This window comes from Salminus brasiliensis, chromosome 2, assembly GCF_030463535.1.
Source record: "Salminus brasiliensis chromosome 2, fSalBra1.hap2, whole genome shotgun sequence".
Lineage (NCBI taxonomy): Eukaryota > Metazoa > Chordata > Actinopteri > Characiformes > Bryconidae > Salminus > Salminus brasiliensis.
The window spans coordinates 20,147,094-20,291,272 of NC_132879.1; the positions used below are offsets into that span (position 1 = coordinate 20,147,094).

General features: G+C 39.0%; 1 protein-coding gene across 1 annotated transcript; it reads right to left on the reverse strand.

The window, feature by feature from the left end:
• Nucleotides 1-30,512: 30,512 nt before the first annotated feature.
• On the reverse strand, nt 30,513-114,147 carry lrrc4ca (leucine rich repeat containing 4C, genome duplicate a). The gene is made up of 3 exons (XM_072669872.1): nt 112,280-114,147; nt 60,106-60,173; nt 30,513-35,553 (listed from the first exon to the last, which is right to left on the reverse strand). The coding sequence occupies exon 3, from the start codon at nt 35,498-35,500 to the stop codon at nt 33,557-33,559; it is 1,944 nt and encodes a 647-aa protein (XP_072525973.1). The 5' UTR covers nt 35,501-35,553; nt 60,106-60,173; nt 112,280-114,147; the 3' UTR covers nt 30,513-33,556.
• Nucleotides 114,148-144,179: the final 30,032 nt, after the last annotated feature.

The window sequence follows — 144,179 nt, forward strand, 5'->3', positions numbered from 1 at the left end:
CAATGCATCCTCACATTACGCAGCCGCTTAGGGATGCAACACCACTAGGGGGCCCCCAAGAGCATTACATGAAATAATAAAACTAAATGATATTTTACAAGTAAAAGGGATTTTTATATTAATTTATTTTCAGAGTTGGTACACCAATACTAGGTTAACTTTAATTTCTTTCTAAAAATTGTTTATCATTTGCAAGAAACACACAATTATTTATAAGCATTTATATTTGTTTTCAATATGTATACATTCTTAATGCTCACCATATGTATAAGAGTGATAAAAAAGTATAAGAAAAATATGGAAAGACTGTAATGACCAGGCTGTACTAGCGGTTCCAAATGTCAGGAGCATATTTATTTGACAAACAGGACCAAGCAAAGACAAAGCCGGGCAATCGTAGGTTGATAAAAGCAAACAGGATTGTAGAAGACTAGGCAAAAACACAGTAAGGCATAAAAGGGTGGTAACTGAAAATCCAATAACATATAATCACAAGCAAGAGCATAGAATGCTCAGAGAGCACTGTGGAATAAACAAGACTTTTCAATGAAGGGGTATAGACCTACATACGTTGATGCTGGAATATGGTCTAGCAAGGAACCAGTTGTAGTGACTCTGAACATCATGTAGAGGCTGACCTAGTGCTTCAGCCCACCAAAGTAAATTCCCACAAGCTCTTACCTTTGTGGTTCATCTAGAGGTTTCCCAAAAGAATGCTTTACCCCTTTATCTGACAGATGCCTTTGATCACTTAGCTTTCAGCTAAGAAAGAACAGCATGAAGCCATTGATCTACCCTCCTGCAATCAGCATGTTGCCAGCTCGTTTGACCAGGAAGACATCTGGCACCGTAAAGGCTTGTACACAAAGGGATTTGGAGAGTGTGACTGAAAGGATTCCTCTCACTTTGGATCGTGGAGGGATTCCGAGGGCACGATGACTTCCCACAGTGCATTCTCAGTGCATGGACTCAGTACATCAGTTAAATGTGTAAAAAATATACACATAATATCATCTCAGTAGCTAGTGTCCATAATTTAAAGGAGGAGCTATAAATTGGACTTCAGGATGTCCATCTGGACAACTGAGTTTCTTCAGAATTGTTGATTGCTGTCAGCTTCTGAGTTGACTTTTCAATGTCGTACTCTCTGATCCCATGACAATTTCAATCAGCCTCAACCATCAGAACTTGAGAATTCAAATTAAGCTTCTGGACAGCATAATCTTCAGATGCTATGCCTTAGCACTATCTCTGTGATCGCTGTCCTTTCAGTCACTGATCTTTCATTACTATGACCATTTTATTATTCACTCTTACTTTTGAGAGTTGTACAGGTAGTATTTTTCTCTTTTCACAAACCAATTCGGACAGACAGTAGTTCATTAAATTTCATAAACCACATTTACATTTACATTTACATTTAAAGCATCTAGCAGATGCTTATATCCAGAGCGACTTACAAAAGTGCTTCATTGTTTACTCAGGAAATATCTTTGCTAGTTTGTATGGACCAAAACATCCAAAAAACACCTTTAGCTAGATGCTGCCAAATACAAATGTCAATATAGGTACCTATACACACAATACTCAACATACACTACACTTTGCCTAAGTACTCTTGGAAGAGATAAGTGTTTAGTCAGAGTTTGAAGACAGCAAGCGATGTTTGGAAACATGTAAACCCAGGGGGAGTTCAGTCCACCACAGGTTCCAGAACAGAAAAAGTCTAGATGCTTGCCTTTCATGCTTAAAGGATAAGCCGAGCCGGACTTGAACGAGGGGCGGGTTTATTCTTGGCTTTGTAGGCCAGCATCAGGGTTTTGAATCTGATGCAGACAGCTAATATTAAACATCAATACATGTTCTAGATCAATTGCAAGGGCATGAAAATATGCATGAAAAGACCAGTCAGAAGGGAATTGCAGTAATTAAGTCTTGAAATGACAAGAGACTGAACAAGCACCTGGGTTTACTCTCTAGAGAGGAAAGATTGAATTCACACGAGTCGAATGATAACAATGATAACAATGAGACTTGTGCTTCTGCAGATGGAGAGACCAGTGAGGAAGGAAGGAAGGAAAGGATGAGTCATCAGCATAGCAGTGGTCAGAGAAACCATGAGAGGATATTACTTTACCAATTTTCCATCAGATAATATAGGCAAATTGAGTCAAAGTAAATCACATTTTTGCCAAAATAGTGCAGTGTCATTAAAAAAATATATATTAATAATGAATTGCTTTACTGCTTGCTTTCTTGATCAAAGAAATGGTGAAACTCTTGAACACCGATCAGGATTTATGTTAATTGTGTTTAAACTGGACAACACACATCTATGTAGAAGGGATAGAAGGGTGTGCATGAATAAGCTACAAAGTACACCTGCTCATTCATTGTCTCTTCTGGAACATGCTGTGTGTGTGCACTTGTATCTGTGCCAGCATTGGTGCAACTTAATGTAGATAAGTACATTCATTAGAAATGGTGTCCACAAAAAAAATGAAAAAATGAAAAAAAAAAACTATACATACAGTGTATGTTAACAAGGATAAGCATTAATATAAATATGTCATGTCAACAGATGACCATGCTGTACTACTTTACAGTTTACTTGAAAACTGCAATTTTTTCACTTTCCATTTTTTTCAGTTTCTCACTTCACCATGCTTAAAACTCAAGTTCAAGTTCTTACATTGTCACATGCTGTTCAAGACATGCAAGGCACCCCTAATGAAAAATAACTGCAGTGAAACTTTTTCCAACAGTTCTGCTATGACAATCTATAAGACTTTCATTCCTGATTAATATTCCTGTTTTATTCTATTATAGTAACCTGTAGTGCTTGTTATGTATCATGTAGATGTATCATGTAGATGTAAACTCTATTTATTGTCTAAATGTACTATAAGATTCTTACAGTAATTCTCTATACATTTCTGTAGTATATACATGGTAATAAAAAAACAATAAAAGTTCATTACAAAATAAACGATATGCCCAAATCCATACACCCCTTTAAATTAATCCATTCAGCTACTTTAAGCTGCACCTATTGCTGGCACAGACGTGCACATGCACACAGAAATTATATCTAGTCCCTGTAGAAAATTATTGACTCTCTGGAGCAAATAAAGTTGGGTATGAGGTAGTGTGATGATCATCCAACATCCTGACCTAAATGCAAGCAAATCCTTACAGCAATGCTTCAAAATCTAGCAGAAGGTCTTCTCTGAACAGTGGAGACAGTTTCTTAAACTAAAGCAGGATAAACTCTTTTTAATACCCTTGATTTGGGGAAGAAACAAAGAATGAACAGGTGTCCCAATACTTTTGTCTATATTGCATATCATGTGTTCAGATTTATTGTAGAATTATTGCTTCTTGTATTAACTCACCTAGGGGGAAAAGAAAGGTCATCAATGCTCTAGAGGGGGCCCAGGCACCTGTAGGGTGTTTATATGTTAATTTCTACTGCACTGTCTGCACTATTTCTCTCCCACTTTCCTTAGAGATATCTGCCAAAAAGACATACTCTCGCATCTTCTGCAACCACAAGTTTGCCTTTAGCACTACACAAGCAATGCAGATATGGTACATCTTAATATACATGTTTCATAGTATTTCATAATATTTGTTTGAGGTCTGTATGGCATTAAACTTGATCTCACAGCAAGAAAATAGAGACAGCAGTTAAATTCCCGAGATGCTAAAAAGGTGCATAGAAGATTCAGCGTTATGTGTGCTAACAGGTGCTCCTGTCTTGGAATTTTACGCTTGGCAGCGTAAGCCAAGATATTAATGTAACTTGTGTCTCAGTGGATCAGTGTCCTCCCACTGCCATCATGTCACTGCCTGTTTGAAGAACATGGTTCCACAACACATCATTTCCATCTGAGCGGCACATGAATTGGTAATGGAATTCAGTGCCGCCAGTGTTTTCTCCTCGCCTCGTCTGCCTCCTGTGACCAGGGAGGAAAAGCGAATGTTCATTATTTTAAAGCCCAAACAATTTAAGGTTACCTCATGTCAGCTCCTCATTCCACAAACAGAGGGTCATTTTGAACTGCTTCAGTTACTAATGGCTACGCATTACAGAACAAGGTTATGTAATAGCAGACATTCAGAATTGCTTAAGCTGTTCTAGAAAAAATCGAAGCTCTTTAAAGGAGTGTTGACAGCAAAATCTTGTTGTAATTACACTTGGTACCTTATGTAGTTTTAGTTTCTCTCAAGCAGTTCAGTGACTGTGAATCACATTTCTTCTTCTTTAGACTTTCTAGGTATAATTTGTTCTTTACTTTAAAGAAAAGCATGGTTTAAATCATGGTTCATAGGTCTTCATAGCAGTGGATGTTAAAGGGCTAATATCAGCTTTTTTAAATTAAAGAGTTTGATGTAGTATTCAACCTTTTAAAGTTTCAAAATATATAAGTAATAATATGAACATGAAGCTAAAATATCTGTTTTAATTATTTATTAAATTGTCTTTGTAATGTGATAAACAGAAATGCATTTAAATATACCCACCTATACAGCCTCTAGCAGTTTATTCACAGTCCATTCACAGTGAAGATATGAAGAGTGCATTGGCCTGGATTGCACTGGGAATGATGTGCAAACCAGAGCGGTGATTCAGAACTGAGCACAGTCTTTCCCAGACTTTCCCAGTCTTAAAGGCATAGTAACAAAACTTACCTTTTTTCTTGGATAATAATTAAATTTTTTTTTATGTAAACCCACATCCATGTGATAAGGGGAGGTCACGGTAGAAAAATAACATACAGAAATAAACTAGAATATGTGCCCTTTCAAGTATATCCATACCCCTCAAGGAGGACCTAAATCCTTTAGACAAGACTTTTTGTTAAGCATGATATCTTCTATCAATCATTGTAGCTGAAGCTGTTTTAATATGATCTGTAGACATGGTGTTGTGTTGCATAAGCATGGTTACTCCCGGGAAGAGTCATGCAGCTGCTTGGAGTGCATAATTCTTTGGTGAGAGAAGATAAACATTTGGCCAAACAGATTGCACAGTACTGGTTGCTGAAGGCAGGGTCTTGTGCCTTTATGGCATTGTCCACTGAAAACTAATTAGCTGATGCATTTAATTCCATCAGGGTCCACGGAACAATCTATCATGGTTGAGGGGGACAAACAAAATACAATACCCATATAAATTAAACCCCCAAGTGCCTCTGGCTCATGATAGATCATTTTTATTCTTGTATTAATTTATGTCTTTACCATGCTTTATCGCGGAAATCACTTTCCCATACTACTGCCCATTACAAGCTTTCGAGAAGGTGCTGATTCAATGGTTTACAATGAAGAGAAGAACAGACATGCTCTGAAATATTCTCACAAATTTTCTTTTACTCATATTTGGCAGCATTACTTTAAGGCTGTCAATATGTTGGTCACTACTATAAGTCCACACGTGCCCTTAGTAGAAGTAGACATTGCATATGGACAGGTAGTCATAATTCATAATCTCATTCATGAAGATACTTCAATTGAATTTTCCCAGTACTAAGTTTATCTCGACTAGAAACCACTGTGTAATAGACTACAATTGAATCAGAAGATTACATATTCTCCCATTCGGCTTGCATGGATTTTTAGATCAGCCGAAACAGGATTTGCTTATTTTGGATAGCAGAGGAGTGGAGAACATCTACACTGAATGATGTTAAGCTCATTAAATGATGGGTGGTGTATGCTTATGTCTTTACGAATTTGACAAAGACTGAATCCAAATATCTCCACTCTGTCCGTGTCTTATCCTTATTCGGATTTGAAAGGGACCATGCAGGAGAGGTAGTGTGATTAGTGCCTCTATACATCTGACTGCCTAGGGGAACACCTTTATTCTGAGTTCCAAATCCCTGGGTTGCACTGGAATAGAGTCATTAGACACCAATACTCAATGAATTGCTTTAGAATAAACTAATGAATTGCACTTAGCAACAAGACCAAATTGCTCCTCAGCTACCTGCCCACTAAAGTGTATATAATGATTATAACTATATTAATCATTTTTTAGATTGGATTAATATTCAGTGCAGGTAAACACTTTTTAAAATGCTCAGTATCAAACGTTTAGTTTTTGTTTATTTTCAAAAGCTTAAGCCCATTTAAAAGCAATTACAGTAAATGTATAGGCATTCTCTAGGAATTCATTGTAAACAGTAGGTAGTTATCTCTTTGTTTAATTAGTTTAGCATTGACAATTAGTCATATATATATATATATATATATATATATATATATATATATATATATATATGTAAATATGTGACAAAAAGAAATATAGCACGTTAGACCACACCTTAAAAACTACAGAAAAAGCTTTGACTGAACTAAGTTGACGTAAAAACACTCTGTAATCAGTTTTTTTTTTTTAATTGGCTTACTTTTACACTTTATTTTTACATTGCATCTTTCACCCCTCCATTAGGCACTTGCAATGCCCTGCTGTAGGACATAGGCTTGTGTACATTCATCTGTTTAATTAATATAAGTGCAGGTGTATGCATACTTTGCAGGAAAGAGATGGGTATTGTGAATTGTAAATATGGTGTTGTGAGGATTAATTAAGAGCCTCTCAGCCAGATCAGATTACTCACCTCAAACCTTTTAACAACTAAACTGTGTGGCACGCTAACTGAGGGGGATCCCATGAGTTTTAATTATGTTGTTGAGCACAATTTTAAGACAGGCCAGTTCTTTAATTGTTACTAATCTGATCTATTTGCTGTTGTACAGCTTTTAGAACTCTGATAATTACAACCATTATTCCAAGTCCTGTATTTTGTTTATACCTGTTGATTGAATCCCTACATTTCCAAATGATTATGCTTGGTTTTAATGTGCTACAACTCTTGAGACTGAAACTCCTTGAGACTGTTATTGCAATATATTTTTATTAAACTCCCACCACCTCATCATGCATTTCCTGATTTCCACAGGCTTCCATTTTGTTGCAATAACTCACTCCTCATTGTGCAAGGCAGAGTGCACAGAATGTTAAATTCCCCAAACCTCTGTTCTGAAGACTCACCATGATCTCAGTATGCAATGCTGCCTAATATTGTGATATTCTGAGTCTAAATATAGAGGCTGAAGGACATATGTTTTGTGGGGCACTGCCTCATGGGAAAAACAGCACCACACACCCCATCATATAACAATGTTACAGTGACATATTTTAGATTTGACAAAAACAGTAGCACAAGAGATGCATGGTTCCATGTTGTGCATGTTATTGAGCAGCATCAACATCACTAAAAAGAAAAACTAAAAATATTTAAATAAATATTTTAAATCTGCAATGGCTTAAAAACTGATATAGTCAAATGAAGCATAGTCTATTTTCGAGTGTGTCTTGTATTTGTATATTTGCCTACTATAATAATGTTCATATTTGCTTATTAATTCCCAAAGCCCAAAGCAATGCCACATTAGTAAACATCACTTTTTTATCTGAAAATGAAATTAAATTAGCATTGTGCCACTGGCACGGTCATGGGAACAAAATCCTAAAGCCAACCATTAAAACAATCTTGCTGTAACAATACTTGAAAGAAATGGGGCATTTATTAAACACATCATACAGACAAAGTTTAACAACATTTACTACATTCTACATGTCAACAATTGCATAAAGGCCTATATTTGCTTTGCTTGACAAAGTAGAAAGGAGATTACTTACTAAGTAAATGACAGTATCCAAAATGACATGAGTAGGTTAATATTGATATATGCACCTGACAGCAGTTGGCAAAAAAGTTTACATTGTTGTAAAATGTCAGCAAGATCTTATTCAGTTAGACAATAATTGCAAATATTACTTTCTATCTATCTATCTATCTATCTATCTATATATATATATATATATATATATATATATATATATATATATATATATATAGTACTATACATAGTATTTAGTAATATTAGTATTTATATAAAATACAACAATATTAATACTCTATTGTTTAATATGTATTGTTTAGTATGATTCTATTGAATTATACTTTTGTCTACTTCAAATTGTGCTTTAAAACTGAAGCAATATGAACAAAGTGTGAACATTACATACAAAGCCTTAGCATTGTAAAAATCTTAAAATATTGCAATACAAGCAAATTGTTTCTCAAAAACCACAGGGCCTATCGTAGGGCCTGTAGCAACTACAACTGCTAGAATGCTATATATATATATATATATATATATATATATATATATATATATATATATATATATATATATGATGGAGCACATTGTCTTATGCTTATCTCATGCCATGATTCCGACACATCCAATTAAAACCAATTAACTAACACAAACAAGTTTTCACAAACAAGTGTTGCTTTTGACACATCTAATTAATTAATGATAACTCTCAGGAGAATGTTATTTACATGGGTTTCCCATGAGATCTAGAGGCAGAGAGGCAGATAAAGAGGTATTTTGGGAAATTATTTAAGCAGACAAACAGCGGACTTCTGCTAATAAACTAAAAACTAACAAGCACATAAATGAGCAAGTAAATAGGCATACATCATCTCTCACTGTCTGTTTCCTTTCCATGAATGTCCAACTCAAATTAAATAGATGCAGTGGCTTATGACTTACTTCCTACTGAAAACTTTAGCTTTCTTTTATTATGTGATCTACAAGTTCTAAATAAATATATAAAAAAAAGAGATTTTTTTGAATGTCTACGCTCATATATGACAACTTCTGCACATTCCAAAAGCTTAATATGTAAACCAAAGCATCACCTATAAACTCTCTGCATTCAGGATCTTGGCAGCCAGAAGTCTCTAGCACCCTACAAAATGGAGATAATAATTTCCGTGTACAAATGTCACAGTGTGGATAGATGTAATCCTTTCAGAAGATGGTCAGGTTGTTCATGGGTCAGGTTGTTCATTTTGGCCGGTTCCTTAATCTAATACTAGCAGAAGGCTTTTTACAAGCCAGAATGGGAAGAGGAAGAGTAGTAGAAAGTCTGGCCTGTAGATGGAATTGCGTGGCTCTGACTAAATAAATTACCTTTGCCCTGATGTCATTCTGAGTAGTGGGAAAGCATTTAATAGGTTCTTCCGAAACATAGAAAATCTTTTTCAGTATGAACTGAAAACTAAGAAAGAAACAAATACAATTGTTGTTATGTATTCATAGAAATATTTGCTTGTTCTATATTTTAAATGTACTAATTTACTAAAACCACCCATAAAATATACCCTAATAGCTCTGTATTTGCCCCTTTGGCTGAAATAACCTCAATAAGATATTACCAGTCTTTGACATTAACTAGGAGAAAGTTATTCTACTCCTCCAAGCAGAATTCACGTCTTACGTTTTCCTCAAGCACCCTATGATGCAATAAAGAATTCATAGTGAATTATATGATGGAGAGCTTTTTACACCATGTTGCAGCAAAGCAACCCTAAATCATGACATTTGCACATCCATTTTTTCACATTGTGCAGAAATGCTGTGCTTGGGTTGCATACAAGCATGTCTTCTCTTCCTTTGCCCAAATAATTAGACTTCGGATGCATCTGTCTAAAGCACAATATTCCAGAAGTCATGGTCTTCATCTACACTGTAAAAAAGTTAAAAACATTAAACATCAATTAAAAACATCAAGGCAACATGATGAAGAATTTTAAGCTATATCAAGAACTGCATTAGCCTCATGGTAAGATAATTACAAAATTATTGTTCAGCAAAAGATCGTTTTTGTGTTTAATGAACAAAATATGTTCTATTTGCAGAACAACAAATGAAATTCACTGAAACAATGAAATTGTGGAATAATGCATTTTTTCGTTGTCATTATTTGCGTATTTTGTTTTGTCAACTTAAAGTATTCACTCTACACAAAATGTATGTTGGGTGAATTGATTGTTTTTATGTATTATATGTATAGTATAAGTTAATGTGTAAATATTCAGTATTTCTATTTGTGTGAATATTCAGTATTTCTATTTGTGTTAATATTCAGTATTTCTACTTGTGTAAATATTCTGTATTTCTATTTGTAAATTTGTATTCTTTTTTCTACTACTGTAAGGGATGATGCACCCAAGTTTTTCACTCACCTTTACAGCTGTGTAATGTGACGGGACAATAAAAGCGTTTTGATTTGATTAATCAAATAAATATTGTTGGTTCAACAATATATTGCTCACTCACCATGAGTGAAGGTGGGGTGGGGACATATCCAATATGCAAAAAAGTTTCAGGAACTGTATGTGTAAGTGCTGTTTAAAGCCTTAGCCTGTATGTGCATAAACAACCAGCCACATTGTGTAATATAAAAACTGCTTATTCAGGTAACATAGGGAATCTTATTGGCACAGTTTTAGGGGTAAATCTGTCGGCCTGACATGTTTTTGCTTGTTCATGCAAGGTAGTAGCAGATTTCCTTATCTCAGTGTGATAAGGACAGCCTGACCTGATCATGTTCGCAGTTGTCTTAAATGTTTTCCAAATGGGATTTATTTCCCAGGCAGTGGAATGGCTGATATCTCATTGTTCTAAGATCTTTCTCAATCCCTCCCCAGACTCATATGCATCTACAACCTTCTTTCTGAAGGTCTAGATACCACTCACTTTAACAATCAAGAGCAAACCAAACTAAATGTGTGAGCTTTAAATAAGATGATTTGGAATTAAATTGCATGCTAACTGGGAGTGAGTTGCTGATTCACAAATTAAAATTAGGGTAAGTAATTAGGGTAATTAGTCTTAGGTTTAGAATAAGTTCAAGCTTCATCTTGCAAGACATTATGCAGCTATATCACTGTATGGTGTATCACATTAATGACGCTACATCACAGTATGGTGTTATAGTGCAGTGCTTGCAAGAAAAAAATCCACCCACCTGACAAAATGCATGCGTAGGAGTGTACGTACTCAGCAACCTTTGCTGCACACTTAAATCCAGTTTCATGATACAGAGCACTCTGTGAGTAAAATCATCTGGACTATATAAAACACAGCAAAGGTGTGAAATGAAAGCTCAGTGATGATTTAGAGTAAAAGTTGTAATGTATGTCATAATTTGTAAAATAATTTATTTACGATTTGCCCATACTTACTGAGGTAAGATTACAAATACAAAATACAAAAACATGGTTAACATATTACTACCAGTTGACTACACATACTCAAACGATATTCAATGAACAGTCACGGCATGATCAATCCTGACTGGGAAAGTGAAAAACATTATATTTATCTACAGTGGCATCTGTCAATGGGTGGGATATGTTAGACAGCAAGTAAACAGTCAGTTCTTGAATGTGGTGTTTTAGAAGCAGGAGAAATTTTAACAGAGAAAATGGGCCAGCATAAGGATCTGAGCCACATTGACAAAGACCATATTCTGATTGTTAGATGACTAAGACGAGCCAGAGAAAGTATTAAGTTGAGGGTGCCAATAATTCTTGTCCCATTAATTTCTGCAGTTTTTTAGAAATAAAATTATGAATATCAAAGCATTTATATCTGCAACAATGTTCTAAGAGAAGTGGTGTAATTTCTGAAAGTTTGGGGGTGCCAATCTTTTTGCCATTACAGTAAATAGGCAACATCAACCTTAAAGTTATATCTCTAATAAAATGTAAGCTCTGAGGCAAAAACACACTGTACCTTTACTCTCTCAGACAGAGTGTCCGCAAAAGAAATATCTGTTTAGTCCCTGACCATTTAAACATATTTTGAAGTATTCTTTTAGCAGATTTTATTTGATATTGCTGGGATTGCTTGATGGATGTTTTATATAGTGCAATAAAACATGCTTTTAATCTTGTGGAGAACTTCTGACCTCTGCAAGTGTTCCAGTGCCCTTCAGTGTATCAAAGTCCTTCCTATCAGACAGGCTCCTCGACTAATCGTACGTTTCCCCTGAGTGGCTTTACCATTTTTTTTTTCTCTTGTTGCTCTAATCTGTTCCTTTTATACATTGATTTAAAGAAGTGAATGCTTGCCTTTAGTCCCAAACACTTAATGAAATTGAATCAAATTGACTTTGAGGAAATGCAATTTTCTTAACAAAAGAATTTTAGATTGATTGGCAGGACACAGGAAAGATATGGCCAGTATAAGCTAGTGGAATGAAGTGTGTTCTTGGCAAGGACTGCAGCATGAGTAATGAGGGGTCGAATCACTGCGAGTGAACTGTCTGTATATTCACAGTTTGCAGCCTTCAGGTCCAAGGAACAAACTTCTGAGGAAGAAACAACAACTACTACTATCAATAACAGCAACAATAATGTATATTAATAATATCAATAATAATATGTAATTATGTATTTATTGTAATCTGTAAAAATCAAAATGTTCAAAATATCTTATCCTATCTATGTAATTACAATATCTAGATAATCATATTCACCATTATTGTTGGACACAGATGGAATTTGACCTCTGCCTTTAACCCATCCGTGCAGTGAATACACACAGCACATGTGCCCGGAGCGGTGGGCAGCAATTGCTGTGGCGATCAGGGAGGGTAAAGGGCCTTGCTCTTGCCAAACCCAGGAATTGAACCCACAACCCTTTCATCTATAGCCTGACACTTTAATTGCTGTGCCACCACTGCCCCAAAAAGATTGTGCCCTAAATGTAATATATTTTAATCACAGTCACAGTTTTCACTTCAGCAGATGTGAAAATTATTATAAAATAAAAATAAAATACAAATAAAATATAATCGTGGTAGCCGTTGAAAAAAACATTTAGTCCTAGTATTAGAACTCATGCTGGTTTCAAGTCCTGCCCCTCTCCAAAATGAGGATTCTGAATGCCTCTGAATTTAATTCTCTGTTCTGCTGATGTAGATTCATATACAAGAAAATCAACAGTGATGGTGAGAAGGCGGAACTTAATTAAATTAATCCAGTTGATGCATTTTTTATATACCAGCAGCCTGTGGGAAGTCCTGGTACGCCAAAGTATTCAGTGCTCGAAATGGGTCAGTATGCAGCACCAGCACTGCGTACCAGTGAGTAATGGCCCACTTTGAACACTGACTACTTCTATTACTACTACTACTACTACTACTACTACTACTACTGTCACTACCACTGTTACCACTACTTTTATTACTACTATGACTATTATTACTGATTCTACTAGTAGTAGTACTTTTACTACTATTTACTGCTTCTGTTACTACTATTACTACTACTACTACTACTAGAATTATTGTTACTACTACTACTACTACTATTACTATTACTACTACTACTACTACTACTACTAGAATTATTGTTACTACTACTACTACTATACTACTAATACAAGTAATAATATTGAAATATTAACATCTAATGCCCAATTTCTCTTCTGCTATGAGAGCTTAGCCCGCCATTATTTTAATAAAAAGGAGATCTACATTCATCTTCTCCTCAAAGAACAATTTGTTTATATAATATGCTGAACTTTATTTAACTTCACTACTTGCCAGTAACCAACGCACTATTTTAAGTAACTGATATGTGCATAATAAAATGAACAGCAATATATATGATTTTTTTTTTTGTACAGATATAAAGATATTGCTTTTACTGAACTAAACTCAGTTCACAGTGATACAACAATGATTAATCACACCCTGTTTATGGCTACTGCATCACACCCTTGCTGCTGGAGCTATGTCTCCAAAATGCATATGCCTACATTTCTTCCTTACCCTCCTTTTTGACTTCTTCTAATGGATGCTATAAAGCTACAGAAGAGAAGTTGTGCACAGCAATGAATCATTTTACTTTGAAAATATAAGTAGAATAGATTCTACAAATTATTACAAATAAGAAGGTTAGATAATATCTGTAGCTAATGATGTCTACAGAGACAACATTGTTTTTAGCACTGTTTATCTCTTCAACAGTATCACCACTGTTGTAAAACAATTACTCAGCTTCTCCCATGAGGCTTAAATACACAGAGTAAGTGGGGGTGGGGACATGGGTATTGATGGAATACAGCTGTTGTTTTGTGGCATATACCTACAACCTTACATGTTAAATTACTGCTCTCAGCAGACACACGTTTAATCTGTTTTGGGCATTATTGCTTATACCATGGACACATCTTGCTTCTCTGCATGACTTTCACTTTTACAGCCAGTCCGTGACTCATTCAGTAACACTGAATAATTGAATATTCAGTCTTTGAGAAACATTTGGTCTTATGAGTGAAATGCATTTTTTCCAAAATTACATTTTAGAACAGGACATATGTGGACTTCAGGTCTGAAAATAAGATTTTTCACAAATGATTTTGCACAAAGCAAACCAACAATGTGGTACATTTTAAAAAAGAAGGAATGCACTGACAAGCAACATCTACAAAAAAACACAAATGTCATATTATAAACATCTAAACAAAGAGAAATCAGTTCCAGGACAAGACATGATTCTTCTGAGAAGGAAAAGAAGGGTTTATGACGTCTGACAAACATGGTGAGGGCACTGTTATGGTGTGGGAATGTATGGCTGCTGTTGAAATTTGGTCAATGATATTTATTGATTATCTAACTTCTGATAGAGGTAAATTGTAAAGTGCCTAGAGCTGTACTTTCTACTCAGATTCAGTCAAAACTAGCAGGGTGGCACTTCACAGAACAGATAGGTAATGACCCTAAACATATGACAAATCCAAGAGCTTCTTAAGCCAAAGAAATTGAATGTTCTTAAATGTTTGAGTCAGCCACCTGATCTTAACCCAATTTAACATGTTTTTTTTTTAACAATTTAACCACTCCACCCCTGACTTTCTCCTCACACCATGTCTTGCGCTCTTTTTGGCTGTAGCTACTCACAACACTTTTCACAGTACCAGATTTATAATCACTGCCAGGTTCAGATACTAAACCTGTGAGATATTTGGTGGGGGCTTGCTAGGCATCGGCAATCCCTCTGCAAGCTCGCACATTGCATCTTTCAGCAGTTCACACATAGCGACCGAGCTGGCAAATCACATTGCAATCACAGTCAATCACATTGTTATTGTTAGTATTTTTATCTTTTATTTTAATTGTACAGTGCTGCTGTTTTATTCAGCAGTGTTTCAGCAGTCAACAAATATTCTTTTATATTTCTGTATATCTGTATTTTATTGTATGCTTTACAGGACCCCACTGTAAATTAGATTTTGTTTCAGTGGATTAAACCCCTCAACCAACCCACTCGTTTGTGTTTGTTACTGCAGCTGAGCTTGTTTTCTGTTTGTCCTTTCCTTAATGAAATTATATGGTTTAAATCTTCTGCCTCCAACAAGTCTTAGAGATTTAGAGGCATCACTAGACTTACCAGACACAAGACAAAAAAAATAAAAAATCTGGGACAGACTGTGTAGACCATGCATGTCATGCTGCTGTGTTATTCCTTGGGAGTCCTCATTCTGTTTGATCTAGAATCAATGACATAACATCGCTGGTATGTTTATTTATTTCTGATTATATAAAGAGTTACAGTTCATTTTACAATCTAACCTTCAAATGTTTAAAATACACCAACGCCCAATAGTGAATGCTGTACCACATTCTTGTTCAATGTTCTCAGAAGAAATGATCATCTCATAGAGAATCCTTTCCTGCAGGTGTTCTTAATAAAGCTTTCTGGTGTGTTTTGTGAGGCGCCTGCGGGGCAGTAGCTCCACCCTCAGAGTGGCATAAATCTAGCAGCAGGGTCCTGGTGCCCAGCCACAGCTGTCTGCCTGTCTGTGATGACTAAACGCCTCTGTGTTTCTCTCAGCATGGCTCCAGACACCAAGCCTCGCTTCTCAGTGCAAACACGCCGGGGTGAGCTGTCACACGTTCACCTTCAGATCAGATCAAGACCAAGGTCAAGAAAGAAAAAACGTCAGTTTGATATGAATACCATAATCATTATACAAAACGTACCCTTCATCCTTTATGAACACAGGATCTGCCTGAAGCTCTGCAGCTGCTTTTTGCACTATCATTAAAGTATGATTGTTGCTATTGATTGAGTAATCTCCTAATGATGTTTAATCAAATGTTTTAACTTTTTAAAAGCTCAAGCAGTAGAAATGGACCTATTGGGCATATGGTGTTAAAAAGGAACATTTAGAAAAGCTTATACACTCTTAAACATAAATATGCTATGAAGAGTTCCTTGGGTAGTGCCATAGAAGAACCATTGTGTGCTTCCATAAAGAACCATGCCATGTTCTCCTACCACTTCTGTTGACCGAATCAACTACAATTCCCAAAATTCCCCATCTCATGATGTCACCATCACATCACCTACCTAATTTATTAGACATTACAGTCGCTTAGCTGCACATCTTATTTTTGTAGAAATGCTAAAACACTTATACTGTGGGATCCTCAAGCTGATGTAGCAGTCATGTCACTCCAGGAGAAGTTTACTTTCTTCCCTCTCTTAAAACATTCTGATCCAGTTAAGCACTTTGTTACTTTGGTAATAGATGCTTCCAATGTCGTAGGAGCTGTCCTGTCCTGTCACAAAATAGTTGTAATCTTTTAAAATTGCTCCCGATCACTCACACAAGTTAAGCCCTGCTGAACTCAATTATGGAACAGGTGATCGTAGACTTCTAGCTATGAAACTTGCATTAGAAAAATGGAGACATTGGCTCAAGGGAGCTACAAATTCCTAGTCCGTACTGACCATAAGAACCTTGTATATCTACACAGCGTGAAATATATGAATGCCCACCAAGCCCATTGGTCACTCTTTTTCTCTCAGTTTCAGTTCACAGTCACTTATCATCCAGGTTCCTGTAATACTAAAGCTGATGCTCTATCACATGTTCACAAAATAGACTTAGCTGACCCTGTTTCGAGATTGTACTGCTACCCAGTATGAATATTGCCCCCATTAGATGGGATAAACAACCTAAAGCCACAGTCCACTGATGTGTTGCATCCTGGCTTGGTGGAGGACTTCCACAGTTGACACCAGTCTTGTCCATCGCAGTATCCCAGAGATATCCGCTGGGCCTCGTCATTGGCATGGCCCCGTAGCTGTCCCAGGAAGAGGACACCCAGGCTGTGAGGATTGTTTGTCCCGAGGTGTGTCAGGTGGTTGAGGTGTTGGTTGTTGTGGTCGGTTGATAACTAGATATGCAACATGGGTTCTCCCACCACTTCTGTCAATTGCATCAAGTGCAATTCCCATAATTCCCCATCTCACAAATTCACCATTACACCACCTACCTCAGCCAATCAAGAACAGTTCTCTTTTTCTCTCCAGAATAATAATCACACAAACCTGTTTCTCATCTATATAGCTTTGTATATACACTTGTTCGGTTTGCAAAGATTGGCCAATCCTCACTGCATACCTAGTGTTTTGCCCTTTTGGATTTGTTTGCTTGGTTGTTTTTCTCTCTGGTTTTGGATCTTGGATTGTTCATGATTTCTGGTTTTCTCTCGCCCATGACTGCTCTGTTAGCTTAGCTGTTTTTGCCTTGGTTGATTGCCTGTTCTACTGCTTCTGTTTCAAATAGCTTATATTAATGTATTCTTATCATTTTACATCTGCAAGCATCTGATTTGTCACCTCACCGTTAAACACACTTGACCCAAAAAATACCAATGATTGACCCTGCCCACTGCGACCCTGACCAGGAAAAAGCTAAAAAGAAGATTAACACTTTACAATACTGTTTCGTAGTGAAAAGGTAACCATGCAGGCCCTAAGCAGGTACTAATGAATAGTACTGTATTAACACCTTAATCACTACAATTAAGTACAAAGTAGAACTGATGAATCTTACATATCTACTGGAGAACTACTTACTAATTATTTCTCCTTCGTAATAACTTCTCATTACCATTAGTTGCAATGTTTTTTACCTTTAGTGTGATAGTTTAATAGCAGAGCAGTATTTATGCAGAGCAGTAGTTATTATGAAGGAGACATAATTAGTAAGTAGTTCTCCAGGAGATATGTAACTACAAAACAGGACTTTAAAGTGTTACTGTTGGTTAGATGGTTGGATAGATGGATGGAACTAAAAATGGTAAATCAAAGTAGAAACAGCAGTAACAGTTGCAGAAGAATCAAAGATCTATTTTGTGTGACACTATTGTTTTTGTTGCACATTTCTGCAGTTTTGTATTGTGCAAAGGTCACAAAGAGGTTCAAAAGATTTGTTGGTAGCTAATATTTACTTCAAATGTGCACTGGCCAGAATAACCGACTTGCACCCAACTTGAGCTTTGTAAGCTATGTCACATTTCATAAGAGCGCAGATGGGCACAGATGGTTCATGCAAGTGCTCTTGCGTCCTCAAATGTCTCATGGCTCTGCATGACTCTTTACACTGGGGCATTCAGTGAGATCTTCTCATTAAAACTTTTGGTTTGGTTTTTCAGGTCATCAATAATAAAGTTATTGATAATAAATTGACATATTGACATTGACATGTTGAAGTATCTTTCTGCATATTCATAATAACTAAAATGCCACTGTGAAGGTCATAACATCATACGGTAGTCATAACATTTTTGCTGTATCTTCAGTTCATAAACGTTTGGATATGTGTAAAAAAGACCCAAAAACAGCAAAAATAGATAACTTGTTTCCATTCTTAGATGACTGTATAAGATAAAGTGTTTATTTTCCAGTTAAACATAAGCACTTGGAGCTTTTGTCCAAGATCCAGTAGGTGCTCTGGCCTGTTAACATGGAAACAGCCACATGGAAACAGCCATTGATGCCATTTCTTGCTTCTCATTACGGACATAATGTGTAATGATTAAACTTTTTTTGCCACATTGCCCAATATACAGTGTACACAGATAAGCAAAAGCATTGTGACCTATTTTTCTAATATGATTTGATTTTTTCTGTAAGGAAAGGAGGCCTTGTTTTGTGCAGGAGATATTTTAGTAGACCTCAATGAATGCAAAGCACTGCAAATGCAAGAGATACTGCATTACTATTTGTCACAGAATGTTTTAATCACAATTTGACATGCTCCAGGGTTCTACTGCTGCCTCTGTTAAATCCTCCAACTCCCTACTACAACTACAACTCCCATAACAACCCTGAACTGTTTCCTTCTCACAAGAATACTAACACATTTACCTGTTTCCCATTAGACCTGTTTGTATATATAGCTGTTGAGTTCTGTTTGCCAATTTGTGAAGTATTGCCAACATTTCTTATTGTGTACAGTTATCAACTGTTATTGTTACTCTGTGTATGATCTTAGCTTTGATGTTCGTTTTTTTCTTCCCCCTTCTTGTCTTGGTAACCTGGTTATTGTTGCCTCTCTGGTTTTGACCGTGTCCTGTAGTACCACTTTCCAACAAGTGCAGTAGTAATTCTAATAATATTCAATTTTCATAATTCAATATTTATTGTCTCTGAAAAGGCATCACCTAACAGACCTATCTGAATAAATTCATACAATAACATAATGCCTAAACATATTATATAAGCTTGAAAATGACACACATGTCAATGTGTGTCTCGTATTCCCTGTACAAAGATTATTATAAATCAACAGCTGTTAAGCCTTGTGACCTGCATGATTTCTGCAGAGGACATGGTTTGCTTCCTCTCTGCTTGTTTGCCGTGCTCTTAATTAATATGTCTGTCTGTTTTCCAGCCCACGGGCACAGAGATCAGAGAAGCTTCTAACGAGCCTCTCTTTGTGGCCCATTTCAGCTATGATGATTAAGGATATTTGAAAATCTGCACAGGGCCTAAATATGAAAACACAACCAGCATGTATTTTGCTGTGACTGTTCCCGTGTCAAGCTTACAATGGCTATTTGCTCTATAGCAGACTGCCAGCTGTCTCAATTGGAGCCACCACAAGTTCAATAAAGACAGTCTTGTCTGAAAAAAGCAGTCTTCATCTAGTCAAAATGGGTAGAGTAAAGAGAAGGTTGAATGACAGCACCTTTACACCCTGTAATGTTTGCCTGCTGATTCTGGGTGATGCCTTTAAGTAATCGCCTGACCCTCTGTAAATGAGGAGGCTTTATGGAGTTTGATAGTAATGTGAATCCAGGAGATCCAATCAGTCAGATGGTCAGTATTCATGGGAATCCTCTAAGAACTGTGCTCTCACAGTTATCTAAGATTGACTGCAAGCTGGTCAGATACTTGAGGCCTCTATAGTCTATTGATACTGTCTGTAGACATGTTTCTCTCTAAAATGGTCAGCAAAGGACCAAATGTCCCATATCATGGAAAACTGAGTTGTCCTCACTTTTTCAAGATAAAAGAAAGACTTTAATGATGTAGGTAAGCTCTATAATGGTTTACAACATTACCATAAAAACTGAACAACAAAAATATTGTATGGTGTCACAAAAACAGCATAACCCCTTAAACAGCCTATGTCAGAGTGAGAGTGTTCTTACATACTTCTGTTACCAAAAAGCACCACCAGTGTCTACAGATGTCTAAATAATATGCTTTAGTGTGTAATAAACCTTGCTGTTTTTTGAGGTTAACTATATTTGTCTAGTCCACCTGCAGCAGGTTATCTTACATGACATGAGGAGTAATTATTATAAGCCAACACATTCATGTGAGACTCACATGAGTCAAACATAAGATGGAGTGGGTTTGTACTTGTGTCATTACTGGGTCCCAATTGCCCTTCTCAAATGGGCCCTATCTTTACAGCTCACCCTAATCTCTCACGGGCCCCATCTAGGCCTCATGTACAACCAAGGTGGGGGTCATGTTTAACCCCGCCTGGCCCTACACTGACCCTGGAGGGACCCTGGTGGGCATCCCTATGTGAGACCAACATGGAACCCATGGGCAAAACTAGTTCCCAGTTGGGCTAACCAATAGTGTTTTAACCCTCATTGCAAAATAGAGAAATTTACATTTATATGTCTGACAGTTACAAACCCTAACTGCTAACAGAATTCACAATTCCAAAGTAACTAGTTGTAGCAGCTCGTTCTTTGTCCAGGTTCTCTGATTGCCATGCCATGAACAAGAACATGATTGATGATGGTTCCATGTATCTCCACTGTAAATACATAGTCATGCTCCTTATCTTCTTCCTTTTCCTGTGATTTATGCGTCTCCTCTTACAAGCGTTCGTCATGTGGACCTTACTGTTTTCTGATTGATTGATTGCACTTAGAAATATGTGTGACATTCGTTAGTATCTGTGTTCAAAAAGGAGATAGCAATGTTTTTGGCATGGCAGCATAAAGATAACTATTTTGTAAAGAAACCTGTGTTGAACATTATGCAAAATATTTTTAGGTGATGTGTTTTGCATTGTTACACATAAAAACCTAAAAAAATATATATAAAATACAGTACAACAACATCTGAAGACATCTTAAGATCTGAATAGATCTTATATAGCATGTGCATGTACTTACCTGTATAGTATAGTATGTATAAATGAATGACTTTAACCTGTTGGGTATATCAATGTAATATTAGACCCAAAATACATATCTCATACATTGGAGTTTGTACCATACACTTACCAATGTAATACTTAGAACATTGGGACTGTAAAATATTAGTTGAGATCCAGATGGAGTTTTACATTTTTGATCTGACAGCAATTAACATTGTTTGTTACCACATTCCTTGATCAGAGACAATCCTCTTTCTTTCTCTGAGCTACAGATAATTCTGAACTCCCTGCCATTTTCTCATGTGTACCAAAAAAAGCTTTTGTAATGTCATTATTGTTCACATTGGAATGCAACAGAGAGAGACAAAATGGTGACAAATAGACATTTATGAAGATGAGACAATAAAATATTTGGCAATATTTCTTTGGGGAAATGATTTGCATGCATGGGAGAGGGAAAAATGCAAAAGGCTATAATTAAATTAGCTCAAAGCTCTGGAATGTTTTGTGGTGGTCCTTTTGCTTATTTGTAATTATGTGGCCTTCGCCATTAGAAACACAATGGAGAATGCATTTAGAAAATGTGACTAAGCAGAAGTGGAATTTTTTAATAACGTGTCTGAAATCTGAATTGCGCTGAACTTTATTGCATTTACAAATCTGAATGTGCTTCCCGAATGCTGCACCAGGGAAGATAATACTAAAGCCTGATATTTATCGCCTGAAATGAATGGAAAAGTTGAAATGAGTCACTTCATCAGGATTTTGTGCCAAGACAGGCTTGTGTCATGCAGCTAACAAATATGCATGCCCAGTGACCCACAAATATGAACCCGACTCTGCCAACAGCAGGACATATGTGTAGCTAATCTTGGTGAATGGTGTATGTGGCGATGGTCTGACTTCGGAATTAAGCGCCTATTTATTCTCATTCATCAAACTGTTTGTCTGCCTCCAAATGTTTGCTGACGGATTGAAGCAATGGATCCTTTCCAGCTCTTTTCCACATGATTAGATGGAACTAATTATTCTCACACTCAGTCTGGAATAAAGTAATTACCTTCCTCCTAATGAAGAGAGAAAAGATTCCTGCTAGTGCTCCATCTAGCACCCCTCATTCTCTCTGGCCCCCCTCAAACATTTAATGAGCATCCACAAAACTGTACGGCCTACAAATAAACAAAATATGCATGTACTGAACAGCAACAGCAACTCGATGAACAACACATTTGTTTTACCTAAGGGAGAGAGCAGCACATTGTTGTTAATTGTTGGATTGATTAATGAGTGTAATTAAACAAGGAAAGGGATTAATGATTGTGGTAAAACATGTGGAGGAGGAGGGTAGCTGGGGTACTGATGTAATTATGATACAAATCACCAGCATAAAAATGAAAACATGATTAGATTGGGTTATTGGTATAAAGAGACAAAGCTGATGTCCGTTACTGCTTCTTACTGTCTACTTTTACATAGAAACCAGAGATATCCTGATTCTTTAAAAAGATGCATAGAACAGCCACCTTCATCTAAGGACTGTGCACATATAAACAAGATCTGAGAGTATGTAAATGTTATCTGAGAGCCATGCAAGAACCGTTCCTTGATCTTCATCTGCAGGAGTGCATAATCGATTGGAACTAAACATACTTATAGACCCTTAACCCTTTCACAAGTGAGTTCTGGCTTTCTGTGATGTTTTTTTTGGCACAAGCAATGGGAGTTATAGAAGGTGACCACTGCTCAGCAGCTCAACAGGCAGGAACTGTGCAGACAAGTTTAGGTCAATAATACTGTTTTTTATTATTATAGCTGTTTTTTCTGCGTGGTGATACTTTATTAACTTCAATTCATGTATTTACTGAATCTGACTGATTAAATAAAATGTAATTTCAATCATATGAACAATGCAAAAAGTTGAAATTCCACCTTAAAATATCAGCACAGTTACATTCTGGTGCCTGTAGCTTCTGCACCATTTAAGGTGGAATGAAACATTCCAGAAAGAAGCTAGTACTATAGAATAACTCCAGCCTCATGAGTGCAGCTGTGTTTGTTAAACCCCTTATCACTTCAAGGCTTATAACACAGTAAGGTGTATCATTCAGTAACTACAGGGCCTTTTGTAGAAACTGGTGGGGCTATTCTTTGGTAATAGAAGTTTGTAATAAAGGCTTTTTAATGGGTGTCCTGAATTGCCACAGTCTAATTTTGATGTTAGACATGTTGTGCTGAGCTTATGTAACAATATCGCTAAATTATCAGAGACATGGCTGACAAAGCAAAACATTTCTGCATTGTTTAAGCAAATAACAATAGAAAAACATATGTGTTTTGTGGATTTTGAGCACAGAGGATAAACTAGAGCACAGAGTTAAATGAGCAAGCGTGTTACTGATATGACAGGTCGAATTTATATTGATTAACACGGGTGTTGCTGTGTTTTGGCAGTGTTGTAGATACATGCTATGTGCTGGGGGAAGCAGGTCACGTACAAAAGCTCTACACTGAACACTCTGAACAACAATCAGGGACCAGCCATGGGAAATCCACTGGTAGGACTGTGCCTCCTAAGTGGCTAAAGGTGACAAAGGATACATATATTAGCTATTTTAACTTTCATGTGTAAATATTATGTCACTTTGGTTAGAGTGGAAAATTGTCATATGCAGTTTTACACAACCATTAAAACCCTGTTTTATTGTCTATATTGTTATTTACAGAAGGATTTTCCTTTTATGGTGGGTTTATGAAAGAAATGCTCAACTAAGGTATATATTAGGCTGTTGTTAACACTAACTTTGTAATTATTCCTGAGTCTTACAAGACAGTGTTGCTGTCTTCTTAGTGTCCTCTTGGTGTCCTCTCAGCGCTGCACTGTTAGCTAGCTGAATAGATTATAACTGGTGAGTTATGCTTAGCTTTTAGCCTAGCCCCTGCCCCTGCCTAGCACCTTGCTTTTCCAGGATTGGCTTCCTCATGTGGCATCTTTAAGTTCCTCTTCTGATGTGTGGATAGCTTTAGTCTAAGGTGGTTCAGTTTCTTTTCAAGGAGATTGGCTAGGGATTTAGTCTAGCATGAATTCCTGCTCACTTGCCTGGAGCTTCCACACCTGACAATTTTGAGTTACCCTTCTGTGGACATTGGCACAGAAAAAGCTGTGGTCATAAGGCTTGGTTTGTGTAGCAACCCATATTCCCATAACTAGCAGAGCCTGGCTGTGATTTTGGGGGCATGAATAAAATTAGTCAAGACAGTTTTGGGGTTTTGAAATTGTTCTATTTTATAGCCCTGTTTTGCTTAGGCTTTTTAATGAACAGACAACAGTGTTTGAGGTTCACAGTATATCATCTCCATGTACTGGACTCTTATTATTCAACTTTCCGAAGGTAATTAAAATTTTCCATCCTAGGATACATGAAGAGTGCCAAACATCATGTGCTACACCTACATTTCATAGAATATTGTTTGCTAAGAAACCTTTCAAAATGTTTTTGTGCATGTTCTCCCTCACTCGTGCACATAATGTACAGCATATAGAAAGAAAATCAATAGTTCTGAGTCACATGCTAAGGTATGGCAGTGCTGAAGTCTCACCTCAAAGGCCTTTTACTGAACGGTTCATGCTACGCACAGCCATTTTAACTCAGGTGCTTTTCCAACTTGAATCAGCACAGACAGTTGGTTTCCATGGAGGTGTATCTGGGGACACGTGAGGATGTGAACAATGAGTGAAAAAAGCCTTCGATCACTCTTTCTTTATTGTCTTTTGTTTTGGCAAACAGCTATTCAGCTTAAGGGATTGTATTCAGACAGCATGAGACAGACAAGAAGGCCTATGAAGAACCTGCAGTGGTTCATAGACAGGGCAGAAGTTGAACAAAAGGTGCTGGAGCTCTGGGGAGGTGTTCTGAACAGAGACACATGCAGTGTACGCAACACTACAAAGGGCACACTATGAATTGTAATCAAAATGGAAGGCTTTTTAATTGTTGTGAAATTATTTGAACACATATATGTCAGTCTACTTCTGCTCATTTTTTTTGTCAGGTTGAAACAAAAACCCTGTTATCTAGAGTTTGGATAATACATGGCTAGAAGCATTCCAAGCTGTGTCATGGATCACACACCTTTTATATAAGCACAAAAAGGAGAGGAGATAGTTTATCCATCTGTCATTTACTTTACAGACACTTGCCACGGAAAATCTGTGGCTTTACAATGGACCCTGTGTTAATGAATAAGGTGTTTTTTAACTAACAACTTTCAATTTTAGTGTCTCCAGTGCTCTTTGACCACATGCCCATGGTTAATAGATGAAGCAAGATAAGTAGAGGCTACTACAAAACCTTTTTTGACATATAGCTTGGTACAAATAATGTAATATGCATCATACAGACATATTGTTTATAACATTGCTGTCCAATGAAAACCATGTATCTGCATTTTTTTTGTTTTCTCCATGGTTTGAACCCTGTAACTGCTCTGTAAACTGTGTAAATAATACTGGATGAATGGACCAGTAGAAATGCTCTAAATTACTTGGAATAGACTCTTATTTTACATTGACTTCCATTCAAAGTTAAGAACATTGTTGCCTTCTCCTATGAGGTCAATATTTTGGAGATACGTGTTTTTTTTTTTTACTGGACAGTGGTATCTATGTGAATTGAATATATATGAATATATACTCAATAATGGATATAATGTGTATCTGCAGAAACATTTGGTCACACATTGCTGGTCTTTACCATCTAATCTTATATCTCGACTTATATAGCGTGTCGGGCAAGTATTGTGAGGGTATTACACTAGCGTGTGTGTATGTGCGCACACATGTTCTTTTAATCATCTGTGTATTCTACATCAATAGATAAGGCAAAACTGTATCTTGCTTAAAGCAGCGAAATATCTACAGTCGGGGCTGCCCAGGAGCACTGTTGCCAATGCAGGCAGAAAGATGCCCTCCAGGGCACCAGAAAACAGCATGTTGGCTGGTAGTGGCAGGCTGTTGTAGGTCTTCTGGGAAAGTAGACAATGCTGGCTTGGCAATTGATGGCCTGATGATGTCCTCTGGGATCCTAAGCAACATACTTGGGGCTGTAAGTGGCATAGATGTGATATCCAGGTTATGTGGCAGCACTGTTGAAACAATCAACAGCCCAATGGCAGCCTCCAGGCTGCAGCGTTAAATGGTGGCACCTTCTAGAAAAGAAGGCCGCACCAGAACTTGGGATTGCCAACCCTGGCCCCTCTTCACTGCCTGGTGAACTTGATCATTGCTTGGAAAGGAATCTATCGGGCAAACCAAGAATTGTGTGTGCAGGCTGAAGTGTGGCTTCAGGCAGTTAGAGAGGGGAAACATCTGGCACTTCTCTAGCGTGCTCTGTAGAATCATGGGGGCCATTTCATTTGACCCTGCAACTGTATCCAGCAGTGGCGGATCACACATAGACCATAGGAGAGAGGATGAGAAACAAAAGGCATAGAAAAGAAAGGGAGATGGGAGAAAAGCAGCTGTGTTCTTCAGTATACCAGGCAACATTGCCGTCCCATATAGCAACAAAGTAATGCTCTCCAATGCACCATGCATCTTTCCCACATGGTAACAGATTTCTGTAGTTTTCACAGCATTATTACTGTATATTGAATACATTCTGACTGTACACCCTGAATACAGCATGTTACTGTAGCTCTGTAAAGCATCATGGTTAAAATTCAGTGGCTGTGATTTCAACAGTAAACATATTTTATTCGATAAATCACAATATGGTCATTTTAAGCAGAATAACAATCCATCTTTGTTAGTTATTTTTTTTTCATTATTTCCAAAGAAGGATGTCTTTACATCCTCCATATAAAGACAATTATAAACACAGAAAGCTACACTAAGTTAGATGATATGTAGCTGAAAGTCTTTTAGATAAACATACATATACTAGTGGTCTGTTACCTCAGCTTGCTAACATTACTAGCCTAGCCTTTTTCAATTCATTTCTTTCAGTTGGTAAACAGTCTGTGAAGATGCCCCCCTTCTATGGTACTGCATTGCTACATAATGCTAGTGACACTGCACTGTGTGAGAGAGAAACGTTATATAGAGATGTGCCTTCCTTATAGTGTGCATCGACATAAAGAAATTGTATGTGAAATTTTGATGGATCTTGTTACACCACTGGTGGCAACTGATAAGTGGTCTATATGGGATATTCCACGTTTTCTTCAGATGTGCCATCTGGTCTTCCTGAATCTTCTCCATTATCAGTCAAATGGTACTGGTATAGTGTTAAATTTTTACCTGTACAAAAGTCAATACTTTTCTTAAATAGACACAAAGAGACCACAAGCATGTGAATTGGGATGAGAGTTCAATCAAGCAAATCCAAGATGACCTCAGGATGACATAGATAGTCCTTAAGAGATCAAGATTTACAAGATCCTGTGGTAATCAGGTCTCCAGACAGTTCTTATTTCTTTCTCAATTTCTCAGCTGCTTAACATTTAAACCAATGGAGAAGAATAAACAAATTAGGTAAGATGATGGCAGCTCTGCCACATGAGCAATACATACCTAACCGAACAACTTTCATATTAACAAAGCCTGTAAACCTGTGAATTATAAACAATTAAATTTATTCCTGTAAATGTGTGTTGAATGCTATGCTATTATATCTACAAAGGACTAGTGGGGTCCCTGCATTAAGGATGTTCTAAAACTGAATGAATAATACCAATGGACATGTTGCCATTTTGAGTAGACAGCTGTCAAGCCGGTGCTCCACTCCTGACATTATGAGTTGAGTGTGTAAGTGAAGCCCTCCCTGACTTGCTGTAGTCGAATATCAACTCTATTCAGTTTTTGACCTTCACAACAGAGGTAACGTCCAAAGGTCCATTTAACTATGAAACATTTTGACAGTGGCTTATCAGGGACAAAAATTTAAGAAACATACAGCTTCCTCTAGGGCTCTGTGATGTTAACCTTGCTCACCCATAACTGCATCGCCGGACATCAGAACAATCACATTCTCAGCTTTGCTAATGACACAACAGTTGTGGGGCTCATCTTCAACAATGAGACAGCTTAAAGAGCGGTGGAGACAAAAATGTCTCTCTTAATGTCACGGCAAGACAATCTTGTATTTCAGAAGGATGCATCTCTGCAGGATGACAGTGGAAACAGTGTACTGCTTTAACTTCCTGTGGGTGCACATCACTGTTACCCACTCCTGGTTCCTAAACACCTCCTCTTTTGTAAAGAAGGCTGGTGCAGACCGGCATGTGTGTAACCATTCTCAACTGCTTCTACAGAAGCATTATAAAGTGCACCCTGACCTCCAGCATGACTGTCTCATATAGAAACTGCTCTGTCACAGGTTCTGAAAACTGCCCAGCACATTTTTGAGTCAAGTTTTCTTGCCATCAAGGATATCTAAACCAAACGTATATAAGGAAAACCTGCAGCTTCAGAAAGGATCTCTCTCACCGTTCGCATGGACTGTTATCCATACTTCCCGTCTGGATACTGGCTACCAAGCACTCAGGCCAAGTTCTCCAGACTCATCAACAGTTTCTTCCCCCCAGGCAGTCAGACTGCTGAACAGTTCTGCCAGATGGTCCTCAGTTACTTAGCTAGAACACTGAATCCAAATGAAGACAGTTTTTCAGTTTTTGCAATTTCTAATAATATTAATAATATTCAGTTTAAACCCAGCAACAAGAAAAATGCAATTTGTTGATAATATATAAAGTATATAAAGTGATTTTGTAGTATATATATATATATATATATATATATATATATATATATATATATATATTATATATATATATTCTTTCCTGGCAAAACGGATTGTTGTGCCAGATTCTTATCAACAATTAAACTACATGCATACAACATGGAAAACCTGACTTTTCACAGTTCCTTTCTGAATAGTAGCCTGGTGAATTGCGCTCATTCTCTCTCGCTCTCAGGTGTTCTCAGCTGATGCACTGTAAGGCATGCTGTGCTCAATGATTTATGCAATGTGCCTGAACACAGGAAGGGAATGAAACTCATTCATGCTGCAGGAGGAAGAACAGCCACCTGCCTCAGTTAAGCCAGAAAATTACTATGCATTACTAAGTCATTTTTCCCCTTTCTGGTATCCCCTACTTGCAAATTAAAAATGTCCAGGAGAATTGGTATGCAAACATTTTGACTGTGTTCATGCAATTTGTGAACGTACTTTCTAAAAAACAGCTTTAATAATTAAGTCTGTGAAAAATTTACGCTTGGCGTGTTTGGACATATGATGTTAAAGGTAACACCCCCCCCCCCCCCCCCCCCCCTTAATTATCTCCTTAACTTTTAGTAATTTCAATCCCTCTTCCCCCAATATTATACACTGCTTGGAGGTTATCCTTAGTTGCCAGTTCTGTTACATCAGCTAACTGATACCTGCACTCACTAGCATCACAACCAGTGATGGGAAGAGGAAATTATTTATTACTGCACTGTAGATTTAGCCTAACATGTATTACTATAGGGACCATAAGGTTTAATTATGCTGCCTGGGACGGAGGGCTGTGGCATCCCAGGGATCGAACATGCACTCACACACTCTCTGTGCTGTTCCATGCACACACACACAAATAACTTTACTACCTCACTGGACTCAATATTTGTTGCACACTGCATAATTTGCACACTACCCCCAATTATTTATTGTTCTCTGTCTGTACTGTGTTGTATTGTCTGTCTGCACTTGTATTGTGTTGCACTTGTGTTCTGTATGCACTGTGTCTATGTTGCACCATGGTCCTGGAGGAACGTTGTTTCATTTCACTGTGTACTCTGTATGTAGTTGAAATGACAATAAAACCCACTTGACTTGACTTGGCAATCTCCTGATGATAGGACTACAGCTAGGCTACACCATCCCTATATAATAATATCAGATGTATACTGTAGTAGTACTGCAGTTTTACAACTGCTTTAAGATTTTGAATTTAAATTCAAAGTCATTGATCATTCAGCATTATAAAGGCATTTGACTTAAAAGTAACACAGCAGAAAAAGCAGGCAAAGCATGGAAAAATCTTCAGACAATTTTGAAGCTTTCTTTCCGCTAATGTAATAAAAAGCAGACAATACAGAAAAAAACAACAATAGTTTATTTGTAACCTTATTTTGTGTATGAACTACAAACTCTGGTTTCTATAACCAATCTTCATCTTTTTTAAAGGTCATGAAAGTATGCTTACATGAAAATCAATTCTGTAGTCTTTTACCACATGTTTCTCTTTTTCATCTTTTAGAACAGGTTGGCACATGTAAAATTAAAATCCTTTTTTTTGCGCTTTATTTTCAAAATGTATTTTTATATAAATCTACCACTAGAACAGCATTCCTTCTCAGAGAAGAAGAAAAGAATTGTGTGGAACAGAGAGAAAATATCTTGCTCCTTCTTCAACCCAAAGCAAAGAGATGCTTACATAATGAGACATAAGAAATAAAAAAGAAAGCCATCACACGAGAATTCACCATAGAGCTCTTTAGAAAGAACTAAAAAAAGGAATCAAAGCACAATCTTGGGACAAAGGGACAAAGACTTTTCCAATGAATGGGATTCTAAGACAATGATCTAAGTCTCCCAGTCCACAAACAAAACCAAAGTCGATGAAACACACAACAATGATGTGGTTTACCACTGTGCCAGAACTCAATGCACTCAGGATCTTGTTATATCGTAATCAGTTTTTTCAGGGTTGGAACCATTAGATCTGAAATAAGGTTTATAACAGCAGCACTGAGGAACAGTCAATTTATATCAAACGCCTTTTCATTCCTTTTTTTAAATGTGCCCTGGTTTTAATGGCTATGCGGGTGGTAAAGTAGAACCGTGACATTATCTGGGATTATTTATATTGACTTGATACACCAGAGCTTGTGAGCAGTGCCATACCTTTCCAGTGGATTCGCTGTGTGTCTGTCAGTAGAAATGCGTGTGTTACTAACTATTGTCTGTCTCTGTGGACTGATCAAAGCTATGATCAAAGCTTGAAGATCTTTGCTGTGAAATTTCATTTTCAGCCAAGATGTCCAGCTGGGATTTTGAATGAAATGCAATGTAATTTCAGAAATAGTATAATTAATGTTCCAATCTCAAAGCATCAGGCAACTGTATTATGTCCCCACAATTAGGAAGCTGTTAATAAATCAGATATTACGTTGATTTCAAATGGTATACAGCTTTCTAAGCGGCCTTATGGACTAGAGTGAACTTCAAACGAGTCTACTCTTGGCATGAATGTGGACCTCTCTGTGCTATTTGACTCTGAATACATTTAAAGTGTCAGGCCAGTGCATACTCGTGAGTGCCCTGTTAGCTATTGCTTTCTCTATCAAGGTCACTGGTAACCATGGTGACAGTGTTAGTCTATTCTCAATTCATTACTATCATTTATACACCCCCCCAAACACCCTCTACATTATTAGCAGTAATTTACTGGCTACACTCTGCTTGACAACTCTGTATATAATAAGTAATATATCTTTTTCATCAATTGACACTTTTTTCCTTTTGTTATGAATGCTTATTTGATCTAAACATATTTAATAACAATGGCCTCACCTGCTAAGGTATCTGACATGAGTTAAAGAGGAAATTGGAGGAGTAAAAAAAAAAAAAAAAAAAGCAGCAGTTCCCATAATCTATAAAGAGACACCTGGGGCATCTTTGGAAGCCTTGGATCTGAAGGGCACTAGCATTGCCCTCATATTTACGGCTTCTTTTTTCATGTTTCAGGCTTTGAAGGGCTCCCAGGATGGAGCTGTGTGAAGCTGTATCCACGGTGAACCCCATGACACATTGATTAAAATGGAAATGGTGCCATAGATGGGACACAGGTGCAACCCCAACATCTGCTCGAGGCTGCTGCCACATATCCCCCCCACACACTCCACCCTCTCATAAGACCCAGGCCTGTTTCCTCTGGGCCGTGCCCATAACTGGCATTCTATGGGCTGTGGTAATGTGTTAATGCAGAGCAGACAGATCTCTGACACTGATTTAGAATTTGTTAAGGTGGAGGTGTTGTGACAGACAGGGGCTGTGTGGAAACTGACTGGGGAGTTTTGGCAGGAAAGTGTTAGATGCATTTTGCATTAGTGGAACTATGGAAATATAGTTTTTTTTTTTTTAAATTAAGCATCCCAATAGCAATGGTATTTAGTCCACAACTGGGCTTCATTTAACTTTAAAACCAATAGTAAAATAAAATACTGAAATACTAAAATACTTTTGATTATATTTTCACTGTATTGCTGCAAGTTAAATTCAAATAAGCACAGTGTGCCCATAATGGTAATATTTCCATAAATCTGCATAATTTTGTCTAAACTGTAAAATAGATTGCACAGACCTCAAGTTCTTGACATTTTTCCTGTTTTTAAATGAGGACACAGCATGCTATGCACCAAATCCAAAGATGACAATGTCAATTGCCCATCTGCGTCTAATGTGTTTGAATGGCAGACTTAATGAGGTAATATGTTATTATCAGATTTCATTAATAGCAGACCAAAGGGTTCAGGCCTTCACATTACCAGCTCTAAAGATACATTAAATCCATTATGATTAACATTTTCGCACTAAATAAATAAAGTGTTGGGGAACAGCAACAACTGAAACTGAAAACCCATGAGAAAAGCATGAGCTTTAGGTGCTGATGGACGATTGCTGGATCATCATATACGGAATCAAAGATTCTGAGGATTTACATAGAGTTTCAAAGCAAATTAGTAAACCAGTCTGCCTTACCAACCTTATATATATATATATATATATATATATATATATATATATATATATATATATATATAAACAAACAATGGAGAAATAATTGCTGACAAAAATAATTGCAGAATACATTTTTTTCTTGAATTAACCACAATAGAGTTTTTTTTTTTCTTAAATAAATAACTTCTGTTAGGTAAAGACACTTTGAAACCATTGACATACCCTAGTTCCCAATGTCACTTAACAGCCTTCATCATTCGCTTTTTTGTTTCGCATGGGTCTGCCATGTCATCAGTTCTTTGAGCCATCTTCTTTAGATTAAAATGTCATAGTGTTCTCTTTGAGTTTGTTTTAAAGTTTTTATTTTTCCCCTCTTAATTCCCATTATGAAAAAGTGGTCAGATTTGGGTCTCTTGTACATTGTCTTTTGAGCTGGCCCGAATAAGCAAAGGTTCATGTGCAGAGCTGTGTATGGAGTTGATGGTGGAGGCGTGATTGTATGCTGTCTTGTAGGTGTTGTAGTGGTTAAGATGCTCATGCTCAAGAGGTGGCAGAGTCAGATGACCCTCCATGGTTGGCCCACCAGTGACACAGTCTTCGTCCACATTGATGATCTCGATGGTTCGCGTCGGTGCGTGGTGGTTCTGCTGGTGATGCTGTTTGCGCATTTTGTAGAAGATAATCAGCATAACTGCAGCCATTAGTGTGATGGCTACAAAGCAGCCAATGATGATCTTGGTCGTCTTCATCACCTCATCCAGAGTGCTGATGGAGCCATCGCCCACTGTTGTGACTGGGATGGTGTAGGTTTTATCAGTGGCCTTGGTTGACAGCGGTGTCCGGGCCGTTGTGGTTGTGGTAGATGATGGAGTGGAAGGCGTCTCCCACACGCCAGAGGAAGGAGTAGGACCCACCTTCTGCTGCACTGTGGTGTGTCCTTCATCATGTGATGGCTCTATGGTCTCCACAGTCACTGTGGTGAAGTAGCTGAAGCTGCTGTTCTCTGTTGAGGACACGTTTAGTGTAGCAGAGGCCGTGGTGTTACCTGCTGAGTTACTAACCATACATGTGTAAGTCCCTGTGTCCTGCATTGTGACATTTGTAAAGTTCAATGTCCCATCATTGAGCACGGAAATACGCACCTTGTATGCTCCATGTGTCATGATAGACCCATTGGGTGTAATCCAACTGACCGAGGTCAGTGAACTTGCCCGGCATTTCAGTTCCGCTGCCATGCCTTCTGTCACATTCAGATCAGCAGGTGGCTCCACAATAACAGGCGCATAACAGTGGAAATAGTTTTGGTCGAGCTCACCAATGTAGCGCCCCTTGTGGCTGGTCGGGGTACTGCATCGGGCACAGCAGCTGGTATTGGCTGGTACCATTTCTTTCAACCACCAGCTGAGCCAAAGGATGTCACAGTTGCAATTCCATGGGTTGTGGTGCAAGTGCACCCTTTCCAAGTGGTGTAGTGGTGTGAAGAGGTCATGAGGGAGCAGGGTAAGGTTATTGTGAGCCAAATTCAACTCCACAAGTGACTGAAGATCATCGAAAGCATTTCTCTCAATTGTCTGGATCTGAGCATGCATCATCCACAGTTTCTGCAAGTGAACGAGCCCTTTGAAAGACCCTGGTCGAATAACCGTGAGCTGATTCCCTGACATCTCCAATTCATCCAAGCGTACCAGGGGGATGAGGTTAGGGATCTCTTTCAGGTTACACATACCAAGGTTCAGGTAACGCAGGTTGCTCAGTCCTTCGAAAGCACCTTCAGAAATATATGAGAGCCTTTTCAGTTCACCCAAGTCCAGCCTTCGCAGCGAGGGCACTCGGTTGAAAGCATAGGATGGTATGCTTTCAATGGGATTGTTCCTCAGCCATAGTTCCTTTAACTTGGACAGATACTCAAACGCTCCATTTGGGATAGTAGTTAACCTGTTATCAAAGAGTTCCAGTGTGTTCAGACTGGCCAGCCCATTAAAGGCTCCGATCTCAATGCTACGGATGTGGTTCTTGCTGAGCTGCAAGATTTCCAGGTGCCGTAAGTGCTTGAAGCTGTCTACCTTGATCACTTGGATTAGGTTCTCTTGCAGGTTTAGGTACCGGGTGTTCGTGGAGATGCCGTCTGGCACATCTCGCAGGCCGCGACGTGTGCAGATGACCTTACTGAACTGATTACTGCAAGAGCAGACGGACGGGCAGGTCTGAGCTCTCACCAAGCCAGCAACCACTAGTAGCTGCAAGGCCAGCAACAGCACAAGCAACGGGTCAGACAAGGCCCGGTTCCACCTAGGACCTCTCATCGTCTGCTGCTGCTGGGAGAAGGTCATCTTGTTCAACATTCATAATTCGTAGGCTTGCTGTCCACTCTTTGGGGTGCGTTGTAATGGGCAGGCTGCGAAAAAATGAGAAGGAACTTAGTTAGTTAGAGTTCAACAACAATTTAATCTCAAGCCTGGCTATGTATGCTAAATACTGTAGGATGTAGGATTTATCATATTCAAATCTGATACTACAATGTAGATATCATGTAGTCCATATCTGTAGATGAATAAACAATTTACAAAATGAGTTTGGGATTAGAACATTATTAAGACACAAAACATATCATTGCAATTGCAACTCACATCCAAACTGGATTAAAAAAGTCATAAAAAATTGGACCTACACAGTGGTCCAATGTAAATCTTGTAACATTTACTTGTTTTGATTCTTGTCTAGAGTCTTTTGTCTAAGTTTATTTTGAATTTGCTTCACATGATAATTTGAATTTTTATTACTATATCAAAATTCTTTTTGGAAGTGCATCATGGGTGACCTCTGTGATGCTGTTTATATCTACTGCCATTTGGTGTGTGCTTAGTGTTTTCCCACAACACTTTCTATCTCATCCACATAAAGCAGAAGCTCTATAGTGGGCTCTGCTCTCCTGTTTTCTCCTGTCCCCTGGCAGCAAGATACAGGCAACCATGTCAGCCGGTGGCGCTTGATTTATTTTTGCAGACTGGGGGGTCATAAATAACTGTGGGACTTGCCACCTAGCAGTCCTTCAATCAAGCCAACATGTCTGGAGAGTTCTGATTACAACTCTGAGAGATGCTCAGAGGCACGGATGTGACTGGACTGGGAATAGAGCGCAGCAGCGCGGATGCATGTTGGGCAGAGTGTTTGGTCGGGCCAGGTGATGTTTGGAATCCTGCTGCTCTGTGTTTCTCTGACTCCTCTGTGTGTGTGTGTGTGTGTGTGTGTGTGTGTGTGTGTGTGTGTGTGTGTATGTGTGTGTGACTATCAATTGAGAATGAGCATTGCATTTACTGTACTTTCGAGTGCACTGTATGGAGGTAAGTGTATATGTGTGTGTGTACGAACTACTGTAAAATACAAAGAAATATTAATAAATATAAGTTTTCTTTTCCTGTATGTACAGCCCCTTGGCTGCATACTGTGTGTGTGTAGCTTATTTGTGTGTACCGAAGTACAAATTGTATGTATTATGTCCCTTGACAGATTATGCGTAGGTTTGTGTAGCACAGCTTCTGCTTTAGCCTGGGCCTCTGGTGTGGAAGCTACGTTAAATAGAACACAAGTTCATTTGTTTTCTCGAGTCAGCACTAGGAACAGCTCACACATTTTAGCCAGAGGAGGGCCACTCTTTTAATGTAACCACAGAGTAATTGCATGATTACTGTGACTATTAATTCTGTAATTGCAAAATGGGTTCCCTTAAAACCTCAGAAAGCCTGAGGGCTAGAAGATGCGTGCAAGAGACAGTGGCATGGCTGACAGAGATCATTGACACAAGAGATCACACACGAGAAAATCACATTATGTTACATTGTTGATAATTATTTAAAATTAGGCCTTGTAGAAAACATAATTAAACATAATTGTCTTTTAGACTGTGGAGCTAAATCTGATACAGTAGATGTAATAGATATGCCATTGATTGAAGGAAACAAAATTATTTCATATTACACTGACACGTTCTCTGTTTATTACTATTACTCCATGTGCTGCAACTACACTACTACTTCTGTAACTACTACTGCTACTACTATTTAAATGACTACAACAACCGCTATTCCTACTAGTACTACACAAATTATACAAAGGAATGCATGATAAAATTTAACAGATTGAAATTGAAAGGTTTTTTTTATTATTATTTCTTTTCAGATTTGTCAAACATCAGTCATGTTAGATGTTCCAAATATATTTATTTTTGTTGCTGTTTGCTGTTTGTACATTGTGGCTAAAATAAATGTGCCAGTGTTTGACCTTTTTAAAAGCGCTCTTGGTTAAAAAAATACTGTGCTTGTATGAAATTTTTAGTGACTGTTATAACTAGCCCCTAAAACTGTCACAATTGACCATTTGAAAGGGGTCACAATTGAAAGGGGTATTGGCATGCTACTAAATTATTCATAAAATCTTGGTACTAGAAACAGCATTTGCATTTGCATTGTCAGCACAATGGCATGTTGCATGTATAAACAATATTAATCTTGCACAAGTACTTTAACATTGATATAGCAAAATATTTAAATGTAAGGTTGTCCCCTACTTTTCCCTAATTTCTATTTTCACAGATGCTCTTTCAGAGCGACTTACAGAAGTGCTTTGCTGTCTGCTCAGAAAATATCCCAAGCTAGAGTGAATAGGCTATAGGTAAACCAACACATAGAATTATGTAGCATTTGTACCTTAAAATAAAATCATTGTAATACTCCATTGACTTTTAAAGGACAGCATCTCTGTTGTTGCTGGGGCTCGCACACTGCTAACTGCACAATATAACTATGGTGAAGCTGGCAGAAAATGCTTGTGTGAAATGCATAAGCCGAGTCTTATTTGTATAAAATCTACAATTTTAGCCTACAAGCTTCTTTCACTTTCAATGACAGTTCTGTATCTCTCATTATATCCAGAAAAGCATGTAATCTTGTCCTTTAGGCGTGGCTCTAAAATACAAGGAGCCCAGAAGAAAGAAAGAACAATTCTTGCATAATGCTGCTTTACCTCTGAGTTTAGAAATGGACAACAAAGTCAGTACTGAGTACGGGAGTCTTTTTTACACAATACACAACAGCTACATACATACATTAAAGTATGCCTAAATGTCCAAACCATTTAGTTTAAGACATTTAAATGTCTTTAATAAGTGCAAAATTAATGTGGAATTAATTGCCCTTGATAGAGTGGGTCTTTGGTTAGCATTTGAACTGTTTGGGACTCCCAAGTAATACTATTATTACTACTACTACTACTACTACTACTAATACTACTACTACTACAACTACTACTACTAATAAAATAAAATAATAAAAAAAAAAAAAAAAGCTTTACATGTAAAGAAACAAACCATGGACTTCAAAATGCGCAATCAAATTCAACAGAAGGAAAGCAAAAATTGGCTTTCTGCAGAAATCCCTCTGCTCCTCAAACAATGAGTCTGGCAAAATTGGATTTAGTACAGGAGAGGGAATTAGATGAAAAAATGATAAACAAACAAAAAAACGAACAAAAAGATTTGATTATGACATGAATAAATTTAAAACTTTCATCCCCATAAAAGATGGCATGCTGGCAGAGACTTGTTTGGCTGAAGGAAAAAAGAAAGCAGTGAAGCCTCTAAAGAATCAAGGCATTGTGGCACGATTGCCAACAGGGTAAATAATGCAAAGGTGGATCCTATTGTGGCTGACAGCGATGCAGGCACATGTGTTCCTTCTTGCACGTTAGCTCACACAAGGACCAGGCAATAAACAAAGACAATAATGGTGTACGCCTACATCAAGAGATGCATTATGCACAGTTTTAAAAAAGATTTTTATCATTCCGGCAAGACAACTTAGCAAAAACACCATTTAACACACTCCAGATTTGGTCTGAAAACAGGATTCTTCTGTAGGCTTTTGGCAAAGTAGCACTGGTGCTCCTGATTTGAAATAGACAGGAGCCCACTTAAAAATCTATTAGCATAAACTTAATAAAAACCTTTCCTTTCTGTCAAGGAGGCTTTTCTAGCACAGTATAAATGAGGAGAGCAAGTCTATATTTGCTCCACAACATACCCAAAAGAAAGACACATTTTTGATATGAACACTGATGCTGGATGAAAGTGTATCAAAATGTTTGATTAACTCATCTGTACTGATAGAGCACCTTTACCAGCAGTTAGCTAGAAAGTTTATTTTTACATTCTCAAATTTCTGCAAATGTAAGTTAAATTTAAAAGTAATTTATCCTAACACTGTGGCAAATTATGTTAAAAAGAAAGGACAATAATAGATAGAGAATTCAAAATATGTGATTTCATTTAGTGAATTAAAATACAGCTAAAAGAGTCTATATATTTAGAATGTGTTTTATTTCTGTAGCAGCTTGACTAATAAAATAGGTAGTACTACTAAAAAGGGAGTCATCTGAGAGTTTGGCCCTTATTGGGGAGCTAAGCCAACTAATCTGGCTCACTGAAAATAGTTGAAATGGCCATCACTAGCTGTATAAGTTTTAAGCTCTCAAATGAAACCAAATTAAATGCACTATTTGAACTTATGTGTTGGGTGTCTTTTTCAACGTTTGAAATGTCTGTGCACAAAATCAACATTCTAAGCTTTAATTTGGTGGGACTAATAACACAGTGGAAAACCCTGTAAATACATACCTGATATTTACATTCACTGCCTTCTGCCCACAGTGCAGGCAACAAGTAGGAGTCTTCAACTAATAGTTCCTTTCATTTTTGTGCACTTAAAAAGTGATAAAAACTAAAATATGGCTGACAACCCAATACAATAACAGGCCACTGCTGCTATTGTTGTTTGGAGAAGATTTAATGCTATTAAAGCTAAACAGAAAGAAATGTGACTCTAAGGGAAAGGTCTATTGAGTGGGTGGACTGTCAATCATGTGTTCAGTAGCCAGTGTTTCACTAGATCCCACCTTCGAGTGAAAATAAAGCAAACATTTAGAGTAACAGGAAGGCTGTGATAAACAGGCCACAATAAAGAATAAAGAGTTAAAAAGAAATAAATGGTTACATTTAAAAAATATTCTGTTCACGACACAGTTTTGACATAAATGGCACAGGTCTCAATTACACAGTTTGATATCTTGGTTATGGATTTGGCTTTATCTGCCAAATTTAGCATTATTGTTATGCCATACAAATGTAGACATTTGGTCCCACAGCACACAGGACCCAGAGGAGCATGTCGCTGCTGTAAAATGAAAACCATGTATCTCCATCCGCGGTTATAGTTTTAATGTTTTAAATGACTTGGAATAAACTTATATTTTACAGTGACTACCATTCAAAGTAAAGAACATTGTTGCTTTCTCCTGTAAAGTCACAATTTTGGAGATACATGTTTTTCATTGGACTGCAGCGATATAATGATTGTGGTTATTTATAAGTCTGGGAAGCTCAAGTGAAAATGGCTATGTTTATAAATAGATAGACCATTCCATGCCAATAAGGTGGCAAGATCTCTTCTGCTTGTTATGTTAGGACAGACAACTCACCAGGTTTATATAGCAGGCTTTTCCTGAAGTGATCTATGTTATACACTGGCAAATACAGGACATTTTGTTCTCAATGACCATGAAACGTCCTTGCCATTTTTACATGTTCTACTTACAGCAGAAATGATGACATGCACTGTAAAATAAGATGCTTTATTCAGAAGTCAGTAAGATGGCTGGCTTCAAATGGATTGAACTAATATAAAGATAAGAAGTAAATGAGCCACATTCTGGTACCTTATTAAGTAACGTTTATTTGAAGAATATTGAATATTTTTCACAGTATAATTTGAGCACAGGTTTACTGGAAATTAACTCTGTGATATTGAAGATTACCTCAGAACATTATTTCGACATATAGGTGAATTCGTCTTTGTAACCTGTCAATCAGTGACATTAACAAGATAAGAAATAAAGCGATTATTCACCACGAAAGAACCAAATGGCAAAAGCACAGAGAATTCAAATTCTATGGGGACACAAAGGCTACATGGTGCCATAAATGAGATGTAAGTCCCAGACATCTGTGATGTAAATGTCAATTGTGTGTAAAGGAATGACAAAGGAAAAAAGAATCTCAATCTAGTACCATGCTGCTGTCCTGATGCATCCACTGAGGGAGTTAAAGGGTATAGAGGCAGTGATTTGACAGCGCACGGGCAGATGTCAGCAGGGCCACAGATGCCAATTACCTTGATGATCCAGAAAAAAATGGCAGCAATGGCAAGCCCCAGCTGGGCGAAATGGCTGTTGGTGCAGTCAACCCTCATTGCAGGGTACAACTTTTAGTTCCTGAAGCCACTGTGAGATCCATGCCTCCTGCGATGGGGCAACAGGAGTCGTAGGCCTTTTAGCTGACCTGGAGAAAAAGCCTCTGGGTTAGGCTTTGCCCTTCAGACTTCAGCTCTGGCTTGCACCATAGTCAACTAGTGCAAAATTCATGAGTTTACTGGACAGCCTCTGTAAACTATAACTGCCCAGCCCTTGGCTTCATGGATTGAAAATAGCGTGGTCCACATAAAAGCTATAGCATGGGCAGAAATATGGAGGCTCTTAGAGCAGAATAAACAGGAGAGAGAGAGAGAGAGAGAGAGAGAGAGAGAGAGAGAGAGAGAGAAGTAAAAAGGTCCTCCAGGAAAGTACAAACAGCTGAAACAGGAAGGCTCTTTGCAGCAGGGGAAATAATTGCACTCAGGGCACAAGCTTTTGATCTATTTTTAGATTAAGCAAGGGAGCTGATATCAAGCTAGTCATGCAATTTAATTTGTGCGACTTAATTCAGCACACATCATAAAAAATATTATTTTTTTCCTAACAGAGCTGTACACTTACTACTTTAACAGGTTTGTACACATGGTAGTCTCTTTGAAAACATGTTCGATTTTTAAATAAATAAATTCATTATGTCAACAATGTATTTATGTCTTTACAGTGTCAGTGCAGACAAACATTCCTGTAAAGGTCAGAGCCTTGCCTATGGTTGATTTATTTTCCACCCAAAATGTCCAATGAGGAATGTTTTTCATTTTCAGATTCAAGAAAAAATACAAACAAACAAACAAGCAAATTAAAAAGCAGAAAATAAATGTAATAGATAACAGTATCTTAAAACAACGCTTTGTCTTTATTACAGCTTCCATTTTTATCAGGAGACCTACTTCAAATTGACTACTTAAAAAAAAAATCTTAAAAGCTGGAGCCTTTTCTGCTTCTTTTCATCCAAGTAACCCCAACCACGTTCACTAATGTTAAGGTTTGGTGGTCAGTCCATTGTTCTGAGAACATCAGCAGTTTTAGCAGTTTGATTTAATCAAATGTTACTTTTTATGTCTGTTCCCACAACCTTAGACCCAAAGTGCTGAGTTGTCTTCTTACAGTGGAAGGGTGGACAGAATTAGATCATTTAGATCTGGATTTAGAGGAATTTGTCCTCTTTCTCAAAGAGGAAAAGTTGTCAGTATCAAATGTCGAAAAGTACTTCATCAAAAAGTAAAAGTGCCAAAGCATGGATTGTAACAGTAGCCATAAACAGCAAACAGCAGACTTTACTGTAATGCTGTTCTCCCGCAGTTCACAGTGGAGTCAGGTTTGATACAAGTTTGATCCTTCAAATAACAAGGCCTTCAGTTAAGAAAAGCCTTCAGCCTAAAGAACAGAGTGATGTGCTGCATGCAGTTTTCACAGTCTTTAAAATATAGAAGCAAAACAACTTTGCTTTCATGCAGTTTGGAGAGCAGGATGATAGGGAATCAGGGTATTGTATGTCAGGCGCACTTGCACACTTTTTGGAGGCAATCGAGCAAGACAGACCAAGCGAGTGGTAGATGTAGCGAGGGTGTGACACAGAAAGCATCCTGATTGGTCTCTCCTTGTGCTCAGTAGACATAGCAGTGAGCTCTGTGAGTTACATTTACATCCTGATTGGTCTGTCTTTGGTCTCAGTAGACCTATCAGAGTTCTATGTGGCAGGGATTTACACTCCACCTCTCTTTTTCATCATCATCTTTGCATCACTCAGTTTAGTTCTACAGCTCTGTTGCGTAGGGTTCAAAAACAGGGAAAATAACAAGGCACACCCCTGCCTGTATTAGCCATGGTGGGCAAATGACTGGAAGTTGAGTTAAGTTTACAGGTGTCAAGCTGCTAGCTGTGCTGCTCTATTGGTGTTATTTATGATGGGGCCAAACTCCCTGTAGGGAATTACAATAAAATGTAAAAAATTAGTACATATTTTAATGACACATTTGTCCACTTGCCTTATAGATTAGACAAAATCAGCAGAAGTGCAGCATAACAAAGAAAATCTTGATTCGATTTGTTTTGCTCTGTTCCTTTAAATCAATGCTATGTAGCATTTCTATTGTTAATTTACACGAAACAAAACCACTGGGATGCTCAACTGACCTGTTACAGCCCACTGCAGACTCAGAGTGTTGTTAACTGTACTATGTAACTTTGGTAAAGCAAGCAGGACGATGCTCCGAGAAATGTGTTACGCTGCATAACCTTGTGTAAATTCCTGTACTTTTACTCTACAGCATCAGGTTCACATGCTTCCTTCACTATCAATGACGGTTCTGCATCTCTCAGCCTCTCCAGAAATGCATGTGTAAATGTCCTTTAGTGCAAATTACACTTCCTGATCATTATTAAAGGTTTGTTATTTGAAATGTATTTATTTTGTCAAACAGGGTTTTTAGAAGAGCATGCTTTTGTATAAGGCCATTCTTGCAAACATTCTCTATTTAAAACCTCAATTTTGACTCACCTAGAGACTCGAGACTCAGCCTTGCACCAAGAGATACTAGGACTTTTAGCACGAGTGCATTACTGTTCTTTCCAAAGAATGTAATTTTAAATGCAAGAAAAACTCTGGCACTGTGTAGGCCCACATTACCTGTATGATGAAACTGTGTAACTTTCATTCAGTGATGCTGTAATTCTCCAGTTCATCAATTTAAACAACACCTCCAGGTGACCTATTCCTTGTGCAAAGTATGTGTTTGAGCAACCAAATTCTCACAAGGTCTTACACCAATAAAGTTACGATGGTGCATCACTCATGCCCCGAAGCCATACACTCCATCCTCAGCACAGAGGAGGTCCCAGAGAGCGTCTCAAAAGAAAGGTGGAAATAATGCAGGAGTCATGCTACATCAGTAAAAGCAGTAGCTTCTTCCCTCTACAAGCAAAACAGCCATGGACAAAAAAACTTGACTGGGCACTCATATTTGGACATGATATGGAACAAAGTGAAGATCCTGTCAGCCAAATCCACCTAGAGGTTACAGTGAGGTAATGGATTTTGACAGGCATAGAAACAAAACACAGCTCTCTTTTAGGAGCATGCAGGCCAATCTCCCTGCGGTAGTGACAGGTGGAGGACCCCAGCAGGGCGAGGACAAAAGCCACTCCCACTGATAGAGATCAGGAGAACACTGTCAGAAATCCAGCACGATGGATCTGCCTCTGTCTAACCTCTACCCAACCTCACAAAGGAAGAAAAAGCCCTGCCTGTTTCTGCTTTGAGTGAATAGGGGCATGCAGAGGCTTTCTTCTACTCCTCTGACCCACAAATGTTTCATCTTATCCAAACCCTTCAGAGAGACAGAGAGACAGAAAGGGAGAAAGGGAGTGTGTGATTAGAAATAGAAAGGAAGTTCTACCTGCCAATCTTTAATACAAGTAAACTCACCAACAAACCAGACACAACTTCAGGTCATGTTGCTGCTACTTACTTCCATTGTCAAATTGTGTAGGTACTTGTGCAGTTAGCCAAACACATCATTAACTAATGACCGTATTGCACTAATAGTAATAGGGGCAGTGGTGGCTCAGCGGTTAGAGCACCGGGTTATCGATAACAAGGTTGTGGGTTTGATTCCCGGGCTTGGCAAGCTGCCACTGTTGGGCCCTTGAGCAAGGCCCTTTACCCTCTCTGCTCCCTGGGCGCTGGAGTTGACTGCCCACCGCTCTGGGTGTGTGTGTACTCACTGCCCCTAGCTCACTAGTGTGTGAGTGTGTGTTGAGATGGGTTAAATGTGGAGGACACATTTTGCTGTACAGTGACAAATACGTGCATCTTTATCTTTATAAACAGTACCAGCAAGAGTTTAGTGTATATCACTTGTATACCACTGCCATAAATACAAATCACACCTTGAGCTCCCCTCATGGACAGCTGTAAACATGCCTTTATTGACAAGCTGAAAGATACAGAATCAGCATAGACAACATCTGAAGTATTTTATACTTATATTTTATAGTTTTATAGTTATATTTTACACAAATATAACTCAGGGCTGCATAGTTCACATGAGGTCTTGTGCATCTCCTCCAAAGTTACATAGTAAAGAAATGTTAAAAATGATATATCACATTGCTTTAACTGGATAACTAATGGATAACTAAAAGAATAAAGCTGAATCCTATATAGAGGAATGGTATGATGTAAAATGAATAGAATAAATATAGCAAAATAGATGTATTAGTAAAATAATTGCTACGTATTTGCACTGTTCCGTCTCCATTTTTCAGTTTTTCACTTTTTGACATAGTATCAAGTCAGATGTTCTTTACATTGTACTAAAAGTTATGAGACATGGACCAATAGAATTGCTCCATGTAACTTAAAAAATATATATATATATTTACACTGACGTCCTACGAAAGAAGGTTCCAAAGGTTTTTTTTTTTTTTTTTTTTTACCTCCTTCACTAAAGTTGCCATATTAGAGAAACAAGGTTTTTCGTAGTGAATTATTTTGCTGTTGCTAAGAAAAAGAACAATGCAACTATACAGTGTTCTGGAATGAAATCCACAAAGCTTATCAGTGATTTGTCTCATATTCGGTTTGTGATTTTATCAGTGGTCCACCTTTGTTCTCTGCAGGATCTTTTGAACACCACAACAGAAGACATTTTGCATAAACTCAGATAGAGCCAAACAGAGAGTGCGAGACTCTGAGATATGACCCTTTGCAGCTCTATGAGAGGTTTGTGAAGAAACTGTGTAATGAGATGCAAAAGAGAATCAGGTCAGCTGCTGGCAAAGGCTGGCTTTTTACAGTGCTAAAATTAAGGGGAGAACAGGGTGAAATAAAATGGCGGAGATGCCATTAAGGAAGGCTTTACCATGTGTGCAGCTTTATCTGCCTACAGGCACTGCTTCTCTCTCTCTCTCTCTCTCTCTCTCTCTCTCTCTCTGAAACAGTTGTTAGCTAGAAAGTGCAAACTGCAACTGAATGGATTACAAAAGATCTTATCAGTGTGTTTTGTTCTTTAGCAGAATGGCAAAGGTAGGTAAATCTTAGACTGCGCAGTAAGTGATTTAAGAATTCCTGATTATTAATTATGTATTTACTTTTTTTTCTTGTTTTATTTTTGATGTCATTATCTTCAACAAACTGGTGGGGATTAGAGTTCAGGCAGTAAACATAAAAACCTATAGAAATTCCATAACAGCATGTTAGCTCTAAGATAATACGGGTACACATAAACACGTTTGACATAAAATAAAGATTTGATTCAGAGACCAAAACATTTACATGTCCAGGAAAAAAAATAAACACACTTATCTGCTCCAGAGAATCCAATTCTATTGACAATACCTCTCTACAGGGACTAAACAAGCTGTGTGTGTGCATTTGCACATCTGTGTCAGCAAAGGTTCATGTAAGTACAACCTTCCCAATGCAGAATGTTTATATAGCAGCTCAGCTGTGTCCATCCACTCTTTAGCAGAGGACCGCACAAAGTTTCTGCTCTGTGTCTCCTTGACGACCACTCTTCAGCTGGCATTGCTTTACTTCCTGTCCTTAGTCGCCATGCCAACCTCCTGTGAGGAGACATCAGCACTAGGCTTGCATGATTGAAATAAATTGCAGTAAAATGGTCCCGACTGTCTCAACCCCCACCAGCTTCTCCTCCAACTTTCTCTAATATTAAACTTTAAAAAGCCAGTGACTCCTCGATCAATGGCAAAAAATATATAAAAAAAAGAAACAAAAACAACAAACATTAGAGTACAAAGCCCATACGTATTTTGACAGTGACACATTAACAGTATTTCTGCCTCTGTACGCCCCCTCAATGAAACTGAAATGAATCAACAACTTTCAGCTTTAATTTACGAGGTTTAGCAGATAGAAGTATTGCTTTAACCGCTTAGGAATTCCAGCCATTTTTACATAGTCCCTCCATTTTCACAGGCTCAACACTGGACAAATTGGACAAATTAACATGATTATAAATATAATCCTTGCCAGTCAAAGACTGTCTGACTCAACCATTTAAGAACATTCCATGTTTTTAAGCTCTTGGATTGCTTTTACGGTACATTTTTAGTCATTATCCATCTGCACCATCAGTTTTGCAGGATTTGACTGAATCCGAGCAAAAAGTATAGCTCTATATATTACAGAATTCACTCTGCTACTTCTATCAGCATTCACATCATCAATAAACACAAATGACCTAGTTTCATTAGCCATTTTATAAAACCGTCTGGCCTTTCTGTTCTTGAGTGTTATTAGTGTTTTGCATCTTAAAGGCATCTAGACTTTGGGCTTATAACAATAGGCCTCACATCCTTGACAATGTTCTTGATTTGACTAGATGTAATAAAGGGTTTTTTTCTTCACCAAGGAAAAAAAATTCTGCAATCGTCTAATGCAACTATCATTTGTTGTCTTCTAGGTCCTTTGATGTTGCTGAGTTTGCCAGTGTATTCCTTCTATTTGAAAATGTACCAAATTGTTCTTGAATTAATAAGGGAACAGACCACAACTGACCATGAAACGGCCTATGAGTCAATCGTCCAATTGCTTGCGCCTGTGTCAATAAGTAGTAATTCAACACTGCTGACCGGGGTGCCCTGCATGTCTTATTGTTTTGGAGATGTTCCACTTGAGCTGTGTGGCCATAAACTTTTGACCCTTTAAACCTTTTGACCCTGACCATCTCTTGTCCACCCAACATGTCGACAACGGGCTACGGCTGTTGAGTTACCGTCTAACATATATCTCAGACCTTGACATGCGCCTTTGTTACGCCAAAATCAATATTATTCACTTTATCAGTGAGTGGTCATAATATTTTTGATTGGATGTAAAACTAAAAAGATATTCTCAAATATTTTGAGGACAAAATTAAATTCACAAATGATAAACACTTTGATGTGTTTATCTATTTAGTGTAATTTTCTCTTAAGAAACTCTTCTCTTTTGCTGTGATATCTGCAATATATACTGCAAAACATACTGCTGCCTCAGTCATTTCACAATACATTTCCTCTCTAACTTGGTTCATATTAGAATTACAGTATTTTATACATTTATCTGAGTTTATTTTATTGAACACATTCATTTGAAACTTCTGAGTGGCAATTCTAAACTTTGCAGCTGTGCAGCTGTGTACATAAACCATATTTTGATAACGAAACAAAGGCAGAAGGATCTTTCAGAAAGGAATTGCATGACATAAAATAAACATGAGGGTTCAAAAACAGTTTTCATGACAAAGACATCAGGAGAATGCAAAATTGAAATGGCCTGAGGATGTTTTTAGAGAATAGATGGCAAGAGAGAGACAGAGAGAGAAAGAGAGAGAGAGAGAGAGAGAGAGAGAGAGAGAGAGAGACGAAAAATGCAAGACACAAGCTATTCTGGCCACACAGAAGTTTAGCAATTAGCAACAATTAAAGCCCACAGGGGGGGTTTTGCTTAGTGTGAGTCTTCTTGTGTTATACACAAATACTGTAAGTTGCTTTGCTTCTGTTGCACATGAGTGAACAAATTAAGCATCCTCATGGCAAGAAGGAAAACGAGGCCAAAAAGGCAGGGAAGGGGTGCATAAATATGTCTATTTCACAATGTCCACATGCTCCTGAAGAGGAAGATACCAATGGGGATATACAGAGAACAGTGAATATGGTGTAAAATTAAATGTCATTGCTTTAATCTAAACACCAGGTATTATTCTTTACCATTTTCTACTTTTTGAATTTGTTTTATACATTGTATCAAAATGACTTGAAACAAAATTCTACTTTAACTTCTACTGCAAGTTAAAAGTGAGAATATGGATTGGCCTTAAAGAACATGGTGCCATAAAAAGGAAAATGCAATTCTAATCACAGTCTTTTCTTCAAAATTAAACAAGCCAAATAATTGTAAACATGGTACAACAAACTAAGACTAAAGGATAGAGGTTGATGTATAAGATCAGGGATAGACAGCACAATCAGAGGTCAGAGCGATGCGGCATGTTGGGCATACTTCATTTTTAAAGTCGCAATAATATTATGCTGGATCCTAGATTTATACATGTGGATCATACCTTTTTTGGGTCACGTGCAGCAGCACATTATACTCCATTCAAGCAGGGAATGAAGGATTTGGGAGGAATTATGGTAAAACTACAATGTGCAGATAGGAGAAGAGGCAATTTTCCTCAGTTTCTTTAATCTCTAAGCCATGGCAGCGATTCTGTTTGTAGTACCAGTTAAACTGCCGTCTGAAGTGCCGGGGCAAAGACATTAACGGCTAATTATTTTGTGACTGCTGGTCACGTTTAATCTGCTCAAACGAAGCTTGAATGCAGTGTTGTCTTGTTTGATATGTGTACACTACATGGGAAAATGCTCCATTATATTGCAATCCGTTAAAGGATTACTGCAGAAGATGTTTTTAACTTTAAAAGATTACTGAATAGATTTCTGTATGCTTCTGAAAGCCCCTTTTAAGCTTCCGTAAGCAACGACATCACATTGCTTGTTGTATATTGAATGGACATTAAGGAAAAGGTTTGGTAGATGCATCACCAGCTTTAATTTGTTTACTCTGAATGATCAGGTAGCCATAGTTCATCTAGCTGAATTATCTTTTTTCACAGTAGGCTTTGTGTTTTAGTGTTTGTGTCTTTATTACACCCCAGTAGACACTGGATGTCAATTTGACGTCAGAAAGACATTGGACTGTAACCTCGGAAAGATGCTGAATTGTTGTTGAAAATAAAAAAAACAGATAGGCATCAATACCCAACTTTGTACAGATGCTGAACTTTAACTGATAACGAATATTAGGCTGATGTTGAAAGCCAGCATTGTACAGATGTTGAGTTTTGGTTGGATTTCAAAATCACATTACTGTCAAAAAAAACACACTGGGACTTGAGAGTTCTAATGGTTCTAATCCCAAGCCATGTCGCTTAGCCATCAGCAGCTGAAGTCTGAGAGAGCACAACTGGCCATACTCCAGTCTCCAGATGGGTACATGGTGCTTGCTCCTCTCATCACTCATCACACTAAATTATGTTGACCAGCACAAGCAACTGTTAGCTGGTGCGGAGGAACTTGGAGAGCGTGTCGGCTGCCCAGCAATACCGCATTAGCGGCAGTTGGAAAAGGGGTGAGGGCTGACTTCACATGTAATGGAGAAGACATGTTAAGTCTTAACACTCCTAGTGTTGGGAGCATTGCAAGTGCTAGGGAGAGCTACGAAAGCGTGGGTTAATTTGCAGTATCTAATTGGGCGAAAAGGGAAAAAAAAAAAAAAACAACAACAAAAAAAAAAAACATTAGGTTGACCTTAAGCTCCAATATTGTACAGATTTGGAATTCTGTTTGAAAATTAAAGTTTCCTGTCCGTCAGAAACCAACAGTGGGTTTACATCACGCTTCAGTATTAGACAGACGTTCAACAACATATCAATGTCTGACAACTCTAGAATTTCTGTGGACGTAAAAATTATTACGTTTAGAGGAGTTATTAAGTTTTTGGTCACCATACTAAATGCTGGCATTCGTTCACAATAGTAAATGTTGGAATTTTGTGTTAATATGATGTTGACGTGACATTTGGATGACTTTGGGTTTTACTTATTTAACATCACAACAAAACATTTATGCCAGCTGTCGTCACTATTCTACATCAAACTGACATTAGCGTTAGATGCTGCCCTACATTCAACCAGATAACAACAGCTATAGACGGTGGTGGCCAGCTTAGCCAAAAAGTACAGCTTTAGGTAGGGTTTTCGGTGGGGTTTGGTATTCTCTTTCTGATTTAAGCCCAGGCAGGAGAAAGCATGAGAGGAACTGGCCAGTGTATGTCTGCAGGGCACTGCATTCACTAACAGATCAGCTCAGATCAGTTCCATGAGCAACCTCAGTCAGAAAGAGAGAGAAAGAGAGAGAGATTAAAATAGAGAAACAGGGAAAAGAGTGAGATAACTTGGGGAAAAAAGCGTGCACAAGAGAGAGAAAGGGAGATAGAGAGGGAGAGAGAGGGCGGTCAGCAGTCTGCCTGGAGGCTACACATTCTCCAGATAAATGAGGCATACTAATTCCGATTGGCCTCTTCAGACTCAGCCGTCTCATCTACAACTCATTTTGGACTACTGGCCCTGAAGACCATATAAACACACGCACACACATAAGCACACACACCCACACATACACACTCAAGCTCAATAACCATGTGAACTCACACAGATTTAGTCACCACACAATAATATCTCACACTCCAGCCCTCTTTCTGTCTTGCTCTTTCCTTCTCTAAAAATCACACACACACACACACACACACACACATACAGCGATTGCATGTGTGCAGTATTGTGAGAGGAGGGGGCGGCATCACCGCTACCTGCTTTGATTTATTTGTGTAATTAAGCAGGAGCATGTCCGACACACAGACACGTTATCGATCAGACCTGCCTGGAGAGGGGATAAGTGGGTGTGAGGGCATTGGTGAGGAGATGGCTATCGCTCTGGATCAATCTCCTTACACATTTACTTTTACGATCAATTTTCAAGAGCTCCATCATACACTGCTTCGCATGTATTTATATGTAAACATATTGTCTCTGCACACAAATCTGCACAGCTGGGGTGTTCATTGCTTCTGTAATACACAGTATACTTTACATGTGTGCCCAATGTGCGGATATTCCCATCATGGTGCACATCATTGAGATTGGGTATCTGTTCCCTGAACGAGTGTTTGGGAGGTTGAAGAGAGGGTGGGACTTATCAACAAATTGACACATCACCCTTCTTAGATTCTCAAGTGGGTGTAGGAAGCTGGCTCTCACTGGAGGATCATGGAAGTGTAGCTCTACTGAACTGATCTGATATCCTATACTAAATCATTACATGCACCAATACTGACCTTATTAAATGTATCGGCTATTGGTCAGCCTGACCACATTAGATTCTGTGTCTTAAGCCGGGGTTACACTACATGATTTGTACCCTCAATTTTAGCTTCGACTGTCAGTCTGGCTGAGTCTGTGATGGCTGTGCTCTAGCCTACAGATTTTTTAAATCAATCGAAGTACATTCCACCTTAAAGGATGCCGCCGCTACAGCAGCACAATTTAAGGTGGAATGGAAAATCATAATAGAAACCAACATCTGCCTTGTACATTGGATAGCCTCCAATATGTGCTGAGCTACTCACCTGCAACTCCTCTGCAGTCTGTACAGATAATGCTAACTCTGTCTCATCTCCTAAAGGCATTTTTAGCATTGCACAATGCTAAAAATACTTCTGATTAAGTTATCTTCTGTTTACACTACATTAAAAAGGGGTCTGTGTTTTCCTTAGTTGAATATTTTCCTTAGTTGAATTTTCCTCAGTTGAATAATCAGAGATTGGTACAAAACTGTGAAAAAACACTGCTGTGTACATCTTTAAAAGATGTTTTGTACACAGTCTTGACTCCTGATATTTATGGCCCCAAAACCCAGCCCACTAGCGAAAACACTGGTGAAGCAGTAAAACATACAGAACAAAGAATATGATGTTGTTGACAATATAGAGCAGCACATTACCACCAGACTCTACTAGTCATGGAAGTATGTAATGCTATGTGAATTGCAGACATCATGACTGTGGCTTTTTTCTGTGCCAGGGCCTGCAAAAAGGGCAGCTCAAACTCAGCAAGCCAAATACAAGCAGGGTGGGGGGTGGTGGTCTGCTCTAGGCTAAAAGCTAACACTCGCCCATATAACTAATACCTCACAAATGTCTGATCCTTTGAAAACAAATCTAACAAATTGGAGCTCAACGCACATCATAAAAGAAAGTACAAGCTTTTTTTGCACTGGAAAGACTCGAGAAAGCCAAACCCAGGAAGGCAATGTCTTCAGCTTGCTAACAGCACAATGTACTGAGTGGACACAATGACAAGACAGCAACACTGTAAGCCCATCATATCAGCCCACGGCTAAAAGTCACAGAGAACTGGTACAGGATTGATACTCATTGTTAGCCACAATTTGAATCAGTTTTGGCCTGTCTCATGCTCCAACACTCATGCTCCACCACCTCATGTGGTCCACCTCTGACCACAAATGCATACTTCTATAGCAACTGCTACATTTACATTTACATTTACATGCTACATTTACATTTACAGAACTCTTTCAAAAGTCCTGTTCACACAAATGAGAAATTGTAGCTCACAAATAAGATTTTTTTCAAGATCTTTATCTTCAAAGTTTTGGACACTTTCTGTTATATTATTATGTAATTTCTGTTAGCCACAATAGTATAGACCAGCTTGGCAGCACTGCATTTTAAACTATAAAAGTCTGCTCTACTGTATACTTAAGAATAACAAAATAAGCCAGCTACATATGTATCAAGAAATCTGCCAATAGTAATTTATAGGATTTATAAAAAAAGACTCTTAATAGTCTCTGACTGTAAGAAGTTAAGCTGCAAACTCAACTTTATGTAGCATCACACACAGATTGCTACAATATGTGATTACATTAAAGGAACTGTTATCAAAGGCTTCTGAATCTTGTCCAACAGTCTTGTGGCTGGATGAGCAGGTCAATTGAAATTGGGTTTGCCTCTATTCATCCCTTCTTTTTCTGGACTGACCAGAGCCATGACACCCAATATGGCCTTATGCAAACCCTCCATAAAACCAGGGTGCACAGTCATCAAATTCTTCCGGGCAATGGGGGTGGGCTGCAGACAATGCAACTGAGTTCTTCACCCTTGCCGCGCACACACACACACACACACACACAACCACAAAGCAGGGAACAGCTGTGCTATAAGGGCACAGTGGGTCGCTAACATTAAATACAATAGAAGTGATTTGTGAAGCGTAGAGAATGGTAGTAACTGACTCTGCTGTAATATCCTCTGTGTGACTTTGATAACTCTAGTGACAAAAGTACTGGAGACTTCAGAACACGGCAGGCTAATAACTATAAAAGATGATACATTATTCCAAAAAAGATATATATATACACACACATATATCACTCAGATCATATCACATGATAACGCAGGAGTTGTAGGGTCAGTGTCAGTGTAACAATGAAAGCATAGAACCTGGAAACATAGAACCTGCTCACTCTGTGGATGGTGGAGACGAGTCATTTACCTGCTACACTGCATTTGTTGGATTAATAACAGATCATTTATCTGCAGGTGCAATCACACTCTGCGGCTTCCTCGCTACAAGCAGCATGTAGGTGTCACTGTGTTCTGGCAGGTTCGTATTTCTCAAATGCTCATTTAATGCTTGTGGTGGCGGTGGCAGAAGGTGCCCTTTCATGCTTTCATGATCTGAAATCAGTCATTCCATTTATGTGGTAATGGTCAAAGGCAGGAGAAAGATGTTTTGGGAATCAATTATTTTCTGGGGGCTATTCAAGTCGCAGGCATGATCCTTTTTTCGGGTTTCCTCATGGTGGATTGACTACAGAATCAGTGTCTTTTGTGACTTGTTCTCATCGTATTTCAGCACAGTGAAAGGTCCTACACTGTCTCGAGCACTACCAGCAACGCAACATTGCTTTATAACAGTAAAGCCAAAGTCACATTTGCATGTTAACATGACTAAAAAGAACTGACAGCTATTAGCCTCCAATTAGATACAGACAAATGAGATTCTATTAACAGAGCACTACTGGGTATCATTGCTTAATAGCCATTTTGGAAATTTGATCTAATCGTTCCTTTAAAAGCAAGCAGCTGAATAGGACAGCACTGTATGTGCACATGGGAGACTGTTTCTTCACACATATAATAGCAGTTACACCACTGTGACACCACTGTGTCTACTGGATCACCTTAAAATGGCAATCAGAGTCCATCAGTGGGAAACTGGCAAATATAAACAGACCCTAGACTTATATCTATTTCTACAAATGATCAAAAGTTTGTAGACACCCCTTCTACTGAATGCATGCAGGAACTACATCTATTGCTGACACAGATGTGCAAATGCTGTCGCTGTAGATAAGTATTACCACTAGAACTCTCTGGAGCAAAAGGACTCACATGACCATATTGGCACCATGCCTACTGTTAGGACTAGAGGGGTGTAAAGCTACCCCCCCCCCAGCATTGACCTGTGGAGTAGTGTTCTCTGGGATGATGGTGTTTGATCCCAAACTTTTGGGATGAGTTGTGGAGTTGGGGATGAGGTGGCCTCACTAACACACTGTGGACAATCAAATCCTCACAGCAATGCTCCAAAATCTAGTAGAAGGTCTTTCCTGGACAGCAGAGACAGTTATTCCATCAAAAGCAAGATACAATCTTTTTTAATACCCTTGATTCTCGGTGTCCCAAAACTTTTGTCCACATAGTGTATGTCCAATACATTCAGTCCAGTGATATTTGCTTGAGTGTCACTTTCCATAGAAATCCCGGATCTGTTCTTATCCATTTTATGAATTTACTGTCACACTTGTCAACCATGGGATTTGTCACCATACACTAAGATGAATTGACAACTCAGAGCATTACTTGAAGTATAGGTGCTATTCAGTTGCCTTTTAGGAGATGGGTAGAGATGAGTACATTTAATGGAAAGAAATATTTCAAAGTATGTGTCATCTACACAAAATCAGATTTCACTGAATACATTAATTGCTTTGGTGTTTGCAATCAAACACTGGGATTAGATAATATCTTGAGTTTTTCTCCACAACACAGCATACCTCCCCTGTCAGAAACATTATTTTTATGCTTACAGTCCAGTTACAGTAATGCTTTTGGTTGTAGCTGGTTCCATGCATTCATGTTTAATGTAAATGGATTTCTACATTTCTTAGTAGTATTTTCAAATGACAGTACTTTTAGTTATATTTGTAAATAAATGAACATATGCATTACTCTTTAAAGTCATTATTTTAATCACATTAATGATTAATCACATCTCCAAATGTGGACATTCAGTATTTTGTTTTAAACAAAGAGGGTTCCTGTGCTGAAAGAGCTTGAATACACTAAGAATTTCCATTGCGGGTAAGTAGGTCTTTCATCCAATATTCTACTTCTACTCAAGATCCTTTTTTAAAAAAAGCTACTTTTACTTTCACTGAAGTAGTAATACTACGTGTGTAAGAGGGTAGGCTACCTTACACTTCTCTGTCTGTAATATTATATATATTATTATTATATATATTAAGAGAACCACTTGGTTCCTTCTTCTACTGAGTTTAGTATAAAATACCTCTCTGCCTTTAGCATTGGATATAACTGTGTGAAGGATGAAGAACATGCTTGTAAGCATACAATTACAATATTGATCCTCTTCCTGACTGTCCACAAGACATCACACAGCAAATTTACACATGGAAAAAACTGCAACTGCACTGCACTGCATACACTGCAGGTAGTTTGCTGCAGAAACATGCTATCCAGTAAAAACAGTGAACCTTGTCTCTCTCTCTCTGACTTCAAAGACATTTATATTCATCTTAATCATCAAATTAGCCCAGGGTGTCATTCAAAATAAAATTTAAACATTGGAAAGTGATTCAGTTAATTTTCTGATTCTGTTTTCTGTGTTTCTGTTTTTGTTGATCAAATGTCAATCTGCACGACATGTGAGCGCTCTTTTGGAAACAGATTACTGTTGGATGCAGCTAATATCCACCGTACTGCTCAAATCAACCAGGGAGTTTGAAAAAAAAAACAAAAAAAACAAAAACAAAACAAAACAACAACAAAAAAAAACAAAAAAAAAACACTTTGACGAGGGAGTAGTTTCCCTCGAGTGTCACCATCTGTTATTTATACAAATGTTGCCTCCTGGGGAATGCTGGAAAAAGCTGCATATTGCAGGAAAAAAATATATTATCTTTTTTAATCAGCTGATCCTGATTGCCCATTCTGGAGAATGTTGCAGGGAGGGTTAAACTGGTATGCCACCATTATTGCTCTCTCAAAGCAAGGGCTGAAAGAACCAAAAAAGGAACAGTCTTAAAATGTGGGAATTGCTCAGGGTTTGGTCAGGTAAAACTAATAAACATATCTAACATATCTAGTCTTGTCCACATGTCAGGTGTTCTCAGGCTTAGCTTATCAAATCTCATTTATCAAGCTTTTCTTATGAAATCACTTCTATTTTATATCAAATGGAGGCAAGAAGGAAGGTGAGTGCTTAATTTCTTACAAACGCACAGTATTATTTACGCATTACATAGACAAAACATATATCATATTGTTGCTGTTGTGCGAAAACCTTAGATCTACTTTAATGCTGTTTTTGACTTTTTGACATGTTTTGAATCTAGCAAAAATGAATGGACCAATACAAATGACACTCTCCTTTTACAAATACACAGAGTACACACGTTTTGACACTCTTTCATATATTACACACACACTATACACTATGTATGAACACTATTGGCCGCCTATCCAGTATACATGACCCTGAAAGGACACCACATCATATACAATATAGAGGCAAGTGGGGTGTCAGTCATTAGGCAGTATACATGATATACAGTGAGCTGTTACTTAACCATACAATCAAGTGCAGAGTGATTAAGCTGCGTTGTGGTGGTGAATGTGGGAATGGGATTATCCATGTGAGTCCATGAGTTGTAGGTGTGAAGTTGAGTACAGGCAACATTACTAATGCACTGTGTCTACTGGCTGTACAGCGGCCTGTTGGTGTGGGGACATAAGCTTATATTTCCTGCATGTGCAAAGTAAGAAAATAAATCATTCGACTAGCACATGTCATGGCTGGTTGGAATTTCTGTGATGAATAGTACTCATTAGTTTATGGCTTCCATTTCTACACTGCCCATTATTTCCCCCCTAAAAAAAGGTTGTTAACAAAAGTATGTAAAAATGTAATTTGTCACCAGTCATTAAAGAGGTTTATTTGAGGTAAACAAACAAACAAAACCTATTCTATTCAGACATTTAAACAGACTAATCATTAAAACCCAAGGGAGAACTGTATTGTGACAGTTATTACAGTAAAGTTGCATGCACTGTATGGTTACATTTAATTAATACATGCAATAAACATAATAAATAAATAAATAAATGTTTGTTGGTTGTTTTCCAGAAGCCTATTTATTTGTTTGCACTTAAACGAACTCCAAGATCAGACAATACATTTAGTTATTATTTATTCTTTATGTAACTGTCAGAATCTTATTGGGTTAATACTGTTTTATCTGGCACCAAACAGATTTTTGGCAAAAAAGGAAACAATGCTTACAGACCATAATACAACAATAATGTTTATACTAGATAAAAAGTGTATATAATTAATTTTGCATTACATTTCTACACAGTATCTGGCAAAATTCTTAATTTAATGCTTCTAAAACTGTGTTTTCCCTGAATAAATGACTTCATGCTCTGCCACTGCAGCAGCACTTTCATGTCCTTTCCAACATGCAGTCTATGGTTACACGTTATTTGTAATAATTATATGCTGGATAGGCAATACTGAAAGGTGTATTCTGAAATGGACTATTAGACCTTTCAGTCTTTCAACTTTTTCTCTCAATGTTTCTGACTGTAATAACACTCATAACAGCTTGTTGTACATGTTTAGGAGCAATATATAATTAGATAAGTGTTGTTGATACATAGTTTTTGGACAATATATTCTTTGGTAATTATTACTGTTTTAATGGCCTTTGGAATTTATCACAGAAGGCTGCAATATGCAAATAAGTTACATTTATTGCGTGCTGCGAACATTCTGACCAGCCACAGATGGTCCAAATGAGCTCCTCTGTGTGTTTTGTGTATCAAGGGACAGATGTTCCAACAAATTTAAATAATTTTGGTCCGAATAATGTGGGCCGGTCTTTAATCATGTCACATCAAGGGTTTGTCTCTGTGCTTTAAAGGGCCTATATCATGAAGAACTGAATCATGTCAAAACATGACATTCAGTCCCCAGGCCATGTGTGCAAATTAGGCGGCAAAATGCAGTTTTTAATTAATTCTTCCAGTGATTTCACCAAAACATGCAGTATAAACCCTTAATGTTGTGTTAAAGCTAAGAACACTTCCTGAGTCAGTACAGAGGTCATTTACAAGAGTCTGAAGATAAAGAAAGGTTGGGAAATGGTCATGTAGAAATGAATGATGCCTGTTCTTGTTGCTCCTCAGGGAAAAACATCAAACGTAGAATGTAGAATATGGGCCATTTAATGAATTGTAAGACATATCACGATTGCTTACAAACACGATATAGCAATTTCATTCCAATATGGTATTTAATAATATGTATTTATTGAAAAGTACTGTGTTTCTAATCCATGTAAGAATACTGTCACTAATTGCATTTGTTATGAAACAGCATGTTCAGTATTGATAGAGAATGGCTTAAAACGGGCAATTATTCTCTCATTATTCAAACTAGTTGGATGAAAATCAGCTAATGTACAATCCTTATTATTATTCACCTAACAGTCACAATCAATCACAATCAGCCTTTAGTTAAATTAACCCCTTATCACTCCAAGGCTTATCAGTAACTCACTAACAGGGACCTCTGTAAAAACTGGTGGGGCTATTCTTCGGTAAGAGATGTTTGTAATAACACTTTTGCCATAGGCCATAGGCTTTTCTTAAGGGGTTAAAGTGATTTTCACTATATCTTCGAATCTTACTCACCTGCCAAGTCATCCACAGTGCCAGCAGTTTCTGGACATCTTCACACTCGGTTTCACTCAGTGGCTAATCTGCACAAGTAGAAAAGAAACAGAAAGAGGGATATGCATTACATAACATAACAATGTTATAACATAACATTAAACAATGTCATTCTCTTCTACGGTTATGAGGCACTGAGAACGTAAGTGTTGCTAAGCCTCTGTATTTGACGATGCTGAGCTCAAACCACAAGGAGTCAGATTACGAAGTTGTCAAAAACAACTGCTGAGTGGTGATTCATCTGCAAAAGCTTAGGGCATGCATGCACTAGTACATATGCAGAATCTATACAATTCAGCTACTTAAGATGGAGATAGCATCCTAAAGTGACTGAGTAAGTGACTGACTAGCAGAGGGTGTAGAATTATACAAACAGCTTCCTTGCCACAGGAGGTGACTCAGACATCAGTTCTGCAAAACAAGCACAAGTTTCAGCATGAGCCTCAAATTTCATGTGCCTAAGTGTTTTGGGGAACACAAAACGTGTGTTTTCCTAAAGCAAGGAGAAGAGTAAGTGTAGAAATGCAAAGAGCAGAAGAATGAGACACAACATGATTACCCCTGCTTCAACAATAAATATACATTTTCCTTTTTACTTGTTTTCTTCTCAGCTATACTAACAATATAGTTTGCTCCTCGATGTGTTTTTATGTTAGACTTAAACAGAAAACATGTATGAAGGAAAGAATATTTCCAACATTCAAATCTTCAGCAAGTGGACTGAAATAAGTGAATATTAGCAGGAGGACCTTGCCTGAAGCCCCTCCTCACAATCACAATGTCCTAGAATTTTCTCTCACACTGCTGGGATCTTGGGATCAAGTCCCTATCTGGGTGGAGTTTCCACATTCTCCCTGTGTCCGCGTGGGTTTTCTTCCATGAATTTCCACCCACTTTCCTCCCACAGTCCAAAAACATGGATATCAGGTGAACTGGTTAATCTAAAATCGCTCTGGTGTGTATGAATGAGTGTGAATGTATGTGTGTGGTTTTATGTATGTCTGTTTGCCCAGATATGGATTGGTACTCTGTCCTGGCTGAACCCCCCTAGTGCTCGATGCAGTCCTCCAGATGGACGTTTCTGGTTGAAAGTATGCTATGCACAGTTGGCTGCTGCTTCTCATCTGTGTGTATTGGTTGAGTGCTGAGTGTAAAGGATTGTGAAGAGTTTTGGTTGTAAAGAGTTTGTGGGTATTAGAAAGGCACTATATCAGTGTAACTGTCATCCATTCATCTCTACCCTGTTCTTATGTTCACATAAAGTTTTTGCAACCCATTATCACCCTGTCACTTACCTTTTAACTAATTGTAGTCATATTTATCAGTCCTAGCCCTACTTATGAGAAGGGGGTCTGGCCTTCTAGCTCCAGCCCAAAGTTCTTCAGAGTTCTTCTCATTTTTGTCAGCCTTCCACATTATCATATCGCTCTACAATATGATACCGTATCTAAGTTCTTGAGTGACAGTGATGATATGCTGGTGGAATGGTCCGAACTCTCAAAATGCTCTTTTGATTTAGCGAATCTAACCATTTTTTTAATAAGAAAGTGCTTCACCATACAGTCGCTGATCAATTATCGTTTTTTTAAGCTCATTACAGCACATTTTCAAGATCCATCTCTGCTAACATCTCTTCCAACAGATGCCCTTTTCTTTTTCTGACTCCACAGAAAGCGGGAGGTTTTTAAAGAACACAAAACACATAAAGGGGTGGAGGGAAACAGTGGGAGAGAGAAAGAAACAGGCAAAGGAAGAATGACCTAAAGCAGGCCTGCACTGTCCATTCCCTAGATAGGGGGATGACTGTTCCTCTGCTTGTTCCCCGGGGACACAGAGTCACTAGCAGACAGAGGGAGAGGAACAGAAGCGAGCTCACATTAAATAAATCATAAGAGCATCTATTAATATCAAGGTGTAAATAACAGCGTTTTGTCCCACCATTTGAGAAACTGCTGGAGCTTCCAGCCTCCCAGCCAGTGTTTTAAAGTGAGTCGATAAAAAGAGGGTCAAACACAGATAACTCCTCTACAGCTTCGACACTGCAGCATTACTGTTGCATTATCTCAAATGTGTGTGCTAGTTAATAACTGCAAGCCACTGTGTAAACATGGCCCCCGGGCAGTGTTTTGGATGTGTGTTTGTGAATGTGCGCTTGTGTATTTGTGTGTGTTTGTGTATATGCGAAAAGATCTGACTGCACTTTTTCCCTAAGTTCCATTTGCAAACCTGGCACACACTTGACTGGCAGACACTAATGCTAAAACAGCAATCACGTTAATCATGTTCGTTCTAATTTTCATCATCATCTTCATCATCATCCTCTCCATCACACAATCACCATAACAATATCCCTCTCATACCACCTACTGACAAAACTCTGTATCATCATTTTCTGCCTGCAAAACGAGGCACCTACATATCTCTCAGGCTTAGGAAATATGCCAGCTATAATTAGTAGTGAGAGACATACATATTCAAGCATGCATACATTAGCTCAGGGTGAACAGAGGGAGGCTGCCTGGGTTAAGCAGACCTGTTAAAGCCACTCTAGCAAACGATGCAGCAATGTATGACCTAATCTGCGGAATCACCCACTCTAGCAATAACCGATTTCGTTTAAGCCCCAGACCACCTGATGGATACTGACTGGCTGAGCTGTTAATCATGTGGCAGAAATTCCTGCTGACTGGGTTCACACTCTGATTCATTGTGAGTTGCTGGCTGTGTTACTAGCAGGGTGCTGAACCAGTCTGAGGAACAAAACATGAAAAACGGAAAGAGATTTTACCTTAGTTGGGTAGCTCTAATGTAACAACCGGGCCACATCTGATAAACTAGGTACGTTTTCTGACACATTCATAATACTACAGGCCATAACCTTGTATCTGGCCTTCTTTCTTATGTATTTATGGCAGCCATATGTATTAATGACAAGAAACTCTAATCCCAGATCTTCCCAAGATAACTGGCCCAATGTAAGGGGTGCCTCACATGCAAGTTAGATCAGACTGGGCCACATCACTCTAGACCAGATCAGACTGAGCCAGACCAAACTAGACTCAGATCAGGCCAAACCTGGACTGGACCAGAGAGCTCAGGCTCTCAGCTCTATGTGCAGAGAAGGAATTACACCAAGTGTGATGACTTTGTTTAAGAGGGCTAATCAAAATAAGCTCTGCACATATAAATAGCTATAGAGAATTTTAAGCTAAGCTTTTCCCAATTAAAACATGTGGTCCAGGCTAAGATCGGCCTTAAATCATGCTTGTTATGATGGTGTTCTAACACCAAAACCATTTCCTCTGGGTCAGGGTCGCAGTGGGTCTGAAATTAATCTAGAATGACTGAGTGCAAGGTAGGAACAGCTCATGGACATCATAAGATAATACACACACCCACTCAAGCCAAAAACATCAAGTAACAAAAAGGCAAAAGGGACTAGAACGTTAGCAATGAAGAGGATGAGTCCTTTATTTGACCAATTCTGTCAAAAATAAACATCATTATATATTAGACATTTGATACAGCAAACGGCTCCTGTGGATGACCTTAGGTGCGTCCTAAAGGGGGCATTTACCATATTAAAGTCAGATTATGTTGTGCATGTTAATACAACTAAGGCTGAAGTGCATTATCAAAATTAAGTAGTCTTTTATGCAGCTTTTATAAATGACTTGAAAAGCATTTAGTCAACTATGGTGTGCTTGTAAATACAGTTAACTGTGGATTTATTTTCTGGCTGAACCTCAAAAACCTCCTTCTTCCCAATATAGTGAACTACATAAGTCATAAAACTGCAATGTCTACAAGCACATAGTACTAGTTGTCCGACTTTGAAATATAATTTCATGTAAATACTTTTCTATTACAAATACATAATGCTCTGTTTAGATCATTTTGTGATATTGCATTATACACTACATAGGGAGTGGTGTGTAATTATTTTTTTCCTTTTCCTTTTTCTGTTTTGATGTTTCTCTTTATGGGGTACTGTTGCCCCATACAGGTCTAGCATGCTCATGTGAACTTTTTTATCTCATTGTGGATGGAAATATTTCAAAAAATTGAGGGAAATCTCTTTTTAAAAATTTCTGGATCTGTGTGGATGGAGCCTGTAAACAATTAAACTTGGTCTTAGAAAACATCACATGGTGACAAAGGTAATGACAACTAACCTCTGCAATGATTTGCCGCAGGGAAGTTTGGAGATTTTAACTTGATAGAAAAACAAATAAAACCAAAGTATGTTTTGAAGTGTGGCTCCTTTTTTGAAGGGTGGGGGTCTTTTTGAAAAATGTGCAGGGTAGAGTGTCTCTTTAAAATGTACAGGGTAGAGGGTCTTCAAAGGCCAGGATTAAGAACCACTGCCCTCAACCAAAAGTGTTTTTATAACTCCAAATGCCCAAAAATGCAAGAAACGAGACTTACTTGGAGGAACTTGCTTGTTTATTATCTTATTGTGTTTCTAACAGAACAAGATAGAAGCCCTAAAAAGTTCCAACCTTAAAGACCATCACAGACTCCTAATTACAGAAGCAAATTGGTACTGAATGAATCACAAAAACAGTAACACCAAACACAGGATAGGAAAGGAAATAAAACATCCCAGGCCCAAGCGTGTGTTTACAGTGTGAATCATTGCCAGTACAGCCATGCACTTTCTAAAGAAGGGGGGTGATGGAGCACCTTAGGTATTACACCTTTGTAGTACTATTTGACAAAGGCCTGCTGGCTAATGACTGAGACATGCTACAGTCATTGAGTCAACCATAAAGTGACTTTGTCTGTTTTTACCTCTGTGCCTTTACATGGCATTGGGATGGTTTAAATATTTTAAAGACATTCTTTGGTGTGTTTTATTATCTGATGTTGATTATCTGAACAACCATCCTGTGGTGAGTGCCATGGATGTAATTTAGCGAGTTATAGAATTAAAAAATTGAAATCTCCCAATATAACATCCTACACATTTCTTTTTACCATGAGTGTGTTTTTGCAACCCACTGCCACCCAGTCACATACCTTTAACTCAGCCATATCTCTCAGCTGCTTATCAGACAGATCAGAGCCTTCAGGCACAAGCAAAATAGTTCTTCCCCCTCTCTTACAATCTCCTCCCACTTTTTCATATGCAGATGGCATGGTCCAAACTTGCTAAAAAGCATTAAAAATTACAATGGTAAACTGTCCAGTTAAATGTTCTTAGAAAACATCTCAGGAACACAATGGTCCACAACTGACCTCTGCAATGTTATGCTTATTCTGTTTGTTATGTCTCACTGATTGAACTCATTAAAAGACAGAATTTGTGGGTAGGTTTTAGAAGACAAACCTGTGGGTTCATCCTAGTTAGTGTCTACATTTGTACAAGCTGTCTTCAGATGTACTCTCATTATAAAATAACTTCTGACTAGCGAAACAGTTAAAAGGATAAACTATGAGTGTGATGAGTGTTTAGATGCAAAGCACCTCATGAACCTGATTTGTATCTCACTCACTCATTAAAATGTAGCTGGCTGAGAATTCTCTGCAAGAATGTTTACCCTTGTTTTTTTGTTCAGTGTCTCGAGAAAATAAAATATTACAGAAAAACACATAGGAAATCTAATTAGATGCATGACATATAATTAGATACTTGTTACTAGTTGTTGTTTACAGACTCTATAACAGGTCTATAGTTTCAGCCTAACATAGGGTGACCATATTTTGTTTATGTTATTTTATTTATTTATTTATTATTATTTTTTTTTTTAAGGACACTAGAGACACATGGCCATTCATTGTGGTTGAGATGTTGTGGCCGGAGGGGCTTCAAGTAGACTAAGTTGCAGGACTGTGGCAGTGTGTATGTGTGAGGGAAGAAGGTGGTTAAACATCTTTAAAACCATACAGCTATTTTATATTATATTTTATATTATATTTTATATCATATTGAACATTAATATACATTTTCTCATTTACTCTTCAAAATGAATAAATATTTATTAAAATAAACCCTAATAGCCTGTATTGCTATATCATTGCTACATCATTGTGCCTTAAAATAATAATAACAAAAACATTTTTTAGTTTAGTTTTTTCATGCCAGTATAAGAAAAATTAATAATTAAATCAATAAAATAAATAAGTCAGATGAAGTCAAACTGATTTATGTTTATGTACATTTGCATTTTGGCATTTTTAGGCTGTGGTCAATCTGCCATGCTGGAAAGCTGAGGTAGGCGTTGAGGTAGGCCAGCTGTGTTGGTGAAGGCGGCACAGAATGTGGGATGACTGTAAAAGCAAACGCTGACATGAAATCAATGCGAAATCCCAATTTTACACAATTTTGAAATTGTGAAAGGCGTCTTTTTTACATCCCAAAAAAGAGGACATATGGTTGCCATACTAAACAATATACATGATGTACTCAAAGAAGCACAATGTGACATTATTTTCACAATAACAAGAATATATTGCCATAATGGCCGCCTATACTCCCCTCTCCCTCCCACTCTCGGTAGTTCCTTGATTCAGTCCCTCCTCCTTTTCTCAGACTGATCCCATCATGATCTGAACCTGTGGGGTCAGGCCAAATCAAATGAGCTGAAATGCACATTGCCGCTGAATCAATCGCCTGCAGTTCCTCTCTAAATGAAAGTAGAGGAGGGCCGTGGCACTCTCTTTCTCTGACCTCTCTGGACCTGGCCAGTTCGCCACAGAGCGCCAGCTAGCACTGAAATCAGCGAGGACGGCCAGTCCATTTGTCATCATCTAATGGTAAATCCATCTGTGTCTGCACAGGGTCGCACACGGGGGGCAGCTAACAGTGACCTGACGGGGCATGTAATGAGGCATCATATGGTATGAAAGGTAGAGAGAGAAACAGAGAGAGATAAAACTGCTGAGGTATTGACTCGAAAGGTACAGCAGGATGTATCAAATGCTCCACTTTCAATGCACATCTAGCTCAACGTGTTTGAACTGGAAAATATAGGAAAAATTCATGACTCCATTCAGATCTATTGCACATTCAGCTGTCAGTCGTTTGATGATGCTGATATCAAACATGATCAGCAAAGGAAATAAAAAGACAACTTATTCATCACAGCTAAAGGTTGTAATTTGGTGAAATCCCACCCAGCATAAGGACGTGCTATTCTGATTCATTTCAATTCACCATAGTTTCATTAGCAGCATGATTTATAATTAATAGATTAACAAGCTATATGTTCTTTGTGTACAGATGGCATGCTTATTTGTGGGTTTAATTTGAATTTGTAATGCTGTGTGATGTGTATGCGTGGCGTACGCTTGAGAGAGAAACAGAAAGAGAACACAGAGTACATTACTTTGTGCAGTAATTAGCATAATAACACTGTCATATCCTTGTTTTTTTGTCCACTCTGGGGAACATGATTCGGTGACATAAGGCAGGCATTATTTATGGTATGTATTTGAATCCTACTTTCCATCTTTTCTAATAAAGCTGCAGTTGTGGGACTGTGGCCCATATGAGCATGTGGACTTTCTTTTCAAAATGGCCACCATCACAGCTTTTACATTATATGACAACAATGAAGGTAAGTGATCACTTTTTTTGTCAGATATTATGTTTCTGTTGCTAATAATCAAGCAGTTTATTTAAACTTAGTTTATTATCTATTATTTAGTGATATCCTTTTGTAGTAAAAAGCAAAGCATACTAGCTCTCATTTTTAACCAATTTCCATAATTTAGCAAGCCGAGGGCTGAACGAGGCAGAAAGGATTTTGCTCTGCATTGTGGAAAGGGAGTCAGGTTTTTAGCTCTCAGGTGAAAGATTGCCAGATAGTAGAGCATTGTGTCTTTGGTTCTTTAGGTTCTTTGGTTCTTTAAAAAACTCAATTTTAGGAAACTGACCTATCCTGTTAATAAACATCACTTCTTTAAATGCCATCTCCAGCAGCAGACCACTTTTCATCTACCCCCACCACTTCTGGAATCTATACAGGTCGCATGGTGAGATCATGCTAATGGACCTGACCAAAGGTGTCTGAATTGTTCCTATCAATATCACTCTGGACCACGGCAATGCAATCAAAGATCTACTAAAACCAAAGAAAATTGGACTATTGATCTCTAAGACAGAGCATTGTGTCCATAAAGTGATAAAACTACAGCTACAGTTACATGGCTAGATAATGGTTTACTGTATCCCAGTGCTAATTAATACACACAGAGTATCAGAGAATTCTATACCTAACCTTTTAATTGCCTCAAGTGACGTACAATGAGAACACTGTAGAACACTGTAAGCTTTTACATATGTAATAATCCCCCAGGTCCTTCAGTAAAGTCTTTCACACTTGAATTAATCAATCTGAGGTTATGAGAAGGTATTCAAAGCCATCTGACTGTAAAATGGAGGGCTACTTGGCTAACATTCTATACTTATTTTTATAAAGGACACGGTAATAGGTTCTTGTCCTTCAAACTGTGGGTTTGTTAAGCATCTCTACAGCTAGTGTATCACTTAGAAATTTAAACAAAGGAAACCTGAGAGGAGGAAATACACCTTTATCACAAAATATGAAAGTTCAGTGATGAGGCAGAATAAGAATAATAAAGCATACACACAGAACTATCACTGGACAAATGTTAAATGACCGTAACTGAATTGGTGTTCAGTTACTAAAGGTTCTTTAAAAGGTTCTTCGAGCAATGCCATAGAACAACCACTTTTGGTTGTAATGTGTGGATGTGAAGAACCTTTATATCAAGTGAAGTTTCTTTAGCCCTTTTAAAGATTCTGCACACTAAAGGTTCCCCAACAAAATGTGGTTCTTCTATGGCATGTCTCAAAGAACCATTTGAAGCCCCCACTTTTTAAGAGTGAATAGGGAAAATTTGGGCTGATCCCAGCAGCATTCTCCATGGTGTATGGCTCTCTGAGATCTAGCATATGTCTTTTGTGTTTTTAAGCACTGTGTTCTTCTAGCACCCTCCATGCCCTGCAACACCAGCAGGCCAAATGCAAGATGCAGCAGTTGGGATGTAATCCCCAACCTATGTCAAAACAGTAACACCAAACAGATATCTGTCAAAAGCATGTTTAAAAGGTATTTACCCAACTGCCACTCCAACCCCCCGAGCCTTTAGCTTCCCGTGTCCGTAGGAGTGGAGTAATGTCTTAGCCTGAACGACTAAAGCCTCCTCCAGCTTGTAAGCCTGTGTTCTTGCATGCTTACACTGGAGAGGACGCTTCTCTGCTCCAAATCCCCATCAACATGTTTCACGCAAAATTGGCAAGTGTGCTCGGTCAGACAGTGAAGGAACAAAAAAACGGCACTGAACAGGATTTCCTGTATAAGCACAAATACATGCTGTCATTGGGTTTCTTTTTTTTGTAAGAGGATTTTGGATATTGTGTAAGAGCAGCACATTCATTACAGGTATCTCCAAATGTGATGGAAGAGGTAAGTCCCGGCATGCTGACGCTGTGCACAAAAGCAGAAACTGCACAGTGTAATATTGCATGAGCAAGGGAGATTAGCAGTCTTATATCAAGGATGTTAGTTGTCAGATAAATGTAGCCTACACCATAGTGCGTACAGCTACTGCTGATAGATCACAGTTAGGGGTTTTCGGTATTAGTCTTTTATCCTTATTAAATGCTAGTCTGCTATTTCTCTCATAACGACAGAAATTATAATTCAGGAGAGTTAGCAATAACCTAACCTGAGTAACCCAAAAACCGTCAAAAAAAGTGAACGGCATGAAAGTATGTCTTAAGAAATGTAGGAGATGGAACGACAAACACAGCTGAAACACTTTGCAGTGATTTATGCACATGTAAATTAAACTAACCATGATTGATACAAATTATTATCACCAGTCAGCGTATTTGTAACAGATGAGCAAAATCATCATCTGTCATTGTTGACAACAAATGACTATGATTATGGTGATGAAAATACGAAATTGCCATCCAAAAAGATAGAAATATATAAATAAGTAATGCTTCAGAAAATTAGATTGTGTAACACCATACTCCATCACTCACCCCCCCCCACCCCCCTCTTTTTCTTTTTGCCTCTTTCTTTCGTGTTTCTTCCTGAACTAAGCAGCAAAGCGATGATGGAGTACCCATGTCATGCTTCAGCAGCCATGGCTGCTCTTCTGGGGGGATAAACAGTTTTTTGGAACTGGCCCTCAGAATGTGTCCCACCCCATTGGTTCTGGGACTGACCTCAGAAGCAGGAACCCTATGGAAAAGTCAAAAACTCTTAACACACAGTCTTTCAGATTTTTAGTATGATTTTAGAAATATCTTCTGGCACCATCTTCCGGCATCTTATAAATGAAACACTTAATGATGCATTAGGAAAGATATATTAAACAAGTGTATGTCAGTAAATTAGGGGTGTATGCAGTTCAGACTAAATTCAAGGTCTAGATTAAACATAATGTACAGATTTAGTAGATTTAGTCTTACACTAAAAGACCAGACCCCTTGCAGAAGCACTGAGAGTCATAGTCAAATGCAAATGTTTGGGCACACCATTACTGTTTACATACTTTCTACCAAACATTATTATTCCATTATTTCATTTGCTCAAAATAATGGAAACATAAATGTGAAATTTAAACATGCACTACATTTGTCCAAACATTTGTGCACACCCCTTCTAATGAATGTATTCAGGTATTTAAAGTTGCATCCATTGCTGACACAGATGTGCAAATGAACACACACACACACACACACACACACACACATATTAGTCCATGTTCTGAAGCAGATTGGAATGATGGTGCCTCATCCAGTACTTTTGGGATGAGTTGGGGTGGTGATCATCCATTCTGACGCTGTTGTTGCTGAATGCAGTGATATCTGTGTCTAGTAGAAAGCCTAGTCTGGACAGTACAGACAGTTACTCTAACAAAAGCAGCCTTGATTTCAGAAAAAGAACAATTAATGTGCAATTGTCCCAATACTTTTGTCCATATGGCATATATGTTCTTATTCTAGATGTGGTAATACTACACAGTCATACACACTTTATCTCTAGTGGTGTCAAAACACATCCATCTGACAGTGGAGTTTATGTTCTGAAATTTGAGAGATTTTTATGAGAATAATAAAGTGTGACATTTTTTGTTTTTGGTCAAAATATTTTTTTAGGCTATTTACAACTGAAGCTTATAGAAGCTTATAGTTAACTGCTGTGGGAACATTTTTATCATTTACAAATGTTTGTATTCAAGGTATTTTTTAAAGTAAGTTACACCAAAATAACTGATATATAATATAAAGTCATCAAATTTCATTACAAAGTGAATCATTTCCTACCAAACTGTATTAGAACTCATTCACTGTGAACTACACACTCGCATGTCACACTACTTGTACAAGGCAGCACTTGCAGAAGCTGAGAGGATAATAGAAAGAAGGCTGATATAAAAAGGTACTCAGTGATTAAGAATCTCACTAAAGGTGGAGTACGGCACACGCTAAACTATAAGCCCGCTCACTTCTCAGCATAATGCTCTTGTATGAAGAATGGCATTTTGATGATGATGGGGTGACGAGTCACACTTCAGTAGCCATGGAAGCTTTCCCCGGGTGACTGAGCAGTGTTCAGGAGGCTTTTGGAAACCAGGAAGAAACCAGCCAGAGCCAGACTAGCCTGACAGTGTCCCACCCACCACCCGCTGCCAACCCACTCTAACTGTAGTTGCTCTCCCACCACCTCATCAGAAACTCAGCCGAGCAGCATGGCAACACAGACACCCATCTGTCTACCTGAAGACTTGCTTGTACCGAAGCATAAGCTCATGAGGAGTAGCAGGCAGCGTACATGATGACACATTTCTCTGGAAATATAGGTGACATAAGGAGTCTTTTGAAGCGATACCGTTAAGGAACCAATTCTGGCTCAATGTAGAACCTTTCAGTGGTTGGCTCTTTTAAGAACTATTTTGTAATAGAGATGAGCAATTGTGAGACATTTTTAAAGGTAAACAACCCTATAACGGGACAGATACATAAAATAAACAGTATTTCTGATGATCTGATGCTGTGATGTTATAAGAGCGAGTACTGTAGTGGTAACAGATTTGCTCATTCGTCTATTTTAATGTTTGCATGCTATGTGTCATGCTTGTCTTTCATGTGCATTTGCCCCTACCTTTTTATAATACCACACCATTGTGAAAAAATATATATTTTCTATAGTATAACATGTTTGGTCTCACAGCCAGTTGCGTACATCCACTCAACAGACTTTGAATATGGCTTAGCAAATTAGCCTAGCAATCGAACGGTAAAGACAGTCATTTTGGTCAGTTTGATTTATTAAGATGTAATAGCTTTCACAAAATAAATAGTTTTGGCAAAATAAACCTCCCATGTCCACAGATTATGAGATTAGTATTTCTACCATTCTACCTAGCACTGATGCATGGGCTAAAAATCTTTTCTCTTGCTCTGGGTCTGGCTGCTGCTGCTGGCAGCATGACCCGGTTTTCAAACCAGTGCTCCTCGGGTCATAGTGGCAGCACCTTAGTCTGTTGGACCACTCGGAGCCCCTTGCCTGCATCATTTAATCAAGAAGTGAGTAAGTCAGTAAAGTAAGTAAGTAGGCTAGTAAGTGAGTCAGCAAATAAGTAAAAAAAATACACCATACCATCAATACATCAATAAATAACACTTTTACATCTACTGTGAATAGGCATGCAAAGGCCATTCTAGTAATGTTGAAATCTTGGCCTTTCTGATGTTGAAATAACTTATGTGTCTGGATTTAGAAGTAGGATTGTCATTCATGCAGTTCATGCATTTTCTCTTTTCCACCTTGTCACTCTTTTTGACAGTGAATTAATGTTCTTTTTACATTTTAATCTAATCTACAAATACACACACACACACACACACACACACACATATATATATATATATATATATATATATATATAGCTAAAGTGTATTACTGTTTTCTTTATTACAATCTACAAAGCTGATATGTTTTGAACAGACCAGTGTGTGTTAATAACAACATGTTGCTTAGCCTTGTGTGGAGTTTCATGAATCTGACCAAGTGTAATGGTTCTATACCAGCTACATTTTTTTTTCTAAAATCAGATCCACAATACCAAGAACCATTAAGAAACCTTTATTTTCAATACCGTAGCACACTGAGGGTTGGGTCATAAAAATTGAGAAAAGCCTCATGATGAAGGAGCTATGAGACTAATGCGGGGGAGAGAGGAAGACAACTCACCATCTGAGATGCTTTTGCAATTTGCAGGGACACACAAAACCTGTCTATGTGTGCCAGGGAGTGTGCCTGATATATGGCTACAGGCCATATCTATTTGCGTAAGAGCCCCAGCCCGAGGCACATTGCTCAGTCAAACGTCCTGTGCTTGCTCTGTGCTTTCTGTAATGGATGGCCATAATGAGGAGTAATGCAGGTGCACATTAACCACCAGGACACCCAGGAAAGAAAAAAAACAAAACAAGCGAAAGCAAAGGCATGAGATGTTCTCAGAGAGCACAGTTTTGAAGTAAGAACTGTGCATGTGTTGTGCTACATCACTAAAGAGCGTTTCTCAGTGTTTTCGTTTGCATGCAGCGTGAATGTGTGATGGGAGGGCAGGGCGAGTTAGAGAGAGGAAGCCGGCGGGAGTATAATAGAGAGAGAGAGTGATAGAGAGAGGCAGGGAGGGACAGATACAGAGGGAAAGAGAAGTAGGAGAGCAGGTCTTTCTCAATGGCTTTCTGTGGGTGAGGGAGCCTGTCTGAAGAGGTTATTTATTTTTCATCTGGAGATGGAGGCTGAAGAGCGAGGAGTAGAGCCCCAGTGGAATTACCCAGCCCTGTGCGCCGACTGCAGAAATATTCTCATGGGACCCTCTCTCTCTCTTTCCTCATTTCTAGTGCAGAACTGTTGCTCGCTGTCACTCATCAGAAATAGCTGCTCTTTCTAAAGACAGTTCTTCTCCCTCCTTCTGCAGATGCTGCTTTTCTCAGTTCAAGCATGCCACCGAGCTACTCCGCAACTAGCCTTGAATTCCAGACGATCTAGCCTAATATCACCTGGCTTTGTACAGCTGCTGCTGTGAAATCAGCGCTCCTTGATGGATGTCTGTCATTCCTTCCAGTGAATCACAGCCACAGGTATTCCAAGTGGATTTAAGCAATTTGCTAAAAGGCTCAAATGAATAAGGCAAATGAATGAAATGAGTGAAACATCCATCTGAAAAACTCAAGCTAGCAAAGTAGATGTCTTGGCTAACACTCATTCCCCTCAAACCATACCCATAATGAGCAGTATTAGCTTTAGCTGCATTTAATACAGTATGGGTTAGATTAGGTTTAGGTTTAGGTCATGATTTAAGAAACAGAAGGGGTCTTATTTGCACTCACCACAGTCAGACACCAGTCTTATGAACTAAGCTTAGTGTGGCATGGTGCTAACTTAACACACTTTACACACAGTCTACCATGTATTACCTGTTTGACTGTTTTCACCAAACCGTAACATCTGCAATAGGCATGTGCCAATCCAATAATCAGTATTGGTATCAGTGATACTGGCCAAACTCACTAGATCGGCTATAGAAAGAAAAAAAGTATATTTCAATCGGTTTCCCTAAACTATCACGTAAATGCATGGTTAAAGCCTACATGCCATGCTGGTATTCTAGGCTTCATAACTCAGGATCAGTGTAACTTACAGGCAGATAGACATATTATAAGAAGCATCAGTAATGACCTTATCTAATCATGTTTTTATAGTCTTTACAAGCAACAAAATTCAGACTGAATATCATTCTCAAATTCAGACATATTTAAGTAGCCCAGAATCTCCTAAAATATAGAATAACATGGCATGTGTGGCTGTCTCTTATACATTCTTGGAATTGGAATTTTAGGCAATATAAAGTTATGTCAAACAACTAAAAAAATAATGCAAAACTGACCTAGGGGTCTAAGGGTTAAGAAAGGGAAAAATGGTGTTGGACTGCTATCCATATCGACAGATCAAGGTTACAGTATTGGTATTGGACGAGAACAATTGGTATTGTGGCACCTCTAGCTTACACCGTGACAGTTCAGGAGGAACAGATATACTGTTACACCCCTAATATGTATACTGAAGATGCTGAACCGCTTTCCAAATAAATGACCAGGGTCATGGAAAATGGCTGGACCAAACTGAATTATGACTGTTTTAGTACATAAACTCAATAGTGAGCATCTATAGAGGACTAAAAAATAAAGTGTAACCGCCCCAATGGAACTTGGTACCAAGACTATATTTTTCATTAAACTATGTTCAACTCTTCCCAGCTCTCCTCTTTTTACTCACATTGTGCTATGTAGGCTATGTCATAAAAAAAAAAAAAATCTATCATTGTGCCTCTAGTGAGTCAGTCTCTGGAAACTCCAGCTAGCGTTCTCCCTTTGCTTGCACCATCTGAGATAACTCCACTGTCAGATGTACTCCACCTGGGGTGGGATGAAATATAGTTAGAGTGTGAAATAAACCTGAATCAGTGGAGTAAATGGGCATGGAGGCCTTCGTAGCGTCGGGCCAGTGTGCTGCACCAGGGGGCTCAACCAGCCCTGCATCTTAACTCTGCGCCACTTTTAATGAGCAAAGGTGTCAAATTCAGTCTAAGAAGGCTCTCATCTGGGAGGTTCCAAAGAAAAAAAAGCGTCTGGATGCTAAAAATAAGGCCTATTGAAAATAAGTGAGCGAAAAGTGCATTCCCTGCTCAGCGTGGAGGACCTTTCCCTGTAGTAATCAAGCCAGGGTACCAGCTCTGGCTTTTTTCACAGTGAAACATAATTAAAGTGACACCAGTGTTGCACTGTTGTATCGTCTAGCTCTTGCGCACAAATTCTCACGTGAAGATGGTGCCAGGCGCTTGGAGTTCACTGTGTGTATGCTTTCCACACCATTACACCGCGCTGACTGACTGACCGCACCCTGACACCAGGCCCCCTGTGCATGGCCTTACTAGAACTATAAAACTAGGAAGGGGAATAGATATTTTGTATGGAGCTGTTTCACGTTATCTTGAAGCTCTGTGGTGCAGAAGAATGGTGCCATATCTAGGTAGGTTTGATTATTTCCTCAAACAGAAACAAGTCCATTCAACACTAATCTCTCCACAGCATCGCTACGAGAAAAGATTCAGGCATTCAGTATCTCTGAAAAGCAAGGAGAATATCAATAGACTCAGACAAAATCAAATTTCTTTGCAACTCTCCAGCCCCGTATTCTTTCTCTCCATCTTTTTATCTTTCGTTTTTAGGCCCTCTTGTGCTCCTTCCATCCCTCTTTTTGCCTTGTGCAGGTTAACTTCATTAGAGAGAGAGAGAGAGAGAGAGAGAGAGAGAGAGAGTGAGAGAAAGAGGATAAGAGCTGAAGAGGAAATGCACTGCAGTTAGGTTTCAGAGTGCACTATATTTTAGCCTGCACCACCAAATTAGATAATGAAATGAATGGAGAGAAAATAGTCCAGAGGAGAACGGATGAAGTCTAAATTTAAACCACCCCTTCAACACGGGTCACTGCTTCGGGTTGCCCGTACTGTTCTGGGTCTCTTGAAAAATGTACACTATGTTCTAGGGCTAGTTACAGTCTGCCAGGATAAATATAAACACTTGACTACAGTCATTTTCTCTTCTTCCACCAACATCCAGTGGTGGCTCCCAACGCTGGACAAAACCAAAGGTTTAAAAGTAACCTTCGTCTAAAATAAAATAATAAATAAATAAGATATTATGGTTACTTATTTTTAAACGTAAGCTGCTGATTGTTTCATCTGATCTGAATCAGTTAACAGGTTTGTGAACTTGGAGCGTTTTCCCTTGGTTTGGTTTTCAAACAGGGAAAAATCCAAGCACATCAAAGTGCATCATAACAACCCATATGAGAACTTTCCTTCCACTGGTTGGTCAGACCTGTCTGGGGCGGGAGCAAGAAAGTAAATGCAGGATTAAGGCCCTGTGTTCTTGACTAGTGCATATTTCTGTGCAGTTTAACATGGAGCAGAAGCAGAGATGGCATTTGTTCATAGCTGTAGCAATTATTTGGGCAAAATACCAGGTTAACATCTGGCTCTGGGAGACGTTTAGCTCAAACTTGCTGAGTACATATGATAGTTGGATCAGATCAAGGTCAAATTACACTCTCGGACTGAGACCACCTCCTCTCAAGGGTCTTGTGTAGTTTTTTGATCTGCATTCAAGTGTGATACTGTATTTACACATGCCCAAACTAATCGAACCAAGGGTGAAAATGACCCAGAGTCTGACTTGGCTGGATTTGAAAATGTATGCGTGAAAACACACTAAAATACCAAATATATTTCTATTCTTAACAAATATGTGAATTCAGTCCAGAAGACTTCCATCTAGCAACCCGCTTCCTTTCAACACAGCGAATCAACATACTACATCATTGTAAATGACACAAAATTGTATTAAACTCACTGTGCATCCATTTATATCATCTACCATATGGCACAATTTTGCAGGACTGGGGGGGGGGGTCAACTTGCAGAGAAGTTTGCCAGAAGAATGAATACACTGGATGACCTTCATAATGAAATTTGTCTGTTTATTCCAAGACCATATGTCAACATTGTCTCTCCTCGTTGATTCACACTATTAACAATGGATCTTGGAGCATAATAAGAAAACAATGCTTGTTAGTAGAATGGTTGCTGGCATGTGACGGCTTAGTGATCCTTCAATCAAATGCATTTTACAGATACCTGACAACACAATCACAATTACTGACAAATAAGTGTGATTAACAGTTTAAGAGATTAAATCACATCCAGCACATTCTACTGGATTTTCTAAACTGTTTAGCTACAGGAAAAAATATTCCCATAAACCACAGTTCCCTAGGGATTGAATTGATTTTATGCTAAATTCAGTGGAGCTTAATGCAAGATGTCAGTTCAGCTAGAGGACCTCTTTTTTTAGTTATGGTGTTGTAATGTTCCCTAACACTGTATATAATCAACAGTGCACACTTCCAAAACAACCAAGATCCAAAATTCCTGGAGTACCTCTTTTCAAGGCCTTTTTGTAGCAAGAAGTGGTTAAAGCAGCCGCTAATTGCAGTTCCATTCCACATAGCACAACTAGCGCAGTGAGAGGAAGCTATGTTGCCTAAATAAATGCCATGGTGATAACGCAGATGTTCTTGACGGGGCAATGGTGTTATCAAAAATCACATATGTACATGTTTTTAATTCACTTTTTCTCAAATATTAAACATTTGTTGCACATAAACTGGTGGGCCTGGACTTCAACTGTGAGCATTTAGCGACTATCTTTCCAGAAACACCAGCTTCCAGTTCCAGAACTCCACTTTTGGTGGAATATTCTGCTGAAAACAGCGGTGTGCTTCCAAAGATTTACTATACTAAGACAGTTACACATTATGTGCCAAATACTAATTTGCAAAACATCCTACATCCAGCTAGTGATATAAAAACCTTACATTCATTCATCCCTCAATGCACTCCATCGCACTGCTTGAACTACAGGTATATTATCAATTACTCCTCCCACTCAGTATCGCAGAGTCTATGCAGAGAGCTAAGACAGTTCCAAAGCCTAATGGATTCACAACACTCCAGCAAACTGCAAACTCCTCTCGGTAATTATTCACAGAAAGGCGCATGGTGTGAGAAAAATGCGTGAAGCTAATAACATTCATACAGAGAAAAACACAGGCACATGGATAGATGGAGCTAAAAAGCATTTGTGAGAGCAAAGCTCTCTCAAATAAAATGTTCAAGTTTTTTTTTTTTTAAATCAGTCAGTAAGTGGTTCTTATCATAATATGTATTAGTTTTTGCAGAATGTGCAGAAAGTGCACAGCACTGCACTGATATCACCTTGGGCAGCATCAAATTTCAAATGCATTATATCAATTTAGGAACAATATGTACCTCACAGTGAAAAGACACCGGTCAATAAATGAATGAATAAATACATAAATAATTTCTGCAAATTCATCCCCTAGTTTCAATGAATGATTTACATCAGACACTATGTTGACCAGAGGCTTGTTAAATCTATTATAAATAAACATTTGCAGTAATGACAATATTAATACATTTGTATGAATTGCTGTGGTATGAAGTAATAAATTAAATGTTTGTTCTTCTTTCTTTTTCTTTATCTTCATCTCCCATGGTTAGTCTGCTAATTGTTTCAGATATTGCACTTATTTCTTTAGTTCTTTATTCACACTAGTTTAGTATATCTTGTCATCCTCCTTGATAGTACCAACCACATTAATATAAACAGTACTTCAAATTCTGAAGTTTATCTTGTCACCAGCTAGTTACTTTCTGCTAGGCTTTCCCAACATTTGTAGAACTGAGGACAATCTTCACAAAAACCTTATTTTGAAGTTACAGGACTTTCATTATAGCATTTTTTCTAAACTTGTTTTTACACCACATGGGCTGGTTCATATGGTTTCCTTAGATTTTGCATCAGATGTTTGAGTAGATCACACAACTTATCAAATGAGTTCATTTACATAGTAAAACAGAAAATTTGCAAATCTGGAAATGTGTTATAGCAATGTGCAATTATTTCAAAATAAAACCTGATGTAACACAACCTCAAAATATTAGTTTTAATGGCTATTGTATACTTAAAATATACACTTATACATAAATTGTAGTATTTTATTGTTGAGATTTTTTGAAAGATCAAATATTATTGTTTAATCAGACTTAATACTTAATGACAATTCCCAATTTTATGTAGAGTGCTAATCTGACAAATTTGAAAATTAAATCTGTATCTAATTTGAGCAAATTGAGCAAAAAGGGTTAATGCTTCAGTCATTTTCTACTGGGCTTTAATATATTCAAAAATGGGTAAATTAATTAAGAAATTATTATTAGTGTTTTTACAGCTTTGAGTTCTCTGGGAGCCCAGACAATGAGGGAGTAAATCCTCTTAGCCTGAGGGTTAAAGAAAGTAAAAGAGAGAGAGAGAGAGAGAGAGAGAGAGAGAGAGAGAGAGAGAAAGCTTTCAGCTAGAGAACTGAGTTTGAATTTTATGCAACTACACAGATCTCAAAACATGGTGTCACCCGAAACTGTGACTTAATCAAGAACCCCGGGAGCAAGAACCTTGTTGAATACTTTTAAGCAGGCTGTTGTGTGTTTTCCACATAGTCACACACACAGACACTAAATCCTACCCTATTCAGCTTGCATTAGGGCAAATCTGCCACTGATGGAAGCCAGCTATAGTGAGTTTACATAAGTGGAGTTTAATAATAGAATAAGCGGTACAGTTTCACCTGACACCCACCCACCGCTTCTGCTTGTAATATAAAGACAATAATAAGCAGGTTAGTGAAAGTATTTTTAGAAAAGGGGGCGAAGGGAGAGGACAGAAAGACAGATAGAGAGACAAGAAATAAAATGAGTCATCTGCACACGTTTTTTCTCCACACAGCTGCCGTTCACGAGTGCGAAAGAGAGAGAGGGAGTGAGAGAGAGAGAGACTGATGCAAAACCTGCTAATTTTCTTTTAAAAAGCTTTCCTCTGAGCGTGAATGTGAGATGGTTTTGCCTCCCGCTAATGTGGGAAGAGAAATAGTCATCTGAGAGTGAAGTTTTTTTTTTATTTTATTTTTTTTATGTACCTTTATTTGCAACATATTTATCTGTTGCTACCGCTCCTCCAACAGCCAGGCTATTCAGAACCATCACTAACACATTTGTATCAGACATGAAGTGCAAATTAGTCACAATAAGAGGGTCAGTGCATCAGCGGCTAATTTACTCTAGGAACATGTTCAATCTTCATAAATCTTCATAAATCTTCATCAATCTTCATCAAATTTCATAAAAATAAAAATCTATATTTTTAAAATAGTCTCACTATTAGGTTAGACAAATGTTTATTTCTTATTTTAGGACTTACAGTGACTGTAAGAACTTCTCTTAACAATATACATGAGCTTCAATGCTGTTACAAAGCTCTTACCAGCCACTTTCTGGACAATTCTCATTGACACCTTCTGTTGTTTACAGACTGCTGCTGTTCACACCACAGTTTTGCACACTGAGCACATTCATTGTTTTAACTGCTCAATATAATTTTTTTTAGGTGATCTTTTTCCCCAATATATTTGTACAGATTTAAATACATATAATGATATTTAGTCTATTTAATTCTGTATATGTAATGTTATCCTGCTGTAGGGTAATTGCATCAACAAGGCACAGGCATGGATGCCCTGACCTAGTGAATTCAAGTCAAATTTATTTGTATAGTATTTTTTTACAACAGTTGTCGTCACAAAGCAGCTTTACATAATTAGTAATTAGTAAAAGACAGAGACAAAAAAGAAATAACATAAAAAGACATCTTTTTGTGCAAATGACAAATAAACCTTGACTTGACTAGACTTGACTGACAGAAGTGGCAGAACTGGTGATGGTAGCTCTGCTCTGTGTAGCTCTTTATCATACTTCACTGACTGCAACCATATGAAACATTCATAAGCTGTTTAGATTATGGACTCCTATTTACCCTCCCTGGTGACTCATCCAGCAATAAAAACATATTGTGAGGCATATTGCTTTACAGGGCACACTTGATAAATACTTAATAAGGCTTTACCTAATTTGCCCTTTATTGGAGACAATGTATAACTAAAGACACACATAATGCATGGATATTTCTACTGCTGCACTTTTATTGCTTGTACTTTATTCTGTTTGAAAATAAACTTTACTTTACTGTCATGTTAACCATATCTACACTGAAACGAAAGAACAATTTGAATGGCTTTGGTGCAGCATACACACACACACACACACTCATCATGTACGATAATAACGCATGAAATTCTTCTTTTGTCAGAACACAGGGTCGGCAATACTACAGCACTCGTGGTGCAGAGAGGGTTAGGGACCTTGTACAAGGGCACGACAGTGGCAGCTCAGGGCACCCGGGTATTAAACCTACAACCCTGTAAACAATAACCCAACCACTGAGCCACCACTACCCCATATGCCATATACAGGGTTTGGGTTTAGACATGACCAGCAATACACAGTCTTAGAAATTAAGGTGCTACAAATGGTTCTTTGTTCTTTGCCATGATCCATAAAGTGGGGCAGTGGTGGCTCAGCGGTTAGAGCACCGGGCTATTGATAACAGGGTTGTGGATTCGATTCCCGGGCTTGGCAAGCTGCCACTGTTGGGCCCTTGAGCAAGGCCCTTTACCCTCTCTGCTCCCTGGGCGCTGGAGTTGGCTGCCCACCGCTCTGTGTGTGTGTGTACTCACTGCCCCTAATACACGTGTGTGTGTGTGTGTGTGTGTACTACCAGATGGGTTAAATGCGGAGGACACATTTCGCTGTACAGTGACAAATACGTGCACCTTTACCTTTAAAGAATCACATTTGTAAAAAAAGGGATGTGTTTAAAGGTTGAAAGAAGTGGATGTAAAGGTTCTTCACATTTACACAAATGGTTCTTTACAGAAGCAAAATGGTTCTTCTAATTCATCGCTTAACCCCTTTTAAACATTTATTTTTGAGAGTGTAATGCAATTACACTGGACAGTGTACTACAACAGCTACGTACAGTACACTAATATCCATCACAATAAATTTCCAGGCCTATTTACGCCTCACGTCTGCTGGTATTCACTGTCTGTGTCCTCAGAGATGGCAGAGATGAGCACCATTTGGTTTCCGCAGGAGGATAAAGCTGGAGTGTCTCCATTCTGCCATCTCGAGGAACACTGCTCAGCCTCCGCCGCTTCCTCATTATGGCTGCAGCATGTTAGTATTGCTTTACTTATTTACTCAATGTGTTTTCTGTGGACGCTCCGCTGGGACACTCTCTACCCGTTCTTCAGCACATGGGAGTCAGCGGCTGCGCCAGTGCCAGCAGCCAACACATCCATCAATTTCACATCTATTCGCCCTGTGTGCACAGGTATAAATAACAATACGAACCCTCCTCCTTGTTAAGTATATGGCTTCTTACGAGAGAGGGAAGGAGAGCATATCTTTATGGAAATGACAGAATTGTGCAGTGGTTTCACAAGATAATAAGCAGAGAACAAAAACCAATATGTTGTCAAGATATACCAAGAAAACAACCGATAATCATTTTTAATTGGTTGCGCTCAAAAAAAGTTTTATTTAGGACTGAACTGTAATCCACACTGATTGATGGTGACTGTGCAGTTAATCATGATTAATCATAAATAGACTTTGTTTTATAATCGAACCCACAAATGTTTATCCCAATTAAAGAGAGAGAGAGAGGGAGAGAGAGACAGAGAGCGAAAGTTACATGTATTCTGCATAACACTGCTGAGTGTAGTCTGTCGCATGTTACCATGGCTAACATTGTTGGGGTTGTAGTCTTGGTTTGCATGTGAGACTGTAGGCTGCATGTACTCTAGTGATGACTACACTCAACCTGACAGTAAATACACACAGACTCAAGTGAGCCATCTGGCAAAGTTTTTTTTTTTTTTAATATGTCAATGCATTTTTATTGCCTTGGTCAATACTCCAGAGATCCATTACATAGTAAAACCCACATACTAGTATTTACTTTTATACTATCACACCTCCCACTGAAGAGAGGAAGGGATAGACCAGACCAGAAAGTAAGAAACAAAGGGAATGACAGAAGGAGAGAGAGGGGAGAGAAAAGGAAAAAGAGATAGAAAAAGAGAGAGTTGCTGTGGGCAGAGGCTTGTGTCTGGCTTGTATTGCTTGTCTGAAAAGGGTGCTCAGAGAGATGGAGGGTTGTTGGGCTCTGACAGCGCACAGCTGTGTGTCAATGCTGCATTGTTGGGCTGCAATCCTAGAGGACTGATTAACCCAAAAGAGCTTTATATAGGCAGGCAAGAAAGAGAGACAACAGAAGATAGAAAAAGAGAAAGAATGAGGGGGGAAGAGGGGGAGATAAGGAGAAACAACAGGGGGACTGGGGACAAAAACAAAAGACACACCAGAAAGAGGAAGAAAGAAAAAATAGAGTAGGGACAAAAGGGACAGAGAGGGTGTGGGGATGAATCAGAAAGAAAAAGCAAACGAAACAGAAAGAGAAAGTACACTGATCAGCCGTAAGATTGTGTCATGTTGTCTAGGTCCCCCTCATGCCCCATAACAACTTTGACCCATCAAGGCCTGGACTCCACAAGACCTCTGAATGTGTCCTGTGGTTACTGACACCAACTTGTTAGCAGCAGATGCTTTTAGTACTGTAGGTCACAAAGTGGGCCTCCGTGGATCGCATCAATGAGCCTTGTGCACCCATGACCAGTTTACGGTTGTCTTTCCCTGGGCCTTTGTCTTTCCACAGGACCTGCCTGATGTTTTGGGGATGCTCTGACCCAGTCGTCTAGCTATCATACTGTGGCCCTTGTTAAAGTGGCTCGGATTTTTTAAGCTTGCCAGATTTCCCTGCTTTTAACACATGACCTTTAAGAACTGACTGCCCAGTTTAATAGCATTGCTTTACACCCCCAATACATACATATAAGCAGAAAGAGAGATAGAGAGAGATAGAGGTGGTTGGAGGGAGGGCATTTTTGGTCCATGGAGACTCTTTACTTCATTGCGTTAAAGGAGCACACAAGCGTTTAGCAATCTGTCTCATAATTAATCATGCGTTCTAATCAGTCACGGCTGCCGGATGTGTGTTCGTGTGTGTGTGGGTGTGTGTGTGTGATAGATTCGCTGTGCAGGTTCTTCACATCCCTCTCCACTCCACTCTTGCCTCCAGCCCGCAAAAAAGACTGCAGTCATACTTCAAGCTGCCATCCTTGCTTACTGAACTGAGCAGTTGATCAAATCCGCTGCAATCCTCAGGGATACTAGCTAATCCGGTGAAATGTATGGAAATATGGCCTAAGATATGTCATACCACATTCCGACCCATTTACACCAGTTTTGTGTTGGGTGGAGGTGACAAAATCATCTAAATCTGCAATGAACCCAATCCCTGGTGAAAGCCAGTGATCACAAAATGATCCAACAACTTAACAGCGAAGCTTCAAGAGATGTTTTGTGCTTGCTGGTACATCATTTGTATCAGTATAGACAATATAGATTTTTAGCTTTAGCAGTATTGATAAATGACAAAACCTCAGATAACTGCAAGTTATATCACTTTCTGAGAGCTTTAGACTGTTTTATTACTACTAAGCAGACATGTGCATGCTAATTACCAACAGTTTTCCAATCATTTGCCCTGGTGGCCAGTTAAGTGGGTTATCTATTAAGACCTTTCATGCTAATAAACACACAAACAACTTCTCAATTAACATATAACTAGCACTGCATAAACCCCTGTTTTTTGTGTGTGGAATCTTGTTTCTGCCAAATATGAAAAAAAAGAAGAAGAAATACACAATTTTATACTTTAAACTATAATTTCTACCCCATGGTTTAAGGTTATGTGTAATACTCTGAGTTAGTCCTCTTTTCTTATTATTCCATCCACACTGTGCAATGTACCAGTTCCACTGGCAGCAAATCAGCCCAGATCATGATGCTACCACCACTATGATTAACAGTTGATACAATGTTCATGTAGTTGAATGTTTCATTTTTACTCCTCCATTGTACCTAATCAACCCATCCATAAAACTGTCCTCCAATAGGATTTTTCTTTGCCCATGTATTCAGCTGCAATCTTTAGTAAATGTTGTAGCTATCAATATTTGGAACAGGGTCTTAGTCCATGGTGATGAACTACAGTCGCTTAGTCCATGGTGATGCCAAGCTTGCTGTTCCAGCAGCTTCCAATTCACGGCAGGTCTGTGCCTTTTTGGGTCTTGAGTTGTATTTAACCAATTGCCTCAGTGGATGAGGATGACAGTTTTTGTCTTCTTGTAAACATTGGCAAAGTGGCTACACCTCTCAGAAACTTCTACTCAAGCCTGGACTGCCCGTTTGGAGTACCAAAAGATTCCCTGGTGACCTGGCCCGTCAGCTGGCCATGAAACACAATTCATGAAAAGAAAACTTGGGCTAATCTTATTTAGACTATCTGGCTAGCTGTGCTACTCCATTGCTGTTATTGGTAATGATGCCAAACTCCCTGTAGACTTGCTTAAAGTTGTAAAATAATAAAACCCTGATACCTGAGAAAAACTGATCATACCAAGAAGTGTCTGTATCAGAAAAAAATGGAACATTTTAAGGAACTGAGCTGGTAAGTAAAGAGTGTCAGCTCAGTTCCTTAAAATGTTCCAAATTTTCCTGTTGGTAATTAGCATGCACATGTCTGCTTCGTAGTAATAAAACATAGCAGTTAGGACATTTTGTATACTTGAATACTGAACACATGGCCTGTTTCCTAGCCTGACCAACTGTCCTAGTCCAGCCCTGCTTGTACATACATAGAATTGGCATAACTGATAATCTTGGAATCTGCATTTGTTAGAAATGGCTCCAGAAGACATTCTTGACCTACAGTCCTTCTGAAATTTGCTCTGAACACCTTGGAATTTTCCATTGTACTGTGTGTTGCCCAATCCAATGAGTGTGGTCATGCAGGCTTTTATGTGGGCACAGAGAAGCTACCAGCTGTAGTCAATCATGATCACTCACAGTAAGTTAAGACACTTTTCAGAACCACTGAATTATTACTCTTTTTAAAAACAAGAAATCCACAAGAAAAGTATTGTTTTTTAAAAAATATGTGACTCCCAGTTTTGTCTGAACTTGCAGTAGATCTGGCCAAAATACTACTAATATGAGTCCACCTACTTTAAGGTGCATTATTGCTGAAGCAGGTGTTCGACTACAGGCATGCAGGTTCTGTAATCACAATAGAAAAGCACTGTCAACAGAAGAGGGCACTCGGGAGCAGCCACACATGAGCTCAAGGTCACCAGGCCAAATGCCAAGCGTCAGCACACAGCCCACAGCATTAGTTTGTGAAGCAGTGGAATAGAGCAGTGATTGAACTTAATTTCAATATCTTTGGGTTGAGCTGGAGTTGCGTATGTGATCCAGAACTAATCATCCAACCACAGTACAATCAAATCCTCAGAACAATGCTTTAAAATCAAATCACTGAGGAAGAGTAAAGGCTGTTACTGCAGCACCACGTTTTTGAGGAAACGTTGGGAGAGCAACCATTAAGACAGAACTGTATGCAGATCTAAAGCTGTTAGCTGATATAGGTGGGTAAGCTCTGTGTTTGCCTTTACAAGCGTAAACCTGCACTATCAACTTCCCAAATGTTCTGCCAGGGCTAAGAATAGCATCTATGCCCTGGCTTTTTTGAGCGCATGTATGTGTGTACATTTGAAACGTGCATGTGTGTGTATGTGTATGTGTGTGTGTGTGTGCATGCATTTTTTTTTTTATGCGTGTGTTTGTCAGATAACATCCTTCTTCCGTGCTGCTCCCATTACCTATGGGAAGGTGCTGAGGGAATGTGGTGTGGCAGTGTTGCTGTGCGGAGCGCATGGCTGACTGGATGCGAGGGGATTGGCTGGCTCACAGGGGGCCGAGACACGCCGAGACTTAAAAAAAAAACAAAAAAAAACAGCCCTCTAAACCAATTACAGCAGTGCACAGTGCAACGCATTCAGATTAGCTAGACACAGGAATGCCATACTGGAGGAGAGTAAATAAAGATGGTAGAAAAGAAAGAGTGAGAGAGTGAGACAGAGTGTTGGTAGAACAGAGGAGAGAGAGAGAGAGAGAGAGAGAGAGAGAGAGAGAGACAGAGACAGAGAGTTGAGTGTAGAGTGTAGAGAGAGAGAGATAGAAAGAGAGCAAAAGAAAGGGAGATATGAGAGGGTGTGCGGGAATCGTTTTGAAACGTGTACGACATGCGGCTCATGTCTGGAGGACATGGCAGAAAGGGAAGTGGAGTGGAAAAGAGTGGAGAGGAGGAGAGGAGGAGGCGGAGAGTGCAGGGGAGGAGACGGCTGGCCCAGGCTGAGAGGCCTCAACATGGAAGCTTGTTTGCGTTTGAGTCCAGGAGAGAGGAAGAGAGAGAGAGAGAGAGAGAGAGAGAGAGAGAAGAGAGAGAGAGAGAGAGAGAGAGAGAGAGAGAGAGAGAGAGAGAGAGAGAGTGAGGAGACCCTGAGGAGTGTGTTACCCTGTGCGCCCTCCAACGCTTCAATCTACACACACACTGCCCTTCCACAAGGAGGGCTCAGAATAGATGGCCTGCAGTTCTCTCCTGAGCAAAGGGGGCCTTTGATAATGGAGCTACGGAAGCCTGCCAGGGTCCAAAGGGAAAGCACAAACGCATGCCAATTATGCAAGCTCCCCGGCTGCAAATGAAAGCAGACTGCGCAGCGGGAGCGCATAACTCTGCCTAATGTAAAAAAAAAAAAAAAAAAACACACACACACATACACACACACACACAAAGTCCCCAAATGTGGAAACACACACATGTTGAGATACATGCATGAATGGAATTACATGTGCATTTTTTTATCTTGCTTTTAGTGCAACAGGACAAGAAAACCCCCGCAGTAATTCCAGACCCTGGGGAGGCACTTTATCTTAACATATAAATATAGGTACAAGTTTGTTGTTTGATGTGGCTGAAAGCTATAGAATAGAAACGAAGCAGTGAATGGTTCACAGTGTAACCTACATTTGAACATGTTAGCAACTGAAAGTGGGAAAGGCACAAGAAGAGAGACGAGGAGGGGGGTGGCACATTATGACTCTGCCGACTCAGCATTGCATGGTTGGTGTCGGGTATGGCTTAAAGCTTCCCACTCAAGTAAACATCACAGTTCTCTGGCATGACCTTAATTTCATTAAGTTCTGCAGAAGTTTTCATCAACCAGCCTTAATACGTCCAGTGTTACATTAAAGATAACAGATTAGAGATATAAACAGATAACATAACTTAACATAACATAACTTCTCACTAGGGTTGCTATGGTATCACGGTTTCACAGTGTGTCAACAGAGCAATTAGACTGTTACCCCATCACCATCTTTTAGAAAATATAGTTTAAAATCCACTTATTTTCTCTTCAATGACTTACAGTTCCTTCAAACACTGATTTTTGGAATTTTGCAATTTCCAATTTCTTAAAATATTTCTTGAAAGATTGTTTGTTCATTTAATATCACATTATGGACTCTAAAAAAGTAATGGAAGTTCATCATTTAAACTATCAGTGCAATTTCAGAAAATGATTTATTCTAAAATTCTAAACATTCTTAAAACATTCTGTTAGCTGGAGCCCCCTTTCATCTTAACTGACGCTAAAACCAAGCAGGTGTGCAAAGGGAGTGATAAATACATAGCCTAGTGTAGTGGGTAACAACACACTGTCATAGCTGGAGACTGAAGTTCGACTGCCTGGCCAAGGAAGCACATCATGCAACACCGTTAAGAGTCCTTGGGCAAGACTCCTGTATGTTGTAAATGTTGTGGAGTGGTAGGTGGTACATGTGCTGCATTGCTAGTCAGTAATATTTTTTTCTAATATCTAATTTTATTTTTTCTGCTAAGAGCTGCACGCTGCCACACTTATTTGTCTTTTTGCCCAGCATATGTCTTAACTCACACATCACACATCACTAAACTGGGAGATTTCATGGAAAGGTCAATCTACAAATATACTGGCAAATTAGATGTATTTTATTTGCCACCATCATTTATTCCCTAAAACTAAAAGTTTTTGTTCATTTCATTCACAGGGGCGTACAGAGGTATTTTGCACTTGAAGACGTAGACTAGTTAGTCACTATATAGACATAGAAAGTATTATGACACCTATACATTACACCTACGGCACTCACTGTAAAGTTATAGGAACTATGCAATTAGGTAATTAGATTTAAATATAGAACCATGACAGTAATAACTTAACCTTAATATTACTCTGAAAGCTCAATTTCATTTTAGCAAGCTCTACAATATATACATAGCTAATGATTCAAATCATGACCAGCTTTTGCTGCAGTATGGCCCTGTAGCAGCTTTAGGACCACAATGGCTGTGCTCAGGCGTCAGTGCTGAACAGGGGGACCTGTGGGGAATGCTGAGCTGGCACTTGCTCTGCCTAAATGGCAGAAAGAGCCTCTGGAGATCTTTTTATTGGCTCGGGGGGGAAAAATCCCAGCTTTGGAGGAGAAAATCCTCATCTGAGCCAGCCCAGCCATCCATTGCAGTCCATTTGCATTTTTGACACTTATGGGTGCACAATTCACGCTTTGAAAACAATTTATATGACTTATATGGTTCATTTGCGGATTGATAGCTGCCATTCCTAACTGGATGTAATGAATGCCTCATCAACGGGGGCCAAAGTCATGCACTAGATCGTACGACTCGCCTTCAGCTTCAACAATGCCGCTCTCTGTCTTCATTAGGCCTTCATTTGTCTCTGCCAAGTCGCAGTGTGAACACCTCTTTTTTCCTTTTAATGCATCATTGACCTCTCTACAAGATTACAAAGTTTGGGTTAGTTGAAGGATCAGGAAAAATGGATTCAGTAAGTGTCCATCCGGATATTGCGGAGGAGCAGGGAGTGAGTGGTACTGTACACCGCGTGAGTAAATGAGGGTGGTTTTTATTCTGATCCTGGTTAAGTAAGACAAAACGATCAGTCATTATGCTCTTTATTAGGCATTTGTGTCAGCGACTGCTGGGAATGTGAGCAATTAGTCACCAAGCCTGCTCTGGGAGGGACTGAAATAAACAGTGCTCATGAATAGAGCAATGGCTTGAAATCATTTCTCCATGTTAAGCATTTTGCATCTGTATATCATCACTGTCATTTCACAACTCAATTTTTATGCCTTTTATTTTTTACATGCCATTTGCCCTTTAAAATGCTTGAACTTTCTATAATGAGTAAACCAACAAGTGGTCCAAAAAGAATTTGTAAATGTGCTTAATTATAGGATACAAGCAGAACATCACTGATCAATACAGTATATGGATGCATGTGTTGAGAGGCACTTTGAACACCAGATTAACATGTCAATTTGCAATCAAAGTAAAGATTGCTAGACGTAGATACTAAACCAAGTGGTCAATGTGCCAGTTTGACAATATTTTGGTTTCCAACCAAATGAATGTGAAGAACCACAAGATGTTAACAGTGTTTGAGTCATCTCTGCAGAAAATAATGATAATGAATTATTCAGTAATATTAGAAGCTAGCCTACTTGGTAATTATATGGTCATTATGTTTCCTCCAGGGACAATGCAAGCTATAGAGTAAAGCTCTGCTACACACATGTGGTACTCTACAAGTACTTTGTATTTTGGATCACAATAACATTGTCTATGGAAGCAATTCCACAGATGATAATTGTTTGTCTAAATACCCATCATTACACAACTAGCAGCACAAAGTTCTAAATTTATTAGCAGCCATGTATAACAAATGGAGTAATCTGCTACATGAATCCCAGATTGAACACAGTCAGTTGTTATAGTTGAATATGAAAACCGCAATCAATGTATACTGTGGTAACTAAGAAGAGTGCGTTTGGTTCATTTGCATACCTTAAAGCTTGTGTGTAGCCCTGCAGTGGTCTAGAACTATTTATTTATGTTGGTTTACCTCTGTTTACATGGAGAGTAGCTAAATTGACCTACCTCTGGTTGTAAGCCAGTCAGAGTAGTTTCTTAGTGAGCCTTACATGCTTGTGCAAGAGCACAAAAAAGAGCATTCTGTGTTGAAAGATGCTTTATGGTCCAGTCCTTTCATCCCCAGTGTTGTGGTATTTTGATTAAAGACACGGCAGTGTGGGTTCTACTTTTGGGCCTTGTTCTAAATTTCATGAGGAAGGCATGTAGTGACAATGAAAGGATGTCAACTAGGCTCACTGCAGCAGCGGAGCAGCCTCTGACCTCCACTTCTGGGAAGACAGGAGGACATTTCAAATACAGACAGACGTTTTATTCTTTAAAAAATCACATCACTGCACAAACTGCACCCAAATCTGACAGATGGACATTGGAGCATAGTCGCTCCATCATTTTTCTGTCAGGGGATTTCTCGCAACCAATCAGATTTGACTCAGTTCAGTTTCGAAAGGGAGAGCTGTTTCCTCGCATCATTGTGGAACTTCTGATGGCTGAGGTAGAGACTAGACCTATTTAGCCATATGTGGCCATAATTAGACATCTATTCTTATCAATATTTCATCTCAAATTAATTGCCCTTCATTTCTCATTACGGTTCTTATTAATCCAAATATGGCCTACATTTCGACATTTATTGAGGACCACCTCAGATCTCAGGAACGTCTCCTGGTCTACTAAAGCACGTTATGGAGTGAAATTGGGGTCATGTGCATATGTAGAACAGGATTCTAGGAATTACTATTTTTGAAACGGACGCGAGTGTCCTGCAGATGAGCTTCTCTATGTATGTGTGTCTGGCTCTGTCCGTCTCTCCATCTGCTCATCTGTCAGTCTGTCTCCAACTACCTTCTGCACTACACTGTTATATTCCTGGCAGTACAGGCATTGAACCGATCCAAGCTCTGCCCAACAAATGCACTGTAATAGCCCCAAATGCACTGTAAAAAAATGAACAGCAGGCCAACTTAAAATGATAAAGTAGCTTATTCGAGAGTTTACTCAACTCCACAGCTTCCCATGGCTCCCACAGCTTCCCATGGTTTATCCCAAATAAATAACTAAAAAAATAAGAACCTATAGAAGTCCCTGTTTGTTGCTTTGTTTATGTTTGTGTGTGTTATTTCAGAGCAGCTACAAAACTTTGTCTTGCCTATTAAATTATGCAAAAAAAAAACAAACAAAAAAAAAAAAACTTGTGTGTTCTTAACATTCTGTATACTCCCCATGTCGTAAGGGTCAAAATGACCCAAAGATAACATCTGGCAGCATATAGCTTGTATGGAAGTATGAACAAATGGGATGTTTCACTCTCTTTAATGTTGAGGTCATGCTAGGTATCGTTGAGGCCATTCATTCATTCATTCATTCATTTATTTCAAGCTGAAAAAATATGATTTAGGGTTTTTTCTCTGATGTTAAAAATAGTGTCGGGCCATGTTTGACCCTTAAGGCAACACAAAAAAACAAACAAAAAAAAAACGAACATGGACATCCAAAGTTTAGCTTGTTCTGACAGCAATAATATGCACTCTCGCAGCAGTTTCTACAAAAAAGGCCTCCACCTGTAGGTGGAGCATGGACAGATCAATTACAGTCATGATGCCGTGTTCTGGCATAGCAGTCTCTTGTTTGAGATTAACCAGTATGAGAGTAGCCTTTAGCTGTAAGAAGGCCCACAAAAAAGGCAGACAGCAGGCAGTTGTGGGCCAAATGCCGTGGGGCCCCCTGCAGTGAGCAGGCTGGCAAGCTCTGCAGGACATGCGCCAACATCTACTGTCACTCCAGCATCATTCGCCTGTCCTCTGTCACTAATAGCCCTCTGTTTAGCCCACCACTCCCATTGTCCAGCGGGGGACGGACAAAAAGCAGACCTTCCTCGGGGTGTGTGTTGGTATATAAGCAGGGTTTGGTTGAGGAGGGTGAGAAGCAAAAATGGAATGAGGTATTAGAGAGAAAGGATGAGGAGGAGGATTGATTAAGGCCAATCAAAATCAGAGAGAGAAAGTGCACTGCAGAATGTGTAGGTGATGGGAGAGAGGAGGGAATATGATAAAGCCTGGGAAAGAGAGGGAGAGAGAAAGAGAGAGAGAGAGAGTACATAAGAATGACAGAAAGCATGTGTGTGAAAGGAAAGAGAAAGAGAGAGATAAAGACTGAAAGAAAGAGAAAGATAAAGAGAGATGAAAGAGTGATCATGTGTATGTGTGTAAAGGGAAAGAGAGAGAGAGATAAAGATTAAAATGAAAAGTAAGAGAGAGAGAGAGAGAGAGAGAGAGAGAGAGAGGAGAAAGAGTCTGATATACAATGACAAGCCAAACCAGGCGAGAGAGCGAGACAATCTACAGTGGAGTAAAGGAGGTAAGGGAAAATGAGAGCAAGAGAGAGATATAGAGAACGAGAGAGAATGAGAGAGAGAGAGAGAGAGAGAGAGAGAGAGAGAGAGAGAGAGAGATATGCCAACAGAGAGTATGTCAGGGCATGCAGGAGAGACAGGATTAAACACGGTGGAGTGTGTCCACAATTGCAGCACATCATGGCTCCTGCCACATCTCAACAGCATCCACAAGTAAGTGCCCAGGCCTGGGGGGCAACACACGATCCAGTGAAAAGGAGTGTGTGTGTGTCAGAGATAAAAAAAAATAAGAGAGAGAGAGAGAGAGAGAGAGAGAGAGAGAGAAAGAGAGAGAGAGAGAGATTAAAATCTAGCCTAGTTACGAGCAACTCAAAGTCTGATTTGATTGCCAGATGATTACGCATGTGAGGTAAAGGCATCCGAATTTGGCTCAGCTGTCTGTATCTGAGGTCTCTCAATACTAACACCCCCATGCCTCTAAGCGCACACACACACACTCAACACATACCAGAATCCCAGTGCGGCCTTCACCTACACACCGTGACACTCCACTCGATCACCCACGGCTATCACAGGAAGTAGACTCCTGAGTATTATGCTCACATCCATAACACAGACAGGTCACAGCAACACACTTCTCTCATGATAGGTCATGTAACACTGTCATCAGACTAAATGCCCAGGAGCTCTAGTCTCGTGTGAACTGACGTCCTGTTTTAGTGAGTAACAATACACTTGAGACTTTGTCACTTACCTGATAAATAGCTACAGCCCTACAAATCTAACAAACTCTGATCTGAAATTACACTTAAACCAGATATGACTAGACTGCTGATGTATTATTGTGTAAATGACACACACAGAATCTGGCATTTCTTAATTTAAAATATCTTGTTTGGTACCAAAATCCAGCAGGATTATGCATAAATTGGTATGTCTTGCCAATGTATGTCCTGGGCAACAGTTAGGGTGAGATACACATACCCTACGCCATAGTCTGACCTGTATCTCCTTTAAAACTTAACTATGCATCATAGCTATGCAGACTGCAACGACTGTGATTCTTCTACATGGTAGCATCATATTTCTTCATTCTTCAGCATTTTAAGTTCAGTTGTATCCACATGGATTATGTACTGTGCATACACTGATGTGAGATAAATGGTTGCAGATAACAAACCAACATCAGCATATCTACCTGCATTATCTCTGGGTCTATGTCCCAGTGGTCAAGCAGAGTTACACAGTTCTTGTGAGTGTTGTCCTGCCTGCTTTACCAAAAGTTACATACTGCAGTTAGCGGTTCTAAGCCTGGAATAGCAATGACAGAGACACTGTTCTCCCTGATATAGTCAGTGGAGCATCAACATGGTTTTAAAGCTGTTATTTTAGTGTAAAAATGCTAGTGCTGTAGCATGACTGGCCCTGTGCTCTGACCACAGCTCTTAAGATGAGATATGCGTAGAGAAGAACTTCATTGTACTAGTATAATTATAAATAATAATAAAGGCATGTTATAAAAAGGAAAGGGATTTGAAGACTAGAATACCAATATTGTATATACTGTGTATATATGTACATGTATATGTAGAAGTCTTCTTGTGAATTTTACTTGACAGCATTAATGTTAACTGATCTCTTCATTAAGCTCAGCCATTACGTGTTTATTCATTGTTCTTTTATTGTAAATCCTCAGAGTTGTGATAAAGATAAAAGAAAAAAAAAAACTATCAATATAACCTATAACTGCAGGCATGTCACCATAAATCTTCGGATGATGCCTGTGTGCTTGTAAAACACAAATAATGCAATCTACGTCACACTCCTGACAGGAAGTACCAATACTCAACATTGGTCCACTTATCCTTACTCAACATTTAACATAATTCCACATTGGCAAAAATAGCGTTTGAGGATAGATGGAGGATAATTATAGAGATTTTCAGCGGAGGCAGGTGTTCAACCACACACTGGCATCATTGTTAACTTTGGTAGGTAATTTAACAAAAGCAAATGCCTTGTCTATGCTTGTATTCAGCTGACATTACTTCATTTAGGTGTACATAAGCACAGTTAACATAGAGCAATTCCCATTGTGGATTGTGAACACACAGGCCCAGAGATATCCTTTCCGAGGCAGAGAGCAGTCCGGACTATACTAAGAGACCCCACTGAATACTCATACATTATTTGGAAATATTCTGCCCTGACTTATTTTTGTTCAGTTTATCTTCAGAATGTAAACAACACTTACTGAATCGAATCCTCTCGGCTCTCGCAAGTCTGAATGATTCACTTTGGAATGTCGAAGACAACAAGAGTGTTTGAGCTCTCTGTGTTCTTAAAATTCCTGTCACTTGAATTTTAAATATCAGGACCTGGGCCTCTTTTACACATATTTCTAATGTATATGACCCATAACACTCCCTATAACCCTTACTAATCCGTCTTTGCTGCTCTCAGTTTGTTAAGCTGCTTCATAGAAATCAATTATATAATAACATATGTAATTAATTACATTTATATTCAATTTACATTCTGTGCTTATAGATTAAATGATTGTTCATATTTGAGTCCCCATGTATTTATGCATACAATGACAAATGAAAAATAAACACTACTGCAGTATCCATTAAAGGTTTAGCCTCCATAGTTTGCGTCTACTTGTTTTAATGAGCTCTGAGTGAAAAACAATCAACCTTAAATGTACCACATTTTTAATATGGCTGGAAATAAGTACGGCTTCTAAATGTTAAACAGCTTCAAATGACATTGTTTTCTTCACAGACTGGAACATTTTGTGCAACTACACACACTGAGAGCCCGCAATCAGCATCTATGCCCTCATATTGCACTTGTAATTTCTAACACCTTGAACATTAGTCCTATTTTTTCTTAATTGTTTCCTTTTGAATTTTGATTTCAGAGGCTTTTTGGCTCAAAATAAAGTAGCATTTAAAAATAAGAAGAACAAAAGACAATACCCTATTGTATTTTGCTTTGTATATTTGTGCACTTTACTGATTTACATTCACAAAAAGCTTCCATTGTCACAACGCTTGCTGAGGTAAAAATGACAATATAACTGACACAGTTTTTATGACAACTGGCTGGGAAAAAAAGCCTTAATAAATGTATCGTTACTGTCACGCAAAAACTTTGTATCTCCCTTTTTGCAATTTTTCACTTTTGACTTAATGTGAATCTGGCAGTTCTTTAACTCCTTAAGTGCAGAGAGGCTGATTACACACTTATTATTCAGCAACTACAGGGACTCGTTAACTCGGTGGAGTACACAGCATCAGTCACTGGCTACATCAGCAAGTGTATTGATGATGTCACTGTCTCCAAGACCATCACCACACGCCCAAATCAGAAGCCGTGGATGACTCCTGAGGTGCGTGCGCTACTGAGGACCCGCGACTCGGCCTTCAGAGTGGGTGACAAGGCGGCCCTAAGGAAAGCAAGAGCCAAATTGTCACGAGCCATCCGAGAGGCAAAGCGCGCACACGCCCAGAGAATCCACAACCACTTTAAGGACACCGGTGACACACGGCACATGTGGCAGGGCATCCAGGAAATCACAAACTACAGGACAATGCCACCGTCCTGTGACAGTGATGCCTTCCTCCCCGATGCCCTGAACGACTTTTATGCACGGTTTGAGGCACAGAACAACACGTTGGTGAGAAAGACCACCCCCAAGCCAGACGAGCAGGTGTTGTGCCTGACTGCAGTGGACGTGAGGAAAACTCTGCGCAGAGTCAACCCACGGAAAGCTGCAGGACCAGACAACATTCCCGGCAGAGTGCTCAGAGAGTGTGCAGACCAGTTGACAGATGTTCTCACGGACATATTCAACGTCTCCCTGCGCAGCTCCACTGTCCCAATGTGCCTCAAGACCACCACCATCGTCCCCGTGCCGAAGAAGTCCACGGTGTCCTGCCTCAATGACTACCGTCCCGTAGCTCTCACGCCCATCATCATGAAGTGCTTCGAGAGGTTAGTCATGAGGAACATCAAGAACCAACTGCCCTCTTCATTGGCCCCTGCAATTTGCATATCGTCCCAACCGCTCCACGGACGATGCCATCACCACCACCCTTCATCTCTCCCTTACCCACCTGGAGAAGAAGGACACCTACGTCAGAATGCTGTTCATAGACTTCAGTTCAGCATTCAACACCATCATCCCACAGAACCTCACCAGGAAGTTAAGCCTGCTGGGCCTCAACACCCCCCTCTGCAACTGGATCCTGGACTTCCTGACAGGAAGGCCCCAGTTAGTCCGGTTCGGGGACAGCAGCTCCAGCACCATCACCATGAACACTGGGGCACCCCAGGGCAGTGTACTGAGTCCTCTGTTGTTCACCCTGCTGACTCATGACTGTGTTGCGAAACACAGTTCTAACAGCATCATAAAGTTCGCCGATGATACAACTGTGCTGGGTCTCATCAGCAAAGGCGACGAGTCAGCATACAGAGAGGAGGTGCAGCAGCTGACAGACTGGTGTACAGTCAACAACCTTCACTGGAATGTAGAGAAGACCAAGGAAATGGTTGTTGACTTCAGGAAATCAAGACCGGACCACTCTCCGCTTAACATCAACGGCTCCTCTGTGGAGATCGTTAAGAGCACCAAGTTCCTTGGTGTCCACCTAGCGGAGAACCTCACCTGGTCCCTGAACACCAGCTCTACAGCCAAGAAAGCCCAACAGCGTCTCTACTTCCTCCGGAAGCTGAGAAAGGCCCGTCTCCCTCCACCCATCCTCACCCTCTTCTATAGGGGAACCATAGAGAGCATCCTAAGCAGCTGCATCACTGCCTGGTTTGGGACCTGCACAGCCTCTGACCGCAAGTCCCTCCAACGCATTGTGAGGACAGCTGAGAAGATCATCGGAGTCTCTCTCCCCTCCGTCATGGACATTTACACCACCCGCTGCATCCGCAAAGCAACCAGCATTGTGGATGACTCCACCCACCCTTCACACAGACTGTTCTCCCTCCTGCCATCAGGAAGAAGGTACCACAGCATCCGGTCCAACACGACCAGACTCTGCAACAGCTTCTTCCCCCAAGCCATCAGACTCCTCAACACAACTCAACTTCTGAACTGATGTCTTTCTGGTACATGTACACTCTCCCTCTCTCTCTCTCTTTCCAACCATTTACCCCAGATAACATGGGAAGCATTTTTTGCACAAGCATTTGCACTAATAACTTTACTACCTCACTGGACTCTATTTATTGCACATTGCACAACTTGCACACTACCGTCATTATTTATTATTATTCTCTGGTCTGTACTGTGTTGTGTTGTCTGTCCGCACTTGTTTGTTTGTGTTGCACTTGTGTCTTGTATGCACTGTCTATGTTGCACCATGGTCCTGGAGGAACGTTGTTTCGTTTCACTGTGTACTCTGTATGTAGTTGAAATGACAATAAACCCACTTGACTTGACTTGACTTGACTTGACTTGACTTGACTTGACTGGTGGGGCTATTACCTGGTTTTAGAAGTTTGTACACTTTTGGCCCACAGGCGGTTTATAGGCTTTTTAAGGGGTTACATTGTGTTAGAATTTAATGATTAATAGATAGCAATAGCAATGCTCCAAAAGTGACTTGGAATTACATCCTTTTCCATCGACTTCGATGAAAAGTAAAAATGGATTTTCCTTCTCCTGTGAAGCTGCCATTTTGGAAATACAAGGTATTTGTCTGACAGCGACATTATGTAGCTTCATATAAGCGGACATGGAAAACTTATGTAAGGTGTCCTGTAGCTTAGCAAATGCTGCCCTTCAAGTGGTTCCATTAGTGCTATACTGTAAATATAGGGCTGCACACACGTGACAGCTTTTTCTCTCATATTTCCTTTACATCAAATAATCATGTGATCACTTATATTTGTCACTCTGTATATTTGTCACTCTGTATTGCTGACAGAAAGAATTTATACAAAATGTGACAAGATGTTTCAAATATGTAAATCCCACATATTCATGGTTATTGGAACTTGTCCGCTTCAGGCGTACATCTACAGTGTATTCATAAATATTCATGTTTTCACAAAACCGCTATTTCATTTAACAAAAAGGCAACAGTACGCTAACAATACAAGACTGTCAGTAATTGCTAAATATTGGGTTCACTTTAACAGCTATTGCACAGAAGCGGAGAAAAAATGCTGAAAGGTTTGACCTTAGGGGACTGAGGTCATCTTGCCATATGCCACCTTACAGCTGCCTGGAGCTCTGTCCTGGAGGCACTGCCTTTTAGTTTCAATAAAAAAAAAAACAGATATAAGAGTCAAAAGACTGATGTCAGAACAGTAGGTCACCCCTAACCTTGAATGTTAAAAATAAGCTCCAAAAGGGTTGCCCTGTCAAGGGACATTCCTGCTTTGCACCTAATGATTTCAGTTAGGCTCTAGCCCACTGCAACCCTAACCAGTAAGAAGAGGAAAGAAAAGAGGATGGATGGATGGATGGATGGATGGGGGAAGCCATGGCCTAAAGATTGGAGGTATGGGCTTAGGAACGGAAGGTGGGCGCAGAGGATGTGAAGGAACAGCGCTTTCTCCTTCCTCAACTTCTGATCCTGAAATGTCCTCGAGCAAGACTTCTAACCCCATTTGCTCCTCAGGCGCTGAGGTGGCTGCCCACTGCTCCAGATATGTGTTCTCACTCCCCCGGTTCTTTAAAGTATGTGTTCACTGCACGGATGAGTTAAATGTGGAGGGGTGTTGCTAATGAAGGAGTATGTTTGTACTCTCTTCAGACTCACATGCCAAAAATGGTTCTTTAAAAACGTATCCATTAAGAAAAGGTTTTTAGCTTTAGCATCACTCCAAATAATCATTTTTGGCACCTTTATTTTTGAGAGTGTTCTGATTTAATATAGTACAATTATTCTGTACAAGGATTCTGACAAAAATGCATGTACTCATTTTTTGAACTGAAAAGAAAGAATGCATTTAGTGAAAAAAACAAATGTGGGTCTGAAAGCAGGGGTAAGCATTGGGTAGGGATTGTGTGGTGGGAGGGGGGTTGTGCCTTAGATTCAGTTTTAGAGCAAACAAGGATTTGTCAGTGACAAATACCCATTCAATTGACTTGGCAGTTAAATATTAAAGGAATAATAAACATCAGCAAGCTCCTCCTGAGTTGTTCTCTGTGTTTTTCAGTCTATGCTGTTTCAATTATTCCTGTTATTTGTCTCTGCAAAATTCTACAAGTACTGTGTAAGTGTAAGGTGGGGTGAAGCCTGTGTGTCAATGTCACAGCTCAGAGAACACTCCATGAGGGCTGCAAAACACACTGATGAAGTAGGAAAAAAGTCTGAGTTGCAATTCTGCTATTAGGCAGCTTTTGGTCTGCACTAACTGATTATTTTGAATAATAAATGTATTGATTATTGTTCAGTTAATTGATTAATCAAACATGTATGCTTTCTGCCATTTCTTCTCATTTTCTTTGCTACAGGTACACAATTATTCAATTTTCCGTTTAGGAAAAGTCCAATAATGGTGAAAAATGTAATAAAAGTAGAAGTATCACTTCCTACATTACCTGTAGCCTATTGCAATTGGTCATAGAGATGAGTGTATTATAGAAACAGTATAGAGATGTACATATGGCCTTTTAAAGGTAAACATCATGTGGCAACATTTACTTTTCCCCCAGACATGACATTCTCAACAACACACTGAGCACTTATTTAAGTAAACAAGGCATTGACATATTAACTTTTTTCCATATATGAATTATTCATCATTTATGACTAATAAATTGAGCCCTTCCTGCTGTCCACTCCAGACACCACTCTTTTCAACAAAATAAACATGTAATTAAAAGTCACAAGCATCTGTTGTGCTTAGAGATCCATATAATCCCTGTCGGAACAAAAGCTCATATTTCCTAAATGGTAACTTTATAGGATACGAAAACATGTCTTCCAACTTCCAATGTAATGTGTCACTATCTACGATTTTATTTCTGTAGGTATATTCATTTGGGAATTTTGATGCAATGTAAAGTATAGCTAGCATTTTATGAAGCACTTTATTTTGATCGTCCCTTGTATAATTTACCCAAAAAAGTAACAGAACACAAGAGGGTGTGTGTTACCATCAAATAACAGCATGGCTGTGATGGAGAGGAGGCGAGTGTCATATTTCATCACAGTCATGCTGTTATTTCAGAAAACACACAAGCTTGAATGTTCTACTGCTTTTATACAGTTTGGTAAATAAATAAAGTAAGAAACAAATAAATTGAGCTGTGAACGTAATGTTAGCGTTTCCTTCTGCCAAATTATAGTTCCTTAACAAGCAGCGTGTTGCAATGTCACAGCCTCCAATTCCTTCTCCAGCTCCTTACACAGACCAACAAATTAAAGTTTTTTTCTTGTCCATTTGTTCTTGTTGTTATTGTGTATATTTGTCTTAATCCTTTAAGTGTTGTTTTAGCTTGTTTATGTTTAGTTTTTCTCTGGGCATTTACACTACGTCTTAGTTCGTTATAGGAATTATAGCAATGGTGTTCAGCGCAGTGATACAGTGCATGTAAAACAAACAGAAAAACTAAAACAGTTAGCTCTGGCCACGCAAGCCGATCGTCATAACAGCACGTTAAGAACACTTCTCAACCAGTCAGCTTGCGTGGCCGGAACTAACTGTTGTATAAGTATCTATTAAATACAACTGAACAGTTTATGGTTAGATATCATTGCATATTTGAATTGAATGTCAAATATTCAATGATATCTAACCCTAAACCTAGTCCTTAGTCTTTAACCATCAAGCCAAACCTAATTCTACTCCTAAATGTACCCTAATCCTAACCATAACCCTGTACATTTTTAACATCTGAATCTAAATTTATCTACAGCATCTGTAGATAATCTGTAGAGGAGTATCACAATAAAGTGTGACTGGATTGGGTTATGCAACAGAGAGGGGTGTGCAAGTGTGTGTGTGTGTGCCTGTGTATGTAAACGCCGATGACAGTTCCTCATTTTTGTGAGCATTGCAGAGCTGCACAGGCTGGCTGCGTCAGACTGATCCAGTTATTATTTGAGCCTGAGAGCTTTCTGTACGGGCCCTTTGTGAGAGGAAATTACATTAATGAACTCAGATAAGAACAATCAGCTCCAGCTGCACTTTCCCTTTCTCTGCTTTCTCAAATAACCTATTAAATGCAGATTCTTCCTGGTCCCATCATTATCGTTCTCTCTCACTCGCCCACTCTCTCACTTTCTTTCTCTCTCTCTCTCTCTCTCTCTCTCTCTCTCTGTCCCCAGTCCTGCTCTCTCTTTCTGTGTCGCTCTGTCTGAACTCAACCTCCATTAAACAGGTGCTTCAGTACGTGAGGAGCAGGTGAGCAGCAGCGTGTCACCTTTTCTGCAGCCTATTTTAACCTTTCAAATTAGCAGGTAGAATTAATATAGTGACCCAGCGCCATATCACATAAAACAGATGCCTCCCAGGTGCGGCTGAGTAGGGGAGTCACAGATTACACTGCAGCGTGCTCTGCAGCACATACACACATACGCACACACACACACACACACACACACACACTCATACACATGCACCATTTCTTCTATAGCTGAGGCTAGTTCCTCCACAAGGCTGCTGAACAGCCATTGAGCTCTATCTCTGAGATGTGCAATTGAGGATGGAGGACAGAAAAGAAAAGAGAGGATGGAGGGTTAAGGCCTTAAACAAGCCCGGTAAGGTGGCTGACGACATTCTGGCAGTGACTCACGCGCCGCACTGAATTCAGGTCATTTGCTTTTAGCAGAGTTTGAAAAAAACAGAGGGCACCCACATTCCTGAGTCATTAAATGAGGCCTAATTTGGACTTTATTGGTTTCATGGCCCGACTACTGCTGCTGCTGTTACTGCTACTGCTGCTATTGCAGAGGAGATGGCTGCACACACACCTCCGCAATATGTGTGCATGTTGACAGAAGCTGCCAGCTGGCTGAGGTTTAAGATTTGAGTGAGTGAAGCAGGTTCTACATCACCAGTAAGAGTTCAGAGTCTGTTCAGCGCATGGATGGAGGTACAGAGACGTTTGGTTGGACTACAGTGCAGAAATGTTCATTTTGGGACTATTCTTAGATGGAGTTGCTACCAGGGAGGGGGAGACTAGGCTGTGTTTTCGTTGATAATCATAAAGCACCGCTGTATCTTTACAAACTGCCACTAATGCAAAAGTATGAGGCAGTTCAATGCGAATGGATGAGAACCCACCTAGAGGTAACCAAGCTAATTATGCCTTACTGATAGACTCCCATCTACAGCTGGCCATGGCATCATCAAGGATTGAACTCACAATCTCCTGACAGTGGGGCTTACCCATGGATGGTTGCACCAATCAAGAGCTAGCAAATCTATTTGGGCTTGCAAATCTATTTGACATCTATAAGACATGAAAACTGATTCCAGAATCTCCCATCGTTCCTCCTAGTTAAGGCTGGTGCCAGTTTCGATTACTGGATTTTCCTGCTCTCCTGCAATCTGGACCAGTTTGGCCTCATTGGAGCAATCTTAATGGGAATCCAGCCCTCTCCTGATGTGCTGAAAGTTCACCCCCTACTGATTGGACTGATAGTATGAACAACCCTTCACCACCACTTTCTGTGGAGTTTTCCCTGGTCAGATCCTCACATGTTCATATTAACACAATCATCATGGACTAATCGGTCATTCTCATTCTGGTCAGATACCCTCATCCAGCATCACTATTAGGCCTCACTATAATCTGAACAGTTTCTGTGCATGGATTATCTTACTATTCCTCATTATATAATATTGAGTCATTTACTTCACTACTTCAAAACTCTCAAGTGTTTAGCTATTCAGTGTTGACCAGAAGAGGACGGCTTTCCCCTTTTAGGTTCCTCTTTATTTCTCTTTCTATGAGGGAGTTTTTTTTTCCTTGTGACTGTTGCCCATGGCTTGCTCACTAGTGGCAAGGACCTGGAATTCAGCAAAGCTGCTTTCTGACAACATCAGTTATAAAAACTGCTGTACAAATACATTTCAACAAAGGCCTCCCTACAGGCCAGAACACACCAAGTCAACAAACATCAGCTCAGTCAAACTCAGCTGGGTTGGTGTGTCAAACCTGTGTGTGATTGTTGAGTTACTCATGATGTTCGTGATGTCCTCCTCCAGTGAGACGGTTCTACAATGTTCTCACCATTCATACTGCACTAGAATGTTCTCCCATTGTTTTGGAATCTTCTCTCTAATGTCTGCTGATCTAAATGTTCTCTCCAGTTACACGGTTTAAGAATGTCCCCATTCACACTGTTCTAGAGGGACAATTCACAGTGTTCTAGAATGTTCTTTCTCATTCACATTGTTCTAGACTGTTTCATGCTTTCTGATTCATGTTGTTCTAAATGTTTTTCTCCAGTCACACTGTTCAAGAATTTCCTCCACCTCAAACTGTTCTATATGCTTTTCCCCATTCACACTGTTTTAAAAAGTTCTCTTCAGTTGATGCTGTTCTAGAATGTTTTCTATTCACACTGCACTGGAAATGTCTCAGGTAGCAGTTATACTGTTCTGGAATATTCCCCACTTAACTGTGTTCTCTCCAATATATGCTGTTCTAGAATGTTCTCAATTCACACTGTTCTAGAGGGGTCTTTCTATTCATACTCCTATTCATGCTCATGTAGAATATTCTCTCCCAGTTATACTATTTAATCCATGCTGCTCTAGAATGTTCTCTCTCATTCATACTCTTCTAGAATGTTGTCCTCCATTCACACTGGTTCATTCACAACAGTCCATATAAATGTTAGGGTTTTTTTTAGGTCAGTGGGAGCCGGCTTTAAGAGCATGAAAAGAAACCTTGAAAGGAGAACGATATGAATGGTAGAGATATGAAAAAAAGTGTCAGGAAAGGATGGACATGTAGTGAAGCAGGTGTGCAATGTTCAGGACAGATTGGGAGTTCCTGCAGAGATTGGCATACATCACGCTAAAAGCAGATCATTACAGGAGTTCGAAGGGAAGAGATGGGGTAGTTACAGCAGGTGATCTGGTCCTGCATCAGTTGAGGAGTGGTAAAGAGGTCAAATTCAGAGAAACGTCCATCAGGGTAATCCGGATGGGCGATTTATGATGTCGGGGCAGAGTATTCAGAGAGATTGATGGTGCAAAGCAGAGTGCTGATTGATTAGGGCATTGACTGGGGGAATGTGCTGCGCTCATCCTGCAGAAAGAGCTGCCAATGGGAGAGCTCTCCAGAGAAATGCTCCAACATTCAGACATTTGGGTCGGCAAGAGAGATTAATGAGAGGTCAGTGTAAGTGCGTGTGAGGGAAGAGAGAACGAGAGAGTGAGCTATTGAATATGATTGTGTGTGATTATGTGTAGGAGGCATGTGTGATTGTCATGCGCTTGTGTGCATGGTGTGAGTAGCATGGTTGCCACTATGCATGCGTGTGTGTTTGAAAGTGGCTAGCTGCTCCTGGGTCCAGTCAATAAAACAAAATCACTCACATAATCAAACAAATCACAAATGCAAATACCAGTAGCACTCATATTGCTCAACTACACTGAATAGGCTGTGTATCAGCAGTGCTGTGTGTTCTTATATTCACCTACATTCCTAGTACATAAATAAGGGTTCCGGAAGGGTTTTTGGCTTGATGCTATGGTTCTAGTCAAGATTGGCATTGGATTCCTAAAATCACTGCATTCTGTTCACACTTACCGATCTCAGCTACGTACAATGCCATCCACTGAAAGGTTCTTTGATGTTCAGCCCATCCATGCTGTTCTAGCATGCTCTTCCCATCAGCAATTTAATAAACTGTTCTCTAGTTTTACTGTTCTATAATGTTCTCCACTTTACACTGTTCTAGAATGCTTTCTCCAATTCATGCTGTTCTAGCATGCTCTCCCCATCAGCAATCTTATAAACTGTTCTCCAGTTAGACTGTTCTATAATGTTCTCCACTTCACACTGTTCTAGAATGCTTTCTCACATTAACACTTGTTTAGTATGTTCTCCCCATTGACAATCTTGTAAATTGTTCTCCAGTTATACAGTTCTAAAATGTCCACTCAAACTGTTCTTGAATGTTCTCCTGCATTCACACCATTTAAGAATGCTCTTCCCATCCATACTGTTCTAGAATGTTCTCCTCCATGTACACTACTTTAGGGATATTATCTCTCATTCACTGTTCTAGATTGTTCTCCCCATTCAGTTTCTTATGGAATGATCTCTCCCATTCATACTGTTCTATGAGGTTATTCTCTATTTACTCTGCTCTACTCTTTAATGTTCTCTTTCATTCATACTGTTCTAGAATGTTCTCACCATTCACAGTCCCCTAGAATGTTCTCTCATTCACACTGTTATATAAAATCTATTTACACTGTTTTATAATGTTCTTCTCTGTTTACACTGTTCTATAAGGTTCTTCTCTATTCACACTGTTCTATAAGGTTCTTCTCTATTTACACTGTTCAATAACGTTCTTCTCTATTTACACTGCTCTATAAGGTTCTTCTGTATTTACACTGCTCTATAAGGTTCTTCTCTATTTACACTGTTCTATAAGGTTCTTCACTGTTCTATATTATGTTCTCTCCATTCACAGTCCCCTAGAAAGCTCTCTCAACCATACTGTTCTTGAATGTTCTCCCCAGTCTACCCTTTTTGCACTGCTCTAGAATGTTTTCTGTCACACTGTTCTAAAATGTTCTAAAACTTATATCAAAACTGGCTTAGCACTCCAAAGAACTCTTTCTGGCTCCTTTAGATTTTAGAGGGCTGTGTTTCAGTCTGATAGTCACCAATACGCCTGCTTTGCACATAATCCTCCTTCCATGCAGTCGTAACTCCAGTCTGAAGAAAGAAATCCTCCATGTTCTACCATATAAGGTGTAGATAATAGTGGAGAGGAAAGTAGATAACATGGATCTCCTTCCCTGTTTAATTTCCCCTTCATGCTGAATCAAATCCCCTGGGAAAATGTATACCCTGAGGAGATGAAAAATTGATGGGCGGGTTTCATTATTGATAGAAGTCTACGGCAGTTTAAGGGATGAATTCTCATGCTTGCTTAAGCTGGGTTTTACATAGGCTAATCTGCCTTTTTAAAAAGGGAGCATTTACTCTGTTACAAAAGACAGAAGTCGTGGTCTTGCTCTAAACCCTAAGACTATCTAAGGAAATGCCAGAGTGCAGAGAGGATATGAGCTTGGACTGCTCTCTATCTCTTCTAAAAGAATTAGGAGATGTATGTTATATGGGTTCTTTCTGTTTGAGTTTTTTTTTTTTTCATAGAAAATGAAATGGCTGTGAAAGAAAAACACACCAACACACTCAGCGATAGATAGATTAGTTCTCAGAGCGGTCTGGTTTAAAGCAAAACACAAAACGCATTGAGAAACTGACCAGCTTTGATTTCATTGCAGTGGCGGTGATGGGAATGCTCCTGCTCCAACACTCCATATAGACATGATTCCAGAGAACCCAATTCCACTGCTCAACAGCTCAATGCTGGGGGCTTTATAACCTTTTACCCCCCCCCCCTTGGGATGATGCCAATAGGTTCATGTTTATCTGCTCCAGAAAGTCCAGTCATAGACAATCATAAACCTCAAGACTTTTCAAGTTCATCATGTTTTCTGTGTCATGTTAAAGGTAAAAGGTTAAAAAAGTTTGAGACCCAAGTGGTCCAGCGGACTAAGGTGGTGGCACCATGACCAGACAATCGCTGGTTCGTATGGTGGCTGGTTATGCATGTGTCGGATGAGGCACGTCTCAGTCCTCACCCTCACAGCGTCAGGAGCATCGCATTGTAATGGGGAGAGTACTAACGACTAATGGTGAAACAATATCTCCAGTATGCAAATGCTAATTGGGTAGGTAGAGGCATCAAACATGTCTTTAGAACAGAGCAGAACAGAGCAGTTACAATATGACCAGTATCACACTGTATGAGAGCTGGAACAATGCTTGTTTTCAGGGTGGAATGATCTAAAAAAGAGTTTTTTAGTAGAAAAGGACCTGACACTGCATGACCAGTGGGCTTGATTCTCACTAGCTCCCTGTTGGTGCCCATGCTGCATCTGTTTTGCTGCAGTCTTCTGTGTGCAAACAACCCAACCGGCTCTGGGGAGCCCACTATTGTCATACCTGAATAACGAAATAAACAAGCACGGAGCTGAGTGGGAAAAACAAAAATCCAAGAATCCACTACGACACACAACAAACCCATTTCATGAGGCTATGGTTCTCTATTCAGAGGAATTCACTATGAACGTCACTGAGCATGCTGTTACCACGTCCAAATGCAGCACACTCCACAGCTGGAGGAAATCCAGATGTTCAGAATGGCTTAGAAGACTGAAGGAAAGTGGAGCGGAGGAAAAGTTTGGGGAGATGCAGAGGGCAAATAATGGAGTGCCTCTGTGCAGATATGAATCACTCTGCATCATTCACCAACAAACAAATGTCATCTTTCCGATCAGCCCTGCAGATTCATCACGCCGGAGCTCCTGACAGGGGAAGAACATAAAATGAGCAGTCTAATTCATCTCCCCAAGGCAACGCCACTCAATCATCCTGCTACTCTTTTTCACATTGTGTGGGGAAAGAAGAAGAATAACTGGTTCACCATGGGGAATAGGAGCCATGCATTTTCAGGTGCAGGAGAGACAATATATTAATGAACGCCATTCTTGTTCCTTTAATTTACCAGGAAGAGTGGCAGTGCTGCTGGTTTGTGTTTGCTGTTCTTTCTATCTGTAACATTAGATGAAGAGTAGTGTAGTGATGTGTTTAAAAAATTACAGTTATATAACACAAGAAAGGTATAAACACACCCACCATGTTGACAAAGGAAATCAGTGTCAGGTTCCATGTCTTGTCTTACTACTTCTGCAAATCTTACTCTACATATAAGACCACCCATGTATATCATATCATCACAGCTTAACAAGTGCTTCCTGAATGTACTCCTTACAGTCAAAGCGATTCTATATTCTATTTGTATGATTAAAGTAATAAATGGATACAAATCTACTCTACACGCATGAGCCGTGTACCTGAAAAACCTCTAAAGGAAGGAGTGCTTGAACTGACACAGCCTTCTAAGCCTCAGATTGGGCATTATGCCAACAGGAAGCTCTCACAAAGGGATGGCAGTGTGTGGGTGGGTGTGCTTTGGCTGCCTGCAGAAGACAAAATGGAGTATTTCCACTGGACTGATGGAAGTAGTTCACTCACTACACATAAGACTGACTGTAATTAACTTGCCTCAGCCTTCATGGAAACCTAAAATTACCATTTCTAATTTACTACGTGACCTCAAAAAGAGGAATATAATATAACTTCTGCGAATTTGATTTGACAGGGACCTGCCTATCCACTAAAACAGCATGGAGAACCACCGCACTAATGTGAGAGCTTTCTGGAAGATTTATTTTCTTCTAGTAGGTCAAGGATGAGCAAACCCAATTACTTAATACAAATACCTGGTATGTATATCAAGTCTCTCCACAAAAGACTGCATGTCACCATAAGGTAAACTGAGCCACACAGTCAAGCACTGCTAAAATTTCACTCTAGATATCAGACTCAGTATTTTTAAAATATGTATTGATCCATATGCAAAAAAAGCAAAAAGTCCCTCTTTTTGTCTAATAAAGGTCAAATTGAGGTTACTCATAGTGCATTTTGGCATGTGTGGTGTGATGCAGGTGAGGTGTATTAGCATTAGTGTTGAGCTTATTAGCATACACCTACATGCTATGATTAAACATGATTCGTGCAATGGCAGTCTTAATGTTGTTTGTTTAAATGAATGAAAACAAAAACAAAGCAGAGAAAGCTACTTACAATTGCAAATTAGTCCCAGTCATTAGCACAAATATTTCCATTATAATTAAAACAATGGTTTACCAAAAAAAAAATCAAATCACCCAAATTAAGATATCAGCCAGTAAACATTTAATGTCTGCCGTTTGCTTCTACAGTTTTGTTTTAGTGCTATGAAGTTAATGTAGCTTAATGTGCTTAGGTGACGCAAACTTCCATTATACTAGCCCAGTAGCTCCAGTTCAAAACTAAGCAAGCAAAGTTTGGACACCAAATATTCCTTCTTACATGCTCAGTGAACTACTCGATTCATTAAATGACTTAGTTAATCGTGAGAGAGTGAAAATATACGCACTTTATCTCTATTTGAGTTTGGCACGGATTTCAGCACCACTGGGTCTGGACAGCACCCGACATGGGGCCTTGAAGTCTCGAAGTCTCTGACGACCACTTTAGCGCACTACAGCGTACAGAAAGCAGTGGCTTATCACATATTCGACCTGCCAAACGGTAACTGAAGCAGTTTCAGATATGATTACTCAAATTTAGAGCACCATTTCAGTCGTTTTAGGCCTAACATGGTAATTTGTGGATATGACTTTCAGAATGGGACTCAACACTGCCTTTATATTTTACACACATTCAACATACTCTATAATCCCACCCAGGCGAGCAAAATGCAACACATTGCACCTCTTTATAAACCATATTGGCAGAGTAGCTCGACGCCTAGGCATGTGATTAACAGTCATTAAGTGTAGAGTCCCATTACACTGAACCTGATGCGTGAGAAAGGAAAAGAAAGTGGAAAGGAAAGCCGGGGTAAGAATGTGTGGCAGTTTCTAATGTATAAAAAACGCATTTCTTTGATGAGGAAATCGACTGAAAGCGTTAAAGCCAAGCCTCTCTCTCTCAGCCTCTCTCTCTCTCTCTCTCAGCCTCTCTCTCTTTCTCTCCTACAGGCACACACACACGCTGAGGGATGGAGAGAGAGCACTTTAAATGAAATGTGACTTATAGAGACGTATAGCCATAGTGTACAGGTGGTCACAGCGCAATACAAAACACACTCTGACCTCGCGCTTCTAATAGACTGGGTCTACTCTTAATACAGGCATACGAATAGAAGCAGTGTGTGAGCTCAAACACTCGTTGCTAAGCGGGTCAGCAGGACGGGGAGCAACACAGCATACACAATTCTCTCGTAGGTCTTTCTTTTTCCACATTACAACCTGGCGCACACGACGACTGTAAAGTGAGCCACTGACGGAGAGATGAAAAAAAAAAAAGACTGATGACTTACTTTCTCGTCCTTTCTAGAAGCTTGAATAATCGGTGCAGTTCAAACCAGAGCGAAAGCCCGAGAGCGCGCTTCTCCACGCCGCCTGCCGCAGCGCAACTCCATCCGCAAGTGAGCCCCGCGTAATTCTGCACGATCCGCGCGCACAGTTCCTCAGTGTGTACGAGTTTCTCGCCCCTGCCTCGAGCCCGGCGATGGCCAGCAGTGGCTATAGATCCTCCAGCCCAGCTCGACTCGGCTCGGCTCGTTTAGAGCGTCCACGAAACGCTCAGAGGTGAGTTGTGCGGATCCATCACTGTGTTCAACACACTTTCTCCATAAGCCCAAATACCCACAGATGTAGGTCGAAGCTGCAGTGTCAGCCGGACATCTCTCTGGCCATCTTTACCATCCGAAGCACATTCTTTTCCTGGCACGGTTTCAAATGAATGCGCTGTCCCCTCTGCTTTGGTGTCCCATTCTTGACTAACTCGACTATATCTGTATATCTGTTTATTTCACCCGCCAGAAGAGTCGTCTTCACTTGCCAGTCTCCATCCTGAGCCTGGCGGTTCTCTGTCGTATCTCCGTCGTATATGTTCTTCACTAGAACATCTAAAAGCAGACAGCACAGTGGATGTTTTATTCCTTCCGAAGGGTTTTAGGATGCAACTTTTTTTTTCCCCTTCCCCCCTTTCCTCTTCGCCCCCTAAACGCGCAGGATCTGATTAGGTTTCTACTCACAGCCCAGTGCGGCTCTCAACACGCTTAGATTTCCTCTAAATGTCATGATGTCCTCAGGAATGCTTGGCCGGGCTCAGGCGCGCTTCAAGCACGTCGATGAAGGGGAACATTTGGGATGCATTCGTTTCGTTCAACAAATCACTTGAAAGCCTTCCGAGCAAATTCCGAGCGACGGAAATCAAGGGACGAAGCGAGACCCGAGCAGCGAGCGTCCTCCCCCCGTAATAAAACCACACACATCCCCGAGGTTCCCTCGCCAGAGTGACTCAGACGCACTCGTCCTTTCTGCTTCTCATCCGGCTGCAAGAGGAGCACCACGGGAGGGAAAAAGTCATGCTGTATAGTTCCGTCAGAGATGGATGTGAACTCGTGCGCTCTGGAGGTGAGATGTACATCCATCAGGGTGCGTTCCGGCGCTCATGTCGGGCTCCTCGCTTTTCTCTCAGAGGATCAGCGCCTCCCAGGACGCTCTGGCGCTGCTCTTCCACCACTGGCCCACTGCTGGACCTGCCACGACCATCCACGCACTCATGATGCAGCTCCCTTCATTCCATGTGCGGGATAAAGCGTTGCTGGAGAACGGAGAACCACAAACGCTACAGGTATGGGAAAAAAAAAAGATCCCTGTAGTAGAACACACACACACAAAAACCCCAAACCTGACGTTCACGAGACGTGCTGAAGTCCTGCTGTTTCGAGATGATTGCGGATCTGGTTCGAGCCTCCTCGCGCCCTGGACGTGTCCACTTGCTCCCGCCTCTCAGACGTATGAGGATGAGGATCTACTCTGCGCAACGTGACTCCCGCCGCTAAAGATCCTCTCTCTCACCCCCACACCCCACCCTCACGGACTTTCAGGCAACGCGAAGGCTCGCGCGATCTCTCTCTGATGTGTGTGTGTGTGTGTTGTTGGGTTTCTTCTTCTTATATAACAGATCTCTCGTTGGCGCCTCAGTTAGGTGAGATATAATTGTCCACTGACCTCCCATCAGACTGCTACTGATTGGTCAATGACAATGACCCCTGAACAGCCAGGACCGCGCCTGACTAGGGGAATCATGTGGAAATGTGAACGTGTGTTTTGCGGTGCCGGTGCCTGGTAGAAAGAGAGCGAGAGAGAGAGAGAGAGAGACAGTGTGTGTGTGTTCTTGTGTCGGTGTGTATGAGATATGAGAGTGTGCGGTGGAAAAGAGAGAGAGAGAGGTTGTCCGCAGCCTTCTTGTCTATTGCAAAAGGGACACGACTGCCATCTACTGACTCCCTTGAGCCCATCTTGACATCTTCAACCTGCGACCACCTGAACTGCTCAGAAACGTTCAGACTGACGAGAGGGCAACGTTTCAACCCGCGAAATCGCATCTTCAAGACAGTCCCAAATGCTTTATGGGCTTTCATATAGAACTTTGACATGTTCCCTGTGCATTTATGGCATTTAGAAGACAGCCTTATTCAGGGCAACATCTAAACGTGCTTTGTTGTCCACTCAGGAAATATCTCACACTCTTAAAACTAAACGGGCTACAAATGGTACTTTGAGGGATACCATAGAAGAACCCTTTGAAGTTCCATAAAGAACCATGTTTTTAATAGAGACGTGAGCGTGATAAGCCTGTGGTTGGTGTGGCGCAACAGATAACACCACAACCTGCCAGTGAGCTACCACACCATGTGGGAGACTGGGGTTCGATTCCCGGTTTGGGTGACTATGCTGCGCTACACCAATAAGAGTCCATGGGCAAGACTACTAACACTACGCTGGCCCACCTCTGTAATACCAGTGACCATGTAAGTCGCTCTGGATAAGAGCATCAGCTAAATGTCCTAAATGTAAATGGATACTGAAAACCTTTACATTGGTAAAGAACCATGATTCTTTAGACCTTCAAAACGTCTAAACACGTTTCTTAAAGAACCACTTGTAACACTTTTATCTAGTATAAGCAGGCTAGAATCTAAAGGTACTCTTGCGCTAAAATGCTAAGAGTCAGTGTTGATTCCTAGATGCCTGGAGACAGCAATACACCATGCCAAAACATGACATTACATCTTTGTGAAATACCCTGCAATCACAAACATTCACATTTGTGGCATTTACCTAATTCTTTTACCCACAGCGACTTACATTCGAATCACACAGGTGTACAGGAATACACAGGTAGGCTAATGTACTATTGGGAGTCTTATTGGTGTAGTGTGGTGTGGTGTTCTTATACCAGCCAGGAAACCAAACCCTAGTCTGCCACAGGCAATGTTGTTTTCCAGTACACTACACCTACCGCTCACCACCAAGATTTTAAAAAGTGTGTCCTAAGTGTATTTAATAATGAATTATTTAGGTATCTTCATTATTAAGCATCTTTCTAAACACAAGGGACACAAATTGAACAAATAAGTGGATGTGTAGGTTCCACTGAGTGGGCGTTACTAAACATGCTCCCAATTACCAGTTGTTACATCATTTCACTGCTAAAATCACTGTTGTTTTTAGCTTTAAATTAAAATATTTTGAGCTTACTGAACTTCTAAAAGTAAACCAATAGAACAATAGCCAGTGTTTTACATCCAAGTCACAGGTTAACTCCATTTTTTAATCTCTTACATTCTTTTTTGGTTTTCTTGGTCCTTCCAACATTGACCACTTGCCTGTTGGAAAGATCAGAAGCAAACATGCTGCAGCTAAACCCATTGGAGTGGTGTTTGTGCTTTAGTGCTTGTGAGGTGCATTATCATTCTTTAAGCAGAATGTGCTTGTCAGCATTGCATCATATCCACCCACGCTGCTGGCATCTCATCATTTATGTGCCTGAGCAGCTGTCCACCTGCCTATCATAGACAGGCTGCATCAGCTTAATATTGAAAGGAAGAAGCTCCTCTCATGCTGTCTGATTGCGTTGTTCTGATTGTCTGACATTAAAGAGCAGGCCTGCATGCTTATCAGCTCTGTGGGATATTTCAAAAAACAAGATTTCTAAAAACTGAATAATTTAAGTCATAGGTAAGGGCTGTCATCTCCAACTGAATGGGCTTGAGCTTTAACTTGTGGTATATGGACAAAAGTATTGATACGCCTGCTTATTCATGGGTTATTCTGAAATCAAAGACATTAAAATAGTTTATCCTCTTTCTGTTTGCTGGAGTCTCTACCGTCTCTACTTCCCCAGGAAGTCTTTCTACTATATTTTGGAGCCTTACTGTGAGGATTAGATTGCATACAGCAACAACATTCTCACTATGTCAAGTTCCTTTCACTCCTTCAAATACAAAATCTTTTGAATTGCTAACATGCTGACGACTAATAAATAGTAGGTGAAATCGCAAAACCAAATTGATGAGTTAAGGTACATAAAATAAGGATGGTATCATAACATAAAAATATTTGACAAATATTAGTACTGAGGACACAGTGTAGTGTGGGATGTAGGGATGTAGTGAGGGATGATGATCACCCCACCACATCCCCAACTTCCCAACTCATCCCAAATCTGTCCACACACAAAAATAGTGTCACTTAATGGGCTATAACAATGGCTTTTGAGATGCTTAAAGAATTACAGACACACATTTCTAGTCATTTATATGATTACCTTACTCAAACACAGGAAGCACTTTTTACCTGTAGCTTGAGAACATTCTCTGTTGCTTTGTATCTGCCACTAATATAGTTAATACAGTTATTACAGTTACAAGAACTCATTGGTTTAGGTCACTTTGCCCAGTGCCAGTCATTAGCTCAGTGGGTTTGAAGACCCACAGCATTGGGTGTGGCACAGGAAACTCACATTATTTGCCGTGATTAAGCTCCATACCTTAAGAATTAGTTGGAGTGGTGTTTGTGATCCAGTGGAATCCAACATCAGTACCTGACTTTACTAGTGCTCGCGTGGCTAAATACAATTAAATCTAAGCCAAATGCTCCACATTAGAAGAACATACAGTAAATACCAGGCTAAAGCCTTTTTTTAAAGACTACATTGCATAATTGCCCTGTGTGCTACCAGTCCTAATGCGGAAAATATATTTTAGTGGGCTACTCCGTTCAAAGTTTCCTATCCTTGAGAACGAAATAACACATATTTTCTACCCTAGGGTTCCTGTTCCTCAGACAGTGGTTAGAAAGATGAATTACTTCATCATTCATGTAAAAGCTGTTCATACGGAAATATACCAGAACAAGTCCACAAGAAATCACCAGCCCATATTAGTTTGAGTTAAAATTATATATCTGCTGCATTATGATAGCCCACAACCTTACTATTGACAACCTACCCTGTTTTCTGGATTTAAGACTTTCATTTTATCACCGCCCAATGATTCTCCTGTGACCACTCCATTTGGCTTAGGATATTATTTGCTCCATGGGAGTCTTCTGACTGACCATAACATCTATCTTAATGCAACCATTTATTTGTCTTCAGGGAGACAGCGGGTTTGGTGAATGACGCAAAGCATTATGCTATCAAAAAGACTTCACAATAACAAATCCAACCCAATGGGAATAGAAATGGATTAGTCTACATGCAGACTGATACAGTGTTCCTTTACCACAACAAACACAGCAACTGTAGGAATATCTCTGTATAATAATTATATTATAATATAATTATAATATAATTATATTATAATAATAGCTACTTTGCCCTTTAATATAGCCTTCAAGTGAATTCATTATATTGCTCAAATTGCCTTGTTCCTTGGTGGTGCCTTGTTTCACTGTGTTCATTGGAGACCTACAGTGAAGGACATTGAACATTGAAATCCTTAGGAGAGTTTTGTTGTGGAACAATTATGAGAACCTTAGAAGAAGTGGAAGGACCATTGCGAGAGGATAAGAGGTAAAGCAAAGATTGTTGTAAATGAAACTTTAATATCAATATTAATTAATATCAAAAGAACCATCTCCCATCTTAAATAATGATCCTGACCATAATGTCCTTCCATCTGTGTTTAAAAATGTTCCTTTGTCCTTGAGCAGGAGACCAAGGGTCCTGCAGACTCGGCATGGGGGAACATAAATCTTCTCTGTCCTACAGTTCTTTTGCCCTCAGCCTGTATTGGGACTTGCTTGCAGGGTCAAACATCACACTAAACAATAGCTTCGGTACAGTCAAACCACAGTATGGAGTCAACATCAAAGGCTCCACTGGAAAGTTAACAATGTCATTATCTGACCGCCAGACCCCGACTACAGCGTGCATAAAACAACTTTTGGCAGTGCACTTGGCAGAACGTCAGCTTTATGAGAATGGGGAAGCATGATTCTACAACATGTTTGGAAGAGGAAAGCTACTGTGATTATTTTCTTTCCTGGGGTGCAATATGGTGCCAACGTTTTAATAATGTGTATGAAGTGTTGCAGTGTTCAGCCTGTTTAGAAAATGCAGGGCAACAGTTTTTTTTTGTTTGTTTTTTTTTTGCTGGTTTCACTGCAGTGAATTCTTTAAAATAACTATTTTCATGGCTGTTACCAATTTCATTGGTTTGCACTGTCTGTTTCAACTAGTTCAAAATCAGGCAATGTCAGAGCATAATTACTTGTGGTCCCTTATAAATGAGATGTGTCTGTAAAATATTGCAAAGATTTGAATTCTAGACAAATTAAATATTTTTTATAACAGTGCTTGCAAGCCATCCAAAACATTTGAAGAACCTTCACTTTTTTAGAGTGTAGTAAAACTATTGCCTCATAGCAGTGGTTCACAACTTGTACATGTTAATGGTTAATGGTTGCCATGATCCAAACACACCAATCCTAAGTCAGCTAATGAACCTGGCATCATAAAAAGAACTTCCAAAGCTTCCAAGCTTCCCTTCCAGTGAGAAACTACACTTTTAGTGTCCATTCTGATTCGCCAACAAGCTAATGAGTGCAGATTGCTATACTCTATAATATGTGAATGATTCGCAATTCTGATCGTAGCACTGTGAAGGCAAATAAATGAATGCTATAATACTGTTAGATGATTTCCCACTAGCTGTACAACATGAGTGCCCATCACACATGTTTTACTGATAATTACGAAGCCATTAAACAAACAAAAGGCTAAACCCTTATCAACCCACTGTCCTATTTTCCATTTCTGCTTGGATGGATCTCCTCAAAGAAAGGAGAACATCAGTCACCTCGACATTAATAATAACATTTGCAACAATTAGCAAATTTAGAGACATGTTTACTATCTTGTTTGATCCAATCTTATCATTCTGTACTTGGTTTACAATCAGAAACTTTTACAGAAATGTTAAGAATTTCAGATTCTACTATGGATATCTTTAGGGTTAGGGTAAGTTTAGCCCGTGTTAGGGTTAGGAACAGGGTTAGATGTTGTAGATTAAGTTTAGGTTAGGGTGTAGGTTTAGGTAATAAAATTACACTGGTTTTGTTTGATTTCAGCATGTTTGGATTGTGTCAGTAATTTGTGCATATAGACGACAGTTGAATTGTTTTAGTACAAATTGTCTTTTATTTACATTTGTACATTTCTCTGGAGACCAGGCTTATAGAACTACTGCTTTTCATTTAAAAAAAAAACATTTCAGTACAAGATTCTTTGAAGAACCTTTGTAAATGAGAGATTTGAGTGTGAGTTACCTTTGTGTTGTGTAAAGACTATGTTCAGAGCTATGAATGCAAGCCAAGACTGATATTGTTGGTCAACAGCACAGGCTCCCTGTTGTGCTATTGTCTTTGCCATCCTCCTTATCTTTTATTTTCATACTTTCTTTTAAAACAAAGCTTAGAATTTTACCAAATTTTGACCACTCTCAGGACTCACAAACACTGCTATAAAGATTAGTCAGGAAAGATAAGGAAAATAGAGGTGAGTATTCAAGTGAAATCCAGTGAGGTAAGCATCTAGATTAGCACCGAAGGCTCTCCCCTGCCGGGCCAGTGACATTATAAGTTGCATTTTAATTAGCAATATGGCCCTGCACAGTAGTAATCCCAGCAGTTAAATGAAAAGTCAACACAACATGCCACGTTGAATCTTGTCTTAACAAACAATCTTGAGGAACTGGGTTTTTTCCCACTTTTTTGAGTAGGTAGTATAAGAATGGCCTTACTCTCCCAGAACACAACCACTAAAAAGCTGCAGGGCCTTTCTTAATTCTTAATTGCCAGACAACTGCAGTGTAAAAGCTTATTCACAAAAGTATATATCTATTAAAATGTCCATCATTAACATATCTATCTTTAAAAAAAAAAAAGCCTTTAAACCTTTAAATCGTTTTACTTTTCATTTATACAGTTTATAAGAACTTATGTCCATATGTATTTGGTTTAAATATGTATTCCAATTCTATTATTATGCTCCACTATTATACTTAGACACTGTAAAGAACAAGTACAGCATCACTCCAAAAATATATACATGATACTGTTATAAACGAGGTAGCCTACTTGCATGGTAATGATGATGATGAGGTATGAAGATATGTGCATAACATGATTAATCTTATGGCTTATTATTCAGGAAGATTATATATTATGGCTCATATCCTGTAGCTACTATAAGTGAGTGGACAGCAGGGCACACACTAATGTAGGGTAAAACACAACAGTCAAAACATATTTATAGGTCTAATTAATGCTTTGTTCATTTTTACACTAGATTGCCAAAAGTATTCACTCATCCATCCAAATCATTGAATGTAGGTGTTCCAATCAATTCCATGGTCACATGTGTATAAAACCTAGGCATGCAGACTTCTTCTACAATTATTTGTGAAAGAATGGGTCGCTCTCAGGAGTCTAGTTTGGTGGTTGCCAGGAGAACGATACTTGTACTGACTGTACTGTACCAAGTGTAACGTTTGATGGAGCAGGGATTATGGAGTGGGGTTGTTTTACAGGAGTTGGGTTTGGCCCCTTAGTTCCAGTGGAAGCAACTCTTAATGTTTTAGCATACCAGGAGATTTCGGTCAATGTCGTGCTCCCAACTTTGCGGGAAGGGTGGCCCAACATCAGATTAAACCCTATGGATGAAGAATGAGATCTACTTGTGAATAATCTTTCTCTCTGTGGACTTATAACCCTTATAACCATCCCAAATTGATGGGCAGCAGCAATTGCTTCTCTATGATAATTGCTTATGTCTTTACTTCTTGGCATTGTGTTAACACACACCTGAATGCTCCAGATCAGCAAACTGCCAAAACATCTGCTTTCATTGAGGTGATACTGATGATCAATAAATCAATGGTATTTGATTAGCAGCACCTGGTTGCTACTTACCCTCTTAATTCGGCAGGGCATATTTTTGGGTATACTTAATGTTTCATACACTGCTTCTGAATTTTGTCAAGTGTTTGTTAAATACACAGTAAATCACACACATGACACATGCTTTTTACAACCAGCATGCATCTATGAGAAACTGTCCATTGCCCCCCCACCCCGTGCTTTTTCCTGAGGTGGTCAGTATTATTTTTTTCCACTTCTTTGACACCCCTTTCTGCTTCTGTCATCAGAGAGCTGTCAGTCAGGCAGGAGAGATTGGAAGTGAGCCTCCTAATGGCTGTGAGTGCATTCTCTACTGACTTCAGCAGCAATCCACCCCACTCTCTTAAAGGTTAGTAGATGTCTGTGCACCCTGCACTCCTGTGTTAACTGTGCTGAAGTGCTCACTCTTGCTGTCTCCAAACACTAAAATGGAATCTGCTGCTCATTTCTAGTCAGCCTTCATTCCATTGGCAATCAGAGAAAACAAAAACAAACAAATCTTACCCTGATGAAAAAAATGACTGAAAGACTATGTAAAAGATTAAAATATACCATTAATCATAACAGATGGCACTGAAATAATGCCTCCTGGTTCTCACCAATAAATATTTGCTTCTCAGCTCCTCAGCAAGAGTTTTCAGCAAAGTGAAAGACTGTGATGAACTGAAAATTATAGATCAGGTTTTGAATCCCTTTTTTAGGTATGCCAATTGCAATTAGCAAGTTAAGGGAGATGAACAGTCATCTTGCTCCAAAAGGGGACAGTAGACACCAGCACAGTAGTGCAGTAAGTGGATACAGACCAGTGCTGCCAGATTGAGTGGTTTCCCCGACTGGCTTATTTTTAATGAAGATGTGGGGTTTGCCTTGGGCGATTTGATGAAAATTTAAACTTCTTTTGCCACCACTGGGCAGAACTTTGAGAAGGCAGTAGGTGATTTTGTTAATTGCCCCAGGCTGGTCCTTGGTGCATCGAATCGGCAGCCACTGGATTCAATTCAGAAAGTGGGCACTGGGAGCTGAGTCTGAAGGCTTGATTTCAGATGAAGAGGCAGAAGTGCACCATAATTACTCTAGGCCTAAACATTGTATCTGGTTAAGAAACAGTCATTATTAGGAGAATATTATGACATTCCAACTGTTGCAATGTTTCTAATGTTATATTACTTTTTAAAATATTTTTAGTTAGTTTATGGCAGATCATTACAAAACATGCCTCAACATTTCAGGTGTACATTTACCCTAAAGCTTTGTCAGATATTGGATGGTGAAAACAAGCATGGCATTTTTCATTTTAGGTTATTCAAAGTAGCCTTGATGTAGCATTGCCTACTCATGGGAATCAACAGGAATTAATGGGAATTCATGGGAATAAAATGGTAATATCCAAAGCTAAAGGTGAAAAACATACATATATAATTGGTAGAAAATATACTGAAACATAATATTGGCTAAAATAATTAGCTATGATACCAAAACAGTTGAATAGCAAAGCTGCTCCTCAATCCCAGGCACATGATGCATTATACACTGAAGGGCTATGGAGACCACACCTCCTGCATGCACTGTTCACATGTACAGCATATGTTCAGACAATTTCCTACTAATTCCAATAAATTCCCATCAATTCCCAACGTTTCCATGAAAAGCTTACATTTTGGAATAATACTTTCAAAGTTCCTGAGCTAAAGTTCACATGGAAAGTTACCAGTAATTTGCGACCCTAGTAAGCTTACACTTGCCATAAACAGCAAATAATAATGATAAGAACAAAAAGAAAAATAATAATACATTTTATGAATTCAGACCATGCTTTCAGTTAATGATTCTGAAAATGTGAACTAGAGTCATGGGTAGCTTTGGATTTGAGCTAGAAGGCCAGACCCAAGTTGCCAAAGATTAAGAAATGTAGGCATTATGGAGAACAGAGGGATGACTAGGAGGTTCAGTTATAAATGCTAGTAGGTATTATGTTAGGTACTTCAGTAAGTGGTCAGTAAGTAATGGTGAAGGGGGAAAAGAACCTGGGCTTGATGGTATGACCTGGGAGTTATATAATGATCCTAATGAATGTGGACAGCTGCTGAGTAATTGAAGTAGATAAGAACAAGTGACTGTCCAAGTCATGCCTCAGAAAAAGAGCATCAACAACAATACGTCATAATTCTTAGGGGATGAGCTGTTGATGGACTAAAGACGAAGGACATGGGGTAGCATCTATAAAAAACAAAGCAAATCTTTGGGGTGGACAGCTTCCCTTTAAAATATAATGTCACCCAAGTGCTGAAGATGCAGGTTTCAAAAGTAAAGTTCCTTCACAAAGGTCATCCTGTGAGATGACGTTATGCAGGGAAGTAGTCGTGCAGTCTGATAATGAGAGGTGAAGAAGGTGAACAAAGTAGGTGCACCCTTGTTGTATAATGTAAATGACATAGTTGAAGTGGCTCAGGAGAAGGAGAATTGGACAGGAGTGAAAGTCAACAAAAGATGATGAGGTGAAGGTGCTTGGTTCAATGAAGGGAGTTCTGAACAGAGAGTGAGACCAGAAGTCTGTTGAGCTGTAGTTGCCCTAAGAGCTCGGAAGAGAGGGAAATGCCAAAAGTGATGAGGAGAGCTCAAGAAGACAGAGGACAGATGAGCAGGGGGGGCAAGAAGAATGGTTGATGGAATGGAAGTTATCGAGGAGGTGAAGAAAAAATGAAAACCCATACATGTTCGAAAGGATTCAGCAAAGGACATTAAGGGAACTGTGTCCTACTTTTACAGTTGAAGGTGAGGTGAATGACCAAATGGATGGGAGATATCTAGATAAAGAGCGAAGATTAAGACACATTATGTTGCCCTTTTCTACCCAGGGACATGGCCTGACCGTTTAAAAGAAAGGCATGATTTTATTTTCAGGATAGGTATGTTAATGGAGAGCAGGGCTGTGAGGAACAATCATGCAGGAAGGCATTTCTTGATATTCATATTGAAATCAGAGGTGTGTTGATAATAAGTGTAGCAGGAGTGCAGATGGTGGAGCACAGAAAAGGGCTAAGCTAAAGGAAACAAGACACAGCATTCCAAAATACAAAATGAAGTGAGGTGAAGAAGAGAGCTGTTAAAAATGTGGGGTGCAGAGACAGAAAAATGTGGGGTGCCTTAAAGGCATTGTATGTGATTTCAATTCAGTACACCTTTTGTAAAACTCAGCTAATGTGTCCTCATGGTCCATTTGCTTTCCAGTGTGTATTTGTGCTGGGAAAAAGTCTGGTGCTTGTACTCAGCCCTAGCTCTGTAAATGGAAACAAAAAAAGTGTCTCACGTCGAGCCACACAACACTATTCCAGCTAGCTTGTGCATAGGACAGGGGTCAGGGGAGGTGCAGGGGATACTGTGTATCTGGCACTTGCTAGCTACATGTTAAAGTACATGGGTTGTCAAGGAGAGATGGCAGAGAAACAGCCAAGAAGGAAAATCCAAAGAAACATAAAAACAAAGACTGAACAAAAAGTTCTTAGATCAGGCGAGGGCAAAGACTCATATAAACATTGATGACGTGATGGAGAGACTGCCAAATGAGGCCGTTGGCTGGAGCACTACCATCGATGTTGGGCAAGGCTGTCCAAACAATACTGACCTATTTCTATCAGTTAAAAACAACACTAACCTATTTCAGTCAGTAATGTGGTGGCAAAGTTAGAGAAGGCTGGTAGCCGGTGTGTTTGTGTCTGCTGTCGTTTGGTCCGCAATCCCAGTGTCATTGTGGGTGCATGAATTCAGGGGGTGACAGAGCTTCTAAAGGATCACTGAGGGGATGGGTGAATTTGTTTTGCTGTTGGGTTGAAATATCAATAGAGCCTTCTCTAGAACCATGCCATGTGCTTATTTCACCCACAGTGACCACTGAGGAAATGAGGTTTCCGGTTATATCGGCCCTACCTCTGCAATGCACTGAATAATACATTTAGACAGAAAGCCCATCATTATACAGAGTGACACATTCAATGATTTTTTTAGAAATATCCAAAAATGTATGTTAAAATAAAGCAAGACTTTGGGACAGGGAGTCAAAAATAACGTACATTATAAATGATGCCTTGCAACTTAGTCGAGATGAAGAAGTGTGAATGGACAATGATTATCTTTAATGATTAAAGATAATGCCATTGTTTGAGATAAAGAAAAAGGTGAACTTGTAGATGTAGAAGTAGAAGTGAATTACAATGCCACTGGAGGCATGGTAGGTGGTTTCCAAGTAAGAACTGAGGTTTCAGTTATGCTGAGTCCAGGACCCAAGGCTTGTGAAGCCCTCTGGCAAGAGTAGAACCTGGTGTGTGGGCCAGATGATGATGGTTGTGGCAGGGAGCGTATCCAGAGGAGGCACTGCTGGCTCGAGTGGAAGGGATGATCACAGACCTCATGCTGCTTAACAGATGGAAGGATTTATCATAAGGAGGACAGTGGTAGTTATTTGACACATCAGTATTCAAGTATGTGCTTAAATAGGTGAGCAAAACAGACAGGCAGTAGTTAGTAACAATACTGCAAAACTTATCCAGCAACAGGGTTGCAGAAATGAGTAGGGAATATCTTAGTTAGTAGTAAGGAGGAAGCTTCAGGCAAGTTTCTTCTCCCAAATGTTACCTATTACACAACATCATAAAAAGAGACAGATAACAAACATCAGACATTGGTTGATAACAAAATATTAAGTTTGTATATACTGTATCAGAATACCTGGCCTTGTAATGTCAAAGCTTTAGTGTCATTTTGAATCTTCGTAAACACATCATTGTACCACAAATGTATTCTGTGGTATCTTCACAAACGCTCCAGGGTATCTCACTAGGGAGCCATCTTTCATATGTGAAAGCAGCTTAGATGGTAGTGATTTGGTAAATGACTCAATCCACTTGGATATTGAGAAAATGAAAAGGAAATCACATTTGGATTGATAGGCAAAGTATAGCATGAGCCTTGTGTTTTGTACCACCATAAAAGAGACATCTACAGCCTTGCAGACAACAGACTACACATCCATGTATCTATGTGAAGCAAAGACAGTGAGTGAGAGAGAGCAGATTTTTGGCATCTGGATGTGGCAGACGCTCGGCTCCCCATCCCATCCCCACCCCCCATACCCTCTGTTCAGCCCTACTGCATGGCTCTGGAGAGCTCTCCACTCCTACTGGCCCTACCCCTGCAATGCACTGAATAATACATTTAAGCAGAAAGCCCATCACTATACAGAGAACCACATTGAAGAATATTTTTTTTTGAAATATGCAAAAATGTATGTCAAAATAAAGCAAGACTTTGGGACTGGGAGTCAAAAATAATGTACATTTTAAATGATGCCATGCAACTTTGTCATGTGATCAGACAATGATTAACATAGGAGGATAAGAATGGTACAGTTGTTAGCTATTTAGATTCAGTAGTTAGGTTTGCATAGAGGGAAGGCTTTCAGCAAAAGCTAAGATTGGGGACAAATAGGAGAACACAATGCTATGCTATTTATTAGACTTAGTATCTATATTCTGACTGAGATCTTTTTATATATTTTGTTTGGGCTTATGTTCTGAAAGCAGTTTTTTTTTTGTTTTTACTCCTTATAATAAAAAAGATACTGTTTGTCTTTGTCACTGTGCCTTTAACGAATAATGTCAAATACATCTGCTCTGATTGGCTACCCTTTATTGTGTCTCGTTCGAAATGTAGTCCAGGTTGAAACAATCCTTGTATTGTAAGTGTGAATAACATCACCTAATAAACAATGTATTAATTCAAGCTGTTTTTTGCAGTTTAATGTCCGTATGTGGGTTGTATGGACTGGGGAGGGACTGGCGTGTCTTTGTCACATACACAAAGTAAAGTTTTTAGTCTACAGAAGAAACTGGACTGAACCAAGGGTTGTATAAAAAAACTAGTTCAAATATAATGATTTAGATGATTTAAATATGAAATATGTCTATTTCTGATTAAGTGTGTCTCCACTCCACTCTACAAAACCGAATCTCTGTGCTTTACCTTTTATTACTTTTATCACTCATTGTTTTTTCTGTCCCTATGTTTTTGGCTGTTAAATACAGTATTAAACCAGGAACTTTTACAGAACAGCAACGGAATTACGCAAAAGCAGTATGTATGAGTTGCTGGACGTGAATACATGTTAATTACATTATCTCAGTATCAGCCTGGACTGCATGTTTTAGTTGGGTAAACCTTTGTTCAACTATTACTTTAGTCAGACTCTGACCATCCAACTGTGCTGTCTCCATTATCAGATACTATACAGCCAGCAATCTGTATTGCAACATTTTGAGGTTTAAATTTCGTCAAATTAATATTCAAAAGGCGAGTGAGGAAATAATTTTCCCACTAAGTAGATATTTTAAGTGTTTAGCCCTACACTTCAATTACATGAATCTTTTCTGAACTTTATCTTCTACTCATTCAATCAAAATTGCATACTCTAGCCCTTGAACAGTGAAGCTGAGGGACTGATTAAAACTCAATTTTCATTGATGGATAGACTTTGCTACTAAGTTTTAGAGGGGGAAAAACATTGCATGCTGTGAATGACTGGTAATTGGTAAATTACAACACTCTCTAAGGTATCTGAGTTTATAATTGGGTTCATATTTTTTTCTACATTAGCATGGAGATGACAAATGAGGGGGCTGCCAAATGTGAGGTAACATTATTATCAACCATGTCACATGGTCGAAGACTCCTAAACAGGGCAATAATTACTTCCCATAGCAGGGCAGTAATTTAACACTTAAAAGTGGCCTAGCAATTATATGCTAATGGGGAATAATGTGCATAAATTATTACATTGAGTGATTTGTGAGTGATAGTGTTTTTAGAGATTGGAATTGTATTAGGATTATAGTTCATGTCAAAAGCTATGAGGAGTTATATTTAGGACAGAGTACTAAAAAGTGCATATTCACAAAACCATTAGCTGCAGTAATGCATCAGAATGTATATATAAAACAAATTCAGACAGCATACACCCAACTTAAAAGTATTCACAGGTAATATCCTACATTTAATACCAAATATATCTTGCTCAAAAAAAGTGATAAAAATTCTCTAAAATCTCAGACTATTCTGTATGCATCTGTTCTGTCATTAAATAAAAAACGATTGCACCAATTCACACACTTTCTATTCCACTATTCCAACACTGATTTCATTACATATGTGGTTGTTAAAATTTCCCCCTAGCTGTCGTTTACACAATCTTATTTCCCTCTTCTAAAACAATATGCAATTATGGTAAATCTTCTAATATCCCTCACAGGTAGAATAGCTATAATCACAATGGCACTATTATAAGTTATTTTCTTATTTTCAATGCTACCAATTTAACCTCCAGCAGCCTGGCTTAAGTCATTAAATACCACTATATCTTAAGAGAAAGTAGAAGTGGCTCTTCTGTAGCATCATTCTAATGAACCCTTTTAGTAAGAGCAAATTAATGCTCAAGATTTTTGTTCACAACTAAGGCATTTCATATTCTTCACTTGGTTCAAATGTGCTTTTTACACTATAAATGACTTCTACTATGATGGAACAATATAAAATATAAACCACCAGCTATTATTATTTGTATTTTTAATTTCAATATAGCAGATGTCCTTTACAAAATTCCATGATGAAGTTCCATGAACATACATAAATGATCAGAAACTATGAACAAAATCGGAAATCATGTTTCCCCTCTCCTGTTATGTTAGCTTTCTGGATATGTGTTTGTTTGTTTATTTTGCTTTTTACATTTGATTTTAATTTACATCAGGGGCAAGTGTTCAATCCGGGTGTTATTTTCCCTGGTAAAACATTTTAATCATTTGTGATATTAATAGCCAACCTGGAAAAACAGGAACATCGCTTTTAATTCTTTTATTATCTCTAGGGCAATGGATAATAACTCATCAGTGTTGGCCTGTAATTGTAACCCTGAATCTTTCATTTACTCAAGAGCATGCAGATGTAATATGTAATGACTAAAGTATTCTTCTGCTAGGAAAAGAAGAACATGAGTGTCGCTAAATTCTGAAGAAAACAAGCCTAGCTTTAAATGTAAAAGGGTAAAAATAGTCTAAACTGCTAATGATTTTATTTCTGATGGTTTGATGTTTACAGCTGTGAATGGTTAGAAAGTACATAGCTAAAATAGGTTAGTTAACTCCCAATTTTATTTTACAGTGATTACAATTAATTGGCAAGTTGAACTCGGTTCCACATTTCTCATACCCAAGATCCCCTTACAAAAGCAACATGTACTATCAATGAAAACCAAAGCTGTCAGCTTTGTGGTTTCTGTAAGTACAGCACATTCTGTGCTTGTCTTTAAGTAACCTATGCATAAATAATCTAATAGCTATATACATAATCTAATAGTACTCATTTATATGCCATGCGAATTTTAACCTCTAATCTCCCCTAAGCATCAAGGACTCTGGGTCCTCTGGGCAATTAAAACATGAGCAGAATTTTTATTGATTTGATCCCACAGTCAGGGTCATAAACTGCAACGTAAAGCTGCCAAAGTCTCTTTTACACCTAAAATCCTGAAACAGCCTTAGAAGGATTAGCAAATGTTTATCATGATATTGTCAGCTAAAGGTAACCCATAAATTATCATTCTGAGGCATTTTATATAGTCTTACCAACATGAATCTCAAACCAAGGCAAAGCTCTCTAATATTGTTGCATTATTGCCGATCTACAATATCTTCATAAGAAGGAACACTGTTACAGCTTCCTGTTTGGAAAAATAGAGTTCAGCTACCATTACACTAGAGCTGTATGGGAAGGATGTTTGTATTTTCATCTTATGATTGCATGTGGAGGAACTGGTCTGAAACTACACATAAACAGCCTAAAGGCATATTCTCTATCTGAGTCAGCTAAAGAGATTCTTCTACTTCAGTATGAAAAAAAAATAAATAGTATCAGAGGAAAAAAAATGGGTAAAGGGACCTGCTGGCAAAAGACACTTGATCTCTGCTTGTATTGTATGAATAAAATGTGATAGTAAACCCCCCATTTTTGTTTGGTGGAGGGAAAGACAAGGTCAGATAAACAAAACACTATGTCAGAGCACATTGAGCACCAGTGTGGAGAGTGAGTGGGAGAAGAACAAACGTACCAGGGAAAATACCCCCAGGCCATCAAGCCATTTAGTGCGTTTGTAGGCCAGCATGATTTAAAGTAATTTCTGCTCCAGAAGCACAAGATTCTCTTACAACCATCAGCGCCCTATATGGCCCTGCGCTGTCTCAGATTTTTAAAATCAGAAAGGAAAAACACAAGATGATGGTGTTCATGATGATGATGATGATGCTGCTGATGATGAAGTGCACCATTTACTGAACCAGATTAATGCACCATGGTTGCCTTCCCAAAAGCACATTAGCCTTGTGAATGCTTTGTAAAATGTCTTATTAGAATGGATGTTAATTCAGATAATTCCAGCCACAACTAATTAGATGTTTAGTAATAGTGGACCAGTGCTACCCTCAAGAAAGTAAAATAAATGAAACAAGAGGAGATATATAAGAAGGAGGAAGAAGAAGAAGAAGAAGAAGAAGAAGAAGAAGAAGAAGAAGACAAAGAAGAAGAAGAAGGAGAAATGGAGTGAGAGAAGAAGAAATAGAAAAGGAGGAAGAAGAAGAAGAAAAAGAAGAAGAAGGAATGGTAAGAGTAAGAGCAGAAGACAAAAAAAAATAAAAGGAGGAAGAAGAAGAAACAATAAAGAGAAAACAGAAAGGGATAGAGAAAGCAAAAGAAAGAACAACGAACAAGAGAAAAGAAAAAAAAGAAGAAGGAATATTGAACAATTAAAAATGAAAGAATAATGAATTAATATTTGTGTCCTACAAGTTTACATGTTAACTTGTCAACTGTGAAACTACAATGCCTGTTTCCCCATTGGCTTTTCTTTAGCTGTCTTATGTGTTGTAAACTGTAGAGTTTAGTCTCTTTACTATATTTACATTGTTTTCTTTTTTCCTCTAATCCGCATCCAGTGGGACCAAGTATAAAAGTGACCACCACCCCACAGGCTTCCTTTGTGCCATCAGATAATAAACCTCCTTTCAGCTGAGAATTGGATGCTCAGGCATTTGAACTAGATACTACAACTAAAAAAGAAAAAAAAATCACCTTTTTACATTGCCATACAATTAATTCTGTACTGCAAATGGGTGCTTATTGCAGTATGACATGTTGTAATATCAGACAAGATTCTTGCTAAGCATACAAGACTCCCACAGACACACACACTTTCCCTCTCTCTCACTCTCTCTCTCACTCCCTCAAGTTCATACAAACTTCAGAAAGCAGTTAGTCAAACTCCATAAAAACACAAAGAGCCCTGGAAGCCTTATTTGCAGTGCTTAACCGCTAAGTCTGGTGTAAAGCGTCTCACCTGGCTCCGACCCCTGCATTTCTCTAATCCACCCCACCTCCTTGAGTGCCTACAGTAACATGCAGGGCAGTATCCTCTCACCCAGCGGGAATCAGCAGCCTCAGCCGTTAAGATGAGATTTACCCAGTCAATATAAAATCACCAGGAACCAAACCATTACGTTTTATAATGTGGCTTAAACATGAAGTGCTTCTAGTTGCGGCAATGTAGTCTAAATACCAGTATGTTCCATCAACTCACTTCTGAACAATGTAACCTTCAGAATGTAACAAAAGTCCCAATAATGCTTTTATACCAACTAAAACAATTCCAATGAACTGTATGCCCAAGTCAAGAAGCCTTTTTGAATCTTTATCTTTAAGAGTGAATACATATAGTAAATACAATATTAAATATAATATGTGCTTTCATTTTCTTCCCAAACTTCTTAAACAAAAATGCCATGGGGAAATAGTGTTACTTTTCCAATGACTGGGCTAGAAAAGAGAATAAACTTAAAATACAACTGGATTTCACATTCTTCTGGGGCTTGGCTTGCAGAGACTGACTTTCTCTCCTCAACAGCACTATTTTCCCTATTAAAAAGGTTATCTATTTGGCAGTACAAACTATAAGCCATGTAAAGCCCTTGTTATTTTCCTGCAGCCCTGCAAGCCCTATAAACCCTGTGCTCTCTGCAATCCACTAGTACAGTTGCCATTTTAAGCTGAAAAAATGAAGTTTTGACTGGATGTCACACCGAGTAAACTCTGATGTCTATTTTTCCTCGCACAGCCTTAAGTTGATGGTATGGGAGGAATAAATAAAGCATGAAATTAAACATGAAAAGAGTATTACCTGAATCTGATGTCCAAGCCACTGACTTCAGTTTGGTCATCCACACATTCTGATGTCTTGTTGAGACTGACTGTCCCATGAAATCTTCCACATAAATCAAAAATGATCAAAAAGAAAGATTCTCTACCTACCATCTCATCCTGTTAAAATCATCTGCCATGCCACACGCTTCACCACCCTTTTGAAAAGTTGCTGATCTGTGATGGACTGAGAAATTTCTCTCTAATGCCCTAGTTTGAAAGAGAAATTCCACCCCATATTGCACAATCTTTCACCTTGGATACTGTGCTTTGAAAACTCAAAGAAATTGTTGTCCCAGATTCTGAATTTTTACAAACAGTTGAGCACTATTTTGTGTCAATATAAAATTTGTATCAGAGTAATTATTTAGGCTATAAACTGATTCAGATCATTTTAAGCAAATACCTAAACCTACTAAAATATAATTCAGTACACTACTAAGAGACATCATAGGCATTCATGTGCACGTTCTAAGCAGGCCAGAGATCTTAGCACAAATCTTTACTAAAAGAAAATATGAAAGTGCTGAATTGCTGGCTGGAAGAGTGCAAGTATTTTAGTGAAGCTACTGTGAGAGCAGCTGCAACTCTGAGCGAGATACTGAAGTTGGTGGTCTCGAACCCTCTTCCTGAGGAGCTACCTTCCTACCGGTTTAAACTCCAACCCAAATCTAACACACCCCATTCAGCCAAGGACATCTGAAAGCAGTAATTAGCTGGATCAGTTAGGATAGATTATGGCTGGATCATTGCTGTAGACTCTGTGGAACATGATGATCATGATATTAAGAATTAAAACAAATTATATTGGGCAGGTATAATCTGCCTCTGGTAGATATGTTGTGGAACATGAGAACAGTGTGAATTGTCCTTTGAATAAACAGAAAAAAAGTTTCATTTGAGACATTGCACATCCTGCACTGTTATTATTGCACATGTGCACATTGCGATAGCGATGCTGAGACCATTTATTGTGCAGCCCTATAATGGATTACCAATTTCCAAGTCCAAGTGATATGCTCTACATCATATAGCCACAGTGGTGGCCTCAGCCCTCTGACTTGAAGGATGTCAGTGAATTGTTTTCTAGCAAATCACAACCACAAAAGATCTGAGGAATCTGACTGGCCGAATGAAGGCAAAATAGATCCTCTTCAATATGAAAAAAAATGATATTGTCATTAAACATTATTGGGAAACATCTACTTCCAGAAAAAGAATGAATAATAAAATACCTATTCTTTGTTGCAAAAACATTACCTAGAATACAATCCATGTGTGGCCCAGTAGCAGTAGTTTTTCTTTCTCTCTTTCTCTCACTCTTTTTGACTATTTGCCTAATTATATCCAGAATGTTGATCTTGCCCAATTGTCACTCTCTGTCTGAATCTTCCTGGTTGTGCAACAGCCAGACTGGGAGGATGAAGGCAAGGATGTATTACCTCTGAGACACAGAAAGTCGGCTACTGCATCTTTTTCAAGCTGCTGCTTATACAACATCTTAGACATAAGTTGGCTGATGCCAATGATTGGCCAGTACAACTGTAGATCAACAGGAGTTAGGAACCAAGCCATTCTTTTTACCCAGAAAACAGCTGGGCCAACTGTGCTCCCCTGGACTCGTGGCCACAGATGGCTGTGGCATCATTATGATTCAAACCCAGGTTCCAGCAGTAGGATACAAACCTCTTAGCCAACTGTATCACACGGGGGCCCTGAAAGTGCTGCAGTCTAATGAGATTACGCTGGCCTGAAGGTTAAGGCAGATAACTCCATGTGCACAGTAAAGTATGGTGAAAGTTATACTATGGGATTGCTTGGCAGATGAGGATTGCTTGGCAGATGAATGATTTTCACTAAACATACATATCTTAAGAAGTACTCTGGGTTTTGAATCAAACCTATAGATGAAATAAACTCCTGGAGTTTCCAAATTCATATCTGTAGATCTGAGAGGTAACTGATCATGTAACAGGTCTAATATAGACCATCTTAACATCCTCAAGAAGCTGTTATAGGCTGCTGCTGACACCGGTCTGGGGCTGGATCTTAACTGGACTAGGTTGAGAGGTTAGGATTAGGTTTTGGGTTGAATTTAGAGTTAGGGTTAAGGTTTTGGATTAAGACTAAGAATAGGGGCAGCATGATGGTTAGGATTGCATTTTGGGTTGAGTTTAAGGTTAGGATTTGAGGTACAGTTAGGAATTATATTTTGAGTTGAGGTTAAGATTAGGTTTAGGGCCAGGATGAGGGTTATTGATACATTTTAGAATGGGGTTGAGGTTAGTTTGAGGGTCAGGGTTAAGGTTTGGTTTTGTGTTGAGGCTAAGGTTGGTACTACGACCAGAATTAGGTTTTGGGTAAAGCTGGGGTAGGTTTTACTTAAAGTAACATATTATGTCTACTTGATAACACTAAATCTACTTAACGTCAGTAATGAATCAACAGGTCATCTTCAAGATTTAAATCAGTGTCTATGTTGTTGATGTGTTACTGATACTTATCCTCTACAAAAGAACATTCCAAATAAAGTGTAAATAAAATAAACAAAAACATAAATATAAAGTTGAAGTACAGAATATGTATTTCTAGGAAATATATTATTATATATTTGTATTCATGTTATCCATGCCCAGTACAGTGTTATTTTTGTGATCCATTATATCTTGTCATTTACCTCTTGCTGTACCTGTAGTCTGTGGCTCATTAATATCAGGAGTTTTTGAGTTCTAGAATTTGACCGTTACTCAGCAACATAGCTATATGTCACCTGTAGAGCTGTGCGGGGAATCAGCGGCAGTAACTGTGTAAACGATCAGATCCAATGGTATTTTTTATGAATATGACAGTTTAAAAATAGAGAGATAACACCTCATGGCTTGGACTCATGTATTCACTGAATCTGACTGATAATTTTTGTGCTTATCTCACAGCATTAAATCTATATTCCACCTTAAAAACTGAAGCAGAAGCAGAAACCCATATCTTCTGCACCATTTAAGCATGAAGCTGGCAAATGTGTTTACAGTGGCTTAAATTGCTGCATTGTTTGGTATGTTATATACTAAGGTTATGTGATGAGCTACACTCACTGAAATATTTCATTTCACCTTTAATTGTATGGCTTCGGCACGCATCTGCAACATTATTTTAAGATGAAATATACATTTAATTCTGCAAGATAAGTACACAGCAAACTTTTCATGTAGAATAAATTTTTTTCACCTATATAAACAAGCAAATGGATCTTAAATGAGCACGTGTGTGGCCAGCATGACCGGCAGATTTGCGATGTTTAACATAGGTGTTGTGTTTTGACAGCGCTGTAGTGTTGAATCCTCAACTAGTGGAACTAAAGCTGATTGTTGCTTCTCTTCACCGAACATTTCAATCCCACCGGTGGGACTGTTCCAACCAGGGACCAGCCACAGCAAATCCCACTGGTGGGACTGTACTTGCTAAAGGGGTAAACTTCACAGTTTGAACAAATAAAATGTCTGTTTCAAATGTTTAAATACATCTGGTCTTAAAAATCATCAGATTATGTTTGAAATACAGCCTTCACCAAGCTGTTTTCAGGTTGCCAACAAGTACTCATCATATCATAAATGACTTCTCAAGTTGCCTGAGAAAATGCCAAAAGTGTATAACGCTGCATTAAGGCACAGGAGGGACAGGTGTGAAAAATAAGAAATATGAGGTAGGCTTGCTTGAACACATTTTGGTCACTGCATAATTCCTTGTTTTTTATAGCTTACTTGTGTTCACTACTTTGTTATAAGGAATAACCTTTTGGAGTAGGTGTGTCTGACTTTTGATAATGTGAACTAAAACAAATTCCACTTTCTCAGTCTAATAAACTCACTTAATGTGTAAAGTATGTTTTAGATTCCTTTCTGTTTTATGGGCTTTCACTCAGTTTCTTACATCACCAATAAGGACATGTTAAACAGTTCCAGACCAACCAAGGATGTGAAAACCACATCCCTGGCTCATGTGCTTAGGATCATCTTTTTTTCACACTTTATTGTAGTATTAATTTGATAAAGGCCTTTTTCCACGTTGTCTGTCCACAACACTCTTAGAATTATATTTGCCAACTACAAACTTGGCCTATCCTTTTTTTCTCATAATGATTTGTCTGCCATCAGTCACAGTGGTTTTCCGGGGATGATGTGGACATTGCAAATTATTTACTCTCAGTTATTACTCTCTGTTTCACATTATTTAAAAATGCTGAATCATTTTTAGGAAATTGTGAAGCATTCATTATTCCTTTGTCCCAGTATTCATGAGCAGCTGGAAAAGACTAAACACAAATTTAGTTCTTATTAAAAAGTTATTCTAAAGCTATTTATAAATTAACTGCTATCTTTATATTACAGTGAAATCTACATTTTTCCTTTAAAAATTAAGATTGAGATTACCTCCCATCATGCTGGCTAGGCGTGGCAGAAGTAGAAACACTTGCAGTGATAGAACGACGCAAGACTTTATTGAAAAAGGGCAGGATAAACAAGAATACAAACAAGACAAGATAACACAGGGGTGCTGCAATCTAAAGGACAGAACTATAAAATGAACTTAACATGACAAATGAAGCAGGAAAACAACTTGGAACAAGGGAGAACTAAAACACGACACTGGGAAGGGAAAGCCAAGGTAACTGAACGTTGCTCAAAAGGGACAAAGGGATAAGGAAAGGGAAGTAAAACTAAACTTGAAGCAGTGCTTCAGAAAGGCTAGGGCAAAACCAAACTAAACAACAAAGCAGAGCTTCAGATAGGCTAATACAAAAAACTAACAAAAGGGGAAAACAAAAAGCAAGGTACAAAGAAACAAGGCAAGGAGCAAGCAAATCTGACGGCTTCCATTAGCACAAACCATGGAACACACTAAACAACGTGGTTGACAGGACTAATTCACAGCACCTACCAGTCTCTAGACTGGGCTAAAGAAGCCACAGTCCCAGGTACCGTGAATCATGAAAATGAGGGGAAGTCCTTATATGGACCTGTAGGTGGGGACCAGGGATTGCCCTGGGAGACAGTGTGGTAACGAGAGCCAGACACTCCTAAGGTTACTTCCTCCTGCTGTAAGGGAGTTTTACCCTGCCACTGTTGCCTTTGGCTTGCTCACCGGGGTTTTTATCTTTTATGTTTTATTGACACCTTGTCCTATTACTGGATTACTGTAGGGCTATCCAAACATATTTGATTTCATTTGAAACAACTGCCAGAAGTGGTTCAACAAATCCTACATTCAACCACTGATTACACAACTGAGATTACAGTTGAAAAGGCTTGACTGATAGAATGAAAAGAGTGGGGAAGTTGACCCTTTAATGGATAAAGGCTTATTATACACAAAGAAATATTGTTCAGTAACTACAAACCGGTTGGGTTATTCTTTGATAATAGAAGTTTGTAATAACACTTATGGCCTGCCGGTGGCCTATAGGCTGTTTAAGGGGTTAAAATGTGGCCACATGTTGGCATAGAATATTTAGTTTTTCTAATGTATTGACTTCACTCTGTTGCCTTTCCATTAGGTTACCACATTTCACATTCTTTAAAATAATTAGGTACATGTATTTGCTTTGCTGCACAGGTGACAGATCTCGGGTAGGTGATGTTTTGTATACAGAAGGTTTTGTAAATTATATTAATGAGGAGCCAATAATAGAGCCTTTGTTTATTCAGTTTGTAACTGTGTTGAATGCTATAGCCTGTGAGCAATTTAACATGCTGTTTCTCTGGAGAAATCCACTATGTACTGCAAAATGTATTTATACACTTTGACTACAAGAGTCTCCAGAGTAATGTGTGATGTATAGCTTAATTTGAAAGTTACACCCAACCCACATCTAGAGCATAACTGATATATTAGTTAAGTCTAAATAATAGTTATGAAGGCATTCTGCACAGTGTACTGCATTGTGTATGATATGCATTTTATGAATTTGCTGATAAAAAGATGGTTTTACATACTGAAAATGACATGAAATTTGTCAGTTGTGTTGCATTATATAAAGTCTTCTGCAGTGTGTGTGTGTGTGTGTGTGTACCTCTTATTAATAGGGGTCAGAAAATGACATTGTTGCTCATTGCACTGTTAACCCAGTTACTGAATTACTAAAAGACATGTTGAGGCGAGTTTAACAGGTGTCATTATTTTATTAGCATAGTTAATGGTATTTAAACTAGCTGGTTAGCTGTGCTACTCTATCATTAATCATTTATTGGAGTCATTTGTAAAGAGGCCAAAGTCACTGCAGACCTGTAGACACTTGGTCTTAGAAATACAATATATATATATTATATTATATATATATATTATTTTTCAAGTACATCATAGTTTCCATGTCAATGACCTTTTCCATTTTATTTGATATGCATATATATATATATATATATATATATATATATATATATATATATATATATATATATATAATTGATTATTTATTTTGGACATATATTTTATATCAGGTACAAAATACACACACAAACACACTCAAGTCAAACACAGAAGGAAAAGAATAGCTGGCTACCTCCAAGCTGTCTGTCCTCTTTGGGTGTGCCTGCAGTGATGTCACTCTAAATCTGACTTACTGGGAAACATACGCTCATATACTCTCTATTTGAGGCCACCTCAGCTGCCTTTTGAAGCAGCTTCTCTCATCTCCTCCGGGATGGGGACAGCTGGTCTGATGGTGTCACAAAATCAGTTTCTGGCAGGAACTTTTAGGGTTTCTGGATATAGCCCAAGTATTGTTTCACTTATATAAACTAGACCACAGATGCCCAAATCAAGTCTTGGTGATCTACCACTCAGTTAAATTGGAGCTCAGTTCTGACTCCAATTTAACACACCTTATGCAGCTAATCCAGCTTTTAGGAGTATCTGCAGATGCAGGGAAACTAAACACTCCAGGGTGGTAGATCTCCAGGATAAAGCTTTTGCACCCCTGGACTAGACAATTACAATAAAAAATCAACCAAGAAGATCAAACCACAGAAGAACAGTTTTACAGAAATGGCTTAGTGACATATTGTATCCTCTTAACATTCCATCGTGGAACACAGTATTCAAGTATCCATGTATGTGTAGTAAAAGTTTAGACCAGGAGAAGCACCTTTGTATCACACATGCAAAGCCCTAACAAGTTTCAGTAACAGGGTTTATGTCAGGAAAAGATAGCAGAGAGTGTCAATCAAAGTAAATTAAAGCAGATGTTCCTCTACCATAATCCCCTACAGAGAGCTTGTGGTAGGAGTCAGATACGGACACTGGAAATGAGCTTACCACGAAAAGCTTTTGCCATTGCTCCGTTGGCTCTCCTCTGTCTGCTCTGCTAATTAGCTCAGTAAACATCTCCTCCTCTCTCTCTCACACACACACAGACACACATATTGCAGGATCTGTTTAAAATGATGATGTATGAATGGAAAAATACATTTGAACACCATGTCAAATATACTGTGGTCACACATCTTTAACGACATGATGAGTGGGAGAATGGTTAATGACAGTACCCACATATATTGACCGTGCCTGAGACAGACCCAAAAGACAGTCCCTTTATTTAGCGAGTCATTTTGAGTCTGGCTAAATCGAGGAAACCTTTGAGTGAAAGGCTTATGTGACATCCCAAAGCCATAGACAGCTGGATGCAAGTGCAAAACAGCTTTATTAGGATTCTTCCAAAGGGGCAACAACAAAACAGGCACACAGGGTCATTGCAGGCATACCCATAATCATTATCTAGGAAAAATGGGCATCAAGGTTTGAACACAGATGCTAGAAATAAATCAAAAGACATACGTAGCTGTGATAGGTGTGAGACAAGAAGGACTTCACAACCAAACACTGCAGTAAAGGTCTGGCAAAGCATCTAATGAGTCTATTGATAAGAAAAAGTTATTCATGATGAGGAGATGCCAGAGCCAGATACAACCAGCCAGCGGAGGAACTATTTACAATGTTTTGGAAGCTCCCACAGTGGAGTTTCTATCACAGCTTGCCAGTAGATATACAGAAGGTATAAAAAATTAAAACAAATAGTTTCAGGTATATCAGGTAGAAGGTGTCCTTTTGTGTTCATCTATATTGCTGTGTATTGGTATGAACAATGATCTGTTACAGGTGTTATGATTAAATATGATTTATTGTGATACTGTAAAACAAGTAAAACAATACATTATGATTTTTTTAAATCAGATTTTTGGAAAACTGCAACACTGCAATTCAGCGGTCGGGGTAAAAACACAACACAAGATGAATTATTGTCTGCCACATTTATGCATCTAAACTATGAATGGAAAATCAATGCTGTGTTTTCAAGAATTGATGCAGTATTACAAAACATCAGATCACAATACTTCAACATTTTCTTACACCCCTGTGTGGTAGTTTCTGCTTTATCACACTTGATCCAAGTAATCAGCTTACTAACAGCTCATTCCTGACTTAAAGAAGAAGCAATTGTTCGATTAATTAGAGTAGTAATTTAAATTGCATGGACAGTAAAGAGCTTGATGAAATGAGTTTAAACAAGGCAAACTTGCCAGTGTTCAAATAAAAATAAGAACTAAAAATCATTCATTTTGCATAGAAAGTTGTTGGTACTGCCAATTAACCCACCCATTATCCCCCCTTAGCACTAGCAATGTTACTAGCCCTAGGTGGGTAAAAACGTCTTTACATCTCCTCCAATATGTGCAAAGCCAGCCACCACCTCTTTCTAAGCTGTTGGAAACGACAACGGCATCGCTGGCAGCTGACATGCTCTGAAGAATGTGCTGGCTCCCCAGCTCTGCCACACCAGCCAATAGATACCCATGCTTTAAGCATGATGAGGGATGGAAGTGCCATCTACTCACCCGGATCGAGCACAGACAATGGTGTTTTCTCAGACTCCGGCCACTAATAGCAAAGTGGCATGGGCATGGGCAAACTTCTGGGCCATAGTGACTGCTGAGTCACTCAGAGCCCACCCAATACACTTATTACACCACTTCCTCAGTTCGGAAATATTCTAAAGAAAGGAGGGACAAAAAAATCTGAAATGAAATCACTGTGTAGCAATTGTAAAAGGGAAATACCCCAGGGAAATGCTTAAAATGCGCAGTGCTTTTGGTCTTTAGGTGCAGGACTGAGAAACTACGACCTGGACTGGGAAATCCCAATATAGACCTGCATAAGCATACATGTTTCAATAAACATACATCAATAGCATCTTCAGAAGTTCAGAACAGCAATTTTCCACCACTTCCACCAATTTTCCGATACCACACTCATTTAACCTAAATAGGTCCCTTTCTATAAGCATCTATAAGCTTTTCTGTCATTTTCTTCTTTTTTATCTATTACTTTTTATGATGAATGGGTCTACGATGGAATGCTTGAGTGCATTGACTAAACAGAATCTTTTTCATTACTAATATTAAGTTGGTTACATTCAACCAGAGTACAATCAGTCCTATGGATCCTCACACTCAGACCACACATTCACATTCACTGGCTTGCACATTATGCTTGTTCTTCCTACTTGTGGCTTCCTGTTTACTCCCATTTTTTTATTGCACAGACGATTACAAGGAGAATCATGATTCCAGCAGATAATGACTATGTGGCCTGAGGCCAAGAGAGAGAATCTCCACAGCAAGCTCACACAGCAAGGGCAAACTAGTGTGTGTATGTGTGTGCTCTTGTCAGGCCACACAAATCAATACTGCCAAATGGTAGCCTGCAGATCTTCGATAATTAGTGAGAAACAGACAGAGAGTGAGAGATCACCCAAGAATGGTGCTATGCTTCTGTATCACCCTTACATTGCTCTGAGTTTTAGCCACAAACCCATCTCCTGTTCTTACTCTAATCCACTGCCACGTTTGGTTTGTCTTTGTTCTATACTGGGAAGAGATTCCACTTAGCATGTCCAGAACATTCATCAGAGATTGTGACTACTGTGATTACATGTGAAACATTTTTTGTTTTTGCTCGTGTTACGCAAAAAAAGCAGCTGTTTATGTTTTAGACATGTAGTGCAATCAGATTATTTCTTTATTTCTTTATTTCTTTATTTTTCCAGACGGGCTGTGTGTGTGCATGTCTGGACCCCTCACTATGTTTGCATGTTGTGTTTACATTAAACATTACATTAAACATTACATTAAACAACCACATTGACCATTTGTGATGGACAAAGATGCTCTAACCGCTGCCCACTTTTAATGGTTTTAATGGTTTACTTGCTTTCAATAATTCCAGTAGATGGTTTGGTACAGTTTATAGCTTACAAGTGAAGCAAAATTCAAATGATTTCAAATTCCAAATTCTTAGAATGTATCTTCAATGTATTACACAGAATTTAATTCAGTGTAATAACTGAATTGAATTAAATTTACAAAGATAGATAGAAAATAGATAAAATGATCAACATAAATACTGATGGAAATTGTGAATTTACTTGGGTAAATTAGTTTAAGTATCTTCTTTATTCTAGCTTTTAAATCGAACTTTAAAAGCTAGAATAAAGAAATAAGCTAGAACTTTCGAACTTTTAAAAATTACAAAAGAAAGAAGTGTTTAAGGACATTTCTATGAAGTAATAATCATTTCCTATCATAAAATTTTAAACAGACACACTGCAGTTACTTACATTAGAGTAATTATATATTATTTAAATATGTATGTGTATCTCAAGAGAGAGAATTTAGAGACAGAACATTACATATTCTATACAGCACATTTGCTCAGTGGTTCAAGGGTACTTATCTCAGAGTTGCTATGTGAAGCAGCATAATAGCGAGCTGTACATGGAACAACACACACAATTCCAATTCCCTCTGTCTCTCATTCTCTCTCTCTCTGCAGAGGCCTATGAGAACTCATTAAGAGGAACATGGTGAACAGGTCCAGTGCTGGAGTTAACCATGATGTAGTCCCGCTTTACAAAAAAAAAAAAAAAAAAAAAAAAAAAAAAAAAAACGAATTAGTGTATGATTCTGATAATAATGATGACAGCTATTTGGTAAAGCACACGCTATATTTGATGTCATTTGTATAAATACATAAACATTCTAGGGCATATGTGTATAATTCTTGTGCCTTTAGTCGTAAGATATACCAAAATGTTGAAAGTGTAGAGTTTTAACTACAATTCTGAAGCATTTGATCTCTCTCTCTCTCTCTCTCTCTCTCTCTCTCTCTCTCTCTCTCTCTCTCTCTTTCTCTCTCTCTCTCTCTCTCTCTCTCTCTCTCTATCTCTCTCTTATCTCTGTACATGTGTGTTTATTTTTTGTGTTTGTGAGCATGGGGGAACATTAATGTGTGCATGCGCTTTCATGCTTTGTGGTTAGATGTTTGATGTTTTTCTTCTTCTCCATCCGATAAAATTGGTATTTTAACATCATCCCGGGCAGAGGGAGCACATGGTCATCTAATGAAAAACATCAGAGCTGTCAAGATAGACATAAATAATGACCTTTATCTGATTTCCATCAAATGAATGCTGGGGCCTGAGATTGCTATTGATTCCAGTATTCATGTGCTGTAAATGCTCAAATGAAAGGCCAACGGGCTAGACGTATTTGGATAGATAAGCGTATGTTTTATTGATGTTGTGATTTTGTATTTCATCAGTAATAAGACTTGAATTCTGAG

Bases quoted from the DNA above. Each gene is read 5' to 3' on its own strand.
- lrrc4ca (XM_072669872.1), bottom strand. From the start codon at position 35,500: ATGTTGAACAAGATGACCTTCTCCCAGCAGCAGCAGACGATGAGAGGT.